Consider the following 144,179-nt stretch of genomic DNA (forward strand, 5'->3'; position numbering starts at 1 on the left):
GTGCATTCATACAAGACGAGCAGACAGATCGTACATTTTCGAAAGCGGCATATTCTGTATGATTTTCATTTAGCCGCCGCGAGGATCACAAGGCGGAAAACGACGCGGCGTCAAAAACCTGTGACTTTGCTTTTGTGTGTGTGCGTCTGTGTGTGTCAACAGTTTTTCCTACCTTTCCACGTCGTCGTGTACCAGTTTTCTTTTGACAGTGAAAACAAGTGTTCTGAGCGGCAAATGTTTCCCCATGCGTTTAGAATTTTCTTGTTTAATCTCCTTCGGGGAAGCGCTGGGGCTTGGCTGCAAAGCATGGGTGCTTGTGTGAGTTATGGTATGCCAGCTCCTCCTCAGGATGGTTTAGAATAATGGTGGAAAGAAAAGATTTCGCCCCAGAACAGACTAATAGTAGAAAATTTATGACACTGCAGCGCAAGAGAAGTCCTCCCAGATACTTACCTGATTTTACGGGGCTGTAATGTAAGGAGAGACGGGTTCATGTGCAGATGAAGGAGTAGTCCCCGTAGATAACTGTTAAGGAAAAGCTAAAGTGTGTGTTTCATATTCCAGTAGGAGTGTGTTCGTTGATATTTAGGCACACTCTATTTTTATTTTTTTTATCTAAGTTTCATGAAAGAAAAATCTTTTTTTTATAGTCTTATAGTCTTAATGATAATACATGGGTTGTATACGTATGGTAGGCTGAAGAAACAGTGGGTGGATGATACCTGGAAGACGATTTATTGAAGTCAGTGGAGCCCTTTGATGGAATGTTTGAGAGACCATTTCAAGTTTGTCTATTTACAGGATCTATGCACTTGCTAAGGATTATATTTTGTTTCTTTTTTTTGTTGTTGTTTTTGCAGGCTACTTGGGTATCAGGAGTCTTCAGAAGACGTCAACCTTCGCTGTCAGTATCACTAACTGAACTGAACTGGCCGTCCGCCAGGGGAAGCTGCGAGGATGAAAATCATCCAAAAGTTGTTTAGCACTCTAAGAATATGACTGTCACTTGTTTCCCTAGTGACACATTCTCCATAATCACTCATGTTTGCTCTATCCAGTTTCCATTTGGTCACTGATTGACTCTGGGCCTCCCTTTGGACCATAATCACCAAATAATTTACCTCTCTGTTATTAAGGGACAGATAATCGAAAGGAAAATAAATCCCAATCTCAGCTCTGTTAAGCTTGAACGCCGCAATCAAATGTTCAAGTTGTTTTGTGAGGCAGCAAGTAAGTAAGCCAACAAGAAGATAACACTCCTTATGTGCCACTTATTTGTGTGTTTACGTCTGTGCCTTCATTGCCTGCTTCTATGTGCATGTTGTTGCAGCGTAACAATGCTCGATAACTGTAGCTGTGTTTTCTAGGGCAGGGCCATATCTACCATAAATCAACAACTGCAATGTTCATTTAAATCTGCATAAATCATAATCGATGACTGACCATCAGAAAAATATTTGTTTATGCCAGCTCATTTTAACCTGCACCATAAATTCAGACTAGCTTAAAATGAGTTATAGCGAGATCTCATGACACAACAAGGCACAGTAGGTGTGTAATGTAACAGTTACACAGTAAAATGATGCAGCACTACAGGATGTAACAGAATGCTACATGCATAAAATGAGCAAATTAAAGCATGACATAATGATCTATGTATCATAACAAGAGCAGACTTTACTGTAGCAAAAGCGTAGCTTAGCACACCATCATATAACACGTATAACATGAAACAGGGACGCCATACCACTGACTACCCAAACACAATATTGCTTAATTAAATGTTGTGAACCATTAAGTGATTTAACATTACTTAATCTAACATAACGTGCAATAAAATTTAATAATGTAACAAACAGCAAAGGATTGTTATGTGCTTACCTTGAAATATTTGTAGCATTTAGTTTGAGAAAGTGTACAAAAAGACAAGACTTGACGCTGGTTATGCAGACCAATGGGACAATTTATTTCTTCTCATGTTACTGTTTTTTGTAATGACCCAAGTCCAGAAAAGAAAGGAAAAAAAAAAAAAAAAAGATCACACTAAACATGATCGCCATCTCCGTACCTGGCTGGGTCTTCTGCAGAGCCTCGTGGCCACTCGTCTCTCCACTGTCTAAACCCAGAGGTCTGCAAACCTTTACAACACAGAGAGGAGCCATTCTTGACTTCAGTCTGGATAATAAACTCATTTAGAGCCACAAATGTTACGTTGTCTTGATACATTTCTTCTAGGAAGCTGGTCATTCATAAAAAGAAAACAAAATCATTTGAATACATTTTCTTCTGGGCCGTGTCGTTGAAGACGGTCCCCACAGCCACATGCGGCTCTGGAGCCGTAGGTTGCTGACCCCTGCAGTAGTCCTTGCAGGGTCACAGAGGCTCACGTCTATCTCCACCTGTCATTGGACGAGAGGCAGGGTGCATCCTGGACAGGTCGTCATCCATCACAGAGAGCATAATGCAAAACAAAGTAGCACATTTTTTTAAAATACAGCAGCAAAACAAAATGAAATGTAAGCTAAAGTTAAATAACATAATGTGATGTGTCAGATGTTTAAATGATGCAAATAAAGCAATATTTATACTGGCGCACAAAGTTGCACAGCATTACATGATGCAACATAAGGTGGAGTTACATTTTGCAGCACAATAAAGTAAAAGCAAAGTAAGAAGTGTAAAAGAAACTGGCATAAACTTACACAAGATGACAAAGTGGCGTTTGGCTAAAAATGTGACATATAACTTTCAGTAACATTACTAGTGAATCAAAACGATGCTACATCAACAGAATGTTACATTATCATGTGTGTTACTGTGTGCTGGGTTACACTCTATGACAATGTGATAATAACGCTGTCTTTAACATAATTTACACCACCCAACTAGAATGAATAGGTTTTTCCTTCTTCTTTCATTTTTTTGAAAGCATTGCTAAAGTAGATACACTTCTCAGCAGAAAGGTCTGTATTATAGTTCTGGTTCTGTGCTGCTCAGCAATTCTGTCCGGTCTTTCAAAAAATTTGCATTTCAGTTCAGTGCAGAAAGTAAGATTGTAGAAAAAAAAAAAAAAAAAAAAAGAATGTAAGCCTGTGGGAAATATTTCTTAAGCTCTTTGATTTGTTTCATGCATTTTCTGGTTTCGGTGTGGAACTGGGACATACAATATGCAAAACTCGGAAGTGTGTGTGTCTGATTAACTGGCATAATAGTGAGTGGTTAAGCATAGAACTATTATAGTTTGCACATGCTAATATCCCAATCCCTACAAAGTCCCAAATGTTTTTTGTTTGTTTAATCGTTGCCGTGCGCTCTATCAATCATGGCTTGTTTCCTGCCTAACACTGGCCATGCTAATCAAGCCACAGGATGATTAACGCATGATGAGTGTTTAGTCAACCACACAAAATGAGCAGGTGTATTAAGTGCGATGCCTCACTCGTGTTTACCCCATCAGACACGTGTAGCTCAAATTCTAATCAACAGAAACAAACCAAATAGGGGAGAAGAAAAGGCCAGATCAATCCCATTCTGCACCAACCCGACCTAATGCTAACAGCAGGGCACCAAGGCACTTGTGCTAACTGAGTAATCCCATCTCTGACCCCATTACAGCGAAAGCAAACAACATTTCCAACTTGCCTGTAAAGTCAATCTCCACAGAAAGGCTCATCCAAAAGAAGAGGAGCGTAATGAGAGGAAGGTCTGCTATCTGCTGGATTTGACTGATAGCAATCTTATACATAGGAGTGTGTTGCTAAAACAGGTTTTGATTAATATGGTGGTGCATCTCACTTTAGGACGTCCATGTTGGTCTCTGTTATGGATTCCACACGACAAGTTTACACTGTGCTGTAAAATCTCCAGGAATGTTCAAATTGTCTCAAAAACAATTGCAATATGGATTCAATACAGTGTGTAATAAAACAATGTGATTTCATTGGAGAATCACATTGAGCCCAAAGGCAGAGTCCTCAATAAAGTGTAATAGTAAAAAAAAAAAAAAAAGAAAAAAAAAAGGCTTGTGTGCAAGCACTGTAGCTTTTTTCCAACCTCTTTCCCAGTTACTTTGAGATGACCACATCACTGAGATCTGACAACTTCTGCCACAGCTCCAGGCAAAAATATGAAATCCCTACTCTCTGAGGATATTCGGTTATTTGTTTTACTCTGTTTAAATGCTAAACATGCTGGCTTTTGACAAACATACCTGAAAAGTATTTAGGGATATTCTCATAGATTATGGGAAGTCTTTTTCAGAAGTGGAAAAAAAAAATGAAATCACCTTGTATTTTCCATTTCCAAATCAAAAAGAAATGCAAATTGAATACACTGCAGTTAAAGGAGAATGCTGTTGGCCATGAGTCTGGTAGGTTAAATGCTAACTGGTAAATGGCATGTGCTTGTAAAGTGCTTTATCTAGTCCCCAAAGTGCTTTACACTACATTTATCAGTTCAGGCATTGATGGTGGTAAGCTACATTGCAGCCATAGCGTCACCAGAGCCTCTGACCACCACCATCAGGCAAAGCCCAACGACGCAAAGACTGAGACAACAATTAGACAAACTCCTGAGTGCTCTCGTTGGAAGTGGCATGGGGACTGCCACCTGGGTGGTGACTGGGAAGTGGATTAGGGGTACGGGAAAGGTCCAGTTGGGGGTGAAAAACATTTGAGGGTTAGGAGGCTGGTGGCACGTGCGGAGACCTTCTGGTTCCTGCAGTCCTGGCTGGTCCAATGTGTCTCTGCCTGGGAATAAGTTGGGCTCTAGTTGGAATCCCTCTCTCTTGACCTCACTTTGACTAGCACCCCAGTATACTCAGTATACTCTCCCTTTCTTGATTCCTTGAAACTGTGGCTGGTTAGGAGATCTGGAGGGATATTCCCTGCTTGGTGCTGGGTGAATCGGGGCTTTATGGGCTTGGCCTGCAGTGTGAGATATGGCAGTGGGGCTGAGTTTGAGGGTTTTGGACTATAGGGAAAGCCCTGTGTTTCTTTGCCTGGGGAACTGTTGATCCTTTGCTGAGCTGATGACCTACATCTATGTATGGAGTATGGATGCTCTGCCTTATGTCTGTCTGTGAGCCTGCTGAGGTCCTCAGTGTCAACCTGTCCTTTCCTGCTGCAGCACTCTGAGATTTGCAGACTTTCTCACCTTTCTGACAACTTTGCACCTCCATGTAATAAATTCTCACTCAACACTCACACGCAAACACACACACATACTTGCTCCCTTTCTATCTTCACAAGGACTTAGCATTGACTTCTATTCATTTTTTTTATTAATTTGTATTGCCTAACCCTGACTCTTACCATTAACTTAACTATTACCAGTATATACCACCATAGTCCTAAATGTAACCCCTAACCTCAAAACAACATTTCTTCTTACAGAGGCCAGGCTTTAGGCCCCACAGGGTCCTCACAAGTATTTGCTACTAAAATCGTCCTTAAAATATATCAAATACCAGGCCACACACACATACACAGATTATCCAAATGGCTGAAGGTCATACAGGATGCAGGTTTCTATTACATCAATATAGCGTGTCTGCTTTCATGACAGATGTAGTCTTGATTTAATAAAGTCAATCACAATTAGAATACCACAATCAGCCTTCTCCATAGGGTACGCCTGAAGTGCCAAGGCAAGACACACACACACAAAAAGAAAACACTAAACAAAAGGAGAGCGCATGCAGACCTCACTGAGCTGCTGCTCCTGGCTGATTGACAGGAAACATGACCCCAACAAGACAGCTGCAATATGAAAAAATAGAAAGGAGTATGACACAGAAGGCAAATCCTTTACAGATTTATTTTTTTTCCAATTGCTTGAGCACAATTTCAATAACAAGGCTCAGATTTTCATTAAGCTTCCCCCAATTAGCAACAACAACACCTCACATTATTTGCAAAGTGAAACACGTCACTGAAAGCTAAACGATTTCTTACAAAAGCCTTATTTTCTTATCAAAACGTGCGACGCATTCATCACATGATTTGATCATGATGGACTCAGTTCAACATCCCTTGTAGCATTTTCAGAGCGAAGGCGTAAAAATGCATTCATCTAGACTTCATGACCTCGGTTGCGGAGAGCAACGGAGCAACGCAGTACTCTTTATGTGAGGTTATTTTATTTTATTTTTTTAATTATCCGAGACCAGAAAAGGAAAACAATCACACTAAACATAATCTGCATCTCTCCGCCTGGCTGGGTCGAGCCGCAGGGCCTCGTCAACATCACAGGCCATGTTGCCATTAGCAAGGCAACGTGGGAAGAACGCTCTGAGTGACAAATCCGTCCCTGAATTGACGTCACATCAATTTGGATGAGCCGCATCTGGACATACAGTCAGACATCGTACACCTTTCACTGCCAGGCTGAGAAGAACTGCTTAATGGGGCTTTGCAAGGGACGGTGGTGGATGAGGTAGAACAGTGAGTTGAAGTTGTTGAAACCAGACGAGCTTCAGCAAAACGGCGAAATGAAAACATTTTTCTATACGACGGTGTATTGTCAAATGCTTCCAGTTGTCTTTTTATAGTTTGTTAGCCTGATTGGTGTGTCTCTAGTTATTCACCTTAGTGTGTGCACTCCTGGATGCTTTGTTTATTCGGCTGTGTTGAAGGTGTGTTCATTTGAAAGTCTTTCCCTTGATATTGCAAAGAAGCATCATTATGATCAGTTTCAGTGGTAAACGTATAGGATTTTTGTAAAAAGTGTGACGTTTGTCCCGTGTTGCAGAAGAAAGATAATCACTGGACAATTTGCAACTTTGCATACACCTCTGATTTTTTTTTTTTTAGCTCATCATTTTAAAAATGTTTTACATCAACCCAAATCCTTGAAGACGGCGCCTGGTTGCAAGGAAGTGACTCAGAATTATGTAGCAACTATGACGAGAACTGTTCAACCTTCTGTCTAATTTGATGTTGCCCAACCCAAAGCCTACTAATGTCCCTCAAGTTTGGTGCAAATGAAGAAGTACAAAAACTAAAAACTCAAATTTTAGCATTTACAGAAATCTCGTCTGCGTTTCACAAATTTGTTGTGGCACTTGAAAGTTGTTCAGCATCTCCAACTTGTGTTTCGCAGCTGTTTTTATCTGCATGCATGCAAATGAACAAACATGAAAAATTAATGTGAGTGAACATTTAGAATTGAGTCATTTTCAATGTTTGCTTTTTCACGGTCATGAGGAGGCATGCTGCCATAATCAGAGGTGAGTAATCGTCAAAAAGAAGTGCCGACTAAAACAAATAATAATAAATGAACTGCAATTCATGACAGCTTGCCAAATAGTCTCAGACTATGATGGAGGTGTAAAAGATCAGCTGTATAATTAGAAGAGTGCATTTAATGCACAGGTGACGCTCAAAACAACATAATATCAAAGGAAGCACGAAAGCAAATAGGTTGCGAATAATACTTAAAATATGAAGTGAGAAGATAACATTTTAGCAAGAATGACATTCTCACCATGTATCCCTTCAGCTGAGATTTAAAGGTGGAAAGAGTTTCAGAGATAAGGTCCAGGAGTTTCAGACACAGAGGGCCGGGTGGCTGAAAGCTATGTCCCTCTGATAACCAGTTTGTAAACAGCAACAGGAAGATGAATGGAAAATAAAGACCTCAGCGTGCGGTCGGTAGTGTCGATGTGCAAGAGATCAGAAAGATACCGAGGAGTGATTTGATTAATGGCCTTAATAGCGAGAAGCAGAGTTTTGCAATCACTACAAAATTTAGCCGATAGGCCGTGAAGCCGTCGAATAACAGAAGTAATATGATTAATGGAGGAGCTCTGCTGATAATATGTTTGGCAGAGTTCTGAACCTGCTGAAGTTTACTTATTTTTGTGCAGGGGACCAAAAAGAAGAGAATGTCATGAAGTTTGGATGCGACATCTCCCGGGCGTAGACCAGAGCAGCGTTATTTGGGAGAAGCGATGAGCGGTGAAGGTTGGACGTTTTTCACCTGCTCTGTGATACTTGTGTGATTTGAAATTATGGGGTGCTGCCAAGAAAGACAGCCGGCTTCCTAACCACAGGTGAAAGACAAACTATTGAGTTGTCAATGCTAATTGATAAAAACATGAAGTGTTTTTAGTGTTAAAAATGTCACATCTTTTGTTACTGTTAAGTTTCAATTAAGTACTGGAGTTTGAACTCTTTGCTAGAAACATATGGGAACAAGAATAGAGATATTTTTTGGTCGAAACATTTACCTGTGGAATATCTCACCAACTGGAAGAATAAAGATGATAAAAATATATACTGATGCTAATGATAGAGCCCTGCAGTACAGCTGATGTGACTGACTTTGAATGGACGGATCTGATTTGAGTTGAGAGAGAAAAACATGATTTAAACCAGTTTAAGAGTGTGCTGGCACTGCAGGTGGCTGATCAGTCCATAAGGATGTGTGAAATGTAAAGCCCTGCACTCATATTAGGAAAAATTACAGAAGTCCACTGTCAGCTACAGTGAGACTATCAATATCAATTTCAATACTGTGGAAACCATCTATTGTCTGAACTCCCTTGTCTTTGTAGTTTGGTGGGACGGAGGAGCCTTTGTCCAGCGTAGATAAGATATCACCTGTCAAAGGGCAGCATATGCTAACAACCTTGCATCATCCCTGTCTCTACTTCTTATCCCCCTACATACTTTGATTAATTTACAAAGACAAATAAAAGTAAAACTCAATTTATTTTACAGAACCACCAAAACACTGGAGGAATGTAAAAACTCCTTAACTAAAGACTCTGTGTCTGGATTTTAACTCAGCATATTATTACCTGGGATTGTTTCATTGTAGGCTCCAGATAGAAATGAAGCATATTTTTGATTAAAACCCATTGCTAAACATGGGAGACCAAATTGAGCCAGTTTATTCAAGTTTCTTGACTCACATTGTAAATAGAAATTTAATTTTAATTTGTTTTAAATCTTCTACAATATACATCTGATGTATATGGATTAGTTAGGGACTTTTAGCAAACTTTCCCAAAACGAGCTTCAGACACGTGATGCCAGTTCCCCTGATGATCATCATCATCATCATGTGTGAGAACCAACCACACCAACCAGCCTTACACAATAAGGACAACCACATTGTAGGGGACAGAAAGGTCAAGTTCTGCTTTTAAATTTGTGCGTGTGCTAAATTTGAAGAGCTGGAGTAAAGCAAATACTAACAATTTAGACAACAAACATCTAAACTGTTCTTGTTAAGTTAACGATTAAGGAAGGAAGGACTCAGAGAGGATGTTGGATTTTTCTCCAAATTAATCTACTTTCATGAACATAAATTGTCCTTTTAATGCAAGAAGATTTGATTCATTTTTCTTAAAGTTTAGAAAGTGAGGAGGAACATCACTGACATAAACGGATGACTCGGGGACTCTCGTCATTAAATGATTAACTCGCCTTCCTCCACAGACTTACAGCTGCTGAGGGTTGCGGCGTATTTTATGAAAAATGTGATGAGTCATGTTGCTAGCTCATGCACACCCACGCACACTTGTATTGCTGCTGCTGCCGCCATTAACGCTGGTTATCTTTTTAAATAGGAATTTGAAAAATATTGGCTGTATTATCAATGTACTTTCTGAAATATAAAACGTGATATGCTGCCAACAAATTTAAATTGGGAATTTATGCCTCAGTGCCCTTAATAAACAGAATGAGCTGACAGACTTTTAGCAATTCGATGTACTGTTATTATACATGTACGTAAAAATACAACACTGATTTGGAGATCAGTGTTGTTCTTGGCCGACTGTGCGTCAATATGTCACTCATAGTATCACACACGCAGAGGCTGAAAGTGTTTGCCCATTCCTCTTTTTGCAAAAGAGCTCGAACTCAATCACATTGAGTCAGGACAATTTGTAGATAGCAGCTTCTACTGATTATGAATTTCTGTGCTTTGGCTGAAAATTATACCACATGAAAGAGTTTTTATCCAAACTGCCCAATTTAAGTTCTGCTTGTATGTTTCAAGAAGTCGTTTTTGGCCTTCACAGGATTGCCCTGTGCAAGCTGTTCATAATTTAAAATGACTTATTTTGTCGTCATTGTTTGGCCATATGTGATAAAACAAAAAAAAGAAGTGATGTTACTTTCTTAGTTGAAAACATAAAACAAACTGATAACCAGGCAAGGCACAGTCCCACTTATTCCCAATAAGAATAAAGATCCCCTCCTCTGTGAGTCCCGTTTCTCTTAATGAATTAAAAGTGAAATGCTAAGTACCATCAAAGAAGGTCTCTGAGCTCTCCTATTACATTATCAAATAGAATTTGTTCAGGGAAAGCCTCTGTGCTCTAACAAGATTTTTAACGTATTAAACGTTCAGTCAGAGTCTACGCTACCTGACGTTGTCACAGCCGTGAGAACAGATTGGGGCTTTGATGAGATGAAATGGGGATGTCCTCTTATTGATTTATCTTTATTTCTTGGACCAAATTGTCATAAAGTACCCCTTGGCAATCATCAGGCGCACACTTAACGAGGTACCATTTAATTACATTTTTCTGTAATTTGGAACAACAGAGAAATTCCTCCCATCCCCACCGGGAATGATCAGGTAATGGCTTTTGAGTGTTTGTACCAACCAAGCTTGTTGTCAGAACCAAATGCTGCGACTTGCAAACATGACTTTTATTCAAACACCACATCCCAGCTGCTGGAGAATGTGGTGAGCATTATTTCAACAGATCCAATGATAACGTGGCATTTTATCCAGTTCCCCCCGTCATGATTCTGAGGTTCTTCTGTCAGTGTGTTGGAGTGTTTGTAATTGCAATTGGAGTTTTTATTTTAAAAAAGTGTTTCTATGTTTGTGACTATTACGCAGGCTCAGTTGATTTTTACTTTATTTTACTTTACTTTAGTGTATACTCCTCTGGTTTCTCTCAGTTCATTGTCAGATCTCTTTTTCACTCAGTGAGATTAATCTTTATGTTTTGGAGTTGGTCGCTTGGTGTTTTTGAGGTTGTTGTTTTCTTCAAAACATCCATTTGGAGAGCACATCCTCTACCGTGGCGTCTTCAAGTATTTTGGCGTAATTAAGCACCTTTAGAGCCATCATGCAGATTACGATGATGGCTTTAAACCTTGTGGAAAGCTAGCTGTTTATTAGTCAAAATATACTAGTTAGGGGGGTTTTAGTAGTATTTGTTGATCTAACCACCGGCTAAATTATTTCCTAAACTGTGGTTTAATGTTTTTTTTTTAAGCTTCACACAAAGAGACGCCCAGCATGGTGGATATCGCTGTTGCCTCATAGCTAGGATCTCAGCAGGGGCTTTTTTTTTTTTTTTTGTGGAGTTTGCATGGTCTCCCTGGACATTTGTACCTACTATTAATTACCCTTTAAGCTACTCCATGTTCTTTTTCTAAAATGTGAATTTAATAATTTCTATGTTAATTTTTTAACATGTATTTGCATTAAATATACACAAGTTGTCTGCTGCACATCCAAAACATGCAGGACTCGGACCCTCCGGGACAAGGATGGTTTCTCCTGGGCTAAGTGTTTAATAATTAACTCGTTATTTTTGCCAATATGAAATGAAAGAGGCTACATGCAGCGTTACAATCAATTATCTTAAATTAAATTTACTTTCTTAAATTAATTTTACATGGTAAGTGAGACAGACCAAGACATATGCCGAACTGCTGGGCTTATCCACAGTAAGACTTTTGCAACAACTTGATGGGGATAAAAAAATAAATAAATCTAAGATATTTTCAAGGTGTTGATGCAATGTGTGGTCACCTTTGTGAGAACAGGGCCAACCAAATGGATAATTCTGGATCTGGAATACTGAATGACCACATAACTGAGATTATAGGATTGCATACAAATACTTGAATGTTTTGATCGGTGCTTTTTTTTTTTTTCTGAAATCTTCCATCCTCCTTTTATTCTGCCCCAGCAACCTCACGTTTTTTTTTTCCCCCCATCTCAGATTCTGTGAAAGCGCAGCTGGGTCATTCAAAGCATTACACTTGTTATTCTCATCTCTTCATGCTTCATGCTTAATGGCTTCATTATACTTCAGAGATTACACTTTTTTTGGACAAGCTTCATTGTATTTCTTCCAGGCATCTTTTTTTTTGCCAAGCCTTGTCACTAGATAACCTTGGTATGTTAAATGGAGCAGCTACAACTCCTTCCCAGTACAGTGACAGCATCTTTTATTATCGCTTGTCTTCTGTCTTCAAAGATATCAGAGTAATATTCAAGAGCAGTTTAACCCTGGGATTAGGCTTCGCTGCTATGTACGCAACACTATTAGCATACTGCTGCAGAATGGGAATAAGCTCTTAGACTCCTGGTGTAACCTCATTCAGTGTGATGTTTTCCAACAATTTGTTCTTTCAACAGGACAAGCTGTTGCAGGTTCATCACTAACAGAAATTATTGTTTAAGCTGGAGACAAAAGTGCTTCAAAGATGCAAGACATTTGATCAAATTTGGGCTACCAACAAAGGCTGTTTTCAAACTTTATAACTGTGGACTGCAATCAGATCCATCCATCCATCCATCCATCCTGCCATCCTGCCATCCTGCCATCCTGCAGTGAAATCAATTCAACTTTGTGCCAATAAAGATAACACAACAGCTCTCACTTCAGCGTACAATGATCAAGTAGCCCCAAATATACCCCCTGCTTCTGCAACACACTCACCAATAAACTTTGGAAGGATTTTTCATAAGTCTTATAGAGATCAACAAAACTAACCTTTGACCCACTGAACAGTTCCAACATTTCCAAGAAGGTAACAATCTGGTCCAGTCAGGAAAGCACAAAAGCCATGCTGCTTCCCCAGAATCCAAAACTTAGCCGATAGTCCACTGACTGGAGATTCAACCCCTTCCGACCATTTTCAACCCTCCCTTTCCTTAAAACTGACAAAAAAGAAAATGCCTAATTATTTTTACTAGCGTTGTTGAGCCTTTCCTCAAACCAAAGGTTGCAACAATTGCTTGTTGCAGATGCTGATATGTGAAAGTCGGGGAACACAGTGGCAAATTTCTCACATTGATTTGTGTAGTTGATGGGTTTTTTTTCTGTGGGTTTTCATTTTTTGGTTTGGCCTATCGCTTTTTTTTTTTTTTTACTTCTTTGACATTTTAGCTCCTTCTATGACTCTGATTCCCAACTCTACCTGACTGATTGCAGCGATTAAACTTCAAGTTCTCCAAATATGACTTGGTTAAATGCTCCCATAAGGAATTGTATAATTATCATTACTTAAGGAATGTTTAAAGATTTGCTCTGCCTCTCACACAGCCTTCGGAGCGAGAATAACGTCCAAGCCACCTGCTGTGAGACCCGCTGCGGGGTGGAGCTCATTGCTCACCAAGCTACAGTTGAATGATGGCTTTTCATTAATCCAACAGCACACAGACATCTGTGCCCTGCTGACTGCCCTCCTGTGTCCGACTGGGGACGTTTGATTGACACGAAGATGTAGTGTCACTTTTCACACTTTGACTTTCTACACAGCTTCAAAAGCACTTTGATGCTTACCCACGTATATATCCACGAATATCATCTGAGTGTGCTCGGGTGTAGCTAGTAGCCCAAATTTAAGACATGGGAAACATCATCCTCTTTTATTAGCCTGCTGATGTGCTGGTCTGTGTATCTGCTTGCCAAAGAATATCAAGGCAAGTGTGAAGTATTGCAGTTATACCGTACTGTTAACACGGTTATTTTTTCATTTTAATAAAAGAAGCTATAAACTGATTTAGTATTTTAATTAATGTCTTCATTATCAACTTAAAATAGCTTTAACTACAGTTTACAAGTACATGGACAAATATTGAAAATGCTGACAATAAAATTGCTTTAAATAACCTGCTATGCTTTTTTATTATTATTATTTTGTTACAAAACTAATTAAATGAAATGTAATGTAATAAAAACCACAACCAATATAAAATAAAAATAAATTAAAGATCCCAAAGATTAAGCCTGTTCATTGTAATTTGTAACTCCACAAGTTTTTTTTTGTTTTGTTTTTTTAAAGGGCATTTATATACGTTTTAAATCTGGTCATTCCAGTCACCGTGGTTCATTTCATTAACATGCATTTTTGTTGGCAAAAATGTACAAAAATCTGTGCATTGCTGAAGGAGTTTAAAGCAGCTACAGAAAAAAGAAAAAATACAAGGGGACCTCTAAATACAAATACGTCTGAATATGGATTTTCCAAACACAAATTCTTAGGATGCCGCAAAATCGTCACTTCCTACAGATTAAAAAAAAAAAAAAAAGTAAGAAAAAATTAAACCCACATTTCAAGGACATCTGTCATGTCAAACAGGAAACTCGGTTCACTGTTTTTATAATTCAGCGCTTCATCATCATATAATTCACACTCCCTTATTATAACAATATACACGGTCATGATATATGGTTAATGACTCTAATTTGCTGAAAATGACATTGATTTGGATTGTTGTGCATGTTGTGGTGGAGTTGGGAGGTTCCACAGAAAAAAAGCACTGAAAAAGAAATGAGAATAAAAACACATAGAAAAACTAAAAGCGTCCTACTGCAGTAGTTGTCCATTGCTCCACAACTTTGCTACTGCACTGTAACATCTTCTGTGATGTCAGTGAAGTTGGCCATTGTAATGCTGTATCTTATCATGGCAAGAAATCATCCATCCATCTATTCCTGATTATCGTTGTAGGTTAGCATTTCCTGCTTCATGCTGCTTAAGAAATTTAGGCAAGTACACAATTTTTTGACCCAATGCTTTGTTACAACTATCCAACCCCTTGCCAAGCAGGCTAAATGTAACTTTTGTATATATATATATTTTTAAAACACCTTTTTTTCCATCTGTGTGCAGAGCCTGGCACTGAAAAAAGAAAGGAAAATGTGTTACTCACTCCAGCTGAAAGTGGTAATTATGTTAAGGTTCACCGATGCATAAAGGGCAATTTACTTCAAGGTGTAATTCATCCAGGGCAACATTTTAAGCACAGAGCATAGACCAGCAGTCTGCTAGACTAACCGCTTACCTCAGGTTCTATACTTTATCATCAGATTGTAAATCAAGAAGGATTTTTTACATTTATGTCCATATTAATCAGTCTGTCCAGGATGTGAACAAGTAGAGTTCCTCTCCACATGAAATGTCATGATTTTTTATTTTTTTATTTTTTCCAGAACATTCATTCAGGATCCCTTGTTATTGGCAATGTTGATGTGTCAAAATAAAAATCCGTAAAGCTCTCTTGACAGTGCTTTAAGGCGGACACATCCTTATGATTGATTAGACGTGCGGCTGACAGATACCCAGTGATTGTTTATCACGGTGGATCCTGGCGATGACTGGGTTTTTATTGCCGTCTGCACCCGGCAGTATTTCAACATTGTGTCTCACTCCTCAGAGTCATCAGCAAGCAGATTCCCAGAGTCTGCACCCGTCAAAGTGAGCAGCTGTAGTTTGTGGCATATCATCTCCGCTGTGTTTACCTGAGCCGCCTCCTTCTCCTCAGATTGTTTTCACTCGTAGGTATGTTGCAGAGACAGAGGAAGTAAAGATTTTTGCACCGGATGATTTTTTGGGGGGGGTAATTACTCATTTGCGTCCAGATGATCTTCCCACTCAATGAATTCTCTACTGGTTTGCAAGAACTCTTGCTGGAATACAAGCTGCCATTTGCCATGTTGGGAACTGGCAAGCGTCTTCGAGACAGCTGCTTCGTATGTGATTTTTGGTCATCATCAGAGTCAGTCATTTTTTTTTTTTTTTAATTGCTTCTGAATGCTGGACACTGAACTGAAGATGCTCATCAGCTTTTCCTCCACTGAGATCACAGTGAGGTGTGAGGAGAAAGTGACTGACGACGGCCACGGATCGGACGACCGAACTTGAACGGTTTTGCTGGTGACATCCGTCCACCAAGAGCACTCACATCAGAAAGAATCACCGTCACAGCAACCGGGCTTTGCTTTCACTCACTGTATTTCCTGCAACATGTGAGAAATTTTACGCTTTCAGTGACCCATGCTTTTTGCAGCAAAGCAAAAGCAAGGCACAGTCAAGCGCACAGAGAGAGCCCTGCCATTTTCCCCCCCCTGTTACCCAGTTTATCACCTGAAGAACATTTCTGTTAATCAGCACAGCTAATTGGCTTTAACTTTCCCCCTAAGATAAAGTAATTTCTACCATACAACGTTGCAATATTCTCACAAATCTGGGCAGGAGATAAAATAAAGTAATTTGGGAGGAAACGGTTCTGCTCGCATGAGCTGAGGACAAGAAAAAAGAAATACATTTCAACATGACATCAGCTGACTTATTATCAGCTGTGGTAAGTGGTAGGAAGTGTTGGCTGAATGGCACTTCTGCTGTTACATTCACCAAAGAGTGACTCAAACCATGTGAATTTATTAACATGAATGCATGAAAACATGATTTTTTTATTTTTTTTTTGTGCTCACACAGGCACATTAGCTAATTTCCTTTGAATCACATGGACCTGGTGAGCTCCTGATAATGTCGTTTCTCCCCATGTCATTAATATTAAAAGGTCATTTCCACTACTTTTTATAGAGTTTTGTCTGTCGATGTGACAGATTCAATTTTCTCATTCGCCACAGGAAACCTGGGTTATTATTTTACTGGCCAAAGACGTCTTTACAACACAGCAACATGGCATTTCCACCCACTGAACTCGCTCACATTTTGCCACTTCCTTTGATAATTTTATTTGATAGACCATCACAAATAGCAGAGCTGGAGAGGGCAGAGAGAAAGACTCTACGTCTAATTTCAGCAACACTAGCGTCAGTTTCTGCAAATTGATAGTTGTTTTTATTTGTTTTTTTTTTTTGTTTTTGTTTTTTTTGGCAAAATAATGTTAATCTACATGGCAATAGTAGAACCCTTTTTCAACCAGGTCTCTGCATTTTTGGTTATACTCGAGCTTGTATCCAATGTCTTTGCCAGTGTTTTTATTTCATTTATTTTAAAACCTAACGGATGTCTTGTGTCCTTTTGCTATGTTTTCCATTTTTCCATTTTCTTTACATAGTAGTTGCAAATAGATTACATTCTTGATTACGTTGTCGATGTCAGATTACATTCCTGGATTGCAATGCTCAAAACGAGCTAAAAAAATAGATTTACTTTATTTTCTTTACATTCAAACATACTCCATTTATATTTGTAAAAAAAAAAGCTTTAAAATAAAACAAGAACATGTAAGAATCCCCTGTCTTCCTAGATTCCCTTTACTTTCCTTGTTTCACCATCTTCTATCTGTGTACTAGCAAAAGTTGGACCATATATGTTTATGCAAAACAAAAGCATGAAATACACTGAGGCTTTCAGATACGTTTGATTCAGGCACTTTAGAGGGTGCCTGATACTGTGACTCAGTACAGCTTTGATATGCATTATGTTTCATTATGTGGCTGCCTCCACAGTGTTCACCTTCTCCTTAGCTTGAATCCCACTTGGAAAGCTAGAAATTAGGGCACAGGCTCCCAAGACATTTTTGGAAGGAAGAAAAAAAATACAAGGTTTCTAGAATAGTGCCATGTATTGTGAATGACAAATGTTTCACTCTGGTTGGTGGTCTGCAGCTAATTGCATTTCAGTGAGTAAAAAAAAAAAAAAAAAGAGGTGAGAAAAAAGAGAGAAATAAAGGGAAGAAAAGAAACACTTTTGTCTCCTTGTGGAATGAGAGAACAGATCTGGAAATGGAAGTGAAATGATAAACAGGAAGGAAAGGTCAGACAGAGTGGACACCATCTTTGTTTGTTTCCAGGAGAATTGCTGTGTTTTCTTCAGGAGGGATTTTTGAGGTGCAACTAATCTGTGACCTCTAGACCACATTGAAACTTAATGCAACTCATATCAACTTGATAAGGAGCTCATCTTATATAATCGAATCATACACTATTCGAGGTACATTAGTTGTCCAGGCACACTTAAAAGCCTCGCTGAATTGATCTTTGTTCTGAAGCCAACAAGATGTTCTGCAAAGACAGGCTTTATCACCGGATCTGGCAGGTGGAACTCGAAGGACTTTCAGGGTGAAATAGAAACATTCTTTATCCCACAGTGACAAAAGTCAAGGAATACAGGTTCACACAAAGTTAAAGATATAAAAACATATAAAAAACGAAGTTAAGAATAATACTTGTCCTTACTTACAGTAAGGACAAAATTATAGCATAAAATACTGTGAAGTTATCAAAGAAAGCATACTTTATTCCGAAAGGAATGTACAGCTGAGAAGGATTTTAAAGTTTTTTTTGTAAGGATGTTTTTCTTCAGTAGGAATGGTTGATTAAAGCTGCCCAAATACAGGTCAACCTAGGAATAAATACTGTTTGTGGCTGCAAAATATACAAGATTGTGCTTGAGGTTTTAATTTTTAGCAGCGCAACGATCGTATATACAGCCAATGTATTTAACTGAATGGTCAGATAGGTCCAAAGTCCAGATTGAAATGTAATTGAGAAATCAGTGGAAAGATGTAAAAATGTGTCTTCATAGAAACTCACCATTCAGTCTGAATGAGCTTGAGCCATTTAGTAAAGCAAGGCCAACATTTTAGTCTCTAGAATAAAACATGCTTTTAGTCTATATTTGTATAAGCTTGTAGAAATGCACAAAAATACATAAAGTCCAAATAATAGAAAAAATGTAGTACTTGCATTGTGGCAAAATATGGAAAAATACTTTTACAAGACACTACAAACAACTTTGACAAGTCCTGCCATGCAACTTTTTTTTTTGTTCACTGCGATAATGTAGCTTTTCTTTCACCTCTGAAGGGAAGTCAAAGTGAATGGCTCCCATCAAAGGCTGTTATTAGCCTCACAAGGCTGTTACTTTTGGTCTCCCCCATATTGGCGCTGCAGTGGAAGGAAGAGTGATGCCAATATAACTCAGCAGACTCATATCCTGGTCGCAAGGCTGCGAGGTCCTTTCTTAGGCAGGGGGAAGCTCCATGGACAGCTGTCAGGATGAGTCAGGTGAGTGTGGGCAGACTGAAAGTCGCTGTGTTCCTTATGTCAGGGAACGAAATCTTCCTGCACTGATGCAGCTTCCAATCCAGTCAATGTCAAAGTATGAGTAACCGCTTTGACAGGAAACCATAACACCCAGTAACTCCCATCTGTAGAAACAATAGATGACAACGCAGTTGTGAAAGATGCTCAACTGTGGCTAATCGTGAGTATTTCCCCCTTATCAGTATGCGGCAGTTCCAGGACCACCATTAGATAAGACGCCGTGCATCCGGAATAGAAATGTGAAGCGTATCTATGGCTTACGATTTTTTGCTGTCATCATAAAATGTGATTCTTGTACTTTTCAATCAAATATGTAAATCCAACGAAGCAGATTCAGAGACGATCTATGTTTCTATTTCCAATGTTCTTGTGCCACACAGTAAGATATTTGCATGTACTCAATTATATATTCAGCGTGTGACAAACATGTGCACCTCCTCATAATGAGGGGGAATTATTTATAGCATGCTGTGCTCTTATCATTTGTCGGGCCCAACAGGTACAAAAAAGATGAAGTTCAAGGACTCCCAAACTTGTCCTCCCAGCAAGCTGTTACTTGGGCAAACATTCATCATTCAAGCACACAATTACACGGCACCTAATCCGTCTTCTCTCCAGAGTATTAATTGGATAAACAAATCTTAGTTGCGCCATGTGTAAAGCAGTCTCCTCTGTTCCTTGCAGAAATAAATCCTGCACACTAAACAGTTTTGATGATGTTGCTCCGTCTCCCAGTACTTAACATGCTATTTTAATGTATGACCGTTGTTGGGGTTTTTTTTCATGTTTTAAGCACTATGGATCAAGTAATTCCTCTGCAAATTATTATTGCACAGAGAGAGAGAAAAAAAACATTCAGGAGTAGCTTTTGAGGAAGATAACTATAGTGCAGGGTCTTCATTAAGAGTTTTTTTTTTTTTAATCATACAACCATAAACGTAAATATAATTTACTTGGGTTTTATGTGATGTATTTACAGGGAGTGTAACACAATTTTGAAATGGAAGGTGTATAAAATACTGTTTTCAAGATGTTTAATAAAAAAACTTTAAAAAATTAAGTACTGCATGGATATGTTTTCCACCCTTTTAATCTGATACCACTAAATAAGATCCAGCGCAACCAATTTCTGGTGGATAATCTCGTCTTAATATAAATGCAGAAGTTCGGTAAAGGCTTCAGAAATTTGTTAGGGAGTGTCAGGGAAAAAACAGCATCAAAAAGACCACTGCATGCAAAGTTGTGGAGAAATTAACACTATCTCAGGCCCTGAACCTACCATGAATTAACTATCTACCTAAAATGTCAACAAAAAAAAGACCAGGAGAACATTAAAAAGAACAGCAACCAAGCAAAGCTGCTAAAGACTTGAGACTGGGGTGTAGATTTGCTCACCAGCAGAACAATGGACCTAAACATTCAGCTGAAATTAAATGGTTCAGATCACGCACCAGACCTACATCTTTTTTTCGAGACTTGAACATTGCTTTTCACATGTGCGCTCCACCCAATGAACAAAAACGTACTTCTTTACAAAGTAAGAGGCTCAATACAAACGCATAACTATTTTTGAGAGGTTTATTTCTAAAAATGATTTTTAAAAGTATGTTTCTTTCCCACCAAGTGTGTCTACTCTGGGCTGGTCTATCAAATTCCAATAAAATACATCAAAGTTTGTGGTGGCAGTGTGACACAATGTGAGGGATTCAAGAGGTGTGTATATTTTTTGCAGGACACTGTACAAACTGTCACAACTGCAAATAAGCTCTTTATCTCTGCAACTTCATTCTAAAAGCATAGAAACTATATATTGAATTAATAAGTGAAGCTTTCTCATCAGAAGTCATCCTGAAGTCGTCTATGTAACAGAGATGCCATCGGGCCCAAATAAACTCTAGTTTAAGACAAACTTTCTGTTATCTGCTATGTCTCTCTCCCCCACGCCCCCCAAGTCCAAATATTGTGAAACTAATACATTTGTTTCAGCAGTGCACAGTGAGAGGTGCAAGACAAGCAGAGCTGTGTTACTCTCTGCTCCGTTGTAATCTTTATGTACCTTGAGAACAATAATCGGCCGATGCCCAGTTGAAACCACGATGTTGGCAAAAATTGCTCTTCAGAAGCATAAGAGGTGAAAAGTCATGGTGCAGAGACAGTGCAGTTTGTCAATGGAAAGTTTGCCAAAAACAGCAAAGCAGAGGTTTATGCCTGGGTGTGTTTGAGAGAGCTGTGAGCCTGTTTAAATGGGGAAAGTGAAGTTTAAAGAGTGGCCTCCGGCCCCTCCAGATAATCTATTTATGTCAGTCACACTTCATTAGACCCAAACCAAAAATATTTGACTCTTGAATATGTTTATCACATGTCTCAATGTTATCAGTCGGTGCCGGGACAACAAGATAGAAGTGTATCTCTTGCTTTCAGATCATGACTTCAATGGGTTTTCATGACCTTGAAGCTGCGAAAACATTATTTTATTAAGCTTTTTTTTTGTTCCATTGGTGACATTTCTGATCACTTATGTGGGATACTAGGATGTTTCAGTAATCCAATAAAATGTGACAGACTGCTGCATTTGCTTTCAACATGTTCACCCTGTGCTGTATCGGTGCAACGGGATCCGTCTCTGGAGGCTGTTGTTGTTGTTTGAAACTGCTAACCCTTGAACCGACTGACTTAAAAGCTCGCGCAAACAAACACACAAAAGGGGATGATTGAAAAATACTTCTGGTAAAATTCTAAGGCCGAGCAAGGTTAACTCAGCCGTGTCAGAGAGACGGTTTCTTGTCAAAGGAACAGTGGGGAGACGTGTGTGAAATATATTTTTAAAGATTACTGTCACTTATGGTTTGTATTGATTTCAAAGACAGTAGCTTTACAAAGCGATTTGTGCTGGGTGAAAATTTCTTTGTTTACAAATGTCATTTTCTTTCATGATATCTAGACTTATGTTACCAACATGTCTAAAAATATACTTTCGTTGTAAGTTGGGACACCCAGCCCTGTGTTGGACTGGCCACCTGACCAGGATGTACCCCGCCTCTCACCCGTTGACCGCAGGAGGTAGGCATCGGCACCTCTCGTGACCCCACTAGGGATAAACATGTAAGATAAGAGATGGATGGGTTGGGGCATCTATAAAGAGGACATCTCTTCAGAGTAGACTCCATAATGGCAGAGACACAGCTTACAGTTACAGGAAAACTGTTTATCTGCCGCCATGCTGACGAACCTGAGCATTCACAACAGGTTCTGGTGGTAGCTGTAGTGTGGCAGAGAGCAGGGGTGGAAGGAAAGAGAAAGGTGAGCTGCCCCATATGGAGGGTGATTGACAGCTCTAAGACCCGCCTCCTGACTCTAAGTGGTTGTTTCTAGTTAGCACTGGAAGCACTTGGAGAAGCCAGATCAGCTCAACGTCTCACAGATTACCTGTGTCATACTGTTGACATTGAGTTTTAACAAATATGTAAAAAAATATGTTTATGAAAGTTACGCAGTACAGCTTTAACAAATAGACACAATTTGTTATTTGTTACCAACTTCAGTTTTTCTAGACATCTAGACTTGATCAATTTAAACCCAGCACCTTGATAGGGGTAAAAACAGGGATTTAAATGATACTGAATGTAGAAGGGATGTTGGAGCCAAATGCTAGTTTGAGTATTTCAGAAAGTCCTCATCCAATAGGACTTTCATCTAGAATTATCACTCCTAAATTTCTTGATTTCAGACGTCAAAAGCAATAACTGGCTGAAAAGAAACAGTGGCTTAATCAGCTAGTCCTTGAAATCAAGGTATGTGGAATACCATTTCTGGATGCAGAGCACATCAAACTTTCAAGGAGAAAGGTGATGGCAGCACAAGACGTTCTCCCTTGTACTAATGGTTTGGTCTGACAGTGATGTTATAATGGTGTCGGGAATTTTCTGTACTTCTCTTGGCATCAACGGAGCCCTAAAAGCTTTGGCATGAAATTACCAAAACTATGAAAGTATGAAACGTTGAAACCTGCTCCAAGTGCTCCAAGTCCATGAATTTGCTGGTCATTTTGCCTGGTCAAAAATGACAAATTGAGTTTGTCATTTTGTTGTCTAGTTATTTATAACTAGATAACACACAGAAAATAGATAAAGGGATATACTTTTCCACACACATAAAAAACACACAGTTTGCCTCTGTTCTTGGTGAATTTATGGTCTAAATTCAAGTTTCAAGTGTCCCTCAGTACAGCTATATCTTTTTTGTGTAACCATACTCCCGAGAATCAGAAATAAACACTAAGGCTGGTTTTTCCAATCAGCCAGACTTTCTTGTAACCCTTTAAAGTGGATCTTTGGGCCCATTGTTAAAAGAGCACAATTTTCTGTTAAAAATTGATTGGACCGTTTACTGAGGCAATTGCCCCCCCCAGTAAAAATGGTCTGGGTATGTGTATGGCTTCCCAGATTGAAGTTCTGACTTCAGAGGTCACTATTGTTCCTGACTTGTCCACTTCAGTTCGTTCGTGCAGGGAGTTCTCAGAATTCTTTCCTCTGCACTTCTATTTTGAGAACTTTCTGATAAAGCAAAGGTCAGTATGTTGTCATATTTCTAGCTGCTGGTGCTTTTAAACTGTACATGACAGATAATTAGTTTGTGACTTTGACATAAAAAAAGTCCTTAATATATCTTTAATATCACCAGAGTTAAATGTACCATGAGTGCCATAGTTCTAGAATATTCCGTGTGGTAATAAAAATAAGAGATGGAGAAAGTTATTCCAGCTCTCACAGTTCTTAATGTTTTCTTTTTTTTCATTATGGGAATAAGGCATTTCCTAAGAAAGGATTTCACAACACAGTCTGATAACATTCCATAGAATACTATGAACATTTCGAGAACCTAAAACAAACTCACGCTTTCTCATCCATTTCAATTAAATTGAAATGCCATTTAATTTGACATTTCAACTCCCTTTTACATTCCCTTGTAACAGATTAAGCTGCTCGACTTAGTCCTCGCTCGGTTTTATGTAAGCACTAATTAAACCATATATGGCTACGGACAGTGAGGACCACGCCCAGAACACCTCCATGTTCCACGGGCTTGCTGTGGCGTGTGGTCGCCCTCCCTCTCTGCCAGGAAGTTCAGGAACTCGGTCACCGCCCCGGCCTTCCCCCTCGGCCCCCGCCGATTCGTCTCCTCCATTGTTGGGCAACAGTCTATCTCATCGAAACGGTCTTAACCGAAACTCCCTACGCGCTGAACGGCTTCTAAACTTTTTCAAACGTTTGTTAACATTTTGTCACATTCAGTCGAGAGGAAGAGGCTTTAACTTGTGTCGACAGGCGAGCGCAACTGACGGAAGCCTTTAAGGTGAGGAAAACTTTTGAGGCGAAGAATTCCATACTTCCCATTCCTCCATTTTGAACTTTTAAACTCCAGTTAAATCTAAGCGATTGTTATCCTAGAATTAACAGCATATCAACTTCTCTCACTGTGAATTATTAAATTGTATCTAAACACACTCGATTCTGTCTATCAGCTTTTTACTTAAGTTTTTTTTTCTTGGCAGCAAGGCTGAAGAAAAAAGGCTAAGCTCGGGATTTGTTGTTATTCAGCTAGCGTTAGCAGTAGCTGGGGTATGGAATGCTTGGGTGATGTTAGCAGGTAATAGCGTATGTACGTCAAGCTAAGCTGGCTAAAAATGAAGAAGTACTTGCTGAGGTTTATTTTACTTCCCCATTGACGTGAACCTGAACAACTGTGTTATTTTCACACTCTAAATGGACCTATATTTAAACGGGGGAAAAAATAAAACGGTAATACTTTTGAGTTGCTTGGGGCAACAGGTGTTACCTGAGTAGCTTAAAGGAACACCTATTACGTTAGCAGCTGAGTTTAGTCGACGCACATTCATTCGTGTCGACTAAAATAAAAGTTCGGTGTATTTTGGAAACCGTTTTGTCAATCAACATTTCTGAATTTCCAACTCATGTTTGTTGGTATGGACCCTGTTTTAGTTTCACTTTTTTCACTTGGGAAGATTTTACCTGACGAGGTTAAATGCCCCACCCAAGTGGATTGGGTAAACACATTTGAAGTTTAGCTCCTCCTGCGCTTTGGAATCACGAGGAGGAAATGGCCCACGTTAAAAAAGACAATTGTAGTTATTTTTGGGAGGGGGAATGTGCATTTCAGAGATTTGGTGTGTACAGGCTTTACAAAAGTGCTTTTATTCTTTGTCTGTTGTGATAGAAATACAAAATTGGAAGTAATTTTTGACATGCATGGCATGTATCAGCTAAAACTGATATGTTTATTCAAACTTATCAAGGTCAATAGTGTTGCACTTATAACCAGCTGAAATGCAAATTTGGGTTAATATTTCATATCAGAGCCTAGGAAATACAATCTTATAGATTGCATTTTTTATTCCACCAAAGGATGTCCAAAGGGGAGATATATATATATATACATACATACATACAGCAACAACATTTTGAGAATAAAATGTGAGATCGGCACCAGTAACATCAGGTGATCATCTCTTCCTGCAGTTTTGTTTTGAAATCATCAGTCGCAGAGTTTAAGTAGGTCAATGTGCTGCTTACAACTGTGCTCACAGCTCATGGTTTTTCCTCTGAATCCATAAATATTGTTTCCAACTCAGTTCTTCAACACTGTCGGGTCTCTTAATATCACCATGCGACGTTTTGAAATCTTACTCTAAAGCCGCAGTAACGCCTGCTGGAGCTATGGCAGAAATATATCATCAGTGCTCCCCCATCCACCCACCCTAATAATCTCGCATTGTGTTTTTTGTAATATTGGGTCTTTTGTTGACAATCTAGGCTATGAGCTGGTGATGACTTTGTTCTCGCAATACAGTTGACCAACTTTTTAGTTTCACTCCTAGCCTTCGGGGGTTGCTGATTACCCTTGCTTGCCCCGTGTTTGATAGTTAATCAATAGAGTTGCAGTGGGTGTCTGAAAAGAAAAATTGAAATTGGGCCACAGTGTTATTGTGTGCATCTGTTGACTGCCCTTCTCTAAGGGAAGGGTGTTGACTCTATAAAAGACCTTTTTAGTATTTTGGACATTTTCAGATAAACTCATTGAGAGTATTATGAAAAGATGTTCACAATAGGAAGCCAGTGTTTAAAAATCTTTATTTTTAACAGCTCAGCACACATCTAAATTCTATGACAGACAAAATAGGGGTTTTCCAAGTCAGACTGGCTGTTAAATGATCGGGAAGATCCAATTATGTTTGCATTTATAATCAATCCAGAGTGTTGATTGTACATTGCTTAAAAAATATTCTGGAGGGGGAAAAAATAAATAAATCTAGGAAAAATAAAGTGAGTTTGAGACATTTAGCCAGTGTCATGTATAGACTGCATTTTTTTTTATTGTTATTATCTGATACAAATTTATTTTTCCTGTTGCTTTGGCTAACAGACATACATTTGCCAATGGACTTTAGCATTAGCAATTTCGAGTACAAAGTTAATCAACATGCCATTGTAGATGTTCGTAACACTGCTTTTACTTGTATTTATGCACTTACATTTCACATTAAACTCATATTGTGCTCCTGAATAATAACGGCATGGCATCGGTGATTATTCCCATAAATCGTCTTTTACTCTGTAGCTCTGCTAGGATCAGTGTTGATCTGATGTGTGGCCACTTTTCCTCATGCAATCCTCCCATATCTGTTTGCATTCTTGCTGTGAGCCATTGAAGATCACTTATGTAACCTCTCTGTGTCGGGCGATGTGGGAAAGGGGGAAAAAAAAAAAACTCAGCATTTCAAACTGAGATTAAATGCTTCTGTTAAAGTTGCAGCAGGAGGCTGATGTAGCTTGACTGTGGAAAGAAAATCTAGCATTTCATCATCAGTGGCTTTACAATACAGGGTTGATGTTGGACTAAACAAAACTGCTCTATAGCAGACTTGGTCAACCTCATGGGTTAAAAAAAAGAATTGGAGAAAGCATTTAGCTTCTGAAAAAGAAAAAGAAAATGTTTTATAAGTTTTCATTTGTCTGGTGAAGATGAGTTTGATATAGTTTAAATTATTATTTTTTTTAACTAAGTACTGCAGTCATTGTCTATTTCTCTGACCCTGCTCTTAAATCAGTCTTTTTTGTGTTGCTTTTTTTTCTTCCTTTTTTTCATGAATTTTTTCATCTTTGTTTTTAGACCAAAACCTTTTTTTGTAATGTGTTGAATAACTTTTTGTTTTTTCTTTTTTCCCTTATAGAACCAGTCAACATGACGAGCATCAACACACCTAACATCAACTTCAAATGGGACCCAAAGAGCCTGGAGATTCGTACTCTGGCAGTGGAGAGGCTACTGGAGCCCCTTGTTACTCAGGTAATGGAAACTCGCATTAAATGTTCTTCTTCAAGCTTATGAAACAAAACTGCAAATCCTAGAATTAAATATTCAATATTATCTTCTTTTGTCAATATTTTCTCAAATGACAAAAAAATAAAAAAAATAAGAATATTAAAAATGATTGGATTCTGCCTCCTTTAAAATAAATGCAATAGACCATAGACAATATAATGTATCATATATTCTGTCAAATGCATATCTGATATGCATTTGTTTGTGTTTCTGCAAAGGTCACCACTTTGGTCAACTCGAGCAACAAAGGCCCATCTAACAAGAAGAAGGGGCGCTCTAAGAAGGCTCATGTTCTGGCTGCGTCAGTCGAGTCTGCTACCGAGAACTTCCTGGAAAAGGGAGAAAAGATTGCAAAGGAAAGTCAATTCCTTAAGGATGAACTCACTGCTGCAGTGGAGGATGTCCGCAAGCAAGGTACATTTACAAAAAAAACACATTTAAAAGACGCACGCCACAGTATTAGGTATAAAGTGCCTCCCTAGAAAGGATAAGCGATAAATAAATCATAAGTTGTTTGGATATCGCTTTCCTAAGAGAAGACCTTGAAATAATATTTTGTTATGGTTTTTATTTTTAGCGTTGGTTTGCAACTGACCCATATAGGCTTCATTAACCACACATTGTTTCTTGTAATCTTTAGGTTGATAACATAATTGTACTTTATGTTGTCTATTAATGCTGCTGATAAAAAAAAAAGTGAAGACTTAGGCTTTCAAAATAAATGGAAAGCACAAAATAAAACTGTAGTTTACCTTATTTAATATCTCTGGGGAAATGGCTAAAGGGATTTAGATTTTTTTTTAAATGTGTTTTTCTTTTCATTGTCTGAAAATTAAATGTTTCCAGGGATTTTATCACTGATCTTATTGGACATAAACCAACCTGTTACTATCAGATCTTGGGGATTACTAACGGACAGCTAATGTTGAAGCTCCCAAAAATATTTTCATCTAGTTAGTTGAAATCCTCGCTTAAGCCTGATGACGATGTGTTGATAATTTGGCTAGTAACTTCCTGTCAAGTGTGTGGAAACGAAAAAATGTTTCTTCTGCTTCAGAAACTCTTTTACTTGCAAACGTTACAATTTAATGACTGTTTTGTCACCCTGTCTCAGCTGTATGATCAGTTCACATGATGATGTGAGGTACTGCAGCCAATAGTCTCTCTGTCACTGAATTATTGTAAAGAGTAAAAACCCTTTTAGGGAGAGCTAAATTCTGTTGTTCAACATAATGTCTGCGGTCTATAGTAGTTTAGCAAGAGATGCACGGAAAACGGACAGATTTGATCAAACTGGTAGAGCAAATTGTGGCTCTACTAGCTCGCTGCAGCAGACATGCAATCGCTTGCGGTACAATACCAGTTATTTAGAGTCAAGCTTAGTTATGGACTCACAACTGACTATTAAAAAAATGATTGGTGTTACTATCAGATCTTGGGATTACTAAATGTTTCAGTTTGTATCGTAACACATTTTTGCAAACACTGACAATATTTTAAACATTACTAAGCCCCATTTTACCCATTTCACACCTAGAGTTTGGTTGGGAGCAGAAGTGTGTGTTTTAATCTTGCATGAGATAAAAGATCAGAAATTGTTTTTTTTTTTTTTTTTTTTTTTTTTTTTACCTGTCAGTTTTAACAAACTGTGACGATGGTCCTGTCAAAATTGTTTATCCTCACACTTGGAGCCGTTTGCTGTCTGGAGGTGGATTGCGGTAAAGATTTGCCTACCCGTCTGCTTTAAAAGTTTCTTCTTTGTTGGATTGAGGAAGAGATCTGACGCTGTTCTGTCCACCGTTGTTTCTGCTTTTTAATTAAAATGTCTCCCTTTTAGCTGTTGCCACAGAGATCAGAGAAGTGCGGGCCATGAAATGATAAAGGAACATGGTTTCCAGCTGCCTCTGACTGTAGATTTATTTAAATGTTTGTATCCTCCTGTGTGGGTAGGAGTCCACCCACTCGGCTTCTACTTCCAATTTAATTTCGCGTCTCCAGACAGAAGTCGACCATCAGCTCGGCAGCCAGTGAAATAAAGATTCTTCTCGTGACGCTACTTTCCGTCATCTTAGAAGCACACAAGCCAGACTCGTTTGCGGTTCTGACCGAACAGCTGAGCCTTTCGAACCGGGGAGCCTCGGCTTGAGGGTGGGCTGTTATTACCATGTGACGTGACATCTGTGTCACACCGTCTTTTCCTCCCAGATCTCCTCTGCTCAGGTTCTGCTCTGCGTTGTTGGGCGGTGGACGACATGTCCCTGAAAACATGTGCAGCACTCGGTGCCCAGGAATGTTAGTGTAGTTTGGGTGAGCTGTCACTGGGCTGGAATTCACTGCCTGTTGTTTGCTGGTGCCTAGGCCTGGCTGTCAGCTATGCCACGCTGCTCAGTGGAGCGTGTTTAGACTGATAATACGGCCATTGACTAGGGTAACACCACCTTGGATTCAGGAAGCACTTTCCTACCCAGCTGTAACCCAGCAGCTGTTTAAATCTGGATTATGATTGATAATGGGCAATTGGATGACTATTAAACATTTCAAAATAGGTGTTTGGGAGGTGTGGGGGGGAGTGGTTTTCCCTCGAGCAGTTTGATATTTTACACTATTTTCATTTTAGCGTTCATGTTACATCTATGTAAAGCATGCGATGTACACATCTCTCACCGTGGAAGACTTTCTTTACTCAGCTGGTTCTCCCTACATGTGTCCTTGCTCTCTCCCTCTTGCCCTTCCCACCTGTCTCTTTGCTGTCCTTCTGCTTGAGAGGCTTATTGTGTGACTTACATTTTAATCATTTCATCATGCACAGAGTGGGCTGCAGATGAGCGTTGGATAGATGGAAGTTTATTAAAGGAGCACAGATCACTATCTCCCTTCCAAAAATGGCCTTATTGATTTTCCTCTGTGGGGGGGAATAACAGCCTAAGGGGCCTGACTCTGCTTGAGGTCTGTGTTGTCGGTCATTTGCACAAACTGTTATGAGTTTGAGGTGTCGGAGTAAAGTGGATGATCTGCATGAGCTGGTAGTTGACATCTGCTTCCTACATGTTTTAGTTTGCTAGCACTCTTTGTATACAGCTTAAAACCCAAGGATGATGTAATAAGGGCTGAAACAATCAGTTATTGAAATAACTAATTTAGTATTTGATAAATCGTTAACTCTAGCATGCAGACTCTAAGACATGACATTCGCTGAAAGAACAACACCCTCAAAGATTATATTCTTTGTATAATTTTGGCTTAATATTAGCACCAAGATGAAACACTTTCTTTGTCAGTAAATATTTTCAACCCAGAACTCCTTAAGTGGTGGTTTTAGCTTCTCCCAGTTCAAATTCGGTGTAAAAGGAAACAAAAATCATATTAAGCTCCTATTGCTATCCAAGTATTAATCGGTTAATCCAAAATCAGTTGTCAGCATTAAGCATAAAGAACCGAGCTTTTCACATGTTGATGCTGGATGTAATTTTTAGCTGCACTTGTATCCTCTGCCACAGACGTTCAACCACTTGGTATTGGTTTGAACACCTTCATTAAAAACTGATTCAGACTTGTCATCAATTTTGCAAAAAAATAAATTCAAACTTTATTTATTTTTTATTTTTGTGTTTACTTCTGTTGAATCGTCTGTTGCAATATTTTGTAGTGTAGCATTATTTAGACCACCTCAACAAAGTGTTTAGTTGAATGACTTTGACTGTGGCTGACGGCTCTAAACAGTCTAAAGTGTCTTTGGCTGTTACTTTTAGTTCAGGTTTTAGTTGGAGATCATTTTATCGGTAGCAGCAGAACATCTATGAACACAAATCCCACATCCATAAACCACGATGAAACGGCTGTCGGGGAAAAGAAAAGACGGAAGCAGCGGAAACTACACCTGGAAAATACAGTGTGAAGCAGTAATAAAATCACTTATATATTGGTGCAGAGGGACGGCGAAGAAGCTAAAGCAACACCGACTGGATATTAGAAAAACCCAATGATCCACAGAGATGAAATGAAAGGCCCTTTTGATTCTATGTGCACTGCATGCAAATGTTGCAGTAGTTGTTTAGCTGGAAAGTTTGCAGACTGGTGAAGAGGCTGTTTGAGCTAAAGCCCCCGGCAGAGCTTTTTAGTACGGCAGGCATCTACTGTAAACAGGAATCAGCACAGCAATGGCGGCGGGCGACACAATGGAATAAAAAGCAGGGTCAACTGGATAAGCTGGAGATAATGAGATCCATGGAGATTATGGAAACATATCACCACCTTAGTAGAGCTACAAGCCCATTTTGTGTCCCCTGCTCAGAATGGATATGATAATGCTTTTAGGCTAATTGTTACTCTTTTTAAAAAAAAAAAAGCTTATGGCGTACATGCTTGTTTAGAACCTTCTGTTGATGCTATTTCAGGATAAAACATTAGTTTTGTGCCTCTTTAGTTTAAAAAAAGTCACGGTAACAATGTATTGGACTCACAATACCCTCATTTACACCCAGTAATTGTACAGCATCAACCTCCTGGCTAGGAAGACGGTAATGGTGTATACTTACAACCTTTTTGTTTTAGAAAGGCTTAAAAATATTAAAATGAAATTGGATCCAATCCAAATGCTCAAATATCCAAATGCTCAAATAAATCAGTGAATTTTGAACTTGATATACTGGTTTTTTGACGTGTGAGCACACTGTGCCCAAGTGTTGCCAGGTTGTGGTAGCAATCCTCTTTGGTGTGAAATTTGCTACTCGAGGAAAAACTCTTGTTTGCTTTTTCCGGGGACAGTGAGGTGCTTGAGAATGACTTTAGAAGAATCACAAAGGAAGTAGACATTTGAAAAATTTCTACTTTCTAGGACATGTTGAAACATGCAAGTGGTTTATTTACGCTGAAAGAGGCTGAGACGGATGACATGAAATCATAATGACTGAGCATGGTGAAGTTGATCATTTTTTATTTATTTTCCTCTTGAGGTTTCAACATCAAATATTTGCTTATATGTAAATGACCCTAATTGTGTCAAAATGTTTAAATACTTGCGTTACAATGTGGGCCCAAGAACCTTTCTATCCAGCTTTTAAAAGCTAATTTCTAAAGTTTTTTAGAAATATGTCTCAAAGTAACTTCTCTGGCCTTGGCAACAAAGCTTTGCAATTGACAGGCTGAGATGGAACTTCTTCAGCTTTGGTTAAGGGAATAATGAAATGAAATGCATGGTTGACAGATGTTGCAGGTTCAATTTAGACTAATCATGGGTTTACTGGTATTCAGTCTTGTTTTGGCCTGCAGGTTTCTTCCTGGCTTGGCAACCTGTAAAACTTGTAGAGTAACATAAGTACGGTAACTAATTTAAACTTTTACATATTTAACTTTCTTATAGATCACTTAATATTTTCTTTTCTCTCTAAATATAAAGAAGAAAAATGTGAACTCTTGATGAGTTTTAAAATTAGATTCTGAAGTCTTACATGAAGGTTTCTATATCACAGCAGTTTTTTTTTTTTTTCTAGATTTTATTTTTAGAGGTTTTTGTTTTAACTGAGTTTCTATTAATTGAGAGCCAGCTGGCTGTCTTTAACATGTAGTATTGGACTGACCTCATTGCTTTCTGCCGTTGCTCTCAGCTGGTCATGTAATGTCTAAAGGTTTATGATTGTTCCCTCTTTGATGCCATTACATGTTTCACAATACCCAGTGTCCTTCCTTAGTAATCAGCAACAATATAGACATCATTATTATCTGTCACTTTTATTCGCCACTTAAAAGTTTAAGTTGCCATAGCTACACCGCTCCTCACATAACCCCAATACCTCCTTTCCTAAGAAAAAAAAAACACTCATAAGGTCTATAGCCTCACCGTTATTCCACTCAATGCTTCCAGTGAAGCTGTCATCCATGTTTTTATGTCTACTGGCTGACTGCCATTCATGATGCTGATGAGTGTCACCCAGAAAATGATGTACGAGCTGCAAGAGTCCCGATGTGTTGGTTCAAAGAGAGGTCGCGTTTTTAAAAATAAGACCCGTGTGTGACTCAGGACACACTTCTAAACTAGAAAATAAATCACTCTTGCATGTTTGTTTTTTTTTTCCCCTCTTTCCACGTGATATAGTTGCATGCTCTGCAAAGCCAAAAAGAAGAAAAACAAAATGGTGCGGAGTTACTTTTTGACATTCTAACATGCCGAATGACGACTTACTTTTTACTTACTTTTTACTAACAAAAATTCAGTCTAGGTTTAATTCAACTATGTCGAGATTATGTATTTAGTTTGTGTATAACACTGCAATATTTAAGTCATAGGGTAGAAAGACTGTCTCTGAGCCAGAAAATCTAAATTTAAAGATGAGATTTAACTTTCATTTAAATTAAGTAAGATGATTAAGTTAATAGTAGAACAGCCTAAATTATGTAGATTTTACATGCAAGTCCTAAAAAATGAATGTGGCAATATTCACTATAACCTTAAGAAGAAATGTAATATTGCTTTTATTTTCTTGTTATAACTTGAGATAACAAGTTATAACAATTCTTCTGGGTCAATGTGTGTCATTCAGTACACACTTTGACCCAGAAGAATAACTTATCAAGACGATAAAGACAAGCAGAGAGATTCAACAGAACTTTGTCTGCGGTCTACAGCACACCACTCGTGCAAGAAAATTATTCATGTTTTATTTTTGCTGCTTCCTCCGGTCCATCCGAGTCCGTTTAGCATTACAGAAAAAATAAACAAGATAAATACCTGTCTCTTTTGTCTGTGGAAAATGCCGGTGTTGTTGTAAGGCCTTTTCATAGAATAAGTTTGCCTGTCGCTTTCGCTGAAGTAAAGGACAGATTTACTGTCTTGTTCATGATTTGAGGCTACAAAGGCAATTTGTGTGCCAAGTCAACTGTGCAGTCCCATCCAATGTGAGCCAATGAACAATGCTGGAAAAACCAGACAGTGAGCCATTGTTGTGGTTTTGACCTCCATTTTTTCTTTTTTTTTTTTCTTTTTGTCTGTGAGCATGTCCATCGGGAAGTAGGAACACTGTGTGATACATGCTGACCCCAGCTCAGCAGGAAAGATGCGTCAGACCACTGCTGCTACTCCGCACTTCCGTATTGCTAATAATGACTTTTGACGCAGTAAACATGTTGCTGAGAATGGGCTGTGACTGATTTCAAACATGTATCATCTGTAGGTTATCACTGCTACCAATACTGAGGACAATAAAAGTTGTTACACTAATTTCTTTTGGGGGTTTTTGTAGCAAAATGAATGGCTTTTTATATTCTGTTCTGGTAGGCGTTTGAGTTTATACTGGAATTTAAATCAACACTTCACTCTTCACACAAAAAAAGTGTGAAACTGATATTTTTGCGCTCCTTTTTGTTTCACTCAGGTGAATCGATGCGGCAGGCCTCTGGGGAATTTGCAGAAGACCCCTGCTCTTCAGTGAAGAGGGGCAATATGGTCCGTGCTGCCCGGGCCCTTCTTTCTGCTGTCACACATCTGTTGGTTCTGGCAGACATGTCGGATGTCTATAAACTCCTGGTGCAACTCAAACTGGTAAGATCATTTTAGACATGCTTCTTTTTTTGACTCAAGTAAAATGTTTAAAACTCACCAGTTTCAGCCAGTAAAGAATTTGTCAATTTTTTTTAAGTTGCTGCTGACATGGTGGCCAATGCCACTCGCTCTCCAGTGTGTGGATTGCAGCTTGGTATCTTTTTCGCTGTCGAGCTGTATTGCAGGTTTGTATTATGTGTTTATTGTGAGCCTGGTTTAGAGGCTCATGCAGCAGCTCTCCTCCAGTGGTGTTCAACTGTTCTGACCCCCCAGGAGAGCAAAATGAGGATTATGGTCGCTGGCCAGGGTCCGACACGGTGGTGTAGCGCATGCTGCCACACAGAAAAGGACCAAAGCGTCATCTGAATACAGAGGATGGGCATCCTGAGAAATCTGCAGCCCACTTGTACCGCCACTGCAGTGTGTGTGTGTGTGTGTGTGTGTGTGTGTGTGTGTATATATATATATATATATATATATATATATATATATATATATATATATATATATACACACACCCCTTTTCTAATAGTTATGTGAAACTGTAAAATGAAATTCTTGTAGCATTTATTTTAGGACTCTGTAAATAAAATCCAGGCTCTGCTGTGACTTTCTATTGAAATTGCTACTTTTCTTAACCAGTGACTCAACTAATGTGTGAAAAAAATATCACATGGGTTTCCGAAGAAATATGCGCTGACCTTACCTGTGGTTATGCCAATTCATAAGCACAACTTCATATTGTAAGCAAAATTGGCTTTCCTCTGGACCAGCAGTCAGATAAAACTTTGTTTGGTTTGTGTAAATGCTGTGAAATCTGCCATTATCTCCATTTCACGCTAAGGCCCTGTCTGAAATAACATGGACATGTAAAAACAACAAAACAAGCAAAAAAAACAAAAAAACATTTCTGATGCACTTCAATAAAGTGTATTCCTGAGATAAAATGATAAACTGTCAAAAAATAAATAAGGGGTTGAATTTTTACGACTTTGCCCTACTTAGTATTTTGTCTTGAATTGTGACATTGTTGATGCTGATGTCGCCTCCTCTTGGTGTTTTTGGTTGGACTCAGGAACCATGAAGATGCAGAAATCTGAAGTGTTGCTCCTCTGGTGTAAAATAAGTGGCCATAACCCAAAAAGCCAGTCCAAACTTGACTTTTCTATGGGTTTTCATACTTCATACACCACTGGTGTGCTATGATTCTGTTGCTCTAATAATACACCATAATTAATGCTTCAACACAGAAAAGTACTACTTGGAATTCCAATAATTTTTACAAATTTTGGGGGACTAGAGTGTTTTCCTGGCTTAGATCGCAATCCCTGTGTTAAAACTAAAAGGTACCTCAAAGTTTCCATTTGAATATTATTTTCATTGAAATGCACCTTTGAAAAATTGTGGCGTTTTGACAGTGAGATGTATATTATTTATGTTTACGATGTCTTCCATAGTTTCAGTACACCCTGTTGCTGTTTGTAACTTCAGTTTTTATTTTTCAATTTTGTCTCAGGTGGAGGACAATCTGCTGAAAGTGCGGAACGCAGGAACAGAGCAGGAGCTGGGGATCCAGTATAAGGCCTTGAAACCAGAGGTGGACAAGTTGAACATGATGGCTGCCAAGAGACAGCAGGTAATGTAAAGTAGCCAAGGGTTGGAATGAACTGAAAAGCCTGGATTTCATTTTATTTGCTTGGCATGTACTGTCTAGGTACATGCCAAGCAGACTTGTAACTACATAAGGTTGGGAACTCGCCTATTAAATACTAATTACAATATACACAAGTGGTACCTTATTAAGTGAAAAGAGGGACATATTCAGTTTTAATCTTGTTCTTATTACCTGTTCCAGGAAAACTAGTGCAATTTAAATTCACCTAATTTGAATTAATATGATGCATTGGTCAACATTGTGCCTAACATGAATTAAACATCCTAAATATTCTTCAATTCCAAATATACTCTTTTGCAAATGTACAATCCATGTATTTTTAAAGTAACTGCATATGAATCAAAATCGCATTTTGTAAAAAAAAAAAAGAAAAAAAAGATTTTATGTGAACAATTTTTAATGGAAGGGGGGGAGGCTATATGAAGTAATCAAGCTTAGCTGTGGTTGGTAGTTGAGGGGTGATAACCTAAAAGAGTTCACACTGGTGGCGAGACCCTCATTTTTAATGTTCAGGCTCTTCCTTTGCTCAATATTAATCAGGTGCCTCCTTTCCCTACGACTGTGGAATCTCACTAAAATCTGAATAGGAATGCACTAAATTGCAAAGGGATTTTATAATGGCCTGATTATGACTATTGTATTACCAGAGGGAGCAGAAATAAATCTGGGTCATTTAAAACAACTCTTAGTGTCTCCATCAGGGCATGACAGGCCCATTTTAAACTGAAAGTCCATCATCCCTGTAAGCATTCCAGCTTTCGCTTTAACGCCTGTTTCATCCCTTTTCATTTCGCCCTCCTAGGAGCTAAAGGACGTCCATCACAAGGACCAAATGGCCGCAGCACGGGGGGTGCTGCAAAGGAATGTCCCTATGCTGTACACGGCATCCTGCGCCTGCCTGCAGCATCCTGACGTGGCAGCCTACAAGGCCAACCGTGACCTGATCTACAAGCAGCTGCAGCAGGCCGTTTCTGGAATCTCCAATGCTGCCCAGGCGACTTCCACAGAAGACTCAGCCCTGGCCCAGCCCGGGGGGGCCGGAGAGCTCGCTTACGCCCTCAACAATTTTGATGTAAGTCAAATGAGTGGCTAATACGTCGCAGCCTGTTTGCCGAGGAAGTGTGCGCGCAGCTGTTCATCAAAACACATAATCCCCACCTTTCTAAATCCACATTTTAAAAATGATGATTAATATATATATATATGTAAAGATTAAGAGTTTTAGATTTAGCAATTTTAAAGCAGAAACTTCACTGAATCACAAAGTGACCAAAAACCCTAAGGGGTTTGAACTTGAGGTGGAAATTAGGACAGGATGAGCAGACGATGTGGGACATGGCTGTGGGGTAAAGTGAGTCTGCTCTTGAGTCACGACTGCTTCATTTTTTAATTTGCTTCAGTTTCAAATCAATTAGATTTATACTGCCATGAATTTCATAAATTAAACTATATTTACAAATGACTAAATAACATAATTTAGCATATACATGAATAAAGCCCTTCTCTTTCCCCTGCTTATTCAGGACAAAATATACGATGTGTGTGGATATAAACTCAATTATGGAGACTTTTTTAAAAATTCCTTTTACAAGATATCCTAGATATAAAATTACAGAAACAAATTTAATAGGTGTACAAAACACCCGACCCACTACTCATAATATTGACATGAAACAAAACATCAAGATAACTGATGGCTTAAAAATAGAGCTAATCAACCCAACGCTGCCTAGGGAGATAAATACAAAGATGATTAGATTTTCTATGGTACTAACCTCTCTCTGACATGCAATGCATAATAATATTTACAGAAGGTGTGTTCAATTAAACTCCAAAGACATTCTGCAGGCCCACGGTAACGCGCAGCTCTGTAAAAAACATGCGTTTTCATCATCTTCTTTTGTGCCAGTTTCAATGACTGAGCCAGTACTATTCAAATATTTAGTCATTTGACAAGCAGCATTGTCTATTGTATTCTGTTGGTATTCTGATGTAGTGCTTTCATATCTGTATGCACCTTATGTATTTGTGCAATGAAAACGATTTTTTTGGTGCATGAATGAAGGAAAAATTTGCCCCTTCTTATTTTGTAATGCAACAGAAGTGTAATAGATCCAACATTAACACCCTTTACAAAAACCTATAGAGCGTTAACAAACAGAAGAAGGTCATCTCTACATTTCATGCTTCTATCGCAGCTTTGTGGTTGACTTGACATGCTGATGGTGATTTTAGGCAATTTAGATTTTTCTAAAACATCTGTATTGTGCAAGGATAAAAAAAAAACAACCAAAAAAAACATTGCTTTAAAATATTATGCCATTTCTCTCATCATCAATCAGTAGACAAGGAGCAGAAAAAGAGTTTATCAAACAGCTGGTTGCATCTCTAACTTTCTAACTTCATTTCAAACAATTCACCGATAGTGACAACAGTCAACTTGAACTTTTTCACTGAAGCAGGGTGTTGCTTGTGCAGCCCGGTAGCCATTTAGGTTTGCTGCGTTCACTAATCAGATTGATAATATTTTTTTCATCTAACAGATTCACCAATCATAGCCACTAAAGCTGATAATTGTTTTGGTCCCCTGTTGATTTCTCTTTGTATCTCTAATTGAATGTGGGAGGAAAGAGAACTTGGTGTGCAGAGAAGTTCTCTTACCAAACAGGTGTGATTTAATTTTGGACAGGTTTTGGAAATTGGTAGGTGGATTAACAGCAAAACTATGTTCAAATCACAGTTTGCTCTCAAAGTTTTCCTCCTCTTACTTTTCATGTTTGTTTAAGTCTGGGGATTTTAACCACGTTCTTTAAAATTCGTGTTAGGTTTGCTGTACCACAGCAGATGAAAACAGAAAGCCTCTCATCCCCCCCAAAAAACTTGCATCTGCTTTTTGGCTGAAAATCGCCTCTCTAAAAGCCTACTTTCAAGTGTTAGTCAAAATTAGTAAATGAGTCAACCTCTGACTCTCTTTCTCTCCCTCCGTTTTCTCCTCCATGTCTCTCCCTTTGCCTGTTGCCATGGTGATATGACACGCAAGCATAGGAGGTCAGATGAGAATGAATGGAGGGAGCTGGAGGTGCCTGTGACGGAGGGCGATCTGCCATAACAAACTACAATTATAATAACTAAGCAGTTTAAATACAGAGCATCTGAAAAGCAGAGTCCAGATATCGAGGCCTTACTTTCTTTAGTGCCACTAACCTGAAAAACATTAGAGCCGCAGCTAGAAGCTGTCTAATGCTTTTGAAATGCATCAACAGCAGAACTACTTGTAGCTGTTAACAGGCTTGCCCTACAAAGTCAAACCTAATTAGAGTTGCCTTGTGCTGCTGAAATAAAAGAAACAAGACAAGGTTATACTGGTGTCTGATTACGCAAATGGAAACATATCTGTGTGAATTCCATTAACTCTTAAGTGTTTTACCGATGCGTATGAACCTACCCATGGGCTGGTATGTGATTTTTAAAGGTGTTGCAACCTTGAATAGAAGCGCCATAATATTAATCTGTTATGGTATTAAGAAAACTATTGCATTCCAGGTCAAATTTCACATCATGTCACAGTTATTTTGTACAGCTTCAATATCTTTATTTAAAGCTTCTCTTATGTTGATGTAGAAATGCTAGCAAAGATACAGAGAGAGAGAAAACTCTGGCATCAAACAGTGACTTTTACACACTTACACACACACACACTCACACAGCAGTCAGCTATTTTATGTGCTCATGACACAGACTTTTAAATCAGTTTCAGCTATTGATATGTTGAAGATCAAGGCTGAAAATTTAATTTATTCCCAAGTAGTCGGATTGAATTTAATGTCCAAGTCGGCTAAAACATCAGTGGACTGGAAGACCGTTTTAAGGCCCAAGAGGCACTGATGAAGATATTTTGCTAAAGTGACAATGTCCAAGTTACCTGGGTTGCTCTCTTCTAGTTTCCAAACCATGGGGGTGTTGCATTTTTTTTTTTTTAAAAGACAGGAATATTTTCACTCAACCAAATAGCCATTTTTTAAGCATGGGGGAAGATCAGTGATCCCAGGTGATAGTCATACATTGGCTGTAATGATAATGAAATACATGTATCAGAGAAAGGACAACTAATCTCACTCAGCCTTTATTCACACGCTTGAACAAAATCCTCATAAGAAATAAAGACATCCAACTCTAGATATTTCCTTTTCCTATGAAAGGATCTTCTTAAGGAGCTTGTGAATCTGTAATTACATTCAAATTTATCTCTGGCATAATACCTTTTAATACAAGTGAACATGTTTAGTGAATTTTTTTAACGTTGATGACAAAAATACATACTAGACAAAACCGTGACCTTTACAAGAGTCCAGGAATATTAAACTGATGTTAGCAGGGGAGAATAATACTAACCCACATACAGAGTTATTCTTGTCCTTGTTTTTCATTTTTCAATACTTTTTCCCTCCCTTTAGATTATTAGCTTTGGGCAAAAGTCTGCTTTGTCCTGATTTTGAAGGTTTTTAGACAAGCATGCTCCTCGGTAATTAATAAAAAATGATCCAGCTCTGCTCTTCGTTTAGTTTCTCTTATTCCTTTTCAACAGAAACAAATAATTTTGGATCCTGTGGGCTTCACCGAGGAACGCTTTCGTCCTTCGCTGGAGGAGCGCCTTGAGAGCATTATCAGTGGAGCTGCTCTCATGGCTGACTCTTCATGCACACGTGATGACCGCAGGGAGCGCATTGTGGCTGAATGCAATTCTGTGCGCCAGGCTCTGCAGGACCTCCTGTCTGAGTACATGGGGAATGTAAGTGTCTTCATTTTCTAAATCGTTGTGAAACTGACAGGTCTTTAGCAGCTTGTTAAACTTTGACATCCAGATACTTTCTGCACTTTAGAACTATCACAAATGCAAAACGGATGCAGAAAAAAAAAATCAAAGATCAAAGCAGTAAAATATTATTACAAAAGCATTTTTTTTTTTAGAATTTTTAAAGTGGCAGATTAAGTTTTCTTATCCTTTTCTTATAAACTTGGGTTTTTCAATATTTCCAGTTTTTGTTCCTTTTCTTGTTTACTTTCATAGTTCTGAGAATTCCCATTTCATACCACTGTTTCACCTGTTATCAATCCACGGTCACATCCACTTTATTTTCAGATCCAATCAAATTAAATGAAATCAGAAGTTTATTTTAAAGCAACTTTTATTTTGGTCTACATTGAACTCCTACCCACCTCTTCAGTAGTCCACTATGACTGGAGAAATGAAGAAACGAATCTCATCAACACTGACGGTGAATGGACATGACAGTGATATGACTACTCATTTGGCCAGATGAAGAAAATGGATTGGAAGCATAATATGTTACTGCCTGTCGTGTGCATTTAATGGCCTAATTTAGCCTCTGAGATCTATGGCATGTGACATGTGGTTAGCATAGTGAGAGAATGTGACCTGGTGCCTTATAGCAGTGATAGACTGTTGGATGACTTGACTTGTCGGGTATTTGAAACGTTAAACATCGCCTGGCTTCATGACCATATGTTTACGTCTTTTATGCTATTCAATTGAATTTGAGCCAGTAGAATATTATGGCCTTTTTGCAAAGTAAATAAGACTGACAATGGCACCTGACCTGTTGGTGGGTTGGATATATTGGGCAGAAAGGGAACAATTTGTCCTCCTAGTCAGTGGGTTAAAAGAAAAAATGGGTAAATGTGATGTTGAGAAGAGTCAAATTGGCCCGAGTGTCGCCCAAACCTGCAGCCTCTGTGGATTTCATGGGTCTGCAGTGCTCTAAACTCTGAATTTCAATTGCACCGCCAATAAACTTTGTTTGCAATAGCTCTTACAGACATAATTTTTAAGTGTTACTTTTAATAAGCAAATGCCATTTTTAATTTGTTCAGTTTACAATTGCCAGTCCTACATGTGTAACGCTGATTTTGGGTGCACTTTTACATGCGTCTCTTGTAATATACACACATCCACCTCATTTTACTACTTTTGATGTGAGGACTGGCCATATTGACACGTGAAGTCTGCTGTACAAGTCATAAGTGGGCGTATTCAGCATTGCTCCAAGTTTCCCAGTAGGAAATCTGACTTTGGAGAGCGTTCCAGTTGATTTTTCCAATTGAGAAGTGGGAACTGGAACGCAGCATTAGTGTGAAGTGTTCAGTTGGCATCCAAGTGGAACATGCTAACTAATTGGACTAATGGATTTGCTAACAGGTGCGAGGTGGAACCTCACAACTTGCAGGACTTAAATGATCTGCTGCTGCTAACATCTTGTGTCAAGTCACACCAGACCACCTTCAGGGGGTTAATAGAGTCCAAGCCAATAGGTTCATGTTGTTTGGCCAAGGTGAACCAAGATTTTATTTGAATATCTTTAAAATATATTTGTAAAGAAACATGCTATTCACTCAAGCTTTATTATATAATGAAGAAAAAATATCGAATCGGTTGGGCAGTTCAATATTAGGAAAAATAGTGGTACTTATTGGTTGAATAGAAGTGACAAATGGTAAATTGAGGTGTAACAGCAACAGATATAAAAGTTCACACATAAAGTTATTTGTGGTAAAAACATCATATAAAAAAATTATACACTGTTCAAGACTAGATGAATGTAGTGACTAATTTGGTTGTGATGAGGTCACATGCTTTTCACATTCGGTGCATATTTTGACATATTTACCTCATTGAGCTTTAATTGCATCAGAAAAGGCTGTAGGATTTTGTTCCAATATACCTACCAACACTTGGCTTCAGAAGTCTATGATAGGGAAATGCATTTTCTTTTTGATTGTGCATGATCTGGCTTCCCATCGATTCTTAAAAAAAGGCAAGTGAACCAATGTTGTTCATAATTTAGGCAGATATTGTCTCTCTAATCTGAAATTAGAAATTTCTTTAATAGATTTAAGCTACGTATTGCCAGTAGACAAAAGTAAATGGGCCACGTTTGGAAATGGTATTATTGGTGTTCCAGCTGGGTTTTTGAAGTCACCACCGACTCAAAAACACAAATAGAACACTGCCTCCTTTTTTGGGCCCTTTCTGTGTATGAAAATCTCATTCGGTGAGGGTTTCAGACTCGCAATGGAAAAAATATTTAATTTCTTCTGCTCCAAGTAGAGAAATCCTGTCTCATCTTTATTTCCTTTTAACCTTAACTTCAAGCAGCATTCATGCTGCTTTCAGTGTACCTCGGAAGAGGGAATGAAGTTTTCTTTTTTTTTTTGTTCCTGTGACTTTGCTTCATGGGTTGCATTGGACTGCAAATTACCACCAGAAGTGTGAAAGAATTTCTCATTAAGCTGTTTTTTCCTGACACGCAAACAGGGAAACCTGACTTTTTTCAACACTAATGAATCAATTCTGATTACTTGGAGAAAAAAATAAATGATTAATAGAATAAAAACGACTTTATTTTCTTAAAATTGCCTATAAAATGCTGTTTATCCGCATGCGCACACACACACACACACACACACACACACACACACACACACACACTCACACAATTAGCACCCATGTTTGAGTTGCTAGTGAACCAAACGGATATCAAAGAACTGGTAAGTTTTTACAACCTAATTTGTGCCTGTAAACTTTACTTTCTCTAAAAGGTTACATAGATATAACCGTTTGAGAACCTCTGCTACAGTATCACCTCGGTGTGAGTTTTGTCTCATGAATTTGTCTGTATTATATATTTGTATTCCTTGATGTGTCAAAGAAAACATTTTTTTTGACAAATATACATTTTATATATTCTTCAGAACGTAACATACTTCAGCTTAAGAGAAAACTTAGTATCGTTGTGTGTAGAATGGTGATCTTCCATCAATCAGGATATTACTAGTTTTATCTTTTCTTTTCTTTCTTTCAAGTTGATGTACTGGCCAACTGATTAAATTTGACATTGGCCCTCAGTTTGTTTCTCGCCTCTAAATATCTTTGGGCAAAAATGTCTGCTAAATAACTGTGATGCTTTGGTGATGTAAACCTAATTAGCCATGCACAAATTGGCTTTCTGTGGCAGCCGATGTAAACAGAAATTGGAGCTGAATTACAGAGCAAGTCTTATTCATTACTAGAGTTTGGATTGGGACGTCCCTATTGAAATTGTTTTGTTGAATTATTTGGCTTATGCAAGCATTTTTTTTTTTTCTTATTTGTGTGGGAGAAACAATATTATGTTAATGATGATCGCTTAAAAGATTGTAGCCCATCTCCTCAGCCAGTGAAGTGGAAAGGTGGATAAGTGGTCATGTTGCTCTTGCTCTCCCACATTGTGAAATCTCAGTTATTCCATATAGCCATGAAGGTTTTACATCGCACATGCAAAGTGTAACAGTTTCTGACATTTTGTATTATTCAAGCATCCCTTGTTACTAGCATGTGTCAAGGGTTGTCTCACATTGCAAAATAATGCTTCATTGCTCTGACATACACAGCAACTGACAGTCCCTGCAAGTTCATTAGCATTTTCACCTGTGTGAAAATAACGTGCAATACCTGGCAACTGCAGTGGGATCCCACATCCCTTTTCTCTTCATTTCCATTTAGCTTAAAGCAGTATTAGCACTTGGCACTCCTTAACATTTCTTGTACAGATTGAACATCTGGCTTAATCCCATTTCCTCCTTTGCGGTCGTCTTCCTGTTTGTTCCTTTCTCCTCTGATGGTTTCCTCTCCCCCCCCCCCAACTCTTACTCTTTGCCTTGGGCACCTTAAGTAAGTGGAAGAATTTTAGTTCTATCCAATTTTCTCTCTGCCTGCACAGATGCATCTCATTAAAAATATATATTTTGGCGGACTACTTAAGGTTTACAGTGTGTAACTATCTAGTTGCTTTTTCTGACCATTGTTGGGGCATGAACTGAATGTCTTGTAACCTGAACCTGAAGGGTTTCTGCTGTATACACATTGAAGACTTTAAATAATTAAAACTTTGTAAAATACAATGTGTGACACTAGGAGGAGAATAGAAACGCTGAGTACACTTTCTTCCAAACGCTGAACATTTAGGCCAAAACCCAAACAAATAAGGAATTTTTGGTTGTCCTCACAATGGGTAGCACCTTACCATTTTGTGAACCCATTCTCCTGTTTGAACTAGTTACACTTTCACACCGTTGCCTATCTTATCTAACACGTTAGTGAGCACTGTAGCTGACTGCAGTGCTCTGAATACAAAGCAAATGATATGCATCAAATTAATGCATACATTTTATATTTCATGGAGAAGTTTTTAAAGAAACTAAAACTGTCTCATAGCTGAGAAACTGATATTTTTTATTATCTTATCTGAATTCATAATTGAAACAAATTACACACTGCACACTGTAACAGAGAAAAGATCTAGTATCCTTAAGGCTTTACTTATATTTATGGCCTCCATAAAACATTAGTCTGTCAGTCGACGCTTGTCAGGCAACATTTCTTGGATGTGTCACTTTGATCTCAGGTTGGTGGATTCTGGGCCTTCGGATCGGCTTTTCTGTCGCGTAGATGGGTTGAACCGTTTTTCTCGGCAGTGAGGAAGAATAATGCAGTGAAGTCACAATAAGGAGCTCTGTGCTTTGGCAACTTGACTCGTCTCTCTTCTCACAGTTGTTCAGCCTTGTTTTCATTAGCTCCTGTTGTGCAGGACAGCTGAACCATTAAGAGCCAAATCAATTAACAAAAAGACCATTTGGGGAGTAGAAACAAATTCCTTCAGTCGTAAAAGTAAAACTTAATGCAGCAATTGTGCATGTTCAAAAGTTTTGAACGTTTGTTTTACATGTAGAGTTTATGCTTCGAGAACCTGTTAGATGTAATCTGCTTTAAAGCCGGAGATTGTTTTCACCTCTGTGTTGCCACATTGAAGTAACATGCATATTAATCCACTTCATAATGAATGCTATCTTAAATTGAGAACTGATAAACTCATGGTCCATAACTTGACCTGGAGGATATATATATTTTTTTTAATTTACTGAAATATTTTAAATGCATTTATTGTTGTTAACCTTGTTCATTTTAAATCAATGATGCATGACAAAATGTATGCTTTAACTTTTTAGACACTGTATTTTTCCAACTTAAAAAATGTGTTGAAATCTACTTGAGTCTCATGCTTACTGTTGTGGTTTTATTTGTGCAGTTTTAATTTGGCAAAAAATAGCTTACCTGAATATTGTAATTTTTTTTCACTCCCCTTAAAGTTTAGAAAAACTGATGTGAATAAGTTTGAATACCTGTATTTTCGTCCAGGATATTCTAACTTGAACATTTTATAGCCCAAAATAAATAGCCTGAATAAGTTTTAAGTGAAGGCAAAAGGCTTATAAATGGAATAAGTTCTCACTCGTATACCTGCAGAGTCTTTACTGTTTTAGAGCACCTCTGTTTTCATCACATAACTCTTAATCTGCCTTTCTGAGAACTTTCATGTTGAGGAAGTCTTTGATATTAAATGAGTGGTATTTGCAAAAGAGTACTTGATTTGCCCATTGAATTAAGCAAAGACTTAAACTCAAAAGTATGTGGATCCCTCCTGCTGTTTTTTTTTAGGATGGTGCAATAGTTACATTTGCTTTATTTTTTTGTTCAGGGGTTTATATAAAGAAACGGAACAAAAAAAAAAAAACATTGCTCTGTGTAGACAGCTCACCTCTTTATCAGAAAGCGTTTGCACACAGATACAATTTTACACCCACACTAAGACCTGCTGGCTGTAGTTGTTTCCAGTTCACCTGGGAACAACTCCATGTCTGGGAGCTCTAGTTGAGCCGCAGCTCAAACATACTGCGAAGAATAATTGGATCACAGACGAAGAAGAGCCATATATCTTTGGGAAACAAAAGTGGGCTGCTTAATTTATAATCAGACGACTGGTGAATGTAAGATTCACCAAAACATTAGACACATTCAAACGTGGTTACGATAGAGCAGACTCTTATATGATTACAAACTAATTTCTATAGGAACAAATTGTCTTTTGTCCTAATTTGCACCCCAAAATTGAAATGAAGTTTCAGGATGGAAAATTAGGGTTTTGTAATAAGATGGGGGCATACTAATTAAAGGGGAAAAAGTCTTTCTTGTGTAACTGAAGTTATTCAAATTAATTTCCATTAATTTTAATGGAATAGACAGCTTCACCAGGGTATTATGAGGCTCACCTGAACATGCACCTTCACTGAACCCCCATAACTAGTTTGCTTCACATTGATTGAAGCTGTTGCTGGTATTTTCTACAGCTTTTCTAAGTCAATGTTTAAAATAACAGCAATATTGCGCGATACAATATGAATCTACATAAATGTACACCTCAATATATGAAGACAAATTTATTTGACTTGTTTAAAATGTCCTTTGTAATGTCACTGGTAAATGTATGCTATTTGTGTAATTTTAAGAGGATAATTACATCTTTCATCAGTCAGCATCCAGTTATTTAAAAACTCTTAGCCAACATTTAACTAAAGCAGTAGTTCAAATAACTTGTGGGTGCCTTCTGGCCATATATATATTTTTATTTTTTGCATTTTTTTTTCCATGTAACCTTGAGCTACTTCAACTTGATGAAATCAATATTATATACTAAGTAAATATGTAGATGGATGGCTGGACACAGAGACATAAATATTGATAGATGATCACCGTTATTGGCCATTGCTGCAATATTAATATCTGTAGCGGCCCAACTTTTATTACTGGTGCAGCCAAAGATATAACGATGTACATTAATTCTAAAATTGTGTAATGGATTGACTTGAAAGAAAGACCAAACCAAGATGTCAGCGTACATCAGTTTGCAAACGATTTGCAAACAATTATAACCATTTTATTTAAAAAATATATGTTTTGAAGGGACAATGTTTTTTTTTGTTGTTTTTTTTTTCCAGTTTGGCACATCTTATCCACTATACAGATATGAAATTGTACATATTACAATACAAAAGGAAAATGGGAAGAGAAAAGCATTCAGTTATGCACAAAGAGTTTGGATATGAGTAGGGATTCTTTTAGTTTTTTTTTTTTTTTTTTTTTTTTTTTCCCCCATTTCAGCGATTTTCAGCAGGGAGATCTAGAGGATGACGAGAGGAAACAAAACAGTTTACAAAGAGCCAAAGTGCAAAGGGATGCATAATTCTACAAATTTTGTGGATTTTCAGTCACTTGGTACAATTGTAGTCTTAAACAGTAAAATGTCAATGTCATGATTGCCATAACTCATAGAATTTAATTTACTTTTGTATTAATCAGAAAATGGGGTCTCATAACGTTTACTGAATGAAACTGAGAAGTGTTTTACTGAAAGTTAGACTTTTGAGCATGCAAGGTCAGAAGGGCAGCAGTAAAAGCGGTGCGAAGCTAGAGGGTAAACTTGAAATTAGAAAGGGAATTACTTGGCTTTGGGGGAAAAAATGGTTTTAAGTAAAAATGTAAAAAGTTTTTGGTTTACTTACACAGTTTGTGTTTGATGGCATGAGAATTTTTTAGAGACGCACTTATACAAATGTGTTTTATGTAAAAGCCTGAAGCCAAATTTCCATAACCTAGGAGACAAACCCACAAATAATACCTTCTGCCTCGGCCTAAATAGAGAAATGCTCTCTTTCTTGTCATATGGTACATCTTTCTTAAAGGTGCTGTGGAATTGAGCAATGCCTCATTGTGGAGTGATATGAAATCAAAAGCTGCTCTGTTGTGCGTTTAAAGCACAAGCAATTATAATAATCCCATTTTATAATTAAGTTGTTTTAAACTTAAGTTATCTACCAATTTGTGCCCTCTTTTCATCCTGTCAATTCATCTCAATCCCACTTACTTTCACCCTGCCCCCACTCTTGAATCGAACATGAAGTGCGAAGCTGCAGCAGCGGCTTCAGACTGATGCTAATGCACATCTTCTCTCTGCTGCATACAAATGTGTCCTCACCATAGCCTGCTGTTTGCTTATCACTGGATCTCAATTTGCCTAGAGTATTGAGCACAGTTTAGCTCAACACTTGTTAGTCCAAACAGGAGAACTGATATATTTGTTGAATGTGAATCCATTTTTCAGACTGCAAGTTACAATTTTATTGATGCTGTTGTATAAAATAAAACAAGTTTAGGGGAGTTGTTGGTGTTATCTCACAAATGATGACAAACAACTACATTTTACTGATGGAAGAGCTAGATGTTGCTGGTTCACTGGTGTGGGACACAGAATATTAAGATTCTTTTTTCCTTGCCTTAATTGGCTCAATCTTGAACCCGTCAGTCCTGATTAGAGTGTAAACGCAAGAGGGTGGGCTTCTGGGAGAGGTTTTTATTTTCAGCATAAAATGTTCTGGCATTTGCTCTGTTCATTGCCCTTTCACTTGCTACTCGCATATCACGTAAATCTAGAAATTGATCCTGTTATGGCAAATCAGCATATTGTACTTAATTAAATTAAGCCCCAAAAATATTATGGTCACAGTTTGTATGGCCTTTACAAAATGTGTAATCCATATACAAATAATTGTACATTAAAGGTTTTTTATGTCTGTCAAATGTGAAGTTGACATCCAAGATGGTTTTTGCTTCCTTTAAAGAAGGGTAAATTGGATATTAACCATAGTTGAACACATTGTGATGTGTCCCAAAGGTTAAGGGTTTATTTCTAATAGCTGAATGTGAGCCCAAATGCAGAATGCCTTCTGTTGGCTGCAAATCAGGATTTTTGAGCACATGTCTGACAAAAAGAAAATCATCCAATTAATATAATTGAACATTTTAAATTCTTTGTGTAGAGTTGCAGCTGCAATTTATGAAAAAAACAGATTAGCTGGTTTAAGGTTGTTGGTTAAATTGATATCACTGATTTGGAGAATGTAATGTTTTTTCAGGTTTCTACTCTCAAACAATTGAGTATTATTAGTAAGAACCTTCTTAATTTCAGTGCCTCTGATGAATTTGGGAAACAATATTTTAAATGTGTATTTTTTTTTTTAACCGTTTGGAAAACAAAAAACAAAACATTACAAAATCACATCCCTTCTCTTTAGGTACTTTGTTAGCAAAGGGCTGTATGACCCTCTTAATTAAGCTGTGCTGCAAAATATAGACAATGTAGAGACAAATCTCACAGTTTACAATTTTCTTATTTAAAATGATTGCCCCTGGCTGATATGAACAACCTTTCTTTCATAGAAAAATAAAATTGTGACTATCTCCACATAGTTTCTTTACTGTCCAGTCTCTGTCTTTGTAGCATTCGATATTGATCATGTTTTCAAATGTCACTTGTAGAAATTAGGCTTTTTACAGAAACCAGAAACAAATTAAAGAAGCAAACCCTGTTTGTTCTGAAATGGTCAAATGACGAACCTTATGGTCTAGGAATAAATAGGAGTTCATACTTCACACTCTTTGTAAGGCAGTTGCTGACATTTGCACTGCCCATAGCCATTGATGATGACGAGAGCCCCTTCTTCATGGCTGGGCTCGTACTCATTATAGGGTACCTGTGTGGCTAGGTCTGCCATTGGCTGTCGCTGCTGGGTCCTCATCTGTCTGCGGTTCTGAATAGCAGAACAGTGGCGTATCCTCCGCAGGGTGGGGGGGCAGCACTTTCGTGAGATATACACAACAAAAATTATGAAAAAGAAAGAAAAGAGGAGGGCCATAGTTCCAATGATGACCCTGTGAGTCATGACAGTGTTGTCCATAGCTAAGAAATCATCTGTTACAGCTGCCTCTTCCAGCAAAGCAGTAGTTGCTTCAGCAGTGCTTGGTGTTTGTGTTGTGGTTGTGGTGGTTGTGAGTGTGGTAAAGCTCCCAAAATCCTCTGCATAGTCCTGTGTGGGGGTTGGCTGCATAATTCCAAACAAAGAGCTTGTGATCTCAGCAGCCGTAGTAGTGTCTGTGGTTGTACTGATGGTCTGAATGACCGGTGCTGAAAAATTCTGGCAAAGCTGGAATCCATAGACGGCGTCAAGTATCTCCTCCCCTTGGGCATATTCGGGACTATGGCAGACAATGGAATGTTCCCACCTTCCCTTGAAGGCGCTCAACCATGTGGCCAAAGAGCAAATCCTTTTGGTACATTCCCAAAGGTTGCTGGACAGTCCAATTGTACTCAAAGACTGCCACATATCCAAGACTTGGGGCTCCAAGCTGCTTAGTTTGTTGTTATCCAGTAGCAAAATTTTTAAATTTGGCAGCGTTTGAAACACGTCAGGTGTCAGGACACGGATTTCGTTTCCTGTGAGGTCCAGCTTCTCTAAAGTGGTCCAGGTCCACTCCATGCCACACGTGACATTGTTGATCTTATTCCACTGGAGATAGAGAAACTGGAGGGCAACGAGACGAGGGAAATGGGCCAAGTTAATCTTGGTCAGCTGATTGTGCTCCAAGTGGAGCTCTTTGAGTTTAATGAGCCCAGCAAATCCATTTCGGGCAAGGCTCCGAAGACGGTTGCTGCTCAGGCCCAGATATTCCAGGTTGCGGCAGTCCCAAAACGCTCTCACAGGTGTAGTGCGAAGTAAATTTGAGCGGAGGTGAAGTATCTGGAGCTTCCTAAGTCCATGAAACAGTTCTGGCTCCAATGATGTCATCTGATTGAATGAAAGGTCCAGGATCTGAAGGTTGATGAGGTGGATGAAGGTTGTGTTGGGCAACTTGGTGATACGATTGGAGCTCAGGTTGAGGTCCTTCAGTTTATAGAGCCCTTGAAAGGCATCCTCTTGTACCGTGGTGATCTGGTTGTGGTCTAGATGTAGCCAGGTGAGCTGGCTGAAACCATAGAACTGATCAGGGGAGAGTTCAGTGATGCTGTTGTGGCGTAGCGACAACCCCAAGGCGCCCTTGTCCACACCATCTGGTGGTGCCGTAAGCTCCTGGGTGTCGCAGTAGAACTGCAGGTCCTCACAGCGGCATTTTTGAGGGCAGGTTGTGCATGATGCAGGAGACAGCAGACACGCTAGGAGCATACTGATCACACTCAGAGCCACTGGTGCAGGTCCCACCAATGGCCACCTTGAATGGAAACCTGGGTCGGTTCAAAGAAAACAAAATGAACTTTTGGGGCGGGAAAGCTAATCTCTGCAGAGCACCTATTATTAATTCAGATGAGAAATGGTGCCAATTTTCTCCATCTTTTCTTTCCGGACCTTTAGCAGGCAAGACATTTTACATTTGCAACTTTACTAAATGCACACGAGCATGTCGCCCTCAATCATAGCTTTAAAGAGGACATAATATGATGAGGAATATACTTATCAATTACACGTGACCTGCTGTTGGTTCTCTTGCTTCTAAAATTAGGCTACCCTGCTCTGTTTTTTTGTGCTGTAATAATTAAATTCAAATTTACTGTTAAGAATCAAAAAACGTTTCCCCAGATTTCTACAGAAATATTTGAGAACAACAAATTTTATTTTCTAAGACGCATCTTCCTAACTTATGTCAGTGAAGAGCAGAGAATTGGAGGGTGGTGGGGTGGTATTGCAGTACATAAATGAAGCAGAAGAGCTTTTAGTTCTCAACCTTTCGCTCTTTACTTGTATTTCCTATTCATGACCAGAGCTGCCATATAAAAGACTAACTTACCCATTCTTTTGTGTACATCGGAGGCTGCATTCAACTGTCCTTTTCCAAAGACTCTTGGAGCAACGGGATGGAAGAAAAATCCAAAGGGAAAAAGCCCTTTTGAGTAAACACAAAAGGAATCGGCTTCTTTTGAAATAAAGCAATTCTGAGCCCACCCGATTGAAACAAAATGTAAAATTCCATGTCCTAAGATGTTTATTCCTTGTGTTTTTGCCAGAGTCCCCTAAAATCCAAGCACAAAGAAGAAATAAATCTTTTCTCCTTCAGCCCACAAATCCTTGATAGAAATGTATATAATATATTTATCAAGTTAATCAGTTAGATCCAGAGTGACTCCAGTCAGCAGCTCCCTCTTCTTCTTTCTCTTCTTTTTCTTTTACCCCTTTGATTTCCTTCCACTGCAGTGATGATGTCTGTGACGTTTTAATTGAAAATCAAATGTTTTTCTTTCATGGCTCTGGTCGTCCAAGCCTAACTTGTTGATGGCAGGCAGAGATCTTGCGTCTGACGCCGGCTCGGTCTCGGCAGAGCCTCTGCAGAGCTGTGAGCGGAGCCCTCATCCGCTAGCTGAGACGCAGAGAGAGGGAAAAAAAAGCAGAGCGGGGAGTCGGGGATGTTATTCTGTGCTTTTTTGTTGCAGCCACTCTCTGCTGCAGAGTGGTGGCAGCCTGGCGTCGATCATTACCGCTGTTTCTCTCTCTCCCGCATTTTCTCTCTCCCACACACGCGCAGCCTCTCACTCTGCTGCTCAGTCACTTGCTCCCTGCCTCATGCACAGTTCTTGTGCACCTTAGTCTTCCTCCACCTCCCTCTTGCTTCCCCTTTCCCTCCCACTGGCTCGTCACCATCAGAATATTGATACCTTGAACGTGTTGCCGCAGCTTGCCGTTGAAATTAACCACAGCTGTAAATCTCAGCCTCTCCATGCTGTTGTTCTACTAGCAGCGAATATGTGGTAGAATAACCCATGTGTAGTCAAAGTTTTGGCTGAAAGAGCATGACTGACAATGTACTGCATTGCCTCATATATAATACATTCCCTCTTATTGTAGTCGTCATTTTCATATCTTGCCCTGTCCTTTCCTTCCACTCCTGCTATGTAATGCATGCACAGCTGCTGAGTGGAGTAACTAAAACTTGCTTTCTAAAGGTTACAGAAAAGGCTGAATGTTCTGTTGTTATGCACAGTCTGGGGCCAGGTCACGGGAAAACAATATGTAGGACTTTTCATATAAATTTGACATTAGCAGTGTAGTCTAAATGTGAATTCTCTTTGCAAGAGCCTTTTCCAGTAAAGAGGGCACTTTTCTGGGACCATTATTTAAGTAGTTTTGTCTCCACTTTAGGAACCAGGGCCAAATCAGATTAGAAATTTACCCCAGAAACCAATCTCCTTTGATTGACCTAGAGAAAAAGGGGAATGGGGCTACAACGTTTTCCTGGGTAATAATTTCTAGCTTTTACCCTACAATTTTTATCCCTTGAGTTCATATTTTCGGTCAATGTTTGTATTATACAACAGGAGAAACTGGCATTTTTCTTTGCCATTTTAAACCAAGTCACTACTGTTTGAATATTGATGTTTTACAGGGCTGGAATTGAAATGTGCTAACACAGTTCTCTAATCTTGATGGAAATAGTCATGAAATAAATGAAGCATGGACATTTGCTTTGAGCTGAAGGAACAAAGAGTAAACACTCTTGAACAGCATTAGTCATGTCTTGGGATTTACATCTGTAATTGTTAGGCTTAAAGACAGTTTAAGCTGTTTTCTGATGCAAATTTCAAATTTGACTACTTCAGTAGTTGATGTTCATTTAGTGCAACTTTTTCAGGTCAAAATCTGAGAAAATGTCCTCTTTTTAGAGAAATTTTATTGCTGTTGTAATGTATAGCCACTGTAAATGGTGAAAGAATCATTTAGTATGTCTCTCTCACATACTTGCATATTACTCTTCCATAGCAGCAACACTCCTGCAGCTGGACTGACCCTCCCAGCAGAAGTGAATGTAATTTACCTTTACAACTTAGACAAGAAACAAAGGGTAGAATAAAAACCCGAATATTTTATTAAAAATGTTACAAGATTTATTTTTATTCAATCGTTGTCTAATTTGCTCCATTAGTTCTCATATCTTGAAACTAAACGCCAATCAGGCAAGTGACTTGCCTGCATTTCCCGCTAACTTAGGGTCCCTTGCCGGGTGTAAGGTGAGTATGTGAGGAAAAGCGTAGACGTTTTGGGGTTATTCATCTTTTTTTTTTTTGACGTTGGAGATGAATTGTACAAGGGAGAATTATGTTAAAATCCCATGAGACTTAAGATGTTATTCAATAAAACTAAGGTTGTCTAGCTCGAATAATTTGACCTGTTTTTGTTGGAGAGAATATGACTAACTGGAGTGTTATAAAAGATGTGGAGAAGAAACTGCTGCTACAATAAGCACCTGAAGATCTCTGGACCCTCTGGCAGAGATATGAAATATAGGCTAGGCATGGATGGAACAGGATTGAAATGGTAGGTGTAAAGCAGGCTAAACCTCTTTGCAGCACTGCATCCAGAGAACACAAAATCATGGAGGATTTGTGCTCTTGGCTCTCTCTGGTTCCCAACTATCTGCATCCCGCCCACCCAATAGGCAGAGGGCAGCGGGGGGAGAGAGAGGAGGTCAGTCCCACCACTATCCATGGTGTTAGTTGCACTTGATTTCAGCAATATAAGGGGGATGAAATGCCTAGAGCTTCACGAGTCGTTTGCCTTTTCCTCTGCAGGCTTTTTTTTATGATGTTTTTCAGAATGGGTGCATCTCATGCTCAGCTCCTCAGCCTCCCTCCATCTCTCCATGTTTCTTGAAAGTTTTACATTTTGAGGTTATGCTTGAGCGAGTTGTAGAATGTGACTGAGCATTTCTTTGCTCTCAGTGGGGAGTTGTGGTTAGGACCGACTGCTGTGCAGCACTTTGTGGTGTGACTACTGCCTATAATGTTTAAATGTTACTGTACATAATTTACACAGCCAACCAGCTGCACTTAATTGTTACTTTTTATTCAACATACATGCCCTGTTGATGGTATGAAGAGCTGCGCATGCGGGGTAAACTGGGGATGTTTTTAGAGGATTTATAGTGTCTTTTTTTTTTTTTTTTTTTTCCAATCCAAAGCTTTCTATGTGTAATCAAACAATAACCATCTTCATACAAGTCTAAATTCATGATTTTTCCTTGTTCTAGTTGTGATTTTCTTTCTTTTTTTGAAGTACTTTTCCCATCTCAAAGATGTGAAAACCCAGGGCTCAGCCTGTAATGTTTCACAGGAAGAGCACATTATTTTCAAAATGTTGCCATGATTGCAATGCTGCAAAGCTTTCCAAACCAGTGTTGTATTATGCCTCACCATAGAAATGGTGACTCTCGAGCCACATCTTTCCACGTCTTTTTAAGCCACACCCAGCTTCCCTTTAATTGGATGCGAGGTCCGGTCCGAAAGGGGCCACTTTGGTGTCACTCCATAACAATTTGCTGCCGGAATCTTAGTACCTGTGAAGCAAGTAACATTTACATACCAATTACAACAAGGAGCAAGCCTGAACCGTGGAATGTGAACATGTAATCACATTACACTGCAACACTCACAATCTGGCTGATTGCATTAATACACAAATAAATAATTACAGCAGGTGGTTGCAGGTTAAATGAAAGAAGAAATATTTCCTTGGTTGATTGCTGCTGGTGTTCTCCTTCATATCCAGCTGAATTCTTTTACTCAAAAGCTTGCTCTCGGTGTGAAGTTCTGGCATTTTCCTGACAGTTTATTGGCTAATGTGGTGGTTTTTGCTGCAGGGGGACATTTCTGTGTACATTACATAAAATAAAGAACACCAACTTTGCTTAGAGTAGGACAACCTCTTCATTCTGAACCACTTTTTTATATATGGCAGCCCTCTACATTTAGATGTTTATTGAACGACGGAGGGAAGGATTCACCAGCCGATTTATGTGGAGTATGTTTGTTACAAGTTAAATAATATGTCACATCTTTTATCTGTCAAAAGAAAGTTACAAAAGTCAATAAAAGCAGGGATTTCTTCTTCCAAAAATGATTTATTATTTATGTAGTGTGTCCTATAAAAGAAACTCTTCAGGTTGAATTTTTGTCGACCTAGGTGTCTTTGAACACGATGCGCAAGATTCATCACAACGCATCAGTTTAATTAAATCCCTGAGTGTTTTAACATCTGTCTAGTGCATGTCCCTTGCAAAATGGATCCACGGTTAACGCTGCCATCTAATGCTCAGCATTTCCTTCTTTTATGTTTCAGGCAGGAAGAAAAGACAAGAGCGACGCTCTGAACACAGCCATCGACAGGATGACAAAGAAGACCAGAGATCTTCGCCGACAGGTATGTTGTTGCAAGCTTTTGTCTCTTCAGCTCTCGTAAAACCTTTTTGTTTTTGTGCTCAATGAACTGTTCAGATCAAAAGACATTGTCATCAAATATCTTAGGTTTGGTTTTTTTAAATATTTAAAAAAAAAAAGTATAAATGTAATATTAAATTAAGGATATTTCAAACTGATTTTCTTTTTCAGTCTCTAGACGTTTTTCTGTGTAACTAGGATATTAATATCCATGTAGAAATATGCAGGTGGCATTGTTTGTAACGCCTTTGTTGCGTTTTCTGTTGGTTTCCAGCTGCGTAAAGCCGTGATGGACCACGTCTCTGACTCTTTCCTGGAGACCAATGTTCCCCTTCTCGTCCTGATTGAAGCTGCCAAGAATGGCAACGAGAAGGAAGTAAAGGAGTATGCTCAGGTGTTTCGTGAGCATGCCAACAAGTTGATTGAGGTAATTAAGAACATTTACTTTAATATATGTTTGGTATATTTGATTTTCGTTAACATTTTTGACTTACGGCAGAATTGAAGAATCCACTTGCAAATGTTATATTGCATAAATGGGAACAATAGTTTCTCTTTACTGTGTTGAGATGTTGTCACTCATTCTGCTCTCCCTGTACTGTGCTATCAGTTTACATGATGATCAAAGATCAATCAGCTGTAATCTGTGTATCTGCTGTACTCCACTTCAAAGTCAACAAAAATCAGTGAGGTGAAATAATGTAAAGATTTATTTCTTTATACAAACCTCTGAATGCTCACTGGTAGCACATGCAACCATAGCTTACAGGGGTGGTGAAATGGATTTATCAGTTTATATCTGTCATTAAACGCTAATTAGTGGTAATTACCTTTAATGTGAGTGCTGTTGTTGCAGTTGATGTTAAACAGATCAGAGTTGCCAGGGGATCCTGATGCTGATCATTACTCCCTTCATCAGACCTAGAATGTCTAGACATCGGATAGATATCTATTAATTTCTACCTCTGCTCATGGGTCACAGGCAGCACATGCAAACTTGTAATTAACTGCATCTGCATAGCAAATTTAAACATGTTATTCCAGTTGAAACACAGTTTATGCATTGGCTTTCATTTACGTTGACATCCATCTTTAGAAAGGTTGCACAGAGATACTGCTTGGCTGCAACAGCTGTCTTCGCTGAAAAGTTGATATTTAATGCATTTGTTCAGATCTCGTTTTGACATGTTTTCTAATGCCTCTGCTGGAGAAAGAGTTGCTAACTTTTAAGTAACTCATCCCCTTGAATGACTGGCTGTAAGTACTGGCTAAATCACTAAATTCAGTCGAGGCAAGGCAGTGTTCTCATTCGCCAGGGGAACCCGCTGAAGCGTTGCAGGGAAAACGGGACCGCACTGGGGTGTAAACCCTTAAGTAGCTCCTAAAGGCCTGAGTGTCATGAGCTTGACATTGGAGAACTTTTTAATGCTTGTTCTTCTTCTGCAGGCTCATTGAAACAGACTGAACAGTCAGTGTGTAGATTTAGTACTGTGATGCTGTATAAACGAAGTTAACTTCTTATTTTTTTTATTTTGGTGAAAATAGATGCTATTCATTCCTATTCTTCAGTTAAATGGGACATTGGCATTTCTATATAGCATGCATCAAAATATTCAAGGTCTGAACAATGAATCTGAGGAGCAGGATCAAAAATGCTAATGGAGCTGGGCTCCCTTGTAATCGTAACAGCTTTATCTTTCACATTACGTTACAGTCTGTTGTATTAATGTTGCTTCTAAAGTTGAACATAATTGATATTTTTAATTTTCAGAAGACTAATAAAAAAAAAACATAAAAAAACAATAAGACTTATCCAGATTTTACAGGTCTTACTAAACGTTTACTGTATTACAACCTGGATTATTTGCATGATAATAAGCATGACTTAGTCTGTGAACAATATTGTTTCTGTTCAGCAGTCAATGTTTTAAGTTTATCCATGCATATACCCAAAAGGCTTTTCTTCAGTGTTTTGAGGTTAATCTTCATGTTCAGTTTTTGTTTAGCTAACATTTTGGATATTTTTAGTAAGTTGTAATGGGTTTTAGCACAAACTAATTTGTGGCCAAACCAAAAGTCATAAACTTGTTTTCATCTGACTGCCTTTTGAGTACATGTGTTTTGATATCTCTTTCTTGGAGGAGGAAGATGAGCAACATTATTCAGCTTCTGAGAATTTGTAATCCAGTTTTATTAGTTTATTCAATCCCCTCAATAGTTTACCTGCTGCCAAAAGAAGTCGTTGAATGCTGCTAAAATTTGTTTTGTTTTCTTTGATTCACAAATTGTGTCTTCCAATCTGGTTGTTTATTAAATGTCAATATAATTGGCACCGACTAGTGGTCCTTATAGAAACCCACTGATCAAAAGTTTTTGGGTATTTGATTATTTAGAGCCAGGTGGGCGATGTTCTTATCCATAGAATGCATTAGTGAAACAAATACCCCGTGCTCAAACTATTTCAACAAAAACCTTTAAGTATCTTTCTGAAGTTACTGAGAAATTAGTGTTACCTTGAAATACCCTGACTGGAAGTTGCAGTCAATCCTCTGGTCAGCAAGGTTTATTACAATTAACATAACCTGGAGGTTGTCTTTTTTTTTATCTTTATAGTAGTACGTTTGGTTCTTCATCATCCAGAGAAGGAATTTGCAATAAAAGCAAAACCCACTGTTTATTTCTTGGACTAACCTGAACTGGGGTCTGTTTTTATGAATAGTGCAACTGCAGGCTACCCAAGGGAAAGTGGCTTGTTGGTTCACACATTGTACAGCTACATTATGAGTGACCCATATTCAGAGAATGAAGGAAAAAAGAAATGGATTCATTTTACTACGCCCCAAGCTTTCTGGATCTCTGGCAAGCCATCATAACAAAGCAATTTAGTTGCATAGGTTAGTTTCAACTAAACCTTTTTGTATATAACTATTCGCTTGTATCCAATGAGCGCAAGAGCAAAATAAAGGTAAAAACATAGAAGGATCTAAAGTGTTGCCATGGACCAGAATAGGATGGTATGTCTCCCAGTGGAAAATGCTTTAATCTACAAGCCCGTTAATAAATTACTGAATTTCTGCTTTTTGATAGGAAAATTTTCACCCAATCCTTATTTCTTGCTTGTTTGTATGTAAACATTCTGAGTCGGATATATTCAGAAAAGGGGAATTTTAAGTATTTAAAAGGAATGTAGCGTTTCATCTAACACTGAGAAAACTGGCTCCACTTTTACCAGCTAAAAGAAGTACTCACACATTTTGTGAAAACCTATATCTCCTTTTGGTTTGTACATTGAAAGCCTTTAGTAGTTCACAAGTTAGGAGGCATGCAAGCTTTATCATAAGATGCAATTGGAGCCTATTGAGCATTCAACTTATATTAGTTATGTTTTGTTTTTTCTTAACTTCTGGTGAAATAATTTCTACTTGTACACTTGGTTAGTTAAAATACATTTGGAAAAAAAATCTTACAAAGCTTTCAGGAACCAGAAATACTGCATGGCTTTATAAACATATTGCTGTAACTTGAATAAATAAAAATTATTTGCATGCGATAATGAAGTACATCGACTCGCTAATCTCTCCTATGACATTTAAAATGGTTTGTTGCAACGTCGCAGGTAGAGCTGTGCTGGTTAACCTGACGGATGAATCGGCCTGTCTGGGTGCTTTCCCAGCAGCTCTGTTGGTATTTATCAAAGAATAAATACACACTTCAGACAGAATAAAGAATAAATACACGTCCCATGCAGCGCCATTTTTTCCCCTTTTCTAACCAATCTTTCACCTCTAGTTGAGGATAGAGGGTTCACCCTGTGGTCTCTGCATGTCTTCCGATGTTGCTGTAGAGTACGTTGCTATCAATGTTTCAGTACTTCACCAATGCAGCTGAATAAGCACTTCACATCAGAAAGATTGCTCGAGACATTTAAGGTGAGGAAGCATTTTGAGGAAACGGAAGATATTTCATCATCTAATTCAGTTTTCCACTTCTCTAGCCACAGGCATTCTGCTTGTTTTATCTTCCACAAAATTAGAGATTCTTTATGGCAATTTGATTACCAAGTAGCAACCTGCCACAATACTGTTCATCCTTTCAGTTACACAGTTACTTTAATGCAGCTTTAGATTTGTATCACTTCTTAAAGTTGTGTCTATTCAAAAAGTTTTTGATTAAGAAGTGATTTTTTTGTTTTCCTCTCACAAACCTGATTGTTTTTTTTTTTGTTTTTTTTGGCGGGGGGTTCTCTATATTGTGTGACCCTGATGAGAGCAAGGAAATTGACTGAAAATAACTCCAGCTTTGGTGCACTCATGATTTTTTTTTTGCATTTGAAAGTGATTATGTTTCAGCACATTTTCTGTCCATTGGATAATCCCATTTTGGCACAGTTCCTCATATCCCAGGCATTCTGTTTCAGCATTGTTGCCAGCACACCCCAACCAACAAATGGGAATCTTAAACTCCCTGACCTAAATTCAAATAAATATGCATGGATATGTAGTTCTCCTTCAGAGGATGCAAGTTTTATTAGATATAATTGAAAGGAAGCTTCATTTGTGGGTCCGAATGGGAATATTCCCTCTGAATGTGGAAATGTTAACAGGTAGAGGACGAGGTTTGTTCAGCTTTGCTCTGCAGTCCTTATGCTGCTGCTGAGTTCTTTTCAAAGTGTGGACTGTTTGCCTCTCCAGGAGGGTGATGGCAATCTGGCTGCCTGTTTATTTAGTCACTCAGAATAACTATATCCTTGAGTAATCAGCTACTACTTTGATTTGCATTAAGTGAAATGTACTACTGTTTTTGATTTTTTTTTTTGTTTTTTTTTTTTGGGCGGGGTGGGGGCATAGCGGCCTTATCTGTCCAATCAACAATGTCGCTTTTGTCGTTCTACTTTTCCAGTTGCCCTCTCTGTCATCAGACTGTGTCGTTTTAGCAGCTTTATGAATTAATCTGCAACATTGAGCTCGTATTCCTCAGGGATTAGTTGCTTGGCAGAGCCGTTCTACTTCTGATCAATAAGAATAAAGCGAGCTAAAATACAAATTTTTTAGTTTAATTATGTATCTGTGTTCCTTTCTCCCTCCCCTTTATAACGTTTCCATGCCAGTGGCTGTTTTCTGCTTAAAAATAGATTTATTTGTGCTCTCTATTTAGGTGGCCAACCTGGCGTGCTCCATTTCCAACAATGAAGAGGGAGTGAAGCTGGTCCGCATGGCAGCCTCTCAACTGGAAGCTCTGTGCCCCCAGGTAACGAGGTGTTTTGTAGTTATCATTTATCCAGTGCAGTGATTGTGCTCATCTCTTACAGCTTACTCCATTTGTCTTGGTGTACTTGCATTGTATGTTTCAAATGGATTTTTTTTTAGGGCAATATAAATATCTGATTTTCCATTTCTGTGTTCAGTTTGATGGAAATGATGGGTACACTGTTTTTTTTTTGTTTTGTTTTGTTTTTGTCAGTGTGATGTATGAGGTTCTCGCAGCAGAATAACGTTGCTTAAAAATAAGGGTTTTTGTATAAACATTTAATAAAATTTCTTAACCTTAGATATTTGAATTAAACTGAAATAATACATATTGCTGCTTACATTATCAAGTTATAATTATGTTGCAACGTGTTTGTTTTTATAGACTTAAGTGGAAATATAGAATTACCATTTGCTCATTAGCTCAAGTGTCTTTAGCACAAACTTATTGCTCATTGTAAAATACAAGGTTAACGAGCTTTCGGTTGGTTAGTTGAGCTGTCTGCTGCTGACTGTTTTACAGACATGCCATTCATAGCTTGTCAGGTTTAGTTTTAAAATGTTACCTTTTTAAGAGTGATATGTGCATCTACTTAAGTTTTCACCCCATGACTTCCTATTTGAGTAGCTGACAGTGTAGCAACACGTGAGGGAGGGGCAGCCCTTTGTTATTTTACTCTCCACACAGCTGAAGAAAGCGCCTCACTCTGTTCCCTTCTCTAGCATTTCACTAAAAATAATTTATATCTATGGACAGAATAACTGGGCCACTTCTGGGGTCTGAATTTTATTGTTTTTATGCCATAAGATTCTCATTCCTTTGATTAGCTTATGTCCTTCAAAAATACTTGAATCTGTAAATTGCAAATTTAACATATTATCTTAAAATAAAATAAAAAAGGGGATATATTTAAGAACTCATAGAATACATAAACACATTACTGTAGATAACACACGCTATTTTTCCAGCAAAGTGGCTTTTTTGGGGTTTTTTCACCTTGCTATGCTAATCACTGTTTCATTATTTATTCATAGGAGACGTTTAACCTCGGTTCAGTCTGGTGCCACTGGACTTTTTGAGCTTAAATCCACAGATGTACTGTCCCATCTTTCAAAACCTGCCGCTCATAGTTCAGCTCCCCCCTGTCCTTGAAACCCCTCATCACTCTGAGGGATGAATTTGCCTCTTGATAGAATCTGAACATTGAGGGGGGAGGGCTTTGTGCAATCAGCGTATGCTAATGTTGTGGCTGAGGGCTATAGTGTAATTGGGCTTTAATGGTTGTAATTTGGCGATTACAGGTGATTAATGCAGCACTAGCCCTCGCTGCCAAGCCCAACAGTAAGGTGGCCCAGGACAATATGGATGTGTTCAAGGATCAGTGGGAAAAGCAGGTTCGTGTCCTCACCGACGCCGTTGATGACATAACATCGATTGACGACTTCCTGTCTGTGTCTGGTAAGTGACAATTACAGTCATATTGACACAAAACTGAAAAATACAGTTCTGAATGGTTAAAAACTGATTTTTACTAGAATATATGTGTATATTCTACTACAATAAAATAAAATGTACACCTCAGTTTGTATCAAAATTGGACAAAATGAGGAATACATCAGAAGATGTGTAATTATGTTGTTTTCTCTGGAAGATGCGAGCCAGGTCTTATTGGGCTGAACCTGAAGCGTCATTAGAACGACATCTAACATCGACATCCTGCGCCGTCAGGGCACACAAATGGTTTGTCACGCGTGCCCTGTGAGCGTTCTCATTAAGCATTAAGTAGAGTGATTTCACTCACCTCCACCCAAGGACAGGCAGCAATTTACACAGTGGACATTTACATTTTACAGGCGTCCCATTGATAAGCAGTCAAAGAATTAGTCTTTTACCCTTTTCAATAAGCTTCGTTATGCCGTTGTAAACTCAGAATTTATCCAACCTGCAGTAAAACGTTTCATTTCCATCTTCTCATCTCATCAGTGCATATTTTTGAATCGTCTCTCTGCAGAGTATTAACATTGGAAATAAAACATGTTCTCGTATCTGAATGTTCTCAGAGAACCACATCCTGGAGGACGTGAATAAGTGTGTCATTGCCCTTCAAGAGAAGGATGTTGATGGTTTGGATCGCACAGCTGGGGCTATCCGAGGCCGGGCTGCCAGGGTTGTCCACGTCGTCACCTCTGAAATGGACAACTACGAACCCGGAGTCTACACAGAGAAGGTTCTGGAGGCTACCAAGCTCCTCACTGACTCAGGTGAAATAAAAAAAATATGTTGATGTCTTAAAGAAAGGTAACCAACTAGAATTTTAGCTATTCTTACCTTTTTTTTTTTTTTTTACTAATTCCTTTATTAAGTTAATGAATACAAAAAAAATAAATAAATCTCAACAGATCTGTAGTTTACTTTCTGCTTAAATTTTGAAGAAATTTACCTCCTAGGTTAGATAGGGTTAAAGTGATGGAAAAGGTAAAATATCCCTTTAAGAGGGACATACATGACAGAAAAATTTGAACTTTATTTTTTAGGGTTTTTTTTAGTTGCTATCTTTCTGATGCTTTTCATCTTTGATGCAGAGCTTCGTCGGACTATCTTTCACTCAATTCCAGTGTATTGAAAGATTAAATGCTATCTAGAACTGACTTTTCAAACAAAAATATTCTTATGTGGAAAGTGCATTTATTTTTTTCCAGTCATCCCACTGCTCGGTCTTCCCACATTGGGTAATTCATCCTGTGACTCACCATCTGTACAGCAGTTGCTATTCAGTTGTCAGAGAGAATTGAATAACTTAGCACAAGTTGGATCATAGAAGTCATTTTGTCCAAATAATGTGCTATATCATTAGTCAGCCAGCATGTATCTGTTAGCTTCCATCACTAGCAAGCTAATGTGACAGAAAGATTTTTCGGTTGTCAGATTTGGAAACGGCTCGTCCCCCTTGAGGGTGGGCCCATTAGCAGTCATAAAATGCAGACAGATTTTCTTCTGAGGACTTCAAACAAGCCGAATCAAGGTGTTGAGCTTTTTATTCTCATTACACTCAGGCCTGGTGTTCCAGTTGCATACACTGAGGTTACTTTTCATGATTTTTAAAATGCTTTCTCAGTAGCGGGTGTTGTTCTTTCCTCTTTATAGAGATTAATTCATGCAATAACAATTGCAGTCGAATAGATGTGAGTGTTATATTTAAATGAGAACATGATTTAATTACCATATTTCACTTCGTAACTATTTCCAGTCGACATGCAGAAAGCTTAAAGATGGATTACATCAGTGCATTACTAAAAAGAAAAAAATAATTGCAGCAAGAAAATTCATCAAGTTGGCATTTTATTTTGAGGCAATTAAATGTTGCTGGCACTGGACTTCGAAGTTAATGTAAATTAATAAGATTTTCCTTTTAAAGTTAACAACACTGAAAATCTGATTCTTCTGTATACAGAAGCCTGCAGGCTGTAAGTGATTTGTAAGCTCAAAACAAAATCCTCTTTGTTGACGCTGCTGCGCTCCCCCCAACCCCCTTTCTACATTTGCATCCTGACATCCAAGCGCCTGCCATAAAGAAGCAGCTAAATCCTAAAAACTGAATTTGAAGCGATGCAAATATGAGGGAAAAAAAAGGCCCCGAGAGCAGTTTTTAAATTGTCACTGGGGCAAAATGCATGCCCGCTGGGGCAGCTTTGTGAAGTCTTCTGTTGAAAAAAACTCTTAATGCAAGATTAGATCTTTTCCTTTAAGCAGTCTCATGTATTTTGAATGCAGCCTTCTAGGGCAGTAAACTGTGAAATTCAACTCTCTAAATGTAGTTATCAAATCTTCAAGTCATTCAGATTTTAAGTCAGTTGACAGTTTCATCATGTTAGATTTTTGATCTGAGATAAAATATAATTTAAGAAACACTGTGGATCCCTGCCTAATGTTTTTTTGTTTCTTTTTGTTCTGTGTACTTTATTTTATTAGACTTCTGGATTATGCAGCATATTTTTTATTTTATTTTTTTGTAACAGTTGAGTTATTTTGGTGGAAAACATGTCCGTTGACAGTCCATTCTTCTTTCCTCCTTCCCCTCCTTGCCTCAGTCATGCCACGCTTCACAGAACAAGTAGAGTCTGCAGTGGAGGCCCTGAGTGCAGGTTCACAACCTGTAGATGAGAATGAGTTCATTGATGCGTCACGTCTGGTTTATGACGGCATCCGCGACATACGCAAGGCTGTTCTTATGATCAGAGTAAGTTCCACAATTTATTTATTTTCTTTTTTACTTTATGCTTCTTCCTTTTTCTTCTATCAATGAAGGGACTTGCTTACATTGTCATGCCTCTGGCTTTTATTCAAAATTTAAAGGTTCCTTATAGAGTAGATGGTAAGCACTTTTATTTCTGGCTTTCTTTTTCACATTTCTTTTGTTGGTTATTACAGAACATAATTTAATGTTCCAGCTGAAAAATAAAATGATAAATTAAAAAAAGAGGGATCCTAAAACTTGGTCCTTTCTCTGATATGTAGCTCAATTTCATTATTGGCTGTGACGGCAGCTGACAAAGGTTTTGATGTCATTGTCCTGTACATATTGATTCATCAGTAAATATTACTATCATGCTGTTATCCATTTCTGACTTTTTTAATCCCGCTGTAATGTCTCTTGTTTCTTGTAGTTCTAATGATGGTTTAGATGTGACCTTACTTTATTTAAATCCTATTTTATCCAGCTTATAGTTTTACGCATTAATTTAGTTTTGTCTATTGCTTCCTGTTTTTGAACATTGTTTTTCTCTTCATTACTTCCTAACTCTATTTTACGTTTCCTTTTTAGTCTTTCCCTTTGGTCTCTCTATTAAATTGCTTTCTTGAAAGAGGATTATATATTCCTTCTGACAGCTCTTTGTCTCGTCAATATGTCCTCCTAATCAGCCTATTTCAGTGTGTTTATAGGGCTGCAGGCACCAACTTAATTGCAGATCAATCAGTATAAATAAACCCCTGTAGCTTATTAACCTCAGAAATACAAATTAGAGTTTCTCCTCATTTTGTTGTGGTTGAATAATTCTCCCCCTCCCCTCCCCCCATATAATAAATGTAATTAATCGGAAGACCTTAAATTTTTTTTTTTGTCAGGAATTAAAATAACTTGACTAATTGCCAATATTTACTGTAAAACACAATCTTGCGTATTTTGTGGGGTTTGTTTTATGCCTTGTGCTATTTTTAGCACTGCAGGAGAAACTTTGTATGCAGTTTTCAGAAGCCAGAAATGAACTTTTCTCACGAAAGAGGCGACCTAATTGACCAGGCATGCAATCTGGTTTAGCAACAGCCTTTAGATGTGTGTGGGTTAATGGCTTTTGCCCGAGTAGAACCATAACTGAGACAGATGGTAGTGGGGAGCCATTGAAGCATTCCTTTACTGACTGACAATGAGCTGACTACAAAGCTCTACGCAGCCTTAAAAAGTGAAATGGTTAGTTATAGGGGAACTGGTGTAACTACTTAAGACTGTCACATATTATATGTTTTACACAATGACTGTGTGTAATTCAGAACCTTATTATGTATTAAATGATGCAAGTTGTGCAGGTTGGATGCATTTTGCTGTCCTTAACCAGCAGCACTTGAATCTTTTGAATTGGCTTCATTTGTCCACGTGGCGTTTTCTTCGCTGTCATTTAAGCTCTAAAACAGTTTATTGGTTTTCATCAATTATGCTGCTCAGACATGAACAAAAGGCAAATGAAAGCTGGCCTATTATGTATTTGCATTTGCATTATAATGAGCATCTGATTTAAGATGGACATTTTAATTAGCATTCCTTTGCTGTACTGCAGCGCATGGGAACCGTTCCTATCGGCCCCGGCTCCTCTCTTGTCATCCAGATTAAGCTATTAACACTGGCTTTATGGGCTTGGCTAAACACTACATGGAGGATCAGCGGGTGTGTGTGTGTGTGTGAATGTGTGAATGTGCATGTGTGTTAAAACTGACAGAGGGATTACTGGGGAAACACTTGCTAACTCATAATTTATCCAACTGATTCATTTTGCCATTAACTGCCAGCTTGGGACGGCGTGATGAGACAATTCGAACCTCCTCCATTATCTAAAATCTCCAGTTCCCCAGAGTGAACCAGGATTTCACCAGAACATCGGAAGGCTGAGCTTCGATGTTTCAATATTGCTTAATGCAGTATGTCTAGCACTATCTTTCCAGGGTTTTTGCGCAGTGTGGGATTTGGGCATTTTTCAGGTTTGAATAAGCATTGAAAAATAAAATGAGGTTTTGGAATATTTAGTGATTTAGTTATCTCATTCTCTAAAAGCTGTCTGTGGATCCTTCTGTCCAGAATGTATCTCCATTTGTTGACAGTTCTCTTAATTTTTCTTGCCGTTTGTTCCTCTTTTCTCATCATTCATTCATCATTTTACTCCACCAACCAGCCAGCGTTTCTCCTCTGCCATTCAACCACACGTCCACCATTCATCCATTTTCTCTTTTTGTCTGTCCATCTGTTCGTCTTTCCGCTCTTCTATAATCGTACATCATTCAGACTTATTCAGACTCCATTCCCTTTTTTCATTCTTAACTCTTCCTTTATTCAGATTTAAAGCATAACATATTTACTAACATCAGCTGTACAATTGTAGAAATAGCATAATATTGTAAATTTTACATCAGTTCTGATAAATTCTCATTTTTTGGTGGAGGTGCTTCAAACACCTTTGACCTTTAACATCTTGAGTGCTCACTTTTTGGATGTAAATATTGTTGTTTACTGTAACGCCAAAGAACCGACTGGTTATAATATAATATTGGTATGCAAAAAATGCTAATTCCTCATCCTTAAAATATAATAGCCAACAAATATTCTGAACAAATATTCTAAACAGCGATAATGTTGCAGTCACTGAAATTGAAATTGATTATGTATTTGCAACATACTGCACAACACTATTTACTTATTATTTTAAAATGGCTATATATATTCATTCATGGACATGGACGGTGTGTGGGAACTCTGATCTCAACTAGATTGTTCTTATTTGAAACACATTAGTCGCATAGCTAGACTGACATTCAGGGGCAAAGTTTACATGTAAAACGAGCCATATTTAGCTGTACAAAGATGTATGAAATTCTACAAATCAGCTTAAACTTCTCTAGAGGGTATGCCCACTCCTTCGAACAAACTCAGTCTCTTGTAAGCCCCTCACATGCTTAAATCAAAACAGACAAGCGTGTGGGTAGTGTTTTTTTTTTTTGTTTTTGCAATAGATGTGTCTTTAACCTCTAAGTGGTTCACAGACAGTCTGTTGGACATCCCTTGAATATATGAAAGGCAGATGGAACCCACTTCCCACCTACAGTGACATCTGAGAATATGCCTTGTAGACATGAGACTGACTCAGTCAGCCAGCTGCTGACAGCTAGACGCAGAGGGCAGCCGCCGTCGTTACCTCGTGATTTGTGCGGCGCATCGCAGCCCAAGGTGATTTAACCGGCTATGTCCTAAAATAAAAATCCGTGCAGCTCACCGAGGCTACGAGTACGATGTCACAAGAAGAAAAACAATGTGGGATTCTGTTGAACTGAGTTATTCATATCGACAACGGCACAAAGAGACGCAGCACTGGCCTGATTTCTGGCTTTGTCACAATACTGCCATGTGAAATCCCTTTCTTTCTTTTCTTAATGACTGTTCTTTTACACAGCATCTGGTCTTGCGTGCCTCACAGGTAATTTTTAAGATGAAAAGGAGCATTGCAGTGAAGACATAGGCTGCTATTAAATGTGATTAGGAGATTTTACAATGGAAGACTGTTAAATGTAAATTAACTGGAAAAATATCAATTTCAGCGTGCTTTATTAATATAATCCAACAGCAGGTTATTGTTGTGACTCTGTAGTAAAGTACCCGCCACACGTTATCATTTCTAAGCCGCCCACATTCACAGCTTATCAGCGATGCAGGCCACTGAGGATGGAAAGCGTGCCCAGCCGAACAGCATTGTCTGGACCCAGACATGCCTGAGAGTCGCCACTGCTTTGTATCTGAAACTATACCCATATTCCCTCGAGAACAAGACAATCTCTACAATTTCATAAAGGGCTATAAGGTTGTTCAGAGACTCTTTGCTATTTTTAGATACGAGGGCTCCAAATCCATTACAGTAGGGAGGACTGAGACAGTCGGATAAGCACAAATAGAGGCACAAGTGCGATAATGCACCTTATCTGCCCACATCATCTCCCCTCACCCCCCGCGCCACATCTCCAACAAATACTTTCCCTTGTTCGTCAATGTTATATTTTGCCTTAAGCGTAACCTATTGAGCTCAAATTCCTTTTGAATATTATTTACGAACAAAATGCCGCTCCTGGCTGGTTTTGTATTCATGGCACGGGACGAGGTGAAGGATCAGGAATGAAGTAGCACAATTCCACAAAAACTCAGTTCACGCTTCACAAATCTTTTTCTTTTTTCTTTTTTTTTTTTTTTCCCTCTTCAGATGGCAACGACAGATGGGCCTCAAAAGTGTTTGCTCCAATATGTTTCTTGCCTTCGTCTTACCTTCATTTTCCCACTAAAATGCACAGGCAGCACACTGCACTTGATTTACAAATTCATTTGGAGTTTACAGTGTATGTAGTGGGCTGTAGGGAAGGAGACATTTATCTGATGCTGCCCAGGCTGGCAGCTCCGAGGCATTTCTCACAGACAATAAGCAGGTTTATTATTTATTTGTCCTCACAATGCTGGAGCGTGCCAGTGTTATTTTATGTGCGTCTCTTAATTACAAACGGCTGTTTCTTACCATGTTCTGCTTTATGTCATTAAAGACTCCAGAAGAGCTGGATGACTCTGACTTTGAAACCGAAGATTTCGATTCCCGCAGCAAGACCAGTGTGCAGACGGAGGACGACCAGCTCATAAACGGCCAGAGTGCACGTGTAAGTCCAACCGTTTTCTTCTCTTATTTTTATGTAACACAAAATGGTGTCTAATTTTTCATGGAAGAGGAAAAAAATGTGATATTTTGTATATAGTATAAACGTGGCATCCCACCTGAGACCCTTTTGGTGCAGTCATAGCTTCTTGTCTTTTGGGGAATGCCTCCATCATGACTTTCTTTTAGCAAATCCTGTCAATTAGTTGTCGTGTCAACAGATTATCCTACCTGAGCTTTAGGTAACTAATTTCTTAGGTCAAGGGGTATGAATACTTTTGCAAGTCATTGTTGTTCTCATGAGGCATTAAAAATGCAGTGCAGGATGTCCGTATCCTAAAAAAAAAGAGTCTTAAATTCATGAATCTAAAAATCAAGGCCTTAAAATGTCTTAAAGTTTAAGTTCACCTTAAACACATTAATCATGAATCTTAAATTTTGGCGTGGCTGGACTATTTAATCTCATATTATCCGTTTATTTTTCTCATGGGACTTTTCTGTCAAGCCAAACGTTTGAGTCGCATTCAGACATCTCCGTTCTGTGACCCGAGGCAGTTAAGGTTACTACTAACAAGCTGCTAATAGCTAGGTAGCTGTTTTTGCATTTATCATGGGTAAATGCAAATTTATCGCCTGTTGGCTGGACAAATTTTGTTTTCGCCACTGGCTCACTTCTGTTGCTGACCTGTATGATGCTACATATATTTTAAAAAGCCTTGGCACTTTTACTATATAAAGCATGCTAATATACATATAAATGTTAAATTTAATTCATAATTAACGTCAGAAAATCTTTACAGTGGGTGAAACCCTACAGTAAGTGAAAGTATTGCTATAGTTTCCTTATTTAAAGCTATCTTACTGATGGATCGAGGGAACAGAACGGTTAAAACAAAGATGGATTTAAATCTGATTGAATATTGACCTACAAGGTTGTCATGTTTCAGTTCAATAACAACCTCCAATTTGAATTAATTATGCACGTAGTCTTAGAACAAAGTAGAAAAATAAATCATGGATTTTTATAAAACCTGAAAAAAAAAATATATATATATATATATATATATATATATATATATATATATATATATATATATATATATATATATATATAATCTATTTTTTTTAAAAGGTTGAATGTATGATGATTTGCAGCAAACTTTTTATGCTAAGTCTGTCTTAGCAATTATCAAACACCCCGCCCCCATACTTACTGATAATGGGTGGTGCACAGTTGGCTTTGGCACCACGGTGGCTAATGTGACCAAAAGATTTGCAAAAACTCCTCTTGTGGAGCTCTGCCACAGATCTGGATCTCATTTGTCCTTTTGTTGCCGCTCATAAATCTGTGTTTATACTCCCCGACTTGATAGTTACAGTCTCTCAGGGAATCATAGATTTTTCTAGGGGAGTATTTTAATAGATAAAATAATTTATCTAATCTGTAAAGTACTGAACAAACCTACTGAAGCACTGATCTGATGTTTATGCCTGTGTCCCTTTGCATCTAGTAATCACGCCTGTACTGCACTAGATTTACCAGCATTGCCAAGCTGAATGTGGGTGCTCTGCAGTCTACTTTAATTCACTTTAAATTCCACCTCAGCTGTACATTTGGAAGCCAATAGCATTAATAATTTAAAGAAGAGAGCTATAACTTAATCTTAGAAATCCGCTGGGGCAGAATGATCCATTGGTACCGATTCAAGCAATTTGTTTTGATCACCAAAGATTATCTGACTGTTTTGTTTGGAGGGATCTTTTCATTTTTGCACCGCCAACTTGCTTTATTCAATCTTACCTGGCTCCGGAGAGACGGAGCCATTTTACCAGCAATAGAATAAAAAACTCTTGCGATGATATTCGATTTCCTCCTCTTAAGTGTCTGCCTACCTCAGCCTGACAGGATCATTGGCTGAATGTCTGATTAGCTGTTTGGGAGCTGCCTTTTTATCTGCCTACTCCAACAGGATGCATAGACGCGTCTGTGAGCTGATTTGCACTAGATGTCGAGGACTGCTAATCAAATAGAATAAGCTGTGCGTTATAGATGTGAATCAAATCCAATCTTTAGCTGGAGCCTTTACCCCCCCTTACACCTTTTTCTGTGCACAGCACTGCATGTATTATTTGCAAAGCGATACCAGGTCGAAGTCTAACCCAGTAAACTTCTTCCGCTCCTCTTTCTGCAGGCCATCATGGCTCAGTTGCCTCAGGAGCAGAAGGCAAAGATTGCCGAGCAGGTGGCTAGCTTCCAGGAGGAGAAGAGCAAGCTGGATGCTGAGGTGTCCAAATGGGATGACAGCGGCAATGACATCATTGTGCTGGCTAAGCAGATGTGCATGATCATGATGGAGATGACAGACTTCACCAGGTGAGATGGAACAATAATAAATGAACTAAAAATGTCACAGCACATTTTAAAAATATCTCTGATCAGATTGTCGTTTTTTTTTTTTTTTTTTTTTTTTTGTCCTTTTCCATTTTCAATCCAAACATTTTGTCATATGAAGTCACTCACATTAATACTTCTATAGTTTCTTTCCTATTCAGTCAACATGTCATCACATCACAAGCTTAACTTAAGTCTGTGTCAAATACAGTCCCTCAGTGAGCCTACGTCTGTTCACCAACATTTGTTCATATTTGAACAATGCTTCATATGGAGTTTAACTCTGCTGTTCGTGCCGCACAGCTCTCCATTTTACTTAAGCAGTGGGGTAGCGAGGATTTCTTCTTTATTATTTTTCCATCCTCTCTTAATCTTAATATGCAGAACCATAAGCAGAGCATCAAATCTGGCTGGCCCCTGTTACATAAATAAGCTGCAGTGTGTGTGCAGTGGGAAGAAAAACGAAATGGACAGTCTTCCTCGGAAGAGCCGCTGAAGGCCAAATTCACACTGATGTGTTGACATATATATATATATATATATATATATATATATATATATATATATATATATATATATATATATATATATATGTTTTTTTGTTTTCTCTGCGGTACGTTGAGTGGAGTGTCGCACATAGTTACTAATTAGAAATGAAAAAATGGGATGAGTACTTGGGTTTCAGTTTTAGCATTAACATGTATTTTTAATCTAAAGTTTTATATCCAGCCCTTTGTAGGCATTGATTGTGTAAGTGTTGGAACCTGCAGGCATCATTAAAGATGAGTTTTCCCTCATCTCATTGCTCTACCACTTCGTTTCTTGTCTTTAGTGACTTCTCGGGGCTTTCTGCCTTTACTTTCGTCTACCTCGCAACATTTTCGCCCACACTAGTTGAGAATAGGTGCCTTAGCCACTGCTCAGTATTTTTCCTCTATCTGTTTTTGTATATATACGTTTTGAGTCGCTGTCTATCTGTAGTGCAAAGAGCCCACCAGTCAGCTGTGCTGAATTTGAGCTGGCAGTGTCTCAGTGCGCTACAGGATTCACCCAGCTGCTTCTGTCACATTGTCAGCACACACTAGCTACCAGTTGTCATTGGGAGTCAAACATGCCCTTGTCACGACTTTTTATTTATTTTTTTTATGTGATTTGCAGATATTTTGCCTCTGTTTTGCTTCTATTATTTTTGTAGAGAGACATCTTTTGTTTTGTAATAAGTGCTGCACCAGAGTTCACATTCAAACAGTTGGATATTCATTATGCAGTTGACTGGTTTTATGCATCTGTTCTAAAAGGCCTTGTTGATTTGGTTTAGCAGGGCATTACAGTGAGTGTGTAACAGTGGTGAGATTTCTCACATTTTGTTTTGTTAGAACCACAAACCTCAGTGTATTTTATGAGGATGTTATGTGAAAGAGAAGCCGTTTTCACAACAGGAGACCAAAATGCACTACTTTGTCTTGCTAACATTCGCTTTGCCCTCTACATGGCTTTAGGCAACTTTAGATGATAGTTTTCTATGGTTTCGGTTAGTAGGAGCTTTCTTCTTGCATCTTGTTTCTAAAGACTAGATTAGTTGAATGCAGGCTACTAGTTGCTATGTTGACCTGTTAGTCTCAGTCGTTCCTCCAGTGTTGGTCTCTTGACAGCTTCTCTCACTACATCCCTCTTCCAGCCTCCAGTGTGTCTATCTAGTTAGCTTTTTTCCATGGTTTTTCTATTTTTGGATGGTTTAAACTCAGCTTCAATAGTTGCAGGTTTAGGTTTGATAACCTAAACAAACCTGCTTTAAATTCCTCCACAATTACTCCCTTCTATATGTTGTATCCTTCAATTTTAAAGATGCCATTTGCTCACTATTTTTCTTTCATAGAACAGCTTGGGCTAGAATTAGAATGACAGTATTATACAGCTGGTCTCAATTTACTAATTAAGTGACTCCTGAAAGAAGACATTTCCGTACATTTTATTTAGAGACATCAACGTAAAGGGGCCTGAGTACAATTTTCAGATTGTACTTTCAGATCGATTTTCATTCGACTTCATAATGTGGAACAAACGGTGAAATGTTTAAGGAATGAACACTTTTAGAAGGCACCGCATATTGAATGTTTGGTGGCATTTATATCTTAAAATGTTTTAAAATACATATGTTATAGAGTTACAAATGCTGACAATTGTGATGACTATCTTGCTTATGAAATGTTCCCTCTGCTCTCTAGAAGCTTCAGCATCTCGGCCACTAAAAGTGTAAATCAGGTTTCTCTGGCAAGGGCAGTGATAGTCCACCGGTGTAAAGGCTCTTGAAGAATAGCATCCAGCTAAAAATAGCATCCAAACGCTCCTTTGCAGATGCAGTGTTACACACACGAATATCGCGATGACAATTGCAATTTGATATGTTATGCATCTTTACTAGAAACTACTGTTGCGTTCACATGAAGAAGGCATGAAAGTGGCTTAAATGCATTTTTTCACTGAATGTGTTTGCATAACTTTTGGCTTTTAGAAATGTGAGTGAATCACTCTGGACATTTTGTTGCAGACGTGTGAGTCACATTGGTAATGATGTAATGTCGTCTCTTTATCCCCGTCTTCTGAATGGGTCAAAGAGCCTGTCGCGCCGACTAAATATGTAAAATAGTGAAACATGGCAGAGCAGTTTGAAATGTTAACAGCCAGTGACCCGAAAGGTTGTGCAGAACCCTGCAGATTTTATTTGCTGCTCAATCTTTCAAAGGAGTAAGGATAAAAGTATTGCAACCTTTTACTACTAAATGGTTGGATGGATTCAGATATGAGGTTATTGATTGCCTTGACATTTTATTTTTTATTTTTTTTATACTGCATGAATACCGCCTCTCCCACGTTGTAAAGCTACTGTTCAAAGCATCCCCCAAGAATTCAAAAAAGAAAATTCAAATGCACATGATTTAGGATTTATTCATTTTGCATACTGTAGAACTTTTGTCTAGGATAACAGAAAGCATCTCCACTGAAAATAAATTAAAAAATATGATTTTACAATGAGTTTATTAAGTTGGACAGGTTGATCCAAAGCAGGTATTACTTTCCGCGCAAGCCTCATGTGCTGTACTCACATTATTAAACTCATCCTCCTCCGTAGTCCTGATTATCTTGACATCTAATCAGCAGTTCAGCACCGATAATAGCCTGGATAAATCACTGAGCTGTCAAAAAGTTCTCTCTTCATGGTTTTATTTACAACATTTAGCTGCAGGACTTGTTTTTTGGCAAATGAAGTGGAGAAAACTTAATTTTCAGAGCTGTGCTTGAACACTAACCCGCTATCAGAATTTGTACCATGTATTGCCTTTTTTTTTAAACAGTGCAGCACATTTTCCAAGGATTTCATTATTTTTCCACCTTCATAGCAATTTTTTTGTTTTCTGACACTTTGAGCAACAATGTTTTCTGCTGGACTTCTACACACATTGCATTACGTTTGGAACCTCTTATAATGTGTTTCCACTGTGGAGGCATTTTGTTTGACACTGAGAGTGTAACTCCTGCAGATTAACCCCCCAGCATGTAGAAGTGAGGTTTTAGCTTTGTAATTAAAGCCAGTTTTCCTTTATTCTTTTAGCAGGAAAACTACAACAATAATTCTCTAACAGTGATAACGCTTTATAAATTACTGTAGTCAAACCAAACCTAATGGAAACTTTAAGCAAATTTCGGAGATAAAGACTTCTGTTTTTATTCACTTTTTGAGGAGAAAAGAAAATTCGTCCTGCTGTTCTTCCATTACAGCCTGATTATTTCACAGCATTTAAAACAATTTCATCCTTGAGTTTTGGAAACTAGAATGTTGTGATTTTTAGGTAAATATTTGATATGTAGATAATATACGTGTGATAATATAACTATATAACTATTTCTATATTCAAAAATGTTCAACCCATCTTTGTGTCAATCTTTAGTCACTGAATTTTCATGGAAAGGCTGTTTAAATCTTCAACATGTATGTTTCTCAAACTCTAAGCTCCCAGGCTGATTACAGTGTAATTAACCAAAAGGAAATGAAGTAAAAAAGGAGAAACTACATGGATGAAAAAGATGCCGTCACAGCAATGCTTGCATTACTACATTACTACTTTACCACAAATCTTCACCGTTTGTCCAAAGTAAATCCATAAAGTACAGCGTTTCAACTCTACTGCTCTGATTCAGTCTTGATTTTAACCAAAATACAATCGATATCTTCACAAACTTACTGCAGCTGATACGCAGCCGCCTTTTTTGTTACTTTGCAATGACGCTCCTAATTGAGGGTAAAACTTGCAGTTCAGTGTTTAACACACATTTCTGTTGTTTCCACCCAGACCCACAAACAAAGCTTGTCTTAGAGAGCACACACACATAGCCAGCTAATCTATCCATACATTACGCCTTCGCAGGGAAGGTCAGTAGCCAGTGAATTCAGCCTATGCCCGGATTATTGTCCTTTGAACCTTGAGATGGTGTGAAGCTCCTCCAAGGTTGATGTATGAGGTAATTGACCTCTCCTGACAAATTTGCAGAGTGTGAGAGGAGTTCATGTCGACTTCAGCAATGCTTGTGGCTGCATGGCAGCGTTCATGAATAAGACATTTTGTCGTCTTGGGTACATGTAACATGTCCAGCAGCCACATTGCACACACCTGGAGGAGCTCTAATTATACTTTGCTCTTATCTGCACATTCTGAAACGTACCACCTGTAAAGAGTTTGTCTTGTTTTTGAGACCTGTTTATTTTCCTAGCTTGGTAGAAACAAATCCCTAAGAATAAGTCACTGGTTGTATATAAAGATGATAAAAAAAAAAGGGGGACACTACTGGTCAGAGATAAATCAGTTGTGACTTTTCCTTTATGTTGTACTTTTTTGAGAACAAACCACAATAGTGTGCTATCAGCTGCCTTTTTGCCTGTATGCGTTTTTTTTTTTCCCCCCGCTTCCCAAAGCATCACAATGCTTTCAGCTCCGTCTCCAGGGGTTGTCTCGTCCCTGGAGGACTTCCAGTATGTGCTCTGACGCATGGCCTTTCCCACTAGGACCCTGGCTTGTTCAACATCAGAGCAGCAGAGGGAGAACAAGAGAAGGAAGGTTTGGAGACGGGAGGAAAGGATGGAGGAAGTGAGAGAACAGAAAACATAATTCCATCTGTTCTGGGCTGGACGGCTCTTCTTTTTTTTTTTTAGCCTGGAGAGAACAGCTTTGAATCCAATTTGTCTCTCTTGCCAACTGTGTCCCAAAGTCCCTTGAGGGGTACCGAAAAAAGGCAAATAGCTGACGAGCTTTTACAGTGGGTCAGGTCAGAGCTGGATTGACCTGTGTTGGGATGGACTTTGCGTTTCAATAGGGGCAAGGATTGATATTGTATATTGGGTCATTTAACAAAAATAAATACACAAATGAACTCTTTTTTTTTTTTTTAATCCACATTTTTAAATTGCATTTATTTACTTGTATAACCTTGAAAAAGTTTGTAGTCGAGCATTTTTGATAGTTTTCTCTGATCATTGCGATGCCAAGGATGCATCCATGTTTAATATGTGTAATCATTGTGCTCAGTTATGAATTTTTATACCTCAAGCTTTTACCTGCACAATCCCCAGAGTTTACGACATGCTACTGCTTCAGAGGGAAAACAACTCTGTTAAAGAAGCAGGGGCTCCATTACAGAGATTTTACTGCTGCATTACACTGACTCCAGTAGAGGAAAAAAAATGTTGACTGATGTTTCCATCTTCTATCTTCAGGGGGAAGGGGCCACTGAAAAATACATCTGATGTCATCAAAGCTGCCAAGAAAATTGCAGAAGCGGGAACCAAAATGGACAAACTGGGACGCAGCATCGCCGACCTTGTAAGTGAAAATGAACCCATAAAGGCGAGGGGTGATGTAAGCTACACCTTTGTGCAGCCCACCCCTGTAAACTCCTGCAGTAAGATGTGTTCAGTCTCAACCCTTTTATTTCTGAAAGGTATGCATGTGCTTCTGGGTATGGTCATTTTTTTCCCCCATTTTATTCTTTTGTCACTCATTTTGAACATGTTTTGTTCTGAAATTGTGGTTTTTGAGGCTGAGTTTGAACACTCTCTTTGAAGCTTTCTGTGCTACCTGTGTTTGTCTGCTCTGAGTTCTTCTAGATCTACATAGATATTTGTTAAGTGTTTTGGATTTATCTAAAATTAAAAAACTCTACTCTCGCGATTGTAGGTGTTTTAAGATACTGTTTAAATTGCTCCCAGCTGTAACAAATAACATACATTTGTTTGTAGTGTTGCCTTGGTAGTTCGGCAGCAAAGATTGAAATTAGCAGTGTTAAAGTGTTTTTGTACATGATAGTACTTGAGATTTATTTGAGGTTTCCACATCTTACATTTACTGTTCTTGTAAATCCTCTGAATTTATAACATCCGCAACTTACCTCAGAAACTGTTGCTCTTGACATGGAGCATATGTATTCAACTAACTGAATTTGCGTTAAACTGTTGGATAGTTGATGCATCTTTCAACTTACGGACAGTCTTACGTATTGCATCTGGGTCTGCAGTATGCATAAATTTTATTACTAAAAACATGAAAAACTTTAGTTTGCCACAGAACACAATTGCAACAGAGCTTGTCTGTTGGAAGGATGTTGTTTGCTTCTGTGGTCGAAATGGTACCAGCTGTGGGTTCTTCTAAAAACCACTTTTGTTCGGGAACGCTGTTGCCTCTGAAAGGACACAGTCTTCAGATGTCACAGATTTCGGCTCGGATAACAGTTGGCTCCGTCGGTCTCTCTTACTCTGGTTTGTTGACAACAGATGACATGTTGGCAAAAACCTAATAGCTTGAGGGCTGTCTATTGTGGAAAAGGTACTGCCATGGTAAAAACGGTACAGCTTCTTTCAATTTTAGGATTTCTCTTATCAGGGCAAAATAGAAATCACCATGTCCTTAAAATGTTTTCATCTAGGCGTTGGAAAAACGGCCGATTCCTCACGGTTTGGGCCAAGATAGACAAAATGGAAATTCTCTGTGGAAGATGAGACTCCTGCTGCTTCAGTAGGACTTAAGAAAGAAAAATAGAAAAGCAGTGCCGCTAATCAGATGTACTTGATTAACTAATCATCAGCAGGTGTAGCTACTTCTAGAAAAACAGGACTTTCTGCAGTTTCTGCTTTCGTGCACGTTGTTGTGTGTTTGCACAAAGGCCGGTCGAAAATGCATTACCAACGACCTTAGAGAAGCTGTTGTCGCTGCCCATCAATCGAGCAAGGGTTCTAAGTCTGTTTCCAGATGTCTTGAAGTCAATCATCCTACCATGAGAGAGATTATTCACAGCTGTAAAACATTTTAGACGGTTGTCAATCTTCCCAGGAGTGGACGTCCCAGCAAATTCACTCAAGGTCACCGTGCCAGTCTCAAATGACAAAACTACAAAAGCTTCATCTCGTACTCAGAGGCCTCACTTGTTAAAGTCCATGACAGTAGAACGAGGAGTAAAAAGAACTGCTGTGATGGGTTGAAGGATAAAGGCTTAAAAAAAAAAAAAAAAAGGAAAAATATATTGGTGCATCCAGGATTTGCTGAGTCGCATCTGAATCGATGACCTTTTGGGTGGATGAAATCCAAGCACAGCACCAAATCTCATTCCAGCTGTCAAGCATGGTGGTGGACAGTGATGATTTGAGCTTGTTTTGAAACCACAGACTTTAAACACTTGTCAGTCATCTATAAATTAGAGATACAAGGTGTTCTTGACTGGCAGCTAAAGATTTGTACAAATTGGTGATGTAGCATCAAATCTACAACGTATAATGGCTGAAAAAGGGAAAAGTCAGTGTACTACAATGATTAGTTCAAAGTCCAGATTAGGTTCATATGATGTGAAGAAGCTTTAAAGAGCTGGGCACAGATTTTCTGCAAACCACAATGTACTGAATCAACAAGCATGACGACTGAGGATTTCCTCCTAATGATGTAAAATACATCCAAACAAAACCACAGACGTGTAAAAAGACACTCTCTTTTTCTCTTGATTGTGTCTGTATTTTATATGTCAGGGTTACTTAAACAGATTTTCTTTACTTTTGTTTATGGAGAAACTTGCGAGAAGCAGTGGCGCTTATTACAATCTCTGTAGCTGCTTCATGAAAGGTTAAGTCTTTCCCTCCTGACTCGGTAATGACTTGCCTGGTTTCTAGTTGGAGCCCAACTATTGTATTCAGTGATTCCTTCACTAACTGGAAACATCTGCTTTTAAGGCTTCAGCCGAGTTCGCTTCCCTCATTGTCAGACATAATGAGCTGCTGGCCTCCTAGAACCCAGCACGTCTGATATTTTATTTAAGGTGCCCTCAGATCTTTAATATTAGAGAGTCACGTCTATCACAAAGTAGCAGTCCTACCTGTGGTGACCTAATTGCATTTGAATCAGCTGAATGGGGAATAAGCCGCCCTGGAAAGTCACTTTTTTTTTTTCTTTTTTTTTTATATGCCTCGCTGCAGCTTTTGAAGATGCACATTTGCTTTAATGAAAACAGTGTTATCCCCCAAAGAAAACAGATGGGCAACTGTGCAGTTGTGTATGTCGGTCCGTGCATGCCTGCATGAGAAGCTTCTGTTGACTGGCATTGGTTCTCTGTAGGCACATATGCATAGATGTATCAGATTTGGAGGAGTATTTACCCTTTTATCCTCCGCTATTTGTAGAAACTTGTTTCTGTCTTTTATGCATATCTGTGGTTGGTGTGTGTGTGTATACAGACATCCTTTTAAAAGTTTTGGGGGTTTGAAGCACTCAATGTATAAATAAATGAGGAGCTTTGGCTGTTGAAACAGATGTTGCAGCCAAGAGTAAGGACCCCTTCAGCCTCTGAACCCATCCAGCTGTCCCTCTTAGCCTTTCTATCTTGGCAAAGACCAGAAACACTAACGCACCAGGTGATTCTTAGCCCCTCCGACACGTCGACGACGACGCCTGGAGACTGTCGTGGGGGTAGAGGGAAAGAAAAGGCTTCAGACTGGAGAGGTGGAAAGAAGGGGGCAGTGCATTTTTTTTTGTGGAGAGAGAGGTACAACCCTCTGGAGAGATGAATCCATTAAGAGTGTTTCGCCTTTTAATTAGCAGCATAATTGCCAGGTGGCAGATTTTTTTTTTTTCTTTCTGATTTTATTTATTTATTTTTTTATAATGCTGGTGGTTTATATTTAGGGCCATACCTCCTAGCAAAACAGGAGATGCCACCAATCCATATGCACCAAAGCATGGCACACGTGGTGAGGGTCGGCATAGTCAAGCAGCAGCAGTAGTTAAGTGAATCTCTGCTAGGATGCACACAGACTGACAGAGTCAGAGGAGCAAAGGCAATGCTGGGACTGTTCATTAACCTAGGCATATTAATCACTTGCGTTCTGTGCCTCTGGCCTGCAGGGCCTGTGAGGGTTTGCTCCTCCTATAAAACACACTGGCAGATGGTCCCAGACTGATAGAACTACATCTCACCCCACCTTTCCTTTTTTTTTCTTTTTTAATAACACTGCCATGTAGGGTTATGATTTTAGAATATTGTCTTCTCCGTAAATGTGCAGGTGGACATGGTGTGGTTTGGACTTTTTTTTTTTTTTTTTTTTTTACACTGTTAAATATGTGCAATGGAGCCATATTAAATTTTAAAGAAATGAGCGTAGTGTAGAAATGAGCTGCAGGATTTAGGTCATTGCTGTACAAAGGTCTGCACTGCAGTTGATTAAGAATTTATGACCCTGCTCTGCAGGGAGCCTTATGAGGATTTCATCCGAGTTGCCTGGTAAACAAATAATGCTGCGTAATTGAGATTTATAATACAAAAGTGTTGTCCTCTGTGTAGCCTTTAAATTTTGGCAGATGGCCTTCTCCTCATATAAACACTTTAATAACAAAGAAACACCAGTGAGAAGGGGCTAGCATAGTCCTAGAATCAGGTCTCGTGTGTGCCATGGGAGTTTCATTCTCATGATGTATACTGACAACGCAGAGTGTACTTTTCCAATTTGCATTCAATCAGTAAAGATTTATGGTGATCCATAGTCTCTGTTGCTGGTCACAGTCTAATCCCAGGTCTGGCCCCAGACACTCTGCAGCAGACAGCTTGTAAATTACCTGCTGCTGCAAAGAGGTAAAATCGCCAAGAGAGTCCACAAATTCTCAGCTCAGCAGACCAAGGGTCAGTCGCAGGCTAACTGCAATTTATACTAATCTAGTGGAGCTCTTCTTTTCTCCGCTTGCTGATTTTTAGTACGTTCAGGAATTTTAAGAGCGTTGCTTTGTCGAAATTCGGACATTTTCATGTGTTGATGCATCGTTCTTTGTTTTAAATAATTATAGAGTAAAGTGTTTTGTTCCCCTTTGGTTTTATTTGTCTGCAGAGTAGTAATTTAGCTTTGACTTTACTAATCCTCAATTTTTAATCACACCACTTTCCCTTTAGCCTCATTGTTAAAGTAATGTGGCCTGTTGCAAATGCAATGGAAATGGCTCAGTCCAAATATGAAGCATTTTGAAAATGGATTTGGTGAAGATGGCAACACAACTGAGAACTGTTGAGCGACAACAGGCTGCTTTTCATAGCGGCTTTCAGCTTTTGTTGGCTCTGATGTCTCATCATCATCTCAACAATCCTCCTTAGACTTGTTAGGGGGTTTTGGTCAGAGGACTTTGTTGATCAGACGCAGTGATGGTTATTAAAGCAGGTAATGGGGCTCTTTAGTTGTCTGGATAGCTGGGAAATTCAATTAAAAAAATACTTAATTGATCCCAAAGGGAAATTAAATGTTATAACCCATTAAAATCAGCACTTTGAGTTTCATAAATGAATTTTACTTTTTGAATTAATATATGTAAATCAACTCTTTTGTTAATTTTTGGGTTGCACCTGCACACAGAAAATACAGTTTAACAAACATTTTTCAAACATTTATGTGCAACTGTTGTGAAATCGGCCATTTATGTGCGACTCTGTGTTGATTTTATTCGTGTTTTCAATAATATCGGTGCACGTTTCTCCTTATTCTGCCTTCTGTATTTTACCACCGTGCTGTTTATACTGGCTCTATTTTTATAGCTTTTAAATTCCAGTCTAGTAAGCATTTCTCATGAAACTGTATTTATCTTGAAGTGTCTTCAGGCCACTGCTTGGGATTGATCATCTCCTGTCACTGCTTAGCCATATCTTGAATCATAGTTCTTACCTAGAGAAATAAAATGGTCTCTTCAGTGCATTGCTTCTTTTATCTCCTCAAACTTTGTCTTCGATCTCAGACTGTTATTTCCAGAGGGAATAAGGATTGTTTATCTATGACATCTCTGCATTTCTGTAGACGCTGTAACATTTTAGCACCAGCTATTAGACGCAGGCTGAAGAGTCGTTTATGTAAGGTCTTATTGGATTAAGCTAAACTCTAAACAATAGCTGTAATTTAAGTTTAAAGGCCCAGGTGAGGTGGTGTGCATTGAGTTATAACTCGGGGATCCATTGGGTTATGGTGAAAATTTGTCTATAAACATCTTACTTGGTGAAATTAATATCTCGTGTCTTAAAATCCAAACGTCAGGTCCACTGTTAGAAATTAAGAATTTATTGTACAATAAAATGATATCATGTCAAACACTGGATGCAGATCTAACTAAATGCATAGAATGACTACATTTAGTGGGTGCAACATTTCTTTAATTGTTACACTTGGTTTTCTCTAATATGTTTAAGCTAAACAAAAAAAAAGGGTTTAAAAACACCCAATTAGTGCTTATTACAATTTGTACAATCTGTCCAAATGTTATTGCACTGAAGTTCTTGGGATTTAAACTAAGCTAAAAAGAGTTTAATCTTTCATCCATCAGATTCTAAATTTCTTATACAACTGTTGTGAAATCGGCCTTTGGCTGGATGGATTCTTGCCATTAATTTCATCCAGTTTCCACAATAAATCTCCAGTCAAAATGGGATTCAGACAGATTCAGGCCACACTGAGCTCTTTTCTTCTCTTCTTTTAATGCACCTTCCTTCCCTCAGCACGACTGTTCACTTAATCATCCTGAAAAATATCATTGTCAAGCCTGCTTTTGATTGATGGATTGAGAATTATCCAAGATGTCAATGTGCACCTGTGTACTTACAGACTCAACCATGACCGCGTCTCATCAAGGCCTTCATGCGGCGCACACAATCCTACATTGATGAGTTTGGAGACGTGCTTGTTGTCTGCAGGCAGTCGTCTTTGTTTAATTGTACCTAAACTAATCAGATGTCTTAGAGGAGAGACGCATCCGAAGCATGTAGGACATCAGGCCCCGAGGACCAGAGTCCTCTGGTCTCGATGCTTAGATTTCTGCCTGCATGTTTCTTTTTTTACACCCATCCAATGCCGAGCTTCAAAGTACAGACAAAATGTTATACAAGTCATCTTCTCAGAGGCGTTTCATAATGGTTTCCATTGTTTCCTCTGAAAAGCTCCCATGTTATGACTGTTTTCTGTCAATCAGAATCCCACAACAGCTTTTTCAGATCCACAAGGACTCTTATCTGCTGACTCATTTGCATATTCACACTTGTCATTATATGCTCTAGAAATGCAAATTACAATGCAATTTATATTTTTGCATCTACTTGATCTGATTTGTTTTTTTTAATTGAAAAGCATTAAATGTGCTTAATTATACTCTGGCATATTATTTATTTTTACAAATTAAGAACATTTAGCTATAAAGTATAAGTTGGTCTTGCCAGGGGGAACAGCTGAATTAACCTTCTTATTTTAGGGGTGTGATTACATATTTTTGCCAAGGGTTGTATATTTCTGGGCAGACCCAGACATAAACTGAAACTTGTCTTGTTGGCAGAAATCTAAAAGTGCGAGTTGTTCTAATTCATTTTGAAGTGAACAGGAATGAGGCATCAGCATTTTTTTTTTTATGCCTGTTCGCTGCAGGGACGATAATTTTTTCTTTTCACTTCAAAAGAATAATAAACCAGCAGGGATGTAATATAATAAGTAATTTGTTAGACATAGGTATTGTTGTTACTTGCACTTTTTAACCTGGTAAAACTTTAGGTGCCCCTATGATGGTAAAACCTCATGTAGTTTCAGGTCGTCATAAGCTGCTTCAATTGGTATTTGAAGATAACTTATATTGAAGTTATCTTCAAATATATATATATATATATATATATATATATATATATATATATATAATAGATTGTTACCTTCTCTGACATCAACTCTGCTTATTGTATTAAAATGTTGCCTGTTCACGACTGACTAGAAAAATTATTCTCAACGCTGCCCCTGTCATAATATAGCTACCAAAATAAAAATACTAATTGACAAAATTGCTATTGGCTGGTCAAACCTTTAGGATAATCGTCCATCATGGATCTGCAACAAATTCCAGATAAGTTCATCTCTACTTTTTTGAATGCTAACGCTTACAAGGTAGCGCTTAGTCATTTCCTCCTGCGATAGAAAGCGCTCACCTACTTGGATCTCCTTGCAGCGGCCTACATGCTCTCGCGGCATGCAGAAAGCGATAAGCAAACGCGCGAAAACACTTTTTGGGTTCACTACCCACGGCGCTCCCCACCAGGTTGCTGGCAGCGACACATTAGGATGCGGCCTTGTCAGTAAATATTGGAAACTGGCATTTCCTCTGGGTGATGCGTCCTGAAAGGTCAGCGCTGGTTGGCGGCGGCTCAGGCGCCCGGCGCGTCTCGCCTCTGTGTAATGGAATCCAGTGGAACTGCATGGCATTTCCATTGATGAGACCTGACCGTCCTGTTCATCATTTATACAGTGCCGTGTATAAAGAGGTTGTTACTTTATACACGGCACTGTCATGGGGTTTCCTTCAACATCCTGCTTTCTCTCTCTGGACTTTTTTTTTAGATTAATGAAACATTTCGAGTTTTTATTTTTTCATTTATTTATTTTTTTTGGACTCTGCTTAAAGTCGTTTCTGGACATTGGAGAGGAGACATGATAAATTGAAAGCATCAGTTTAACTGGATCCCTTTTAAGTATGAAGCCACTGATGTATCGCAGATTAATTTAGCATATCTAAATGGCGTTCAGCTACATTTTGACCTGACTTTACTTTTTATTTATTTATTTATTTTTTTAGAAGTGAGCACTAAGGACAAGAACTATACAGGAATCATTGACATTTCAACCTGCACTGCTGGCTCCTTTTTTTAGGTGGTGACTCACCTTTTCTATTAGTTTGCCTTGAAAAGAATTATGTGCTGAAGTCTCTCCTCCACCTCTTTCTGCTTTCTCATCTCTTTCTACAACTGGACACAAACACACTCAATGTAAGACCTAAGGGACTCTTTTTGTTGGGCTTCTGATAAAAAAAATAATTGCTGTGTGCAGTTGAAGTTCATGTCATTAAGTATTTTTTTTTTCTTTTACAAGTTTTACTGAAATTCAGTCTGAATCAAATTCAGCTTTTGTTACAGACTTAAGAAATGGTACACATGATCTGAGCCAGTGTGCTGACATTATTTGGCCTGTGAGTTAAGACGTTGCATACATGTTAATTTCCTGCCGAGCAGTCTTGTTATTTCAACATGACTGAAGATAGTTTAATCTCCATCTTGAACGATCAAAAGCGTTACGTTGCATTTTCTTCGCAAAAAACAATTTCCCCAGTTTCCCTCGGCCCTCTCGGTACGACCTCAGCTTTCGCATGTGACAGCGGGAGCGGCGTTCCAGAGTTTCCTGAGTGCTGAGGGAAGCCAGCAGCTGAAGCGAGTATGAGCACAAGTGATGCTTTCACAGTGCCCTGCTCTCTGCCGTCTGAACACTTCCCCGAGCCTTCATTAGCATGGCTGCTGCATTCAGCCTCATCGCAGGTCTTTGCATTTGCATCCGTGCCTCTGCGCGCGCACGTTTTTCGCGCACTTGCTGTCTCACTCTGACTTGAATGCCCCTCCCAACTTTAGTTGAATCCTCTTGTTCTTCTTTTTTTTTCTTCTCCCCCAGTCGGATTTCTCCCTTATTTACTCCTCCACACTGTTTTCCCTCTGGCTGACTCTTCATCCTTGTCTTTTCTCCTGATTTTTCTCTGGTTCTTTCTTGCTGTTTATAACCTTCCGTACTACCTCTCTTTTCACCAGTCCAGCAGCCATGTTTTGCTCCTCTCCTGTACCATGATCAACCCCTCCAGCTCTATTTCCCCTTGCCTTTTTTTTTTTTTTTGCATAGTTTCCTGTCATAAAAGTGGCAAGTCTCTTTTCTTAGCCTGCTCAATAATATTCAGAGTAATATTCTGTGGTGAGAACTTTGCAGATTAATAATTGAACTCTTCTGTGTTCTCTAATGCTCTGATTAGATGTGTGTGAATGAGCACTAATGCTGGCCTGGTAGTTCATAAATAAATGTATGTCGCGTGGTTTATATCTAGTAGTGAGTCCACCATATTCAGTGGAGCTCCACACTCCCACCAGGGATACCGATGCGCTCAGCAGGATTAGATGTGTCACACAAGTTGTAGTCTGTTTGAAGTTGTCCGAAAAACAAGATTCCTCCCATTTCCCTTTCCTCCCTTTCCATTATGGAAACATTTTATGTTGGTGCGCTTCTGTAAGGAGAGTAAATATACTGCTGTCCCGAGTACTTAGGCCTGTGAAAAATTCTCACAGCAGGTGTACCTTGTGTAAAAGTATCAAAGTTAAAGTGTTTACTTGAAATTTTAAAGCTAATGTAGAAATTGATCGGATGCTTAAGACTAGAAAGGAGCCATTATTTGTACTGTTGCAAAAACGGTTTAGTACATTACAGTTAAACTTTATCTATAATCATTTTTTTATACATGCTCTTAAGCAAAAATATAATATCCACAAATTTATGTTTTCAAATGTTCATTGCATTGAATATAACTTTTTGCCCTTGATGTCTTTATAAAGTAACACAAGTGTGACCGGCTGAAATTAGCTAGTGAACTAGCCAGGCTATCGGCCTTCTGTCTGCCAGCATCACTTGTATTCTATGAACTATACAGATATACCCTGTTTAAGGTAACGTTCAAAATGTTGGTGTGTCTGCACAGTGAACTGGGGCATGCACGGTTCCTGACCGTCATTTTCTTGTTTAGCTGTTTAAAAATGCTTAATTGTTCAGCACATGTATGCAGACTCGACGAGTCGATTGCGCGGCACTGATCTTCCCAGCTTCTGTTTTTCTCAACTTCAGGCAATTAAAAGATGGACTGCTGTTAAGTTCACCTTCTCGCAGCACTTTTGAGACACTTCTAAAGGATATTCCCCTCAGGGAGCCGAGTTCCTAAAAACACTGGCATTTAAGTCGGTATTTTCTTCTGGCCTTGTCACTCGCGTTGTCAGCCATGATCTTTTTTTTTTTTTTTTTTTTTTTTTTTTTGTAGCATCTAGTGTGTTTAGTAGATGTTGCGAAAAGCTGGCAGGCTGTGATCTGTACCGAAGTCTGTCTGTTGATCATTACTGATAAAGCATTTGTGACTCAGGTCATTCTGATCTGATCTAAAGCGCCAGGGCCCCCATCAAAGTGTTTACATCCTTCACTTGATGAGCAGCTAAGAAGAGTACTGTGGCCTAATTACTGTGCTGGCAGGGGGCTTGTTTAGCTAACCAGGAAAGGGATTGGAAACGGTGGAGCCCAAGTCTAATTACGACGAGATAAAATGATTCAAAGAGATTGCCAGTGCTAAATGAGATGCATTTACGGGGTTCTTCACATGCTGCCACTTTAAAGTGGATTTTATGATAATGTATTTCTTGAAGTTGATGTGGGGAGGTTCTGGCTGTAATTTAGTGACTGTGTTCACCTAGCCATCTTTTGACTATCTCTTCTCTGAAGCCGAAATTAGAGGCTTTTCAAACTTGGGGTTCATCTTATAAGGACTCCAAATGATTTTTGCCAGAAGTTTCAAACGCTTTCATTTCATTCACAAGTCCTTGTCCCCCACCTTTGCAAAAACGCCTCACTCATAATGCCTCTGCTGATCACCAACCAAACGGTGTGAAAATCATTGTCTGGCACAGCTTGAGCTTCCATGCCGGCCCTCTGTTACTCACAGATTTCATTTAGGTCTGGGACTTTGCTTTTTTTATGCCAATACTGCCCTCCATTTAGGATCGGCATCATACAACAAAGGAGGCTAGGATGGTGCAAATAATCAAAGTTTTATTTTGATTTTCAAACCAAACGATTTAAGAAAAAAAAATTGACAAATCAAATGACTTTGCCTCACGTCCTTTATGACTTTCCTCAATGCAGAAAAGAGTAATTTAATGTGGATGTGATCACAAACAAATCCCCTGGCCCCCAAAGCTTTTATAATTTTCCAATGAGATTCACAGAAAAAGAACAATTGATGGACCAACGTAGCTGAGGCGCCGTTTTCCTTCCCCTCCCTGTGGAAAAACTGACCAGAAAGCAGCTGAAATGCTAGTCCTTAAAAATTACGACATTAAAAAAAATGAAAATATTTAAAAAAGCTGTGGAGATTGTTTCTTGTAAATTTTAATCTGCACTCAAACGCAGATTAAAAACTAACTAAATTATTAGAAAGTCATCTCGGTACAGGCAGGAGGTGAACTAGCACTAGCATCCTCTTTATGCAGCTTTCTGTGCAAAGATCTTTAATACGTTCCGGGCATGTCTATTGGAGATGCATCTCCTTTGTATCTCCATACAAAGGAGATGGCTCCTTTGTAGCCATCTGTGCCAAAGGAGATATTTCTCCACACAAATAAAAAAGCAATGTGTGTTTTTAAGGAAAGTGTTTGAAAATATCAACTTTCTGAAACCTGCAGAAACAGCTTCTGTTATCATAAATCACAAAGACGGACAAGAATGAATGAACGAGGTGTCTGAATGTTTTTTGGTGAGTCAGTATAGGTCACAAGCTAATTGCAATGAACATTTGATACTGATTGTTATTTTACTTGTTTTCTTTTTGTGGGGCAGAGGGTTTATAAAAGTGTTAATATTTGCCTACAAACTGTTAAAATTGCATATAAATTATAATTAGACACTGTTGGGTGGAAAAATTGGCTAAACTGTAAAATATATAATTAAAAAAAATACAAGAAATTAATTAATTCATAATAAAACCAATTTATTTTGGTTTCCAAACTCAAGAAATAATGGTGGTAAATGGTAATTACAGCAGACTTTTTTTTTTTTTGCCCCATAACTAAGCAATAAGGCAAATAATACCAGTCTGACAAAGCCGAGTTCTTTCTCCAATACTTCATTCATATCTTCGCACCATTTTGCATTTTGCCTTCCAACAAACATGCAATCTTAAACTTTACCTGTTTGTTTTCTTTTCCCCGTCTACTGTAACAGAGACTTTAGCGGAACGCCCCCCGCCAGCAGCTGATTGACAGCACTTTTCGCCCAGTCGCACAATTTGCATTGTGCGCTAAGTGATCACACTGTAACCTCGTGAAGACGAGACAGCAGGTTGTGGGCGTGTGTTTGTCATTTTGGCTCCGAGCGCGCTCATAGTGTGGGTGTCTACCTGTCACACTGCTACTATCTTATCCTGATAAAGTGTGAGATGAATGAAAAAGTACACAGATATGCACATTAGTGTGTCTGCAACAAAAGCTACAAAGACTTTTTTTTTTCTCTCTCCCTCTCTACGTAAAACCAGTTCAAGACGTATAATTTTGACTCAGATGTGCAAATGTGTTTTTCCACATTACTTAACCGTGTTTTTGTTGTCTCTCCCGCAGTGTCCCGACTCTTCCTGCAAGCAGGACCTGCTCGCCTACCTGCAGCGCATCGCCTTGTACTGCCATCAGCTCAACATCTGCAGTAAAGTCAAGGCTGAAGTTCAGAACCTGGGAGGGGAGCTGGTCGTCTCTGGGGTGAGTCCAGCTTCTTCCTCTTTTTTTTTTTTTTTTTTTTTTTTTTTAAACCAAGCATAATTTTCTTTCATGCTGATGGACAAATTTTAATGAGTGCAGAAGAAGTCAGTGATGCCGTTTAAAAAAAAAAGACAAAAAAAAACCCAAAGTGACTGATAAAAACATTTCAACTTTCCATAGCAGACGGAACAGTCATTGTTTTTTCTGATGCTTCACAGTTGCTCACCTTGCAATTTGAGGCTTAAACAGATTTTTTTTTTTTTTACATGCATTTATTATTATTAAATTGAGTCACTGCTTACTTTCTGAAGCTTAATTTATTGCTAAAATCAATGACAAATTCTTAAAGACAAAGCCTGACAAAACAAGGGCTGATTCTTTTTCCACAAAAACGGCATAAATGTCTCAAACGCGCCCGGCTGCGTTCAACAAATGTTTTCTAACCTTTCCACCTTCCAGCTTAGCAACATTCAAAGCCTTTAAGCAATAATTAAGCACTTACTCTCCAGTTTAAAATGTCTACATTACTATACCTGAGTGAGCAGGGTGTCGTGATTTTTGCCCTTCTTCCTGAAGGAACACAGACGAGACTATTATTCCAGCATTTTTTAAGTGTCACTAGTGTCTCTGGAGCCGTTAAGCGAGCAGATTAAATTAGGGTGACCTTTTTAGATATTCTGAAACTCGCCAGACGCCAGGGATCCTCCGCTGCATACGTCTGAGTTTTAAGTTTTTGGCCCCAAAACCAGAAGACATTAAGAGGGAAGGCGAGTTACTTTTCAGTTTACACGAATTCAAATTGTGTGAAATTAAAAAGTACCGCGGCAGCCTTTCGTTTTCGCAGTTGCTTGACGCTAACAGCTTCTCTCTCCTCGATTTAGTTGGACAGCGCCATGTCCCTCATTCAGGCAGCCAAGAACCTGATGAACGCCGTGGTGTCCACCGTCAAGGCCTCCTACGTCGCCTCCACGAAGTACCAAAAGAACAAAAACATGGAGGCGCTCAACATGCCCGCCGTCTCCTGGAGAATGAAGGCTCCCGAGAAGAAGCCGCTGGTGAAGCGAGAGAAGCAGGACGACGGGCAGACCAACAAAGTCAAGAGATCTTCGCAGAAGAAGCACGTCAGCCCTGTGCAGGCTCTGAGCGAGTTCAAAGCCATGGATAGCATCTAGAGAACCCCCCCAGGAGGGAGAGCATCAGTATGTAACCCAAAAGTTTAGCATAGATTGAGCCTTTTATTGAGTCAAATCAATGAGCTGTCATTTGTTCGTCTTGGTTTGGCCCATTGTATTCCTCCACTGCCTCATTCCTAACTTTCAGATTTGCTTCAACCTGCAGCATTAACCGTCTGTTCTGTAGAAAGTGCAGTCAGAAGGGAAACCAACAGGACAGGACTTTTTTTTTTTTTTCCATGTATACGAGAAGAAAATGTGGATACAGAAAGTAATTCCGAGGGTTTTTTGTTTTTTTTATTGTTGTTTTTTGATCTTTTTTTTTTTTTTAAACATGTTTAAGTAAAACTATGGGGCTGTAAGGTTTTCCATTATGTGTTTGACAGACTGCAAATATCAGCTATGCAAAATTAGCTTCTCTCTTTTTTTTTTTTTTTCTCTCTTAAGCAGTAGCTGTTAATCTTAATAGTGAGATATTCAGTCGTTCGTCTTCCATAAAAAACCAGCTTCAGGCCATTTCTATATGTGCTTGCATTTATAAATCCTAAAATAATGTTCAGAAGCCACTAAACGCCTAATAACTTTAAACTTATCAGATTTGTGTCATTGCTTTAAAGTTTGAACAGTTAAATTTTGTTTCTTTATAAAACCCTCGTCTCAAATCCCGATCATTGTCGGCTGTTCTTTGTTTTATTTTACGACTTCATGTATTCAGACTGACACCACTGCTGCTCACTGTAGAGCTCTTTTTGTTTTTTTGTCTTTTTAAAGCTTCCCGAACTCCTGAGAGTTTTGGAAGAGCTCGGAGGGCTGCAGGATGAGCGGAGTGTGCGTCGGTACTTTGCAAAGCCAATGAGCTTCATTTACTAGTGAGACCAAACATCTCCACGTTCTGAATGGCTTCAGTTTAACGGGATCAATATTTTTCTACTTGCTGTGTAGAGTTTGCCTTTAAACTTCTCGTCCTTGAGCTTGAACACTAAAAATTTTATATCAGAATCTTTATAAAACCATAAATCCTTTTTTTTTCTCTCTCTCTCCAGATGATAGAGCTTTAAAATTAAATGTCTTTTTTTTTTTTTTAATTTGTAACGTGTGTTTTTGTTTGTTTGTTGTTTTTTTCTAACTAAAACCAGTGGGGTGGAGCTGTAAGGTGCGGAGGGGTCGTGCAGGTTTCTGCTCTTGAGCAGGTCGTTGGTCCGCAGCAGCGCTTTGAGATTCTGCTGCTCTCGCCTCGGAGACGGACCTTTGCTTTGCTGATAACATCTGAACTCCAGCCGGAGGGACATGTTGAGGTTACTGGACTCCGAAACGGAAAGAAAAATGTCAGTGGATTGTTTCCCCATCTTTTGCTCTGTTGTTTGGTTTGAGTCTTGAGTTGAAATAATTTGCTGTGGATTTTATTATTATTGAGAGCTGACCTATTAGTGCATACATTTCTTTATATTAATGTGCCTGATTTCTATCTTAAATAAACAAACTCGATCCAGTCGTCTGGTGTGCGTTCTTCTGTGCTGCACTCTTATTCTCATGCTTTTGGGTCATGCAATGCGTTTGTTGCCTTTCCCGGATTTTCTGATTTGTTGTTTTACATTTTACCATTTGGAAATTAAAAGCCATCTCAAGTAACTTTTCTCCCACCAACTATGCGCTGTTTCATAACAATGAATTATATATGAATATCTCCCAGTAGTCTTCGTTTCTGACTTGGGGGCAGTCTACAGCATGCTGTTTCAACATGTAGTCGGGACGCTCTGGTGCCATGGTTAATTTTCTCATCAAAAATGAGCCCGTTTTAACGGTAAGTGGCTCGTTTAGTGTTGCGCCGCTGACTCGTAGCGACCGCAGCGACGAGATTTGGAACAAAACGTTTCATTCTTGAAGCGTCGCGGCGACGTGATTGAGGAGGGACTCTGAGACGACGTCTTCGTACCGTCACAGATTTCTATCAGACTCTAGCTCGGCTTCTTTGTTTAAAAAAAAAAAATTCTAGCTTGTTTTAAATGGTTTTTAGATTTCTGTCAGGCCTTTTAGCATTCGAGAAGTTGCAGCCAATAAGACGGCATGTTGTCATACGACTGCAGAGTTCACATTACAATCGAACGATGTTCATCTCATGAAAATTAGGATTTCGTTCCGTTTGAAAACTGAAGCTTGAGTCGTTTCAATCAGCAAAACTCGATTGTGATTTTCTACATCAAGCGTTTATGATGATTAAGAAGCTGAGATTAAATTTTCTCAATTATTTTGCATAAAGTCTGAGACTGCATGACACTAGAAATATCATTTTAATTAAAATTGTGATGCTCATCAGTTCCGGTCAACACTTCTGTCTTTCTTTATCGTTACCAATGTCTCCAACGCTGCTTGGGTTTAGAACATCAGCTGCAAGTCGCCAACAGGTGGGGGGAAATAAAGATATTTGTTAAAACCGTCACCAGTGGCCAAATCACCATAAATTTTGCTGGGCGATAAATTGTTTTGAAGTAATATGTTGATAGTTAATAATGCAAATTTGCTCTCTGACTACTAAAATGTAATTTCGTCGAGAACACTCCACACTGGAACTGGAAGACATTTTTAAATATCCAAAATAAAACGCAACCAGCAAAAATGATAAATAAAAGGGAAATAAAAACACAACAGAAGCCATGAATAAAACTGTCTATAAACAAAATTCCCCTTTAAAAAATATCAATCAGATTGGGAATTATCAAGTTAATTTTAATTTGTCATGCGATTTTTCTGTCTGCGCCAAGCTGCAATAGACTGCTGACCTGGTAACAAGCACCAGCTCTTCCCCTACCCTGTAACGATTGAATAAAACAAACAAATGATAATCAAATTTATTTGTTTGGGAGGCTGAATACAAATGCAAGTCACACTTGCATATTTAGTCAACGGGGCCCACAGAGGTGGATAAAACGCTCAAATAAACACCAGGGGGGCCCTGGTGCAAATTTGCAGAGCTCAAATGATTTTTAAAACCTTTAATATCTTGAGAAATGGTTAATACCCCCCACAGGGTATATTATGGGACTTAAAAATGTTAGAAAATAGTAACATAAGCTCAGACGGGCTACAAGAGTACAGAACCACGCAGCTAAATGAGTCATTACTCATAACATTTCTGCATGGAGGGAAGAACCACCGTGGAGAGCTTTCTTAAAGCTTTTGACCTCGAAGCGGAAGAAGCTCAGTGTGACTCAGTAGCACTAACGATGGCTCTTTTTCAACGAGTTTCTCAGCGAGCCCAGTTCATTACGGAGCTCACACAAAACCTGGATTCACCTTATTTATCTTCAAAGTCTTATATTTTTACTAGCAAATGGAACATGCATCGTACCACTCTCCACACACACACAAACACCACCCCCAAAACACTTGCCTGCAAGTTGTATACAAATAATTAAAAAAAAAAAAAAAAAAAGTCCATTCCAAGCTCAACCAAACAGAACCAGAAGGTGTGTGGGCTTTAACTCTGCTGTTTTCCCAGTCATAACCTCAGTAGTAGTAGCACAAGGCTTAGTACCAACCTAAAATAACTTTCTAAAGAAACAATGTCTGCATATTTGTGAACCAATATGATAAAAAATCTGATCTTTGTAAAGAATCCAGCTACCAGAGGGTAACTTTAGTCAGATTCGATTCACTATGAGACTGATGAAATAAAAGCAAGCTATATTTTTTCCTTGGATTATTAATCGCTAATGTCAGAATTCAATAAGTGATCTGATCATTTTCATATTATCTGCCACAGCCCTGGCCTTAAATGTTAAATACCATTGTACACTCATCCTATTGTTTCATGTCTGTCTAAACACATTTCATTTCTTTTGGGTTCAGTTATTAAAGACAAGAGAGCCAGAGCAGATACCTTTCACATTATTATTATTATGACATAACGTACCAAGTAAATGATCTCCATACAATACAAACAGTACGCTGGTTTGAACTGATCTGCTTTCAGGAAATGACCATAAAGTTTAAACTTGATGCTGATGGCTGATCAAGCCGCAATGCGTGACGAAAACATAACAGACAAGAGCAAACAGGTGGATCAGAGGGAATCTAATAAGCCAATAAAATAAGACCTGAAGAAAGGGTTACATTGTGGTCTTCTACTCAAACCGAGTAAAACCTAAATAGCGGGAGGAAAACTTCTTTAGCAGCGACTAAACTTTATTACATTTCCAAGTCCAACGTGCTCTGGACTGCAGCTGCTTTAAATGATATTTCCCCTCCTGGTCCACTGGGGGCTGATTTCAAACCTTGTTTAGCCCCGGGTGGAGCTGTCCAGTCTCATGTGGTGCTGATTACTGCCCCGGCAGAGCAGCTTGAGCTTGTTTTTCTTCATCCAGGTCCACACCGGTGACAATCAGCTGATTGTAAGGGAACATATATTAAATTGCTTAATTTATTTCCTCTTTCGTTGCCAGCAAACTAATCAAGCCAAGGTTTTTGTAAACTACTGCGCTACGGGTTTCCGTTTTTTTTTTTTTTTAAGATTATCGTTGCCTTTTTTTTTTTTTTTTTTTTTTGGATCTTTTGAATCCAACAATAAATAAATATATACACAAAGGTAATTAATTAAAAGTCACAGAGTCAAACCTTCTCGCTGTCTTTGACGTGTTTAGTTAGCATCACTCCTTTTACTGGTCTTTATAAAGGTGGATATTTGTTTGCCTGTGAGTAAAAATATATATAAAATAATTCAATTTCATTGCGGTTTTTTAATATAACTTGTTTTTCTTTTTTTTTCTCTTTATATAACTTGTTTCTATTCATGAAATATCAAACCTCAAAACTGAACTAGCAAGGACAGTGTTGGCACGACCGCCCCCTGGTGGCGGCTGAAGGATAGAGAAACTTGCATGGCAGCAACGTTAGCATAAAACCTTGCGTGTTTTTATAAGCCAAAAATAAAAACAAACATGCAGTTTGATGCTGGACCATTAAAGGAAGGGAAGGGGATTAAAAATGCAAAACAGTTGAATTCAAGTTTGCGCTTCCTCTTTATGCCTCTTTACGTTAAAAAACGTCGCCTTTTCCACAAAAAAAATAAAAAATCAAGGCTCGTTACTGATAGTACTGCCACCATCCGGGGGTCAGTGTTATAACTGGTTGTGTTTTTTTTATTATTATTATTTCTATGTTGAATAGCCAAGTCAATGTGCTATAATATGTATATTCAAATGAATAATTTCTAATTACCATCTAGTTGGCAACAAAAACTGGAATATTTTTCATAATTATGGCTCCTGCCATCCTTGTCCGTGTTATTTTGACACCTTTCCACACATTGACGCTGACCATCTACACCCTTTCATTAAAAGGCAATTCCCCCACAGCGTTGCCCTCTTTCAGCGGAGCAACGCGCCCTGCTGCGAACCAAAAGCCATTCATAAATGGTTTGTAGAGCACAACAATGGGTTTGGGGTGTTGTCTTGCCCCCTCAGATTCCCCAGATCTCAGTCCAATCTAGCATCTGCGTGGCGTGCTTGACAAACAAGTCAAATCCACAGAGGCCCCATCAGAGCTCCTCTGGCAGCTCAAAGGTAACCAGCACGGTCTCAGCCAGGTGTTCGTGACGTTACGGTGCCAGAGTTTTCACACTGCACAAATCCGGACCGTTTCTCATTAAAGCATGTGTGTTTCTTTCTTTTGACGTTACTCGTTCTCTTTCCCTGTTTTCTGTCAACGTGTATTCTCTGTCTGTTTATGCACGGAAACCTCGACGGCTCAGATTCAAGTCGAGCTCCTTCGCTCTTCTCTCTCCACACATGACAAAGCTCTGTTTTCAATTCTGCAGCCCTGTCAAAGTGACAAATGTGGTAGCTATTAAGACTTCTGCACGACTTCAAATGTATTTATGAAACCTCAGAAGGCTTTTTTTGTTTTGTTTTGTTAATGAAATTGTTGTGTTAATAGTTAAAAACATTATCAGCATATTGTGTCGGGGAGTGATAAATCTAGAGCTACAAAAAAAAAGTGAAAGTTATTCAATTCGATGCGATTCAGTGTCACAAAATACGGCACGTCTTTAAATCTACGCCTTGTTTTGCTGGTTCCGTCCCACTTTGTGGCAGCGTGACCCTCCTCGGCTGCCCCCACGGACCGACCACGCTGCTCTGTAAATAAGGATTTCCCACAGGAGGCTCAGATAATAACAGGATGGATTCCCCTCTGATGCTCTGAGTCGGGGGGCCTGAAGAGCGAAAACCACGCTCTGTTCTTTGTGTGAGGTTTCTGAATGCAAATGTGACACAGAGTCGACAACACCGAGCAGCTCCTCGTGTCACAGACCCAGCTGCCGGTCCCCCACCCACCCACACACACACACACACACACACACACACACACACACGCCTCCCCTCTGCTCTATTTGTGTTGCGCTGTATCACTCAAACCGCTGTCATCGCATGGCATGTTTGAATGAAGTTTTATCAATCACAGTGGTTAAGTATGACAGTTTAATCAATAGCATAAAGTTCTCCTGGGTGCCAGGGATGCACATTATTAAAAAAATAAAACAACCAGAGGATGGAAAGAAGGAAGGAAACTCAGAGCTGAACATCCATAATCAGAAGAGTGCAGGGCCTTGTGAGGGGTTATTCCTTGAACTGAGCCGCAGAGAGCGGGTTTCCGAGGCACCTGTCTGTCACTTGATGTTTTCAGATTGAGCTCCGTTATGTGGAGTTTATAAATAGCAGGTGCGACTCTCTGAAAGGAGCGGCAGAACCCACACCTCGGGTCAAATGAAGCAGTCCTGCACTAAAATGTCAGCAGCTTCTCACAGGATGTAAGAGAACAGCAGGACACAGAGGACAGGCTGTCAGGTATGTGGGACTTCTGATACTCTCCGAACACACAGAGAGGCCCTGTTGTACTTTGTAGAGAAGCCATTAGACATGAGAAGCTCTCCATTTGAGTTATCAGAGGATAATTACAGAGCAAAGTCAAAACTTAGAGGTATCGAGGCATTGCGTTTAATCTAGTTTCAAGGTCTCCCAAACATTGTCCCGTATTCATTAGTTCAACCTTTGCAGAATGCCAATATTTAAAAAAAAAAAAAAAAAAAGTGGACACATTAATAACAATTTTATCTGCAGGAGGCTGTTTGAACAGGGATTTGTTACAGATGTCCTCTGATGCCAAGTACACTGGAAAAAAAAAAAAAGTGGAAAAGCTTAGCAAAAACTAATTACCTGAAGGGCAGCGGGAGAAACAGAAATACTTATAAGTTGCATATCAATGGAGTGTTTACTCACAAATCATACACCCAGTGAAATATTTCAAGCATTACTCCTGTTAGTTTTGATGAATATGGCTAATAAAAACCTATTAATTTGAAAAAATTTTATTAAAAAGCGACTCGCAGGGAAATGGCTGATTTGTCCAGGCAGTCACCGACACCCACGACAAACGGGGCAAGTAAGCGATTAGGTCATGTGATTTCTAAAAGGGGCTGGCTGTTCACAGAGAGCTGCATCCACACGTTAAGGGTGGAAAGTTGAGTGGAAGTAAAAAAAAAAAAAAAAAAAGTGTGGTAGGACTAAGGTGCAGCAGCAACAACGTCCAATAATCTCAACCTTAAGATGGACGTCCATAACCAAGAGTTGTTTTGTAATTTCACAAGAAATGGAGCCACCACATACCAGAGACGCCGCTCAAGTGTCTTACTTGGGCTAAAGGGCAAAAATATGTTTTTCAGATCAAAGTCAATTTTACATTTTATTTGAAAACGGATGTCACAGAGTCTGGAAGACGAGTGGAGAGGCACAATCCACGTTGCTTGAAGTCCAACGTGAAGTTTTCACAGCCAGTGATTTGGGGCGCCGCGTCTGATGCTGGTGTTGGACAAAGATCATCAGTACCTGCAGTGTGTTTAGTGCTGAGTGTTTTAAAGAGGATGAAGATGAAAATGAAGATGAGGATGAAGATGAAGGGCACTATTAAAGCAACCTGGGCCTTTTTTTGTTCTACAATATTAACTTTTTTCCCCATCAACTGTAAGCCATAATCTTCAAAATTAACAGAGACAAATGCTTATGTGTAATCAGTCTATATGAAATGTAACACTTTTTTTTTTTAAATCGAATTACTGAAATAAGTGCACATTTTATTGATATTTTAATTTACTGACATGCATCTAAGGTATTTCAATGACGTCTTTCTGCATGTACAGCTCTGCTCCCAGTCAGACGTGCGTTTTTATTTTCCACTTCTGTAGAGTCAAAAACGTTTTTGGACTTCCATTTAGAGCCTGAAAGCACATTTTTTTGTTGTGAATATAAATCAAACAGGCCGACACTCACAATAAAGGCAAGCTCTATCTGTAGAGAGGAACCATCTCAGCGGTGAAATTCTTTTGCCGTTCTCGTTATAAAGATCAGCCACATCGCTTGATGATCTCACTAAAACCTTCTTTCATACCTTAACCTTTGGATAAAATTGCTCCCTCAAATCGGATCCATAAAATGAGATCTCCTCCGTCGTGAGCGCAGCTCGGGATATTTATTTTTCCCTTAACGCACAGCGGAGCTCGACATCATGTAATCCAGTGAAACGTTGGCAGCCTCAGAAAGAGCACAATCTTTTCATTCTTAATTCGCTTTTATAATCAGCTCCTAAGGAATGACAAAACCCAAAAGAAAAAACGGGGGAACTAAGAGTATCAGCGGAGGGAATGACGGAGGTAATTATGTTAAAAACTCCTCTCACGACGGAAAGCTTCAGAGAGAGAAAACACTGCAAGTCGAACAGTGAAGGCTGCTGTCAGCGCGCTGGGAATACATGGCTGTGGTGAACGGTGTGCTCTGTCTGGGATCATTTGTGTGATGTAATTAGATGCAAAATGTTTTTTTGCTTGCTCTTTAATTGTCTTATGGGTGGAATGATTTGTGGTTTTCAGGCCCTTCCTTGTGGCACGGTTTTGTCTACAGTCGAAGCTGGTGGATTGACGTGCCTTAAAAGAGCACTCACTGCACTATTTCTTTCATTCGACATAGAAATTTGGTTCTTGAATAGAGGGAAAAGTGAGAGATAATCTTGCATTTAGCTCCTTTTACTGTGATACCCTTCAACATAACATGTGAAAATTCCCTCCAGAAGCATCTGAGTTGATAAAGTTCAACAGGTTCAGTATACAGAAAAGAAGAGCTCAAGCTGTATCATGAACACAGGAGACAAGTGAGATATGAAGTTGTGGAGAAGCTAAAAGTGGTGTTAGATTCTAGAGCTCTTCAATCCATCATCTGCATATAGATAAACTCTTACACGATCGACATTATGGATGCCACAAGGAGCAGTCAAGAGGCTCATGTTCACCTGAAAGCTGCAGAGATTCACATGACAATTATGATTTGTGCAATTCCCCAAACCTGACTTCTTTGGAAGACATTAGAAATCTCATCCCCGTGGATCTCTGCACGATCCATGTGGGTCGGGCAGAGATAGGAGTTCTGGTCAGATCCAAACAAAATCTAACTTTTTGGTTGACATGCAAAGAACCGTTTCCGGTGGGAAACTTAACATTCTCCATCGCCCTGAAAACAGAATCCCTATTGTGAAGCAAGGTGGTGGCAGTGTCATGTTGAGGGGGGGATCCTCCAGGAGATGAAAGCTGGTCAGAGTGGAGAGGGAGATGGCTGGATACAGGATAAATGTTGCACGACTTGAGACTGTGGTGAAATTGAACCCTTTGGTGGCTCTGAACTAGAGAACAGTTTAATCAATCAATCAATCAATCAATCAATCAATCAATCAATCAGGTTTATTTGTATAACACATTTCAGCAAAAAGGCAGTTCAAAGTGCTTTGGATAATAAAAACACAAAAGTACAAAGTCATAGAAGACACAGTCAACAAACCAGAGCATTACATTTTGCCAAGTACCATCATTACACTTCAAAAATGTTGGTTAGCGTTTCATTAATTGTGGTTCAAAAGCAACTCTAAACAGGAGGAGTACAGGGGGGCTTGTCTAGAGTCAAAGCAACTCAGGGTTTGGGCTATTTTGCAATTTTCTGGAAGTTTGTTCCAGATTTGTGGCGCACAGAGTTTAGATCAAACCACATTCGTCGTTTTGGAACGGCCCAGCCAAAGTTGAGTAATAAACCTAATGAAGAATCTGATTGCTTGATTACTTTTGCAGCGTGCTGCATTTGCAAACGGACGAACGTAGCAGTGTCTTGAGAAGCTCTGCTTGCTCTGTCTCATGCGGATGCTTTCATGGAAAACACATACCGACAGCTATTTAAACAGAGCCTGATATGAAGCATACAGCCGAACACCTTTGCATAAGGTAATCCAGCTGTAACGCGCAGCAGGGACGACTACCAATCATTTCATATGAATTCCAGCTCCCTGCTTGAGACAGCACAGTATTTTAATGGCTGACATCTCAGGGCTGCAATTCGAGTGTGATTTATATCTCCTCAAGTCATCAGTTACAGTCAGATCCGAGGATTGGACTTTGTGCTCGCTGGTCGAGCATTGCTAAAGAGCAAGAAAAAAAGGAGCTGTGTCACTTCCCCAATTTCCAGTGAAAAGTTGAATCAAAGGTGCCGCAGCAGGGGTGAAGAGGGCTTAGATAGAGAGAGAGAGAGAGAGGAAGAGAGAGAAAAGGAGGGCTGACAGGCTCTCTGCATTGGTACGCAAGCCTGCGTCTCATCCTTAAACCAATTTCCTTCCTCTATACTCTGGGGAGTGGTCTGATTTGCACCGTTTCCTTTCTCTGAGTAAGTGTTTATCCTGCTTCTGCAATTAGATGTTGCTCCCAGCTGCGACATTAATCAAATAGCCAGACAGATTCTCTGCATTCGGAGGCTGAGGGAATGAGTCCTACATGTCTTCCTCGTGTGCTAACAGGCTATGAAGCGGTCCGGCTATTTGCACACATACAGTACGCCGATCTGAGTGGTCAGGCGGGCTTCATGGTGGGGGCTCCACAAAGCAGCAGGAGAGAGCGTTAATTGGATTTGTGCCGGGGGGAAACATGTTTGTGACCTATCAGTAATGAAGCTGCGAAAAAGTATTTTCCCTTGCAGATTTCCTTTGTTTTTGCAATTTTTATTTTTTTTAAAAACACATTTACATTTTTCAGATGATCAAATAAATGCTAGGATGTTTAAATTAGGATTAAATTTATGAAGGGTAAATAGCTGTCCAAACCAGTATGACCTTATGTGAAAAGGTAATTACCCCAAAAATGTGTGGTGCACCACAGTTGCACATTTTCTCCATTTGTAGACTAAAACTCTCAATGCCGTCCAACTGGAGCTCCAAAGGCGTCTATCCATCTTTACAGTTTGACGCAACTTCGTAAGCCTTTCCAGCCTGATGGAGCTTAGTGACTTTGTTTCTCATCTACTGTGATAATGTCATGAGGTGTGGTTGGTGGTGGTGAGGAGAGACGCAGAGAACCCAGGTTATGGTGAAGATAATGAATTTAATGATGAAAATAAGCTCCACAGTCCATACAGGCAGCACGGCAGAGACTAGCTCACAGCTAAGTACCGGTAGCAACTGATTCACAGGACTAAACACGAGAGCTGACACTTCCAGGACTTAACCAGTTCTACTGGCGAGTGACGGAAACAAACACAAACCAGGACTTAACAGTTCTACTGGCGAGTGCTACAAAGCTAAGACGATGACGAACGACGACAAGGACCCGACGAGGAACACAGACAACAGGAGGGTTTAAATACACACGGGGTAATCAGGGGAATGAGACACACCTGGGGAGCAATCAATGGGGAGGACAGGACAGAGACTCACAGGAACACAGGACTGAACACAGAGAACTCAAAAATAAACATACAGAAACACGGAACATGACAGATAATCAGTACAGCAGACATGATGCGTTGGCCTACTTCATGATGTCAGGCCCAGTGGCGTGCACAGACATTTTGGGGGGCCGGTGGAAAAACACGGGCACCTTGTGCGGCACATGTAGCTGCCTTAGTAGTGCGAGATTTTTTTTTTCTCTCAGACACAGCTTCAACATAACTTATTTCAAATCAGTTGTCATATGCAAAGCACTTTAAAAAAAAAAGAAGGAAAAAATATTTCAGAAGGGCATTTTTTCTTTGTCCAGAACTAAAAAGACGAGTGGTCCAGCACCTCCTAGTGTCCATCTGTGCACATTGCTGGTCAGACAGGTTCTGTTTAGGTGATTATTGATACCTTGGCTTCTTTGTGACTAGTAAAATTCAACCAAAAAAATATGCTTAATCCCAATAACCGATAATTACTGATCATTCATAATACAACTTAATAATTACTTTTTCACCTGATTGGTTCAAATAGTTTTTCCCTTCATAAATAATGTCTTCATTTGAAGCTTATTCTATGTTACCTTTGTCCAATTATACCATGTTGTTTGAAAATATGACATTAAAGTGTGACAAAAAGCAGCAGCAGCAGAATAAATCTATGAGAGGGCAAATACTTTCTTAACAGCTCTTAGTACTAATATAGTCTTTTATTTTGCTGTGTGAGAGTGCTGAAAAGCTTATAGATGTCGCTTCTGTACTGCTAAGGAGCTCATTAGTAAAATTATTGTTATTTCGCAGAGCAAAACTATTTCTTTTATTGAAGTCTTTGAGGACCTTGAAAAGCTAAGAAGATGATGGAAATAATGCCTGGAGTTATTTTGCAGAAACAAAAAAAGCTTAGCAAGATGACGGAGTAATTTAGCAGAGGAGCCATGATCCTAATAGTTCACTGCTTAAGGTTGGACAGTTTTGTCCGTGTGCACGCTTGCGTGTGTGTGCGTGTGCGTGCGTGTGTGTGTGTTAGTTCAGTCCTCATCATAGCAGAATGCCGATAGAAATCCATTACAATCCCCTAATGCAGTCTGCTGCTGCGCTCTACCTAAGGTCTCTACCAGCAATAATCGAAGAGCTGCTCGTTTTTATAGGTAAAGTTAGTGATGATTTTCAAACGCGCTCCGTGATTTGTGGCTAATTAGTACCAGAGCTAGTTAGGCCACAAACATGTGTGTTTGCTTGGGTGTGGGTGTGGTGGTGAAGGTGGGGGGGAGGGCGTAGGAGGGGGCGGCGTGTTGCCCTGATGGTGAAACAAAGGGCTCACAGCGGGGCTTCCCTTTCTGCCTGCTTTCCACTTTCAGACGATCTGAAACACAGCACAGCACAGATGAAAGGAGCGTGGTTGTTATTACTGGGAGGGAATGCAGCATTGTGATCTCCCTCAGAAAGAGATGATTTACCAGTCGAGCAGTTGCCTCTGTCACCATGGTTACCGGTGGAAGTTGTGACTTTCAGCCAGGAATATGCATAAAGTCCAATTTATTAGTTTAGAGGTGTTTTGATGGAGTTAGAATTAGGCATGATAGGGTGTGATATCAACATATAAGTCGCTAATCGGCCTTTTTCGAGCCGTGCATTGCTGGTGCTGCATGTTAAGTACCACGGGCAAACGTGGCGTGGTGCATCATCCAAGCATGCAGCTCATTTTTCACTTATTAATCTCCCCCCCTAGTTCCCAGCTGCATCTGCAGTAAAAGCCTTACCCCTTCATGTCTGTCAAATTGTTTATTTTGTTCTGTTTCTTTTTTTTCTCCATCCCAACCCGGAGAGCTTTCTCTCTGTTCCCAAAATTTGCAACTTTTTTGCAGTGTCGGACTAAATTATCTTTTCCCAAATGCGAGTGGTTTGTTAGCTCAGCCCTCAGGTGGGGAGCCAATGCAAAATGTAAAAGATGGTAACACAAGAGAAGTGGGCAAGGAGAGCATATAAATTATTTGTAGAATATTGATGATGACGAATTGCAGTTTGTTTTTCTCCTTTTTTTTTGGGCGCCGGACAGCAAAAATCTCTACGAGATGAGTTTAGGTGCTGGTAAGAAGCAATTATCAGGCAACTGCATCACAAGTCAGATTGCAGAAATGATCATGGATCATTCAACAATAAAATATAATTTTTGATATAAAAAAACTCCCCATCCTTTTATTTTTCGTCTACATGATGGCATCGAATGTAAGCGTGGAGGTGATGATGCAACACTATGGGATCTGATTACTGACCCAGCCTTGCAGCCGGAGCTCCAGATGAGTTTGACAGGGGGAGCATCTGCTTATTTTGGGTGGGCAAAATGAATACGTAGCAATAATTATATTACTCAAGTAAAAGACAAAGGTACAGTGCAGTAAAACTACTTTTATAAGTACCTTTTTCCAAAAAAGTTACTCAAGTGAATGTAACACAAGTACTACCCACTTTTGAACATAGACAACATAAGTAGCCTGTGCTTAACAAGCTTAATGTGATATTAGCTAGTGATCTTTTAGCTAACATTACCTGAATCCAACAGCATTACTGAGCTCACGCTGTTAGTTTGGGGAAAAAACTGTGCAAAGTTCTTTGCGTTTTGCCAGTTTGCTGCCATGATTCTAACACACCTGAGCAGCAGCAGGTCTCCTTCACTGCCGCACAGGTGTAAAGCCAGCGTCTTAGCGCTCATGTTGCGTTTAAAGGCGGCTCGGAAAAGCAGGTTACCACATGTTAACGGATTAAACAGTTTTAAGTGTTGAAAAAAGTGTCATAAGGCACAAATATGGGAAGTGCGGAAGCCCCCACTGTATCAAATCGATATAGGAATAACAGAGAGTTGGCCACTTCATGGTAAAAACAACAAACAGCTTGAGGGGCATGGCTGACTCTGTGGACGGGCAATGCCCCCCAGTGCCCGCCCATGATGCCGGGTCTGAGCAGTGTGTGTGTGTTTCTTTTTTTCTGGTGTTGTTTTTGTTTTTACCCAAACAGACATGAAATTTACTATAACTGAGTCAAATACTTTAATGAAAATAAAGTCTAGTAAAAGTTTGCGTCATGCAAACAACTTAAAAAAAAGAAGCAAAAAGTGCAGACAGATTCTACTCAGCTACACTAGCACAAGTTAATTATTTACTTCCCACCCCTGCACATAAAGGCCGAAGCAATATTTTTGAATGGGTGGAGACATTTTTAATTTATTTATTTATTTTAGAAATTATGTGTTTAAAAGTGAACTTTTCAGAAAGGGCAATTTCAAAAATTCCTCATCTTATCAATGTTTTTTAATATGGATAGAGTCTGACAACCTTTAAGTTCATATATATGTAAGGCTGCTCTCACACTTTTTCTTATATGCCGGTGTCTTTAAAAACGTGTGGGACTAAGTGTGAGAAAATGTAGGTGATTTCATGGAACATCAAGTATTTGTCACAGACACCATATAGCATGAGCTTTAGCTGTTTGACAAGATTAGACATGCAAAGGTGCTATTGCAATTTATTTATCCACACGTCCACCCATCTATCTTGCATTTGGGTATCTGGACAGCTCCGGATTTTGACTGGAAAAATGTGTAGGGACCGTAAAACCTGAATTAGTGCGTCGATAAGAATAAACAGAGATTTGTGGTTGCAAACAGAAAAAGATGTGGAAGAAAAGACATATCTCCACGACAAAATGAGCAGAAAAGTTATGCTACACTAGCCGTGCTGTTATTTATTTGTTGAACCCAAATTCTACCGCTGCAGATAAGAGAACATGCGCTGGCTACTATTTTTGCTCCGCAACTCCCTCGTTTTGCACGTTAGGTCTCACGTTTAGCTCTCCTTCGTGTTGCATAAAGCTCCTCAGTTGTTGTGCGTTGCATCAGGCTTGTTCAACAACATCACAGAGAAGGAGGCTGGTGCATTAAGAATGAATTAATTCCATGAAGGGTAGGTTTAACCTTCACAAGGGGGGCGGGGAGGGGGAAATGCATGCATGAGCAAGACGATCTCTTTAGAGGTCATTTAGACTAATGCATCTCAAAGTCCAGAGCTCCTCTTGTTCTGCTGTCAGCTCCCATATTGCCGCTGTCATGTATGCTGTATTGTTTGTAAAGCCTGCAGTGACACCGCTGAGGGTGGGAGGGGTGCACTGGGGGTGAGCTTGAGCGGAAACGGGCATAAATGCCACTGAACTGAAGGGAGTCTGATACACATTGAGTAAATCAAGCCTCCATTGTAACGAGCTGCTCTGTGGGCTGACTTAATTAAATGTGATGCTAAATAATTTCTCCGTGGCGACGGTGCCGCGAACTTTGCCTCAGCCTCACAGCGCGACCTGGTACTCCGCTCCACGCTTGATTTCAGCCATCACGCACACTCGAGTGGCTGTTACTTGGTGGAAAGAGTCGTCGCCCGGGAAGATCGGCTCTTGCACAAGAAGTTTGGATGTGAAACTGTTACCTCTTTTTAGCAGTAACCTTGGGCAGCGGCTCAGAGGGATTGTATGTATGTGTGGCCATGCAGGGAGGGCAGAGAGCGGCTCAGAAATGAAGCAGTGTTTCGGAACAGTGCCTCGGGAGTGTCTACATTCTCACACCGATTGCTCCAGGTTTTGGAAACTTTCTGTGATGCCGATGCGGTGGAGAGTAGGGGTAGAATTAGGTTTGTCCTAACCCTAACTAACCCTAACTCTAACCCTACACAACAACCAGCCTGTCAATTGAGTTTCAAAGCAAATAAGCAATATTAAAACGCAAATTACACAGTTTGTGTCTCGCCCACTAAAGGAGGAAGACACGACCATATATGGGTAATAACAAAAGTCTCTCACGGTGATCAGACAGAGACAACATTTCTAGTAGAAATGTGTCAAATGTATAAAAGCTGGGGCAAAATTTCTGACTGGGATCGTGCAGCATTTATTTATTTATTTAAACGCATTTAACCAAAAGTATTTTTGTCCATGCATGTTTGACAGGTTTCCACTAACAGTACCTGTGTTCGTTTTGAAAATTTGACCTTTTTTTTTTTCCTTTTAGATATCGATGTGGGAAAAAAAAACAAAAAAAAAAAAACAGCTGAAAACATTTATTATTTGGAGATGTTGTAATTACCATGTCAAATAAGAGAAGTTGTCTCTGGAGAATCATTAAAATGAACCAATATCCCCTAATATGCCGCCTAATTTCAGAATGTAATTATTGTTGGGAGTGTGTAATTTAATATTCTTTATCTTGTCATGTCCTCGGTCTGCCAGCTCTCAATCAGCCCCCAGTCTCCCATCAGCCAGCAGCGCAGCAGAGTGCTGACAACGCAGCTGCCGTCACACTGCTTTTATAATGGCATACATCATGCCTTAAACACTTTGGGGAGGGTGGGGAGGGGGACACTCAAACATCTGTATGTGGGTAATTTTTGTTGCCCCGTGGATTCCGCTCGGAGAGAGAGCGCGGACTAATAGGTGCGGGGCAAAAACGGAGAGAGCGTGCTGTTTTCAAAGGCAGGCATGATTTTATTGGCTTTATTTTGACTTTGGGTTTGTGGATGTCTGTTGGCGTGTGGCATCTGCAGAGGCCTGCTGCTCCAGCTCTCGCCCCAGGCTGTGCAACTAAGTTGAAGAACTCCAGTATGGAGCATGCTTTACAAAAGACTTTACTGTAAATACTTTATAGCACGCTGAGTGGGCCTATGAATATGTAAAAAAAAAAATAAATAAAAATACTGGCACCGATTTGACCTAAACATTTCAAGCAGCAACCATTTGCATGAGTTTGTGCTTTATTGCACAAACTCATCTTCCAGACTGTGTGAAGTTGAACAAATGGTCGAGTTAATCTTTGAACGCTTTTACTTTCATGCCATCTGGTTTCATCTGTTTCGAAATGATCTTTCAGGGAGTTAAAAGGCGCGTTCTGAGGTGGCCGCCTAAATTTCACCAGTGTTCAGAGCGCGGGCTGTTTTGTGCAGTGAGATGATGTTGTGCACGACTTAGTGTTCGTGAAAATAAATGGGGAAAAAAAAGAAGAAAATCTGATTTTAAATCGCATGAAGTTGTTCTAAAAAAAGAAAGTCCCATCCAAAAGTATTCACATCCCTTGAATTTTGCGACAGTTTTTAAGTTGCATCCATACATTTAAATTATTTTATTGAGATTTTCTTTGTGTATTTAACTACATCTCATCATGTCTGACAAGCTTCCCGCTGAAAAGAAAAAAAACTAGCCACGGAGCATCATGCTGCCACCACCGTGTTTCACATTGTTTCATGGCTTCTGACTTCTTTTGGTTTTCTTTCAACAATGACTTTCTTCATAAACATCACATTTGTTGAGTGCAAAGCTAATATCATCTTGTCCACAGTATTCCTCCCTGAGCTGCGGATTTCTGCAGCTGCCCCAGAATTTTCTTGATCGCTTCTCTCATTTTCAGATCAGGGATTGGTCAACGCTCCGAGAGATGTTCAAATTCTGTCATGTGATTTTTATAACCTAACTGTGTTTTAAACGTCTTCGCATCTTTGTTCCCGACTTTTAGCGTTTTAATTGCAACAAGTTAAGAAAGCCACAGGTGGTTTTAATTTTTCTTTAACCCATGCGCTGCTCAGTGTTGGTCTTTCATAAAACCCACATGAAATACATCGAGGTCAGAGGTTGTAAAGTGACAACATCTGACTTTACAGACAGATTCTGTAAAGTCAGAAATGTTCATATTCTTTTTCAAGTATATGAACTTTTTCATATTCTGGAAAAAGTTCCAGAATATGAATACTTTGTGGGGTTCTGCAAAGACGTGGCGCTGTTATCCAAATCAAACTACTTTTGTCAGAATAAGGAAGGAGAAACAAATATTGTGATGTGATTAATCTACAGCATGTTATATCATCTTATAAATGTTTGCCAGGAAAAATAAAATGAATGAATTCCTTTGAGTTTGTCTGGTTGGCATGACAGCACTGGAGCAGGAAAACGGAGAACTACCATCTCGTAAGTTGGATCAGAGCCGCTTGTTAAAATGTCTCACTATTCCAAGGATTGGTGGTCCCAGCTCATCAGAGCACTATTTTAAAAGATTTGGCCAATTTAAATATCCCACAAGACTCATCGCTTAACACTTTAATCTGTTCTTGTGTGCCTCCTTTCACAGACTGTGCAACATCCAGCATAAACGACTAGGTTAGATTACAGAAGTAGTGAACGTTGCATTTTTAATTTCACACCATTGGAAACAATTTCAATAAACACCGTTAATAATTTTCCTCTAATTTTTCTCCTGTTTTTTTTTTTTTTTTGTCGCTAAGGACTCAACCAAACAAACCTTTTTGAAAAAGAAGCTAAATCATGTTTTGAATTTACTGTGTCTATTGCTTAACCTTCACAGACATCTTGTGTTTTTACTGTTTTGTCACTCATACGTATTTCAGGTTATAAACTATATTCTAATGTCAGACAAAGATAACTTGAGTTAACACAATAATGCGTTTTCAACTGATGATTTCATCTATTAAAAGTTATCTTATGTGAAAAGGCAATTTTCTGGCTTGGTTAAAATATGAATGCACCACTACTTTTTTGGAAAGCAGAGTCTTACTAGTCACATCCACACTAGTAAAAACAAGAAATCCCAAAAGTGGGACCTTTATGACAACATGAAGTAGGCTAGAAGAAAACAATAAATTCAAAAAACAGATGTGAAACTAAATCGCTGTCCTCTATCAGTAGTAAACCACAGTTAATTAAAGATGTTACTCATGAATATACAATACATAAAACAGGGTTGAACCTTCCTGGGAAAAGCTCGCCAGCCAAAATTACTTCCAGGATGACTCATCCAGAAGGTCACAAAAGAGCCACACAATAAAAAACAACAAAACAAAAAAAAAACCCCATCTAAAACACTGCAGGCCTCACTTGAATGCTGACCTCACAGCTGAGGTCAGCATTAAACATTCGACAATAAGTAACAGCAAAAGCAGCAGCCCGGGAGAGTTTCTTGGCAAAAAGCACTGCTGATCAAAAGCAACACAAAGACCCATCTTAAATTTGTCCAAAAAAAAAAAAAAACATTTTGAAGATTTTCAATACTTTTCGGAAGACATGTTGTGGATTTTTATATTTTATTAATTTTTTTATGTGTGCTCATCTGTGCATTTGGGGTAAAACTAACCCAGTATCTCTAAAACGAATACCATACTGCCAGCTGAACATAGTGATGGAGGTGTAATGGGCCTCAGGGCCGCTGTGTTGCTTTTGGAGAAGCCTGGTCAGAGTTAGGGCAGAGGTCAGGTTGAGCTGTGTGACCTTAAGCTGCGTGTTCTGCTTTTTAAATCGTCTGGTTGAAATAAAACAATTCTGAAGCAAAAAAAAAAAAAAAAGGGGGACAAAATTTCCCCCACAGTCACGTAAAATAACGACTGAACATCATCACCGTGTTCGACAGCTGTTCTTTTTCCACATTGGTCCAGGTTGGATTGTATAGTTTCTCCTCTCAGTAAACGAAATCCCCATTCGATGCCTACTCAGGTTATCTTTGCAGGACAGAAAATAAATAAATAAATAAATAAAATAAATGATGTCCGCTGATTTGAAACGTTTAAGTGTGACAAATATGCAAAACTGGAGAGATCTGTAAAGGGGCAATTACTTTATCCCAGCTCTGTGCACCGCTGGATCGATTTGCTTCTCTACCAGGCTGTAATCTGAGCCGTGGCACCGCGCTGCCTCTGGCAGATTTCTCTTGCGCCGCTCAGAGAATTTTGAAGTCCAGCGCTTCACCTCGTGTGACCTAGAACTGGCTGAATCGCACTCTTTCTTTTAGCCGTCCTGCAGGAAACGGACATTGACACACTTGTTGCTGCTGGCAGAATTAGATAGATAAATACAAAAAAGAAAAATCAGTAACGGTCCAACCCAGAGTCCGTGTCTCGTTTATCGATCAGGTCATGCACCAGCGGATCTGCATTCGCCTCGGTTAAAGTACTTGGTGCTTCTCTTGATGATGCCCCCAAGGCCTTGTAGATATGGATAAAACTCCCTCAAACCACAGAGCTAGTGTCTTTTACGAGCCAAGAGGAGTCAAAAAAAAAAAAAAAAAAATGGCAGCAAAACTTTCAAATCTTTGCAACTGCTCAGTGAGATTTACGCCACTGCTCTGGAGCGACTTCTTTAGGCCGGGCATCATGCGACAGTGCACAATGTCAAGTTGCTTTTATTGCAGCTTTGCTGGCAAAGCCCAGTCGTGTTTAAAACTCGATCATAGCAGAGCAGAGAATGATGGATGTCGGAGCCGCAATTTCACTGTGTGGTTATTACACAGCCCTGCTTAGAAAGAATCCTTAGGGGCATAAATTCTCTCATACCATTAAGTGAAATGTAATGTTATAGAGGATATTCATCCAAAAATGAAAAGGGTGTGCTAAAGAGGACATTGCTTGAGAAAACGATGGTCTGTCTTCATACAAGCGACATGTCTCCTGACTGTAGTGCGGGAAAGCAGAAAGACACGAGGGAGCTTTTGCCAGATCGGCGCCGAGAGACGCTTTTAATTCCACCTGCCAACGCGTGAAATCGACGCGTCGTCCTTTCAAAGAATTGCACGCAGAACTTTACAGTATCCATTAAACACAAAGAGCATCTTTCAACCGGTCGCGTTGCTGTTGCATCACACGGTTTTAATCTCGGCTAAATATATCGACTCTGAGATGAGAGCAGCGCCGCGTTCTCACAGCTGAAAGCACAAACCCCTGCTTCTCATCTGCCGGGTTTACTCACTTTTTTTTTTCTACTCATTTAAAAGACTCTGGACCCCTCATCTGCATTTATATAAGCAGTCATAAAAGCTGGTTTCTGCTCCTTTATTTATTTTTTGCTTCCTTCTTCCTTGGACAGTCTTGAAGAACAGGAATAGAATTGAGCTGCTGGCAAAGGCCACCTACTCCACGGAGCCAGCAGCTGCATAAACAATGCTTTATTTCACATCCTCCTAATGTTTATTCACTGAGTCCCATCCGTACACTGATACTGCTGAGTCACACCCTCATTGCGCGCACTCTAATCACTCCGTGCCATAGCAACCGCGACTTAGCAATTGCTAAACCTCTTCCGTTTGAGTGCTTTGGGGAAATGTCATTATTTTGAGTTTATTTGTTTCAAAGTCAGTAAAGTGTGAAGCCGACTGCTCTGCTGGGACTCTGCAGTAGATCTATACCTGCTACCTCTCTTTGAACCCCACAAAAGCCTCTTTTTGTGATCCGCTGATTCAAGGTCTTCAGAGACACAGGGTCATTAAAATTGACTTGGACGACATGTCATGCAATATACAGCACGTACATTGCATTCATTAAGGTGTCGGCTACTAAAGTTTAATTAGTGACTTATGCAGGGGCGTCTGCTGTCGTTCCTGCGCAGCATCCTCCGGGAAGAAACTCAATACGAGTTCTGGGCTCTCGTTCAACTGCACGTCCCCTCAGCGAGAGGGTTTTATACACACAAATGTAGAATTAAAAGACGCATATACTTTTTGAGATGGCATATTACAGATATTATATTTTTCTACGAATTCAAGACCTTGTTAAGCAGCTTTGTCTCCGTCTTGGCAAAGAGCGAAACGTGTTTCTGTAATCAAGAGTTTTTGACAGCTAAACTTTAGGGATTATTTGAAAAATGAAGTGCTCTGCTCTCCCTCAATATTCGTTGCAAACTTTTGTTTACGTTCCGAAGGCACGTCGAGTTTTAATATGCTGGTAAGATAATATTTGAAACAGACAGAACTTCCCTCGGATATCTGGAGCAATATTTAGAGCACCAGTGGGGATCTGTTTTAATATTATTAGGGCAGCATTGAAACAATTTCAGAGGTATTGAATTTTTATGGAGTTTTTTTTTTTTTTTTAAAGCTAAAAATAGCTGCTTTCCGCTGAGTGAATAAGAAAATGAGGTTATGCTCACATTTATGGACTGCAGAAAATCTGAAGGTTTCCCCACTATTTTTTTATATATACATATCATGCAATAATCTCAAATAAATACCAAATATAATATCTTTCAACTATCAATTTTGGTGGAACTATGTGATCATTTTCATTCCATTACAATTTTGCATCATTTTACCAGTACTGTGCGTCTGTAAAGCTATAGCATTTTTCAGCCAAACACATTGTAAGCTCACCCATTATAACAATGTATGTCAAATTTTGCTCAAAGAAATTAAAACAAAATTAGTTATGTTCACAGTTGACTTAAAAATGCACAAATTAATTCACATTAAAATCAATAATGCAATCATTTGTGCAGATTTCCTACCAAAAAGTTGCTAAATTGTGCTGTAGGTAGTATAAGAACTGAACTGTGCTCTGACATGTCTTTATAATCTGATCTTTGACATCCTATTTACATCCTGTTTGATTGTTCCTTCTGCTAATGTAGTGTATTTTAATGTACTTAGCAACAAAGCTGCTCTCATTTACACATTTTCTGTTTCTGTTGCAAGAAAGAAACCTTTCTAAAAGGTTCAAATCATTTTAAAAGTACTCACGTTGATGCAGCCATAAAATTCAGATCTTAGTTGAGGCATGGGGTCAGGATTAATTTCCTACAAAAACACATGCGAAAAGCAAGAAGGTAGCAAGAACAGAAGAAGAAGAAAAAAAACAACAAAAATATTCCACAAAAGTCTAGAGATCCCAGAGTCCAGGACGTAATCAACCCAGAGTCATTTCCCACACTGCCTGAACAGAAAGGTGATGAAAACAGTCTCATCTGTTTCCAGAACGCCTGTGGAGTCTTGACGACCCAAGACCTTCCCCAGTACAAATGTCAAAGGTATCCTACCGGATTAATTATAAACAGAACTGCTATTTTATACAACTGAAATAGCCAAAAGCTCAACAGGGTAAAACTTAAAACTTTAGCAAAGCTCAGAGGAAGAACTAAAACCTACGAGCACTGGAGAGCAACGACCAGATGGTCATTCTTTACATTTGTTTTAATGGATCATAAAAGTTTTAACATATCAGTAAAAAAAAAAAAAAAAAAACAACAACTTGTTTTTAAATGATTGGGCTGTCGTTTGCCAGGTTTATGCCAACACTGTTAATTCTGTTATTTCACTGCCACTAATGTCATAAATACAGCTACAATAGCAAAAAATATGAAATACTGCTAAACATGCAGAAGTAACTATTACTGATGTAGTGTAATTACTGTTCTGTCCACTTGTGAACCTCTACACCGCTGGAAAAATCTTTAGTATGAGTGCTGCACAGCATGAAATAACTCATGTTCAATTGTATTTAAGAATATCTGACATTGTTTGTTTTGCTATACAACTTGCACGAGGACACATTTTGAGACTAAAGTGGCTCTAGTTATTTACTTCCCTGAACTCTGTCTACCACTTAAAAAAAAAACCTTTCCAAAATTGTTTTAGAAACGAGTGCACCACTATTGTAAAAAATCGGTCTTGCTGGGTGCTTTTGTGTGGCACTTTGCTTCAGCCTTGAATGATAGTTAAACAGGAAAAAAAAAAAAAACGTGAGCAGTTTTGTAGTGCACTTTACATAACGACTTCAATGGCACATTCCCAAAACACCCACTGAGAAGGAATAAAGCAGATAAAGAGTTTAAATGTTTTTGTTTTTTTTTTCTCCCCCACCAAATTGGTTCCAGTGCTTAACTGGTATTAGTGTTTGCTAAGAAAGGGTTGTTTGTATTTCAGCTGCCCCTAAAACCACCAGCTGTACTAAATGCAAAAAGACAGCTCCAGTCCAAATTGTTGAAATAATCAATTACATACAGTGAATCCAATGTTAAAAAAAACAAACCTTAAGGTTATGGTTTCTAATTACAGGAAAAAGAAATACAAAGCAGTAAAGCTAAATTTACATCGAGAAAAAGTCAGATTAACAATACAAGTTGACCATATCAAGGGCAACACACATCAACTGTGTTTGACGGTCGTTAAGCAGCACCTGAGCTAAATGATCCAGAGGAGAAGCGACCAAGGGAAACAGCCAAACAATCCGTCATTTGAACCTGCTCTGCGCAGAAACGCCAATGTCCCGTTAAAACTACCTTCAGCTCAAGTGCAGCTATCTGTTCTGTCTCAGCGAGCGTCCAGAGCGTGTTAACGGCATCACCTGATGCGACGCTTTGCGTTTCTCCCGATATGGGCCCTCCCATTTACCTTCCTGTTGTTTGTCATCATCTGGGTTACATAGAAATATAGAGAGTACAGCTTTACTCACAGTGACTAGACACATGCAGGTCCTGTGATGGACTAGCAAGTTTTCCACTAGCCTATCTTACTCAAGAAAGCTGGAGATAGGCGCCGATGGTTCCCTGCTGGTTTTATGAAAACCAGTTAAAACCTGATTCTAACACGTAAACTGCTTTGATGAAAAACAAAGAAGAAAACATATCACTCACCATCAACTGGCTCTCTGCGTGCAATATCTGTTCTGGAAAAACATGCATCCCATCCAGGGTTTAAATGATCACATCATGCATTAATTATGAACTGTGCACAGTTCCACAGAGGCGAATGAATGGAAATAAAGAGAAAGTTAAACAGCTAGAGGGCTGGCGCAGAGGCAACAACCACGGCGTCCAACGCGGACACAACGAAAGAGATTATAATCAGCGTTTGGAGGTCGTGACCTGAGCACACACCCCTCAGCAGTGGCAATTATACAGCAGAAAGAGTGGAAAGACTTAAGATCTTCAGGGTGCAGATTTCTGACGACTTTTCTTAATTTAAGGTCACCGCTGCCATCATTGAAGAATGTGCCGCAGTTTCTGGAGAAGCAAACATCTCTTCCTACCAGGCTCCTGGAAAGTGAGCTGACACGCCTCATCTCTCGGTGGCACTCCTGCTACAAGAACGCACACAAGAGGCCCCTCACAGGAACAGTAAGGGAATCTGGAAAGGTCATTGGAGGGTCTCTCTACCTTCTAAAATAAGAGAAAAAAATGAGGAAAACATGTAAGCCATAAAATAGCAGACACTTATCTGACAATAAAGTCAGGTATAGAATAAAATACTAGAAGTTTGTTCTCTTCTATATCTGCTTGGGTAAAAGAAAAAAACAAACTAAATCTGGTCCTTGAGCAAATGTTGCCGATGACCTCTGGATTAGAGTATCACCTGGTCCGCCTCAGGAGCTTCCTCTTGTCAAAGATCTCTGAAAGTTCCCCCTTCTCCTCCTCCTTCACAGACTGTCTTATCTTGTTTGTTGCTGCCCAGTTTCAGAGCACACACACAGAGTAGGATACAGTTTACAAGCACGCACACGCAAACACACATGCACTTTTTCTTTCTTGCCCTTGCCTGAGGGTCTAGTTTGATTCATGCCCTTTGTCAAAGTTTGAGAGGGTCTCAAAGAAATAATGGTGTGACTTCCTTGGGATCGTGGGGCTTTCCTTAATTGGTGTCTTTCCTTGCATGTGCATCACATCCCTTTTTCACCAGAAATCACACATCAAAGGATATAAAAACCCCTCCACTGTTGTGTCTACTTGAGGTTCACAGTGCTTACGTTCAGATAAGCCTACGGAGAAAACAGAGAACAACAAATTGGACCCAGTCAACTTTGTGTTTGCGGCTCTACTGTACACAGCATTCAGTCTGTCAGCCCTTTGAGGTTGTTGCTAGCAACTTTTATCTTCAACGCACCAACTGTACTGGCTGCGGGGAAGTGGTTTTATGCACTAGATAGTTGCCTCCAGACTTATTGCACGCGGTTTTATTGGGAGACAAAGTTTTAAATGGATGCCACTTCGAAGTAGTTTGGAGCTCCTCTGTTGCGCTGCTCGTTATTCCAATGACACATGCCCTTTACTCTCACAGACATGTTTTTCCTCCACCACTTAAAGCGAATATTGCTGCACATCAGCATGTTTAAATAGTATAGTTAGCACTCTTAGTCATCGTCGAGTTAATTTCCGTTCCAAAACGTTGGGAGGATTTTCGTTTGGCCCTCTGGAGTGTACGCTTTGTAGAAACACCTTCTGCTGTAATTGCAGCTAAAAGTGTTTTGAGAAATGTATTTACCAACTTCTCAGAGCGAGAGACGTGCAACCGTTAGCTCAGCTGTTCAGTCAGATTTTAAGGAGAGCATCTGGAGGCACCAAATTACACTTCATGTGATTCTTATTTGGATGCAGATCCTGACATTGACTGCACCATTGTAGCAAATTAATAATGTTTGATATACACAATTCATTTGTAGATCTGATTGTAAATTTAGGGTTATTGTTCCCTCAGCTCCAACCTGCTTACCTGTCCCTGCTGGAGAAAAGCGTTCCCACAGCATAATGCTGACACCACCATGTTTCTATGTCGGAATAGTTTGCTCAAGAAGAATAAGCAGTGTTAGTTTTCTGCATTTTAAATGTTGAGCCTTAAGTTTTGATTTTAATTTCATCTGACCAGAGCAGCCTTTTCCACGTATTTGCTGTTTCCTTCATATCCTTTAAACTGAACTTCTTGTCATGTTTCCAACAACAGCTCTCTCCTTACCAGCCTCTCATGAAGGCCAGAAGTATTTTCTTTACTTATTGAGTTGTCTTTTTGACAAATTCTCCCACCTGAGCTACGCGCCTCCTCTGAAGTAACTAAGAGTTTCTTGGCTTCTTCTCTGGCCAAGCCCATGTCTTACAATAGGTTTGTATGTGTGCAGATTTTAAATTGAATTGGTTGAACAGTTCTCCCGACGTTTTTTCAGAGTTAGGGAAATTGTTTTATATTCCGACCAAAACTTTATACTATTCAGGATTTCAGTGGTCATCGGAATTTATTTACGTGCATCAGAGTAAAGGGGTATGAATAATGGTGTGTCACATACCATCCCAATAAAATACATTGAAATGTACTGTTGCAATGAGAAATTACAAAAAAGGCATGCTGTATGGCACTGTTGGTGATATAGAATACCACGGGGCTCCCCAAACGGTGACATTACCGGTGAAAACCCAACTAACTATTTGGGTGGACAATTACCACAGAAGCTCTTAAATAATAACTATCTTTTACCTGATGGCTTAATTCGGGCTCAGATGTTTTTCCCAGTCACCAGCTCAAACGGACGGCCGTGTTTTTAATCCACTCAGGTGTGAAATTGCCGCCGTATTTGGCAGATCAGTGTGGGTTAATGCACTCCCCGAAGTCCCACATTGGATCTCCCCGCACCTCTGCGGCTATCACGAGTGGTCCGTATCGCAGACCGAGTGCTAATTTCGACGTCCCCACTTTGGCGATAACATGAGATTTGTGAGGGCGCTTTGTGTGCAGGAATCTGCTGGAATGTGGAAACATGGCAGCAAACCGCCCTGATGGATCTGCCCAAATGGCCGTAACTCCTCTCTCTCTCTCTTTCTCTCTTAGTGATTCTGGCAAATGCAAAGAACAGATTTTTTTTTTTCTCCCCCTCCTCTACACAGTAAAAATGCCGGTGCTGAATTAACACCCACAGTGTTAATTTTAACACCAACAAAGTGTGTATATGTGTCCAAGTCAGCTGGTGTTAAAGTAACACTTTTGAAAGTGTTAAAAAATTGACACCTATTTTTTTGTTAAATTAACACCAGACATTGTTAATATTCAACAATAGCGAGTGTCACATTAACATTACAACGGTGTTAGTGTTAAAATATAATGTTAAAAGTAACACCAGTGTAGTGTTGATCACAAAACATAATGTGGTGTTAAAAAGGTAAATAATTGACCCCACAAGGTGTCAATATCAACCAAATCCAGTAGAAAAATATTCAAAACAATACACAGAAATGGAAAGTTTACCTTTTATTAAACCCATTTCAATACTACAGACCTTCAATGCACAGCTTATACAAAACAGCAGTGGGACACAATATATGTTCTTTCATCAGCTGAAAACTGCCTGTCATAAATCTGGTAATATATCAGATCAAAGACACAAATAACAGCAAACACATCATCTCTATTCTGAAAGCATTCAGATGATCATCGGTCTCAACTCTATCTGTACCAATATTGTCCACATAAACAGAATCTATGGCTTTCATCAAGTGCTACTTGAACCCAGAATGTGTAAAAACAGATGAACAACTATGTTCCCCACATTTCAAATGCAATTTGTGCCATGGATACAAAGAATGACTAAATTTCAAATGCTGAAAAAGATTAGAAGAATTTCTGTGCTGAACCTTACAAATGTAACATATTGGTATATTTAAGTGTTGTTAATTCTCACTCTGATTTCCTTGACTCTGGGGCTCTCCTTTGTTGTCACATCAATCCCATAAACTGTTGTTTGGATGAATGTGTAGAAGTTGAGGAGGGCTGCATCGTAGGACATAGCAAACACAAAGTGCGCCTTAAACAGTTCATCGAAGGCAGCCACTGCAGTCTGTGCCACACAAGGAATGGGCTTCTGATCCAGGATGATGTAGAACTTCTGAATACTGCTCTTCTTTTCTCCAACACAGAGGAGGAACGGCTGTGTAGATCCAACTTTGCCAAGGAATGTCGCCATGCTTGTCCCCACCTAAGATTGAGAAACACATTAGAAAAAATGGTTTTAGTCCCTTCACAAGCAACAAATTAAGAACACTTTCCACCTTCCTTTAGCTGTGAACATGCCACAAAAGGGGATGTGACTTGCAAGAAAACTGTTGTGAGCTTAAGTGAAAAGATTGCTTCTAATGGACTCATACAATTCTTTGTGCCATTATGTTCCCACAACCAATTTTGTCATGAAATTAACTCTGATCCCTCCCTCCCACTCCAAAAATAGCTATAAATTTATAATAAAAATAACAACAAATAATGACTTTACATTATACCGTTTATAAAACTGAGATCAATTTACTTTAAGTGAAGCACAATTCATGTCAAAAACATACCTTCATAAACTTCACAACACGATCAGCTGCCTCAGTTGCACTAATTTTTACGTTTCTTCCTTTTGGCGGTTGGAGGCAAGAGATGAACCAGCAGGAGAATGGCTGCCACGTCTCTATCCCATTCTGATAAAATCATAACACAAGCCATGTTTAGAATTACCGTATGAAAATGCACACTGTTGAACATGTTTATTATGCATTATGGTATCAATACATACTATAATCACTTGATTCCTCCTGAGCAGACAGAAGGTCATCCAGGTGAACACTCTATCGTAGGCTTTTGCTGATATTGATGACCTTCGGTTTGTAGAATGTTGGCCATCTTGCAATGAACTTCCCCGAGATGTCTTCTCCAAAGAGCATGATGAAGTCCTGCTCAATCTAGCAGAAGAAAAAGTACTATCAAAACCCAATTCAAAAGTTCAGTTAATCAAATCTGAGACTTTCTCACCAAGCCTGGTGTATCCAAGAATCTTGGGAAGTGATCCAAGATGAGTGATGGCTGGTCCAGATCATGTAGCATGTTCTGTCTATGCTTAAATGTTGCCTTCATTTTCTCCTTAACAACGTCCTGGTCTAATGCATGCTTCATTATGGACATTGCTTCTTTACATCCATCACCAAACAGCTGTTCAGATGTGGAGGTCTCCCTCTGAGTTTTCGGGCCACCTTGATGAGCAGACCTGGAGCTCCCCTTGAAGTCACTTGCAGTGCTACGCTGAACTGTTTTCAATCGATAGGCCAGGTAGCCCTGTCCACTTTGAGGATCGTAGAAATGCTCCTATCACAGAACAGAAAACACAAAATGTCGATTACAAAAGGACAATTACACACTCAAACATAACAAGGTTAAATTCTGGCCCCCAATCAGCAGGCTGAGGTTTATTGGTACATACCCATGACTTTCGATCATATCCGCCACTAAAATATTGACAAGTTTCCTTCTTGTTGGATCAGAGAGACTTTTGGTCTTGTTGTATTCTTTTAATACATCTTCTCCCCCTGGTTTTTGGTGCAGAGCTACATAGACAATCTGCAACAGATTTCACATGTCATCCTGCTATGAATTTTAAAATGGATCATCATTCCATTTCCCACCTTGACACAACTTACATCTTTTGCCATCTTACTGTCAGGTGGTCCTTCAGCCAGTCGTCTTCTCTGTGCTCTGGTGTTCTCTGTGATCACTGTAGAAGATGAGCTTGAGCTTGGAGATTCAACTGACGAGGCTGACCCATCTTCAGAACTGAAGGAAGCGTCTGTTACCTCACTCTCGTCAACGACGCCCACTGTATAAAGTTTAGATGACTCATTAGTAAACAACTTAAAATGAACTTTTGATTTATATGTTTTTAAAATGCATTACAAGGAACACTTGTTTTAATGCTTTTAAATCTTACCAAAGTGCTTAGTGACTACTTTGAAAGATAATGTAGCAGACCTCAGGAGTTCATCAAAAATATCAGCATCCACATCAACTCCAGAAGAGTCCTTCAGGTCTACACAGATTTCACTTGCCAAATTGAATTTAGCATGTACTGGAAGGAAACAAAAATATTCATCTTAACATGCTAATTTATAGCATATGGTTAGAACTGGTAAGGGCCAATTACAATCATAAATAGAAAATATTTCAAATAATATTTTCAGACAATGGTTGAAATTGTACATCTTTAATGTTGCCCATATTGTTTACCGAAATTTGACATAACCATTTTTATGAAAATAATTAATAAGCATTCGGGACATGATTTGAGAAAACTACCTTAAGCTTACTTCATTTAATGGCAGCTGCCACAACAACATAATTAGTACTCAACTTACCCTCTTGCATGAATTTCAAGTAATCATAGCAGTCATCTGTCACTGGAACCCGAACCCATTTTTGGACTGTCTGATACTCCACTTGAACCAGCATTTCTGCATAACAAAAAAAAAGGACACGGTCCAAGTTTTGACACCTTACAGATATTTTAAACCAACACTTTATCACTTCCACTATCACTTTGAACACGTTAGCTCTGTCCGCTATATAGAATTAGCTAGTGTTGAGCTAGCTCCCTAGCGGCTAACCGTAAAGTGGCTTTTTACACTCTTGCTTTGCTACTGCTATAGTCTACGGAGCCCTCAAGGGGACACGGGGATCTTTTTCCGCTCTCTTTTGCGTTCCCTCTCAAAAGTTTAGCTTTACCCTTACCTAGCAACACTTTATTGCTCGACGTAACGAACAACTTCGCGAGGGAATAAAAAAAAATCCCCACATCCTCTCGGAGGCTAGCAGTTTGCAATGTTAGCTTTTTTAATGCACACATCGCCAATATTTCAAATAATACCGCTTATTTATGGTTTAAAATGACAACTATAACTTACCAAATATAAGAGAATTCAAATTTACCGTTCGCCTAGATTTGGCAAAACGGCGGGACCTTGAATTTGATTAATTTTCCATGCAAAATGGGTTAAATATAGTGCATTTGTTTAAGTCACAAATTAAAAAGCACATTTCCAACGAAACAATAGTCATGTATGGATATTTAACTTACCTTTAATGTGCGAAAAGAAGCCGTACCGATCGAGTGACTGGTGGCGAGAAGACAGAAAGTAGAACTTACTCTGCAGCCGTTACGCGGAGGCGGGGCTTAAGCAACACCAACCAATTAACACTGCAATTTAACAACGCAAATATGACGGAAGTTACACTGGCAGTGTTATTTTAAAGCTGTGTGATGTTAAAACAACACTCACACTCTTTATTTAACACTACACCTGAGATTTTAACACTGGCATTTTTACTGTGTACAGTCAGGGTGATAGAAGTGGCCCATTAAATAGCAGATTTGTTTTAGGGGCCAAATAGCGGCTACACCTGCCCACACTGCAGAGCTCACGTCTCATTCTGCAGACCAGGTTGCAATCATCTGGTCGCCCCGTCTCATCTGCGCATTGATCGCTCTGGTTTAGATCCTCTTTCATCTATAAATAATGTAGTCATCTGCGGAGTGCACTCCCTCGGCAACACCTCTTGTACCAGCGTTATGGAGGCAGTCAGCCTTGCGAGGCGGCCCGTGCCGCTATATGAGAACTGTTTTATGGACACCGCTCTGTTTTTCTCTCCTCTCTCCTTGTTCTCAGCACTGTCTCAGTGGACGGTGATTGTGCATTTTGATTCAGCCCACTCATTCTCCCAGGCCTCCCACTTCTAAAATCTCCTCATACTTATCATATGATGGCTATTAATTAGACCACAACAGCCTCTTTTTAGGCATGTATAATTTTTTTTTCTATTATTATTAATTAGACAGCGAATGAGCATGTTGCTGTCATATCTTACCCAACTCTGATGCTATTTGTAAAACACACCACAGCAGCTTTGAATTATTGTCCTAATTTGATATTAATTTAGAAAAATAAATTGCAACGCTGTCCACGCATTTCATAGCTCAATAACAATAATTAGCAACAATTATGTGGTTTAGCCAAGCGAAAAACAGAAAACCACTGACTTTTTTAAACTACAAAACCCACTGATATGTGGTACCAACGGCCCTTCCTTACCCTGCATAACCTGTGAGATCATCGCTTTTTCAGTTATCTGTAGAGAATAATTCATCCTATTCTCCTCCCAACACGAGATCACTTCTTTTTTTTTAACAATTATTTTCACTTTTAAATAGATGCTACAGGGGTCTCCAACCTTAGTCCACAAAATTTGCAGATGCATCCCTGCTTCAACGTACCTGAATCAAATGAATGACTTGGGAAAAAAAAAAAAAAAAAACATGTTTCAAGAAACTTGCACTTGCAGGTTGTTTCAGCTTGTAATGTTTGGCGTCTGCCAAACTCGATGGCATGGTGAAGAGGTGATGCAATCATTTGATTCAGCTGCAGATCTCGAGGTGTAGGGTTGGGAGCCTCTGAGATGATGCTCGATAATTCAAATTTTGAAGAATTTTCTCGCAGCTGCACAGTAGGTAGCATCTTGCAGCGTGACGCCCTAGGCTTCAATAAATTGGCTCACATGGAGATACACCAATAACGTATATAGTTTTAATTTATTTAGTTCTAATCTCAGGTAAGATCAGGAGTTGAGAGGAGTTGAAACCCTGCCAATAGTACAAAGGCTATCAGCTTTCCTACAACGTTCAGTTTACCTCCACGATCCACGATGTTCACTTCCTTTTGCAAACTCACAGGTCTTGGCATAAGCCATATGGGTGGATGCCAACAGCTGCAGGGGGAGCCGCTGCAAAAACTTCAAACGGAAAGGAAAATTGAACAAATAAAACTAAATAAAGAGCTGTAATTATCTACAGCTCTGACGGGCGCCCGTTGATCATGCTCTTTACTGAATTAATAAAAAATAAACATGCCTCTGTGACTGTTATATCTGATCACTTGGTAGGCCTCACACTGCTGGGAATCAAATGTGCTGAAAACTGAACTTCCTTTTAGTCGTCTGATCAAAAGATTTTATGATTTTTACTGTAATATATAAAAAAAGGAACTTGCACTTTACATATTTACAAGTTGTTCCAACTTGTTTCTTTCCTCTTTTCCATTTAAACCTTAAACATGAATTGCAGATTTTTAGAATTAAATTGTCACTACTGATGTATAAAATAGTTTTCACCAAGGGATGGATTCCCATTTTTGACATGTTCATCCATTGCAATTTTCTGTAAATAATGCAACTTAAATTATATGGAAATATCTACCAATACATATCAATTTTACATATCAACTAAAGACAACAAATATGCTCATTTGTGTATGTAAACCTGCTGCTTGAAATAGAAATAAGTCACAAGTGGAACCCATGATCTCCTCTGGACGGGTAAATAACAACAAGTGCAATTTTTCTGGCCTTAAATTTGCATAAATATGTTCCTTAAATAACACTTTCCCAGGCAGCCTGGCTCTCATTATCAATGCTTGGTTGCGTGTCTTACCCAGTGCACTGTAGACTCTCTCCGTAGAAATCTGGGAGGGCTGTAAGTGTTGAGATTTCCATTCTGTTGCACATTTCTCTTTTCTGGTCTCTTGAGAGACTCGGGGGGGAAGGAATTGCCGGGGCTCCCCTGAGGTTGGACACTGAGCCAGAAACATAACAACAGATAAAGTCCAAGTTGGAAGCCCAAATCTCTCCACTTTGTGTCTTCAGCTGTATAAAAATGCCAAGAAGGCTCTTGCGTCCCATGAATTTGGTTGTCAAATTGCAAGCGTGCTGCAAAAAAGAAAAAAACAAAAAAAAAACTGCAAGTGGAAACGCTGTCACTCATGACGTGTTCCCACTCAAGGAGTTGTCAGGGTTCCTCTGGAAATGAGACATTATATGATGGTGAAATGTGTTTTTCCTCTTACCCAGGCACCACTTCTCATTAAGTAAGGGAAGAGTTGACATGGCTGCTCAGCAAGGTTGCACAATTCCTGTGTCACAGCAGCCACTGTGTGCCTTTCTTTCTTTCTTTTTTTTTTACAGCACCTGGCAGGAGTGGAATACCACATGGTTATTTCCTCTGAGGGGCACTTTTAATTTGGTCACAAGCCTAAAAACGCGTGTGAATATTGCACAGAGGAGCTGGATTCATACGTTAATCTTTCCTTTTAGTGCTGTATCACAAAAGCCATTTTCCACTATGTGGCTTTGACGTTGGGATTTCCGTCCTTTCTAATGTAATGTGATATCTTGAGTACAAACAAAAAGAAGAAGAAGAAGAAAAAAAAGAAGGATGTTATGAAAATTTTGGCTTCTAGTCTTTGTGTTTGTCACAACACAAATCGATTGACTCACTTTCTATTTAACTCAAATTAAGATCTCTATCGCAGAAGCAGGATGGGGCTGAATTCTCGCGCTGCACACAATGTGACGAGACAAGATATCTGTAATCTCATGACATTTCGCCAGCCAGTGCGACAGATCCTTTTTGCTCTGGAGCGTATCTCCGTGAGAACACTGCGGCGTAAACCTGGCAAATTATTCTGCTGAGGTCTTTTTTTGAAGACATGCTTGGCTAAGCGGCTTGCCAATAAACAAAACTCTGTGGAGCCGGATCACCCTCGCAATCATCCTGCTGCCGTCACAGTCCTTGAAGACAGGTACGGCTCGAATCGGTGCAGCAGCAACGCTGCCTTCCCTGCAGACAACAATGGCAACATTGACAGGAAGAAACAAGTGCAGCTCTGCTTTTTAACTACCAGGAACGTGGACAAAACGTGGCACCTGCTGTTCAGCATTTGAGGCTTTTGATTTCCTTCTTTTGCAGAGACCAGGAGGGGTGATAAATAGTATAGCTCCTATTTTGGCATGGCCATATGCACCACTGACAGACAGCATTTATCTTTTTTTTTTTTTTTTCTCTCGGGTTTATGTGGCTTTTTCACATCTGTTTCTGCTTAGATGGCTGTGACATTGCGACACCAGTGGTGGCTGCTGAAAAGCACCGCCTAACCTTTTAAATGGGCTCATTTTCAATATTTTGTTTCTAAAGTGGTTTAATCAAAGAGCCAGTTTACCCCGAGGTCTTATCTGGCCTTGCCGATAGTTTCAGTTCTGTGTACTAAGGCTGAGCGATATTTGAAGCTCACATTTTCTTTCTTTTGCCTTTTCTGGGCAGCAGTTTGAAACAAATGGGTCTAAATAAGCACATATGATGGCCTATTCGCAAAAAGTGCACGGAAATCACCAATAATCAACTTCTTTTGCATTCAAAGGAAGCACGTCACTCTATGAGTCACAACGGTCTTTGGTTTCGAACTTAGTATGGATTATTTTTTTATTATTATTTGAATTAAATTAATATACATATTAAAAAAACCCAAAAGCAATCCAAATCATTACTTACCGTAATGTCCAAAGTTTTAACAGGAAAATATAAGCTTGCCCATTATTTTACAGAAGAGAAAAATGTTCAGTATTTAGAGATGCCACAAAAACTTGGCTGGTGATCAGAACAGTAACATTTTAAGGTAGTCCAACATAATTGGAAAGTCACTAATCTGGTTAATGTGGGGATTTAGGTGCTTTTTATTTATAGTTCAATCTAGTATAAGCACTAACATGCTGCATTACTCACAACACTCTTCAGAGAAGAAGTTGTTACTGCAGGAAAGAGGCTCAAATGAGCCTTTTCTGTGTCAATGATATGATCTGTGGTTCCGTCATTCTGTAATTTACTACAATACTTAGTTTTTTTTTTCTTCATAATTTCTTCTATAGATTTTACTGATTTCAGTCCTCAGTATCACACATAATACATTTCAAACATATTAATTTTTAACCCCTGGAATGCCATTTATAAGGATAAAAGTTCATTTTTCCTAAAAGCACATCCATACATACATGCACACACATTGAAAGAATTATCATGTATACAACACATGTATTTTGAATATCGGCCCGTGATATCAAAAATGCTAAATGCACACAGATTGCGCTTTGTGTTAAGAGGCATATAAAGGTTTGTGAAACAAAGGAACGTATGTAGAAAACAAAGGACAAGCTTCAGTGGAGCCAGTAAGATGAATCTTTATTATTCCGAGGCATGTTGGCTTTTCATTCAGCACTAAAAGAAAAAGGAAGACTTTAGGCAGAAGAAGTTATTTTGCTCATTCGGGATTAGACGCTTCAGGTATAAAATTGGCCATCTACCACAGTCCATACCTCTAATAGAGATGTTTTTCAAATTGGAGCAAAACTGACCTGTAGCCCACTTGGCTTGGTTCCTGGCAGGCACAAGGTTTTACAGTAAAGTTTCTGTCTTTTATTGTTTTCAACTTTTCAACTCTGCTTGAGAACAAGCTGAATTTTGAAATGTTAAACCTGTTAAAAACTGTAGATCTAGTGTGAGTCTCTGCAGAATACACAGAGATTGAGGTTTACAGTGACTACTTCATAATTGCACAGTGAGGTAAGATGCTACAGAAAGTTTAACCGTCAGGATCCCATGTTGATAGATTCTTTTGTAGTTTGATTTGATTCTAGTTGCATTATTATTATGTTACTCTAGTTTTACTATTTTTCTTCAGTCTAGTTATTTTTCAGTGTTCGATTAATTTCTCCCTCGCCCTCTGTGCCACTCTCTCTCCCTCTCCTCAGTTTGCCTCCTTCTCCTCTCATTCACACCTGTAATCATTTATCTCATCAACCCAAGTCTTTTGTTCAACATTCAACCTCCCCGGTATTTAAGCCTCTCTTTCTCACTCACTCCTTGCCGGATCCTTTCGTCTACTCCCGTTACTTCGTCCCTCCACCCTATGTTTTCCTCCTGTCTCCTTTCGTGTTTCGTTATTGTGAATTTTTGGTTTTGGTCCTGCCTCCCTGTTTCCCCCACGGATATTTGCAAGTTTGGGTTTTCATATTTTCATTAAATTCATCATCACTCCACGTCTCAGCCTCTCTGCTTTTGGGTCCGCAATCAACTATCATACAACATGACATTAACATGTTAACTCCAAATCATTTTGTTCTTGATTTAAATTAGTAAAACCTCAATTTACAATGACTCTTCTTTCATTCAGTCAGCTCGTAATGACTGATCACAGCACCAGTGAACAGTTTTACAACAGAGATCAGAAAATGGCTACAAAGCTCCGATTTGCTGTGATTTACTATTAATAATGATGCCGACAGAACCACACAAAACTTCATAGTGTGATTGTTGGAAAGAGAAGGAATGGGAAGTTCTCTGATCACATTTTTTTTATGGATTTAAAGGATTATGCAAAAAAAAAAGAAAATATGTACTTTATCAATTAATAAAGGAAAATTTGGCACACACGCCGTTCAGAGTAACGAGTAGCAATAATTGATTATTACCAATCTTGCTCCTCCTAATGAGATTTATAATACAGTGGGTATTTTAATTGTAATGTAGGAGCCAATTACAAGACAAGCATGACACATTAATAGAAATACATTAACAGAAACCACAACAATTAACTTAAACCATGGACGTTGCAGTGCGCAGAGGTATTGGAGAGTTTTCCCTGCACATTTTATCATGGCTGTCTGTGACATTCATTAACCCGGTCATGACTCAGATTCGCTTTGAGGGAAAATACTATTTGCTCCTCGTTTGGGGGCCGTGCCCCAGCTGCAGCTGCAGAAACTGAAGGACAATGGAATGAATTGTAAGTTTGTGTTTTTAATTTTTTTTTTTTTTTTAAATAAAAAAAAAACACTGAAGAATGTTGTTTGCTAAAACTCGAAAGGCCTGCAGAAGGAACAGTCCCTTCCATAAATCACATCCCAACAACAGCATGACGTCGGTGATGGGCTGAAGTTTAAAATGCCACAGAAGCTTAGTCTAACATTCAAAATAAGTTGCTGCTTTGATTCCTTATTAACTTTAAATGCTTGTTGAATGGTTGGTTGAGTAAGTGGCAAGATAAGGGATTTGTTGGTCACATTGCATACTGATCCATAAAAAAAAAAAAAAAAACGTAGTAAAAGCGATTCATCCCTTTTTTAAGTATCATTTTGGTGTCTGCTCATTCTTCTGTCTTTCCGTTTGCTCAGCCTAATTACTGTGGGGGAATATCTACATTTAAATGGCATAAATCTTCAGCTTCTCTCTTTTCACTGGAGAGGCAGCTTTTCTCCAAAAGCTTAATAAACCACATTTAACATTACCATAATGAAACAGTGAGCTATTTGTGGCTGCGGTGTTAGAAAGTCTCCCTGACTGTAATCAAAACTGCTTTGTTTAAAAGTGACATGAAATCTACTCTGTGTACCTAGAGGAGACCTCATCCACCCCAACCAACCAAATGAGTTTAATAACTTTCTCAGAAACTAGTGGCTTTTCTCTACCATAAGGTTGATCATCGGGCAAAGTGTAGTTGTCCTGCAGTTCCTTTTAATCCCCACCAGGGGAACTGTAGACAGGTGTGCAGTCTGGAGCAGACAAAACATCCACACCCTCTGTCCAAAGAGAAGGATCAGAAATTCACAGATACACTCAGATACCTGGATCATGACAAGATGAGATTGGAATTTGACATTGTTGATTTACTGCAAAAGGACTCAGGAAGCAGGTGATATCAGGCTATATTTGATTTTTTTAAATAACAGTGTAAGTTGTTTAATTGGATATATATTTTTCATTTTTTTATTTATTTATTTTTGTCATCTGGTCCACACTCCTCACCAGTTGGTGGCCGTAATGCTCACCTATCGCCAAAACATTTCCAGAAGAAGAAGAAGAAGAGGAAGGAGAAGAAGAAGGTGAGATTGGAGTCTGAAGCTTTTTTTTTTTTTTGCTGTATTTTAACAGTGCTAAACTCTGTGTTCTTGTTTACCCAACAGCAAAAATGCTTGATGAAAAATGTAGGATGGAGCAATTAATTGGAACAACAGAAAGTAGTTTGGCTCAGAGTCTGTGAAGCTGGAGAAGTTTCTGTCGGAGCGCTCTGCAGGTGGTTAGCCTACCCGGGTGAGCACTACTGAGTCTACTGGTGGGTGGTAGTGGGTGGCTGTCTGATGAACAAGGGCAATGAGGAGTTTTTAATTTTTTTTTTTTACTTTTTGGAATAAGGAGACATACAGAAAAGTGGTGAATGCATGATGTGATGGAGGACTGTGGGGAATAAAAGCTGAAGGATTATTTCCAAGGTAAAGAGTAGAGCGTGAAGAGATGCGGCTCATTGGTTTTTGTTGTTGCAGTTTGCATGATAATTGGGTGCTTACCATCCTATTCTTACATACTTTAATTGTTTTCGAAGGTTATACACTGTCCTTGCTTTATCCCTTTGCCAAAATTCCTGAAATTAGGTCAACCCGTTTCCTTGTGATTTTACAGACAGAAAAAAAAAAAAAAAAAATCAAACAGTGAACATGGATATATAGCTTTGTTGGAACATTCACTGAGGAGCTGCAAAAAAACACACACATCTGAAAACAGTGTGGTACTGCCAGCCAGCCAGCCTGCCTGCCTTGTAATGGGTAGATTAAAAAACTGAAATTTTGTTAGCGCACTAAAAACATCAAAGCAAAACAAGAAAGAGAAAGAGCGGGGTGTAATAGCCCCTGGATAAATTGTGCTTAATAGTGTAAAAACCTCTAAAATTAATTGAGCATCCAAATGCAACCTCATCCTTCTTGTGCATGCTCATGAGAAAGAAAATGAAGGGGGGGGGGGATAGTTTTGTTCCCTCTCTTAAAGGCAGAGGAGAGTCTGGATGTCATATTCAGCAGAAGAAAAAAAAAATTCCCGCTTTTGCCATTTTCTGAGGATTATGACATTTTTGCTGCAGAATGTCCTTGCTGGGGTAAAGTGGTAGAAATGTGAAGCCACACTGGTGTTTCACTGTGATCACGTCAAACATCAACAATCAGTACCAGTGCGCCAATCAGTGGCTATTAAATGGACGTGGATTTGCATGAAGAACGGATCATTTACATGATCAGACTAAATTTACCAGTGTATGCGTGAGGTCCTTGCCCTTTTTTACCAGCACATATTCAAGCGAGTCAAAAACATGCATCGAGAAACCCTTTTTAAGATCTCTGCGTGGCTTAAGGTTAAAGAATAATCACGCAGAGGTAGCCAATAAGTGAAAGGTGTTGAGGGGTCGGTTTGCAGCAGGCAGCTTGTGGCCAAGTCTTTCAAGTTTAACTCGCCTCGGTTTGCTGGACAGTAGGTGTGAACCGATATGAACCTCAGGCTCAACACAGATGCGCAGTTTGAGCTTGTTAGGTGACCTGGTATTCAGTAGGAGCTTCATGCTTCAGAGAGCCTCCCTGAAATCTATACTCAACTGTAGCACCCTCAGAAATTAGAAACGGGAGAGAGCTACAGGGGCACTGATAAATCCCATCTCTGCCTGAGGGTGTCTTTCTCTCTCGCAATCAAAAAGCCGTGTTCCTGGAGTCCAGCACAAAAAAAAAAAAAAAAAAGCCATGAATTCCCTGCAAAGCCATTGGGGTTTTATTGGCCATTCCCCCAGGAGGCAATAATTATTTCATTGTAATGAATGCATGCACAACTGTGGTATGGCACACCACATGACTGCCTTACAGATTATGCCGCCATCTGATGCCGACGGAAGGCTTTTTCAATCTCTGTAGAAATGGCCGCTCGCTCTCACCGCTGTTCGCATGTCCTCATCACCTCTCGGTGCTGTGGAAGAAAAGGGGGGGGGGGAAGTGGAAGCGTAGCACCTGAAAGTCTGAAATTGCCAGAGCAAAAAACTGATAAAATCATCAACCCTGATGACACACGATACAGTCCCAGAGTCATAAAGATGATGCGTATTTGTCAATGACAGGGCAGAAATTGCAGCGTTGCGCTCTGCGTATGACCGTATCAAACCTACGCGTTGTGTCCTCAGGGGCCCCTCCGGGTTCATCCTCTTCCATCTTATCTCAACGAGTGGATAAAGTAGATCCTGTCTAAGATCTATCATAACACTTAAAATTGAGCAATGATCTAATTTTTGAAGTGCTGAGCGACAAGAGAGGAGGGGAAAACATGGATCCAACAAAATGCAATTTTGTGACTCCCCCCTGTCACATCTAGTTGCTTTGTCAATTTAGTGCTAACACTGCTGCCTTGGGGCCTCAGCATGGAGACGTGTAGAGAGTATAGATGTACCAGCACCAGTAGTCTCAGCCACTGGAGCGTGCAGGGGTCACATCTCTTTTGCAATGTAATGTCCAAATGGTCAAGGATGTGTAAAGAAACTATTCAGACTACTGGATAAGCTTGGTATAAATAAAATTGTACTGAGTGTAACGAAAACTTCTCCTGCTAGGGTGGGTTTTTTTTCTTACTTCCCTCTTGTGTGGAGAAATATTGCTGTAGCCCAATAGTTTCCAACTGTGGTGAGTCACTCACGAACAAGTGCACAGCTGGCAGTGTGGGAGAAAAGTGAGAATACTGTGTTTGCACTTTCCTGAACAAGTTGTGTTTCTAGGTGGAGTGGGGTTTTAAAGGTATCATCACACATGGAGGAAAAAAAAATTGTGGTTCATACAACCAGACAAGGATGTTGATCCAAAAGAAGAGCAAGGAAGTCTCACCATAGTGAATTAAGAAGTAGGGTAGTTTTTTATGTCATGTTAAGGTTAACTTTCTCAGCTAAAAATATTTCAAAACCTCTTTTTAGAGCCAGACTTAAAGTAAGACTAACAAAATTTTACTTAAGTTATAAGAAAAACAGTGAACTAAAAATCAGATGGCAGAAAATACTTTTCCTTCACCTAAGTCTTAGAAAGAGAAACCAAAATGTTTCTACTCACTCTAGAAATAGATTGAGGTAAACAACTAGTTTACCTCAATCTGTTTCTTTCTTGTGTAACAGGGCAGGCTTGTTCTTGGTCATTAGCTCTTTGACTATCCAGTTATTGCTCCAGTTGTTAATGAAGGCATTTGGTCTCTCCAGTGCCTCTAGTGGCACAATGAAGACAAGCACTTCAAAATGTCCAATGCTAGTTGGAGCTTTGTTTTAGCACACCGTTGGTTTCCAGAAAAGATTCCAGTGTCTTTCACTTGTCACTGTTTATGACTTTTCATACTCAGTTACATCTTAGTCAGCCAGTTTTCCCACTCTCTGTAGGAAACTGTGTTTGTTTCCTGACCACTATGTTCTATAATGCAAGCGTTTGTCACTAGATGGCAATAGCAATAAAAGCCTAGAAACATTTAAATCAGATATCTTATAATTTATGCTACAATGAGTCGAAGACTAGTATAAGAAGTGTTTTATCCCATGTGGATGTTCATGGAACAAAGAAAAGCAGAAAGATCTCAGAGCATCTTTGATTAGAGGGTTTCAATAAAAGAGTTTGCTTTCCTTCTTGTTACATTCAAGAGATCACTTTTATCGCCTGTGCTAGACATTTCTTGGAATCTAATCATTTACAAGAAAAACCCATCCCTCTCAGTATTATGTTCTAATCTGTCCTTCCCATAAACATGCAAAATGTTATTGATTAACAAACCATAATCCAACGCGGCGAAGACGATTTGTTCTTGCAGAAGAAAGAATGATCGTCTTTCCATGTCTGCAGCAAGGTCTTAACTAATGGATGAAGGGGATTGGTGGAAGCTGCTTTTTGAATTTATGGCCAATCAATACGATCAAGGCGGTCAGTTCAACACGATAAAGTGAAGTCCGAGCCGTAGGTTTAATGTGACGAAGAGCCCTCACAGGATCCAACAGAGGAAGTTACCATTAAATGTTGACCGTGACATTTGAACCTCATTGTGGATTTCACAGGATGACATTACTTTCAATCTGTGGCTGCATTTTGGTGCCAGCTCAGCGAACGCACAGGAGTTCAACACACAGAGGTGATAATCTGCTTAGAAACTGCAGACGCGAAGCGTTGGCCTTTATCCTCCCTCTGCTCTGTAGAGGTGTCTGTGGCCTTTACAACAGCATTACATACTCAATAGGCAAGGGCCGCAATCCCTCCACACACCACACACGCCGCCTTAACTCCCCCACCTCCTGCAAAACACACCAAACATACACCAACACAGAGAACACAATGCAAAGGCTTATCATCACAAGCGTTATCTTCACTGAAACCCTCGGAGAATCGAATCGCAAGTGTGGAAACTCCACTGCAGTTTACTTTGCTGATCTGCGCCAGATAGCGCTTCGCAACACTCCTCACTCCGAACAGCTGCCACACGTGTCGACATTAAGCCCTCACTTCAAACAGGCGATTCACGTCAAACGGGGAGAACAAAGCGCCGCACATAGCGTCGGTATTTCCTCCCTTTTTACATAACAGATTCACCGTCTGTGTGGGCCCGACTTTAAAAGGGCTGCTGGCTGATTGCTGCTTCACAGAGCAGAGACTCTCCGGTGGATGAGTTATTTGTGCAACAGCAGGAGGGTCCTCGTATCCCCGCAGGACAGGCAAAGCTCAGCCATGCCTACAGACTGCCGCGCTCTGGGAGGCAGGCGGGCTGCGGGAACCTCTCAGGGGAGGGATGTACGGGGGGTCACATCCCCTGCAGACACTGTTTTGTTCCACGACTGTTTCTGTGACGATGATACTTGGATATCATAGCCGTCCCTGTCTGCCTTTGTCCCACAACAGAAAGAGCCAGGGATATTATGTCTGCGTGTTAAAATGCTCGCTCCTCAGTGATGGTGACATTTGTGCCGCTGATTATTATGTTCCATCTCGCTCTTTGTTTCTCCACGGCTTCTAAAATCTTTCCTTGAACATTTCAGGTCAGAGTTGGTCTTTTTTCAAAGCGGGGGAAAAAAAAAAAGAAAAAAAAAAGTGAATTGAGCATCTTATTAAGTGCCCATTGTATCTTGCATTGTGGAAACTTGTTTAATTTTCACTTTAGACTTTTTATTTTTCTTTTATCCTTAAAAGTACGAGCTTTAATTTAGATATGGCAGCTCTACACCCGGAAATTAAGTTTCTTTATCTTTTTAACCTGACAGTGCCGCGAGCCCTGCAGTGGGATAAAAATTGTAAGGAAAGACTCAGATAGAACCAGGAGTAAAATATACACTTCACAAACTTTTTTTTTTTTTCCCAGCCGTAACTTTGAGCTTTTGCCCACCATGCAAGCACAGAAAACATGAGAGAGGAGTACATTGAAAATGTCTCCTCTTCTCTGCATGCTCTTTTCTCATGTCAGACAAGAAAAAAGATGGGGCCCCGTGCTGTCAGATGTAAAAATATTTCCAACTTAGCTTTAATCTGGTTTTCCTTTTGAGGCATCTGGAGCCATCTCTATCAGACTGGAGCACATTGAGACAGAGGAGTCAGCCCGCGACTACGACATTGCTAATCTGCAGCATTCATCAATTCAATTGCCCTGCATTGTAACTTAATCCCCTTGAACTCTCTAATTATTATCTTCTCTCTGAGTTTATTTGGTGTACCTATTTTGCTGTCTGACCGCAGGAAATTGCTCTGTTGCACCACACTATCCCCACTGGGGCACATCCACTTCTTTCAAACATAAGAGGATTCCCCCCTCCCCCCTCCCTCATCATCAAAAGGATAATTTGAAATTCAAATTCTGCAGACGTATTTCATAGAACGCAATAAAGAGCTTTCTTCAGAATGTTCTATTCAAAATGACTAACTACAAAAAAGGATGTTTATTTAATGTATTCCGACATCTTATTTAGGCGCAGAGAGGAGTGTGCAGGAACAGATGTGTTTTTTTTTCCATCCTTTTCTTTTTTTTTTCCTCTCCAACATTTCTGGCTGTTATCTCCCGAACAAGAGCTTGGTGTCCATTATGCAGAGCATTAGCAGATTTTTTTGTCAGAACTCCAGAATTGGGATAATGCGACAAAATGAGGAGAATGAGAGACATTGAGTTTCTTTCATAAATGGGTTAATGTATCATCCAGTATAATTCAAGGACACTCCTCTTAGTAACACATCTAATGTATGTATTTGTAGTGTTCATCATTTGCTTGCTTTTGATGATGGTCTTGTGCTTTAAGGGAAATGGCGCAACTTCTCTTTTGTCACCGTTCGGCTGTTTTCAGGATTGCCGAGGGCCTGAAACCTATCAGCAAGTGAAAAGCATGGCGCCCCCCCCCCGGAGAGGGCCAATCAGAGAAAACCATGTGCATCCTCACTCGCACCAAAGATGAAGTCACTGATTTTGGCCTATTTTGATGTCGCTTTAAGAAACACAATTTTAGAACATAAAAAAAAAAAACTCATCATCACTCAAATTATATTGTAAAGACAAAATCATTAGTTAACTTTTTTTTTTTTTTAATACATCATGTTTTAGCAATAACCACAATTCGCATTACTGGAACATCTGCCGTGTGTTTTCTGCAGATCCTTAACTCGGAGATATCCAAAAAGTTGGAGACACTTTCAGATCCAACATGTTTTATGACTCAGAAGGATGAAACGGAGCAACTTTCCCTGTACTCCACTCGGCCTTCCTGTTATTAACTGAGTTGTGCTCTCTTTAGCGCTCTGTGAAGCCTCAGTGACCTGCAGAGACTTTGTAGAAATTGCACAGACCTTTTGAATACCTTCTTGCATCTCTGTGCTTCCTTTGGAGTGCTGTGGTTCACTCAACCTGGTTGAATGTGGTTCATTCACTGATATTTTAGTTTTGGACCAGTCAAGGTTGAGCATGCCAGCTAACAGCTGATTTCTCTGTGCATCTCATAGATTTGGAGGCAACAATACATGACACCGCAGCGCAATCCTATGAAAGGCATTATGAAAAATAAAATGTGTGAAATATATGTAATAGATTTTCTGTGCAACCAGTTCCTTTGCAGCTCCAAAGAAATGTGATTTTTGCACATGATACAACCCTATAATTTGAAATATGATGTATGAAAATGAAGAGGAGAAAGAGGATAAAAGATAACTGACTCTGGGTTTTTTTAGGGATACCTGCTGCCTGAAGGATTTATCACACTTTTCATTCATGTATGTCAGGGCTGCCGGTGGCCAGATCCTCAAAGTGTGGGGGAAGTTTTTACTAAAGTCCAGTTTCAACCTACGTTTCCCGCTCCTGGAAGTGACCAGTAAATTGGCTCGTTGCTAACGGTCGGCCCTAAAGATTTATGTTTGTGATGTCAGCTTAAAGATTCAGACATTTTCAGCTCAGATCGGTGTGACCACTTCTTATCGCTCATAAATGTGACTAAAAGGGGTCATCGCCACCTTCCTGACAACTCAGCAGGTTGGTATCATTTTTATTGATGCTGACAAAGAAAAAAAAAAAAAAAGAAATTTGCAGGTAGAACCAGTGGGATAAGGAAGCTCTGAGAATTTGACTCAGGTGACCCAAATTTAAATCTTTGAACAGGGGGATGAAACCGGAAAGCTCAGAGAAAATCTAAGTAGGCACAGCTGAATCCAATGAGTTGAACCTGAAATCCTGCTGCGAGGCATCGGGAATACCAACTGCTCTAAAGTAACCAAATGACAATATCTCTACTCCTCCAGCTAATGATGGAATAAGATGCAAATGTATTCTCTCAGAACCTTACCATTTGTTAAAAAAAAAATCCCTAGTAAAATATTCAAATTCGCCGTCCAGCAGGAAACGCTAAACTATGAAAACTGATTGGTTCCGACTCGGAGAGAAAGAGCCCACGCTGAGGAGAACCCAGAGGTGCTGCCGGTGATCCACCAGAGGTGCAAAACAGCAAAAGTCATGGTTAACAAATAAATGTGCAAAACTACACATGTGTCTCGGTGCTTTTGCCCACATGAATAATGGAGGAACCTTAGCAACGGAGAACGGGTAGTAGCAACCAGCTGATAAAAGAATAGACAAGAGGGAAATTAGCAGAGATCCTTCTCTCTCCATACATTAAACATTCAGACCATGCTCACAATCCCTGGCATCGAATATCCCATCGCATCAGTCTAACAAACTTTCAGTTCAAGTCTCTTCAGTTTATATAAATGGCAACGATTCACAATAAGTATAATCTATAAGCACGTTGCAGTTTCGGTTGAATATTTAATGCCAACTGATAATAAATCTATCTAGGAAGCCCAGAGAGTTTAATCTCTTCTTCTCAGCAAGCAGGTAGTAAGAATCCATTTGCTGCAAACCGACTGAAGGCCGAGAGCACAGGAAAGAGATGCAGGACTGCACTGAGCATGAAGAACCTGGGAAGAAAGACAAAGAGAGAGAACGTAGTTTATCCAGATAAGAGACACGGCTGAACACAAAAACCCTGAGCCACGCAAACTTCCTATGGAAAGAAATAAAAATCATACAGAACCCTAAATGAACGATAGTGGTTCCTCTTCCTGAGCAATCCTGATGGTAAAAAGACGTAACATAGCCAGGCCCTATTACACAACACACCAAGGAAACAGATCAATGCAAAGAAAAACTGAAAAAAATAAAACATTTTACCTGATTTGATCAAAAAATATTTCCAACACATCTCCAGTCCCATAATAGTTCTGCTTAGGAATCCCAGCCGTATCTTTGGTTGAAATGTTGGGGTAGATGAGTTTTATGTTCAGATGCATTAGTTTGCACTGGATTTCTGTTCATCAGCGAAAAAGAGGAGGGGATGAAGCCCGGCAGAAGTTACTGGAGGAAGAAAAGGCCACCTTCCGTTTCTGCTGAGCGATACCAGGCGATGACGTCCAGTTTAATGCTCTGATCGCATCCGTCGTTTGTCATTGTTGGGGTTAAAGACGGTCAGTCTGCTCTTGTCTCTTTATTTCCTGCCTAATGACCTTTTAACTGCAGTGTGATCATGGGACGCTAACGATGCACATATTGGCAGCTTGGTTTAAACCCCATCGATCACAAGAGGCTGTGAGGAAGACGCAAAAATGGCCACACGTCATAAAACTCACAAACCGCTCAGTCGGGGCCGACGTTTCTAATGCGGGAACTTCGGTATCCCAATACCTGTAGTTTGCATGTTGCCTCAGCAGAACACAATAAGTTCACACATGTAAAACTATAAAATGATTCACTTGGCTGCTCATTTCGCCACCGTTCCGGCAAAATATTTAATGCAGAACCCCTTTGCTGTTATCGTGTGTTTTAATTCAGCCTCAGAGATTCAATTATGGTCTCGAAATAGTATCCAAGCTTGAACATGTGCAGTCATTTTCCTCTTAAAAGGGATATTTGTAAGTCATGTTTAAAGCTCATTTGCACTTCAAATTGGAAATGTGCTTTTAAATTGCAACTCTAATGACACACACTTAGAACTAAAAAGTAATTCTGATGGGTGAGAAGTTTAAAAGGATGAGAAGAGACATGAATAAATAATAAGCGGGCTCTTAAACACCCACACAGGTGTTTCAGCGGCCCGGCTTTCCATAATTGGAATATTTATTAACATTTCTGCGGGGATTCTTTTCCCCAAAATATGTTCAGAGAATTACTTTTATAAAAGTCCAAATGTGATTTAATTTTATGAACTATGATTAAATCACAAAGTTAAGCAGTCATTTTCACCCCGGGAGGAACGGACCTTTCAGGAAGCCCACGAGTGATTCTCTTAAATGGGCCAACAAATTAAACTCATACATAATAATGTTCCCCCAAACTAAAAAAAAAAAAAAAAAAAAAAAAAAAACTAGAAAGGAGAAAAGTACAAAAGAACTGATAACAATAACCCAAAAGCAACACAAAAGGCCAGGAGCATCCAAATTAAGACCATTAAAAACTGAACATATTTTAGCGGAAAGAATTGAAAAATGAAGCAAGAGAATCAAATTCCAGAATCACAAAGCA

At 39.3% G+C, this 144,179-nt stretch overlaps 2 protein-coding genes and 1 pseudogene across 2 annotated transcripts; 1 reads left to right on the top strand and 2 right to left on the bottom strand.

Moving 5' to 3' along the window:
- The first annotated feature begins 24,218 nt into the window (after positions 1 to 24,218).
- ctnna1 (catenin (cadherin-associated protein), alpha 1) lies at positions 24,219 to 95,806 on the top strand. Its single transcript, XM_014997043.2, has 18 exons — positions 24,219 to 24,424; positions 27,321 to 27,436; positions 27,691 to 27,886; positions 34,840 to 35,006; positions 36,523 to 36,642; positions 37,484 to 37,753; positions 41,267 to 41,470; positions 57,568 to 57,648; positions 57,940 to 58,092; positions 62,820 to 62,912; positions 64,214 to 64,370; positions 64,973 to 65,173; positions 67,001 to 67,149; positions 71,754 to 71,864; positions 74,053 to 74,234; positions 80,020 to 80,125; positions 93,009 to 93,143; positions 94,025 to 95,806. Exons 2-18 carry the CDS (start codon positions 27,332 to 27,334, stop codon positions 94,313 to 94,315), a joined length of 2,721 nt encoding a protein of 906 aa, XP_014852529.1. The 5' UTR covers positions 24,219 to 24,424; positions 27,321 to 27,331; the 3' UTR covers positions 94,316 to 95,806.
- Positions 51,052 to 54,174, bottom strand: lrrtm2 (leucine rich repeat transmembrane neuronal 2). The gene is made up of 2 exons (XM_088009600.1): positions 54,111 to 54,174; positions 51,052 to 52,688 (listed from the first exon to the last, which is right to left on the bottom strand). Exons 1-2 carry the CDS (start codon positions 54,172 to 54,174, stop codon positions 51,052 to 51,054), a joined length of 1,701 nt encoding a protein of 566 aa, XP_087865726.1.
- Positions 95,807 to 123,308: 27,502 nt separating the features above from the next.
- On the bottom strand, positions 123,309 to 124,853 carry LOC148157127 (uncharacterized; annotated as a pseudogene).
- Between the last annotated feature and the right edge of the window lie 19,326 nt (positions 124,854 to 144,179).

Source organism: Poecilia mexicana, unplaced genomic scaffold (genome assembly GCF_051168715.1).
Source record: "Poecilia mexicana isolate PSO_F unplaced genomic scaffold, ASM5116871v1 scaffold_10, whole genome shotgun sequence".
Taxonomy (NCBI): Eukaryota; Metazoa; Chordata; class Actinopteri; order Cyprinodontiformes; family Poeciliidae; genus Poecilia; species Poecilia mexicana.

What these genes read in the sequence shown, in the direction of transcription:
- ctnna1 (XM_014997043.2), top strand. Translation starts at nt 27,332, where the DNA reads ATGACGAGCATCAACACACCTAACATCAACTTCAAATGGGACCCAAAG. An exon ending in TCCTGGTGCAACTCAAACTG is followed by an intron (nt 35,007 to 36,522) that starts GTAAGATCATTT and finishes ATTTTGTCTCAG; the next exon opens with GTGGAGGACAATCTGCTGAA. An exon ending in TGGAAGCTCTGTGCCCCCAG is followed by an intron (nt 62,913 to 64,213) that starts GTAACGAGGTGT and finishes TGGCGATTACAG; the next exon opens with GTGATTAATGCAGCACTAGC.
- lrrtm2 (XM_088009600.1), bottom strand. Translation starts at nt 54,174, where the DNA reads ATGGAGAGGCTGAGATTTACAGCTGTGGTTAATTTCAACGGCAAGCTG. An exon ending in GCTGCGGCAACACGTTCAAG is followed by an intron (nt 52,689 to 54,110) that starts GTATCAATATTC and finishes GAACCGACCCAG; the next exon opens with GTTTCCATTCAAGGTGGCCA.